The sequence below is a fragment of the Salvelinus namaycush genome, chromosome 8, assembly GCF_016432855.1.
Source record: "Salvelinus namaycush isolate Seneca chromosome 8, SaNama_1.0, whole genome shotgun sequence".
Taxonomy (NCBI): Eukaryota; Metazoa; Chordata; class Actinopteri; order Salmoniformes; family Salmonidae; genus Salvelinus; species Salvelinus namaycush.
Window position 1 is genome coordinate 16134804 of NC_052314.1, and position 144179 is coordinate 16278982.

At 43.2% G+C, this 144179-nt stretch overlaps 3 protein-coding genes and 1 non-coding gene across 4 annotated transcripts; 2 read left to right on the top strand and 2 right to left on the bottom strand.

Moving 5' to 3' along the window:
* Nucleotides 1–9023: 9023 nt before the first annotated feature.
* On the top strand, nucleotides 9024–25286 carry LOC120051794 (hepatocyte nuclear factor 6-like). The gene is made up of 2 exons (XM_038998683.1): nucleotides 9024–10065; nucleotides 24994–25286. Exons 1-2 carry the CDS (start codon nucleotides 9024–9026, stop codon nucleotides 25284–25286), a joined length of 1335 nt encoding a protein of 444 aa, XP_038854611.1.
* A 2385-nt stretch (nucleotides 25287–27671) lies between these two features.
* atp8b3 (ATPase phospholipid transporting 8B3) lies at nucleotides 27672–67459 on the bottom strand. The gene is made up of 28 exons (XM_038998906.1): nucleotides 67423–67459; nucleotides 66822–66940; nucleotides 66565–66678; nucleotides 65513–65611; nucleotides 65112–65173; nucleotides 64256–64328; nucleotides 63885–63955; nucleotides 63668–63759; nucleotides 60174–60332; nucleotides 59960–60048; nucleotides 59551–59744; nucleotides 59138–59349; nucleotides 55158–55189; nucleotides 54840–54996; nucleotides 53484–53672; nucleotides 53056–53168; nucleotides 52410–52574; nucleotides 52116–52227; nucleotides 51961–52036; nucleotides 51648–51771; nucleotides 48980–49166; nucleotides 48562–48785; nucleotides 35030–35113; nucleotides 34659–34892; nucleotides 34400–34538; nucleotides 34155–34285; nucleotides 33733–33885; nucleotides 27672–27725 (listed from the first exon to the last, which is right to left on the bottom strand). Exons 1-28 carry the CDS (start codon nucleotides 67457–67459, stop codon nucleotides 27672–27674), a joined length of 3495 nt encoding a protein of 1164 aa, XP_038854834.1.
* A 58867-nt stretch (nucleotides 67460–126326) lies between these two features.
* lingo3a (leucine rich repeat and Ig domain containing 3a) lies at nucleotides 126327–128147 on the bottom strand. Its single transcript, XM_038998907.1, has one exon. It carries the CDS (start codon nucleotides 128145–128147, stop codon nucleotides 126327–126329), a length of 1821 nt encoding a protein of 606 aa, XP_038854835.1.
* Nucleotides 128148–135834: 7687 nt separating this feature from the next.
* trnas-uga lies at nucleotides 135835–135905 on the top strand. The gene has a single exon. It is a non-coding gene; the product is annotated as a tRNA-Ser (tRNA).
* Nucleotides 135906–144179: the final 8274 nt, after the last annotated feature.

Sequence of the window (144179 nt, forward strand, 5' to 3'; positions counted from 1 at the left end):
GCAGCGTGGTGTGCGTACATTATTCTTTAATAAAGAAAGAACACTGAACAAACTAACAAAACAACAAAACAAACGAAACGTGAAGCTATATGACATAGTGCAGACAGGCAACTAAACATAGAATAAGAACCCACGAACACCAAAAGGAAAATGGCTACCTAAATATGATCCCCAATCAGAGAAAACGATAAACAGCTGCCTCTGATTGGGAACCATATCAGGCCACCATAGACATACAAATACCTAGACCTACAAAAACCCTAGACTTACAGAAAACCCTAGACAATACAAAAACTAACGTACCCACCCTAGTCACACCCTGACCTAACCAAAATATAAAGAAAACAGAGATATCTCAGGTCAGGGCGTGACATGTCTTAGGTCAGTTAGGATCACCACTTTATTTTAAGAATGTGAAATGTCAGAATAATAGTAGAGAGAATGATTTATTTCAGCTTTTATTTCTTTCATCACATTCCCAGTGGGTCAGAAGTTTACATACACTAAATTAGTATTTGGTAGCATTGCCTTTAAATTGTTTAACTTGGGTCAAACGTTTTGGGTAGCCTTGTACAAGCTTCCCACAATAAGTTTGGTGAATTTTGGCCCACTCCTCCTGACAGAGATGGTGTAACTGAGTCAGGTTTGTAGACCTCCTTGCTCGCACAAGCTTTTTCAGTTCTGCCCACAAATGTTCTATAGGATTGAGGTCAGGGCTTTGTGATGGCCACTCCAATACCGTGACTTTGTTGTCCTTAAGCCATTTTGCCACAACTTTGGAAGTATGCTTGGTGTCATTGTCCATTTGGATGACCCATTTGCGACCAAGCTTTAACTTCCTGACTGATGTCTTGAGATGTTGCTTCAATATATCCACATAATTTTCCTCCCTCATGATGCCATCTATTTTGTGAAGTGCACCGGTCCCTCATGCAGCAAAGCACAACCACAACATGATGCTGCCACCACCGTGCATCACGGTTGGGATGGTGTTCTTCGGCTTGTAAGCCTCCCCCTTTTTCCTCCAAATATAACGATGGTCATTATGGCCAGACAGTTCTATTTTTGTTTCATCAGACCAGAGGACATTTCTCCAAAAAGTACAATCTTTGGCCCCATGTGCAGTTGCAAAGCGTAGTCTGGCTATTTTATGGCGGTTTTGGAGCAGTGGCTTCTTCCTTGCTGAGCGCCCTTTCAGGTTATGTCGACATAGGACTCGTTTTACTGTGGATATAGATACTTTTGTACCTATTTCCTCCAGCATCTTCACAAGGTCCTTTGCTGTTGTTCTGGGATTGATCTGCACTTTCGCACCAAAGTACATTCATCTCTAGGAGACAGAACGCATCTCCTTCCTGAGCGGTATGACGGCTGCGTGATGCCATGGTGTTTATACTTGCGTACTATTGTTTGTACAGATGAACGTTGTACCTTCAGGCGTTTGGAAATTGATCCCAAGGATGAACCAGACTTGTTGTCTACATTTTTTTTCTGAGGTCTTCGCTGATTTATTTTGATTTTCTCATAATGTCAAGCAAAGAGGCACTGAGTTTGAAGGTAGGCCTTGAAATACATCCACAGGTACACCTCCAATCGACTCAAATGATGTCAATTAGCCTATCAGAAGCTTCTAAAGTCATTACATAATTTTCTGGAATTTTCCAAGCTGTTTAAAGGCACAGTCAACTTAGTGTATATAATCTTCTGACCCACTGGAATTGTGATACAGTGAATTATAAGTGAAATAATCTGTCTGTAAACAATTGTTGGAAAATTACTTGTGTCATGCACAAAACTATAGTTTGTTAACATGCAATTTGTGGAGTGGTTGAAAAAACGAGTTTTAATGACTCCAACATAAGTGTATGTAAACTTCCGAATTCAACTGTATATATATATATATGTATATATATACAAATAGGTTTTGTTTGTAGAAAATAATAAATTTTAAAAAGTATAGTCAGACATGCATGTGTAGGCCTGCATGTAGCCTTATAAGCATAGCCCAGATTGTTGTGAGTGCATTCAAAAATGCATGTTTGATTTTCAGTGCAATCAAAAATGCATGTTTGATTTTCAGTGGCTCAATCTTAAACTCATATGCATAGCATAAGTGCCAAAATAGTCAAACATGCCATATTTTTCTAAATGGCTTTACATCTCTGAAACAGAATATGTCTGAAGTGTCGATAGGTGACTGAACATTGGTTCGCTAGATCATCAGTGATTATAGTAAACAGTTAGTAGTAAACAGTAACATTCAACAGTAAGACACCATCAGGATATGACACCTCTATTTGGAGAATAACAGCATGTTCATTTCATAGGCCTAGCCCTTTCGTACATGCACTTCACAAACTCGAAAGAAATCAACGATCAGATTCACAAACATCGATGACTTAATAGGATTCAGTTTTAGCTAATGTCATCGACATATTTATATATATACCCTTATTAGTATGTATGCTTATGTATTATCTATATTATATAATAAACGACTCCCTTGTAAATTGCAATGTTTGACAAACTATAGCAAAAGGAAAAATGCTACATACACTGTTATAAAGCCTTATTTTTTATTATTATCAAATTAACTAGATTGTTTATATTTTTCGTATTTAGATAATTTGCCATCGTACAATTTGCCATTAAATACGAATTAAGAAAGGAACACAAAAAACAATGTTGCATAAGGAAAATGTTTTATTTCAGGTTGTATTTCATTTGATAATATTATAGTCTACCACACAGTGAATGTTTATGTTTTCCTCCAAGCAGTTCATCTTAAAAGTGAAACCGCTCTCTGATGTTGGTGATTAATACGATGCCAATAAACATCCCTGGCATGGCTAAATATATTGATTTTCGATAGATTCACAGCCATAAAGGATGATGACTACTCTAGTTGTTTTTGGGGCAGCCGAAAACTTTTACTAACCCACATTACATTATACATGTTATGCTACATACTATAAATAAAGTATGCATATATGTAAAAACCAAGTTGTATATATTAATTCGAGTAAACCTGCAATAGGGTCCCTAAGCATTCTAGGCCCAATTTTACCTGTCAATCGATCAGAATGCGGATAGATCAATATGACACCAGGGCTATTGATCACTGCAAGTCCTCTTTGCGCAGGATGCTTTCAAATGCAAACGTCCCTAAATAATAATCTATGGCAACACACTAATATCTTAACAAACTGCAGGCAAACGCTTTACAAACACGGAGATTCGATGAGAGCAAGTGGATCTTTCACACATTTACAAAATCAACTATTATGCAGTCATAGAAGTGTTTCAACAGGAGATATTTTCAAGATATGTTCCTTTAAGTCAAATGTAAAAAAAAAACAGCATTACTTTTTTTAAAGACTTTAGCGTCACAATGTTATAAAGCTTATAGGCAGGACTATGCATTACTTGAATGTCCCTACATCAGCGTTGGTACAGGCCTCTGTGTCCAGTAGACTTCTGTGTGAAATGAACAGAATTACTAAAAACAGAGAGAGTTATGTGAGGACGCAGTTGTCAATGTGTTTCAGCTGTCGCTCGTCGAGATATGAGGACATTCCAACACAAAACAGACATGCAAGAGAAAGCTACCGGTAGTTTGAAATAATACATTTATAGCCAACTTCAATAAGAGATCATTGTAATGCATATGAGAAATAGGAAACATAGTGGAGGTGGTGATAGTCTGACAAACACACACACACACACACACACACACACACACACACACACACACACACACACACACACACACACACACACACACACACACACACACACACACACACACACACACACACACACACACACACACACACACACACAAGTTTCATATAGACACACACGGCCTTACTTAAAGTAGAGCTCGTCAAACAAGCGAGTTCCCGAGTTCTCACACCCAAGACCATCCAGCATCTGGGGCTCTGTGGCATTGCAGAGTGCTCCATCCCGCTGACTTGCTCAGAGGCCTCTGATGAATGCGACATTACTAAACACGGGTACTTAACTTTTGCAAATAGCCAGATTCAAGTAAATATACTTTAGAATACATTAACCGTGATGCATCAGGGACGGAGTCATTCAAGAAGCCATGAAAAGATTAGTCTGTCTCTATATCGAGTGATCTCTTTAAAGACTCGAAAAAATATAGCTTGTGTAAGGGCTTCACTTTCCTTGGTACGAATTCACTTTCATTGGTTCACGCTGTGAGACGACAGACAGCTTATGTGGTCTGAAATTTTTGGTAATACATACTGCAAGAATAACATGTTCATACTACATGCATCTCTTCGAGGACTTCCAAAAACCTTACTCAAGATTAACTTTCGTACTATTTATTTGTGTATAAAAAAAAACTATATTCCAATTTTCAACCATGTCTCCCAACAACATTGAGAGAAAACTTTGAAACGAATTATTCTAACATTGTTATTAAAAATAAAACGTTTATAGAAGCACTATGTCGTTTGTGAATACAGAAATCAATCATCCCTAGACCTAAATAGGCATAATAATAATAATAATAATAATAATAATAATAATATTAATCATATTTTTAAAGTGGTTGATATTAACATCAGCGCAACTTATCAGTTTAAATAAATAAAATAAAAATGATGTTTAGGCCTACAAAAAAAAAACTAATGTAGACTCAGATTTCTCAGATTTGTGGTTTACCAGAGAGCCAGAAAATAAGTTCATATAATTATTGATAAAGAAACGCGTTTGTTGCTGCTGCTATTCTACTTATTAACAACAGGTGCTACAAAAAAAGTGATTAGGTAATGTGTGAAAAGCTTGGTAAGGCACCGTGCATATCTCACTTTAAGGGGGGGAAGTTGTTTATGTTTCCTACCAGACTGCATCTCCCTGTTATTATGGTGACCCGATGCTTCGAAGTAGGTAGGCGGTAGCAGCACCAGGGTGGCTGAGTAAAGTCGATGGTGCTGAATCCGTCGACCCACCCGCTGTTAATAATGTGAAATAAATATCTGAGCCTCAGCGGCATCGCCCCTCTTACACCGCAGATATCGACAACGTTAATATTTTATTGTTGGCCTATTCACCACAGGATACGCTTATTTGGACATTCGAAAACAGTAGGCCTACATTGAAATTCAAATTAAAACCAGCTCTAGGCTAATATATTTATTTTTAAGAATGTGTGTGTGTGTCCAGTAGATCATTCGATTATATTACAACGCTCAATAAGCTACTATTGATCGCCCAGTGCACCGTGTTTTCAACAGTTTTTGAAAGTCAAACTACAACAACAACAAAGTTTAACATCGATCTGAAACGAGACGTTATGACAAACAAACAAAGGGATAGTGTTATGTCGACAAATATAGTTTTGATGATAAGGCAACAGGTAGGACTATAGCCTACCAAGGAACCTTCTGCCGTATGCAACCTTCTGCACCGTTTACAAAGTGGCACTATAAAAACTTTTAACAACCTTTTTTCTGTGTGGTAAACCCGTGTGAATTAACAGCGAAGAAGGATGAAAGTTAACATCCATCACAGAGCTGACCAATAGGTTCGCTGCGCGGAGATGACAGATTCGCTGCTGGGTAGAGTAATTCATTTTGGATAGCAGTGGTCTCAGTGATCAATAGAGGGACATTAACCCGGGCGAACACTGTTGTTTCCCTGATGCCACCAGTACCATCCTCCATTGGCTAACAACAAGGCACCATTTTACAATCAGGGGACCCATAAAATGGGGTTAGATAGGCCTAGGCCTGCATAGCACCTTTTCATAATTTGAATGCAGCCTAACTTGGGTAGATTTAGCCTTAATTAAGTTGTCACAAAATCCATTCTGAGAAAATTCTGTAGTGTATGCAAATATATCACATCCTTATTCACTCAATGAGCATAGGCTTAATAAGAGCGTAAGAGCGTTGGATCAGTAACCGAAAAGTCGTTGGTTCGAATCCCCAAGCAGACTTTGTGAAAAATCTGTCGATGTGCCCTTGAGAGAGACAATTAACCCTAATTTCTCCTGTAAATCGCACTGGATAAGAGCGTCTGCTAAATGGCTAAAATGTACGTCTGAAATGAGGACCATATTCCAAGTGGGCACTTTCGGCTGCTTTTAAATCTCATTCAAATGGAAATTGGAGTGAATGTTGTTGATACACACAGTAAGTAGCAAGAAGCTACTTGGTACACCTACACCACCCGATGTCACAGGAAGGCCATAAAGATCATCAAGGACAACAACCACCCGAGCCACTGCCTGTTCACCCCGCTATCATCCAGAAGGCGAGGTCAGTACAGGTGCATCAAAGCAGGGACCGAGAGACTGAAAAACAGCTTCTATCTCAAGGCCATCAGACTGTTAAACAGCCACCACTAACATCGAGTGGCTGCTGCCAACATACTGACTCAACTCCAGCTCACTTTAATAATGGAAATTGATGGAAATTGATCAAAAATGTATCACAATGCCACTTAATATAATGTATATGTATATACTGTACTCTATATCATCTACTGCATCTTGCCACCTTTATGTAATACATGTATCACTAGCCACTTTAAACTACGCCACTTTATGTTTATATACCCTACATTACTCATCTCATATGTATATACTGTACTCTATACCATCTACTGCATCTTGCCTATGCCGTTCTGTACCATCACTCATTCATATATCTTTATGTACATATTCTTTATTCCTTTACACTTCTGTGTATAAGGTAATAGTTGTGGAATTGTTAGGTTAGATTACTCGTTGGTTATTACTGCATTGTCGGACCTAGAAGCACAAGCATTTCGCTACACTCGCATTAACATCTGCTGTGTATGTTACAAATAAAATTTGATTTGATTTGATTTGATTCGAAGCGCTCAACAAACATAGGCTTGTCCCACGACATTGCGGTTCACATACACGGAACTCTTAATTTTATGGCGATTTTCCGTGTTTTAAGCCACAGGCTTTCATGTTATACAGCCTATTACACGTATTTTCACGTCGTGTGTGTGCAGAGAGATAGGCCACATCTCATAATGCTGTCCTCGATGGTTTCCTCGGTTATGGGCTATTGAAGACCTAGGACAGACCCATGTCTTGATTGCAACATTAAACTTAGTTAGATTAGCTACTGGGCCTTAGTTTTGTGGTGCAAATACAATGTAAAATAGGTCCAATACTATATTAATTAACATATTATAAATATAGGCCTATACAGGGTTGTACATGAAAGGCATATATATACAACTAGAATGGACTCCACACACATTTTACGCATGCAAAATAGTATTTTGAAACTGATGCTCTTTAAAAAATGACAAATACATACTGTACAAACCAGGCTAAGAAAATCAATACAAATAGGCCACATAATAAATGATTGTACATATTTTGAGGTAACCACCTGACAGGCTAAATTCCAAACTGAAATGGAACTACGAGTTAAATCTTCGCAAAGTTTGGACCTACCCAAAAATATTTTTCCACAACCAGATATATCTGAGGTTTCTTGTGATCAAATGAAGCACCTATGGCTTCTGTATATTTTACTGCTGCAGTATCGATGAATCGCCCACTGATCTATACATCCATTGACACTGATGAATTAGGATTGCTGACCTGGATTGACGTCAGCAGGCAGCGAGCTTTAACACGGGTCATAACAAGTCAGAAGGTGGGAAATTGTGAAGGAAAATTAGACTTAAAATGAGAATATAGGTGAGGCCCCGTATAGCCTATGCCTTTGACGTCCATCAACTGCATACACAGCGCATACAGCATAAAGGCATATAGCCAATACATTCATGGCTTTTTTAGTTGGCTCAAATATTGGGTAAATTTTAAGACAAATTAAAATAGAGTTTGCTTTTTCCTAAACCATTTGGACTTATTCGTTCATGGGAACAGGTCTACCCGATTTGCTGTACATTATAGGATATACCTAAAGGAGGCACTGTATGCATATAGCAGACAGTAATAGTTATTCTAGCCTAGAATTAGCCGTTTTCCTTATTGACTTTTGAAAAAAAGATACGATAAGTGAAAATATGAAAAATAATATAGTGCATAGACATTGGGCCTCGTGATTACATGTAGGCCTAAACACAGAAGCAAATAGGCCTATCATATGTCTTTCACACAATAAAATGCATAGCATTTTTCTATGACATTTTCCTAAATTGCATTCTGAAAATCAATCAGCATATCATATCCGGAAATAAACCACGTGTGCGTCCTCTCCTGACTGAAACTCCAAGGTGTATACCATAGCCTGTATCTTAATGGAGTGCATTTTAATAGATTGTTTAAAATAACAGATCTTTTTATTTATGGCAGTAGTGTGATGTTAAGCATGTCAATTAATATTTAACCATTAAGAAATCACATGTCCTGGCGCCAAGTTAAGCGGCTTTGTCAGGGAAAACCAAAGGCGCAAGTTTCTTATCCAGGCAGGACTCCCCAATATCTCAAGGTAAATGTTGCATGGCGATGGCTTGCAGTTTTGCTCAAGATACGTGTCTGTCTCGTATCTCTTTAAATGTCTAATGTAATCTTTTTGAGAAATTCGAGGTTCAGTTTACAACATGAGCAAACATCTGTCTGACAGAGAGCTGGTGACGTCAGACAGCCCCAGACTGAGTGCTAACGCTGGAACAGTGGGCGCACACATACACAGGCACAGTCACGTCTTAACATACGCGCGGGCACGTCATCATAGACGCTGGAATCACAGCCTTTGCTTTCTATAGTAGTGGTGCTCTACAGCGAATAAAACAGGCTACAAGCAAGGACGGACACCTATCAGAAACGCGAGCAGCGGTTTGTGGTACAGCTCTGTCGCGGGCAACTGATCGCTTTATATCATGCTGTAGTGACTGAAGAGAGGCTAGTACAATCAATGGATTGGCTTTGAAATCGTTCACAATTTATTGGAAAGGAGTGTGTGAGACGGGGGGAGAGGGAACGCGCGAGAGAGGAGAGAGGAGAGAGAGAGGTGGAAATAAAGATTATTTCAACGATGGAACTTACAATGGAAAACATTGGAAATCTGCACGGCGTATCTCACTCTCATCAAACGGGTGACTTAATGAACTCTCCGCACCACGCACGGCAGTCCTTGGCGTCGCATCGGAACTTGGTGTCACACGGACGTTCAGCCATGGTGTCCAGTATGGCCTCAATATTAGATGGATCTGGGGAGTATCGCACAGACCATGCGTTGTCCGGTCCCTTGCACCCCGCAATGACCATGTCCTGCGACTCCGGGATGACCATGAGTAGCACTTACACTACGCTGACGCCGCTGCAGCACCTGCCTCCCATATCCACCGTCTCGGAGAAATTTCACCACCATCCCCACCCGCACGCCCACCACCACCCGGCGCACCAGCGACTCGCCGCCGGCAACGTCAGTGGCAGCTTCACCCTGATGCGGGACGACAGGAGCCTTGCCTCGATGGGAAATCTCTATGGCCACTACCCTAAGGACATGTCCGGCATGTGCCAGTCGCTGTCCCCTCTCTCCAACGGCCTCGGGTCTTTGCACAACTCTCAGCAGACTCTTTGCGCTTATGGTCCTGGCGCCCACCTCTCCAACGACAAAATGCTCTCGTCTGGAGGCTTCGAGTCTCACGCAGCGATGCTGTCCCGGAGCGAGGACCACATGAGCCGGGGATTGGGGGGACACGGGGCCGGGATCATGTCATCCCTGAACGGTATGCCCCATCACAGCCATCCGCACTCTCAGGCTAACGGGTCCATGCTCTCTGATCGGGAGAGGCAGACGGCGGGGGGCGGGCAGGGAGGTGGTTCGGGGCAGGTGGAAGAAATAAACACCAAGGAGGTGGCACAGCGAATAACGGCGGAACTCAAGCGCTACAGCATTCCCCAGGCCATCTTCGCCCAGCGGATCTTGTGTCGGTCCCAGGGAACCCTGTCTGACCTGCTGAGGAACCCTAAACCCTGGACTAAACTCAAGTCTGGCCGGGAAACCTTCCGGAGGATGTGGAAGTGGCTGCAGGAACCCGAGTTCCAGAGAATGTCGGCGCTCAGACTAGCAGGTGAGTGAGGAGAAATGTGGCTAATGTGAAGGGATCAATTAAAAGTCAATGTGGCGAGACTATCAATTGTTACTCAAACAGATTATCACTTAAACAAGTTAGTATGGATTCTTGGAGGAGTTAACGATGGTTATTATTCGTTAAACTTTGTTAAATAACCATGTTGAATTGGTTGTTTGAAAAGATAAGTAAATCCAGATTGGATTGACTGCTTCATGCTCAGATAATAAAGTAGAAAGAGTAAACAGGCTGTGCTGTGGTAGTCTACTCTGTTGGTGATATCCTAATTAGGTGTTAAACCTGAAAAAGATAAATCAACTTGTTTCAAGTTTTTGAATAGTCATGCTCTTATTTGCTGGCAACATTATAGTAGGCCTATACTTGTAATTAATTTTACGCACGCGCGTAATAGGGAACACACACACACACTCACAAACACACGAGGTGTTTCGACCACAGACAAAATGAAATCAAACAGGGAATGGCCTGAATCAAATTGATTGTGCATCTCTGTAACTGTATCATTTGGGCCACAATAACGAGAATAAAATGGTGCGATTATTGACAAAAAGACTGTAGTGTTGTAGTATTGATGACCCTTTGTCAAGTTTCACATATTCACTCTTCTTCTGGTGTGGAGTCGTTCCACAAGCCTCGCGCTAATTATATTTATGTGTTCAAATGGACCTGGAATTCTCGTGGGCCTGCCCTTCTCCTGTCTACTCCGGGAGGCATAAACAAGGCGCGTCTGAGGTGTGCCTAGCAGCGGAGCAGCGAGTCAGGGGAGCGTGACCTCCCGCGAATCGATACTTCGGGTCCCGGCGTCCCTTTTTAAAGTAGCCACTAATAAATGATCAATTTGGATCTGAAAGACAGCTCAAGAAACAGATGCGTCTGTCTATGATTTTTTTTTAAACATTCTGCTTAGGCTACACTTTATTTCTCAAGTATTTATAATAAATTATAAAGTCATACAGGTCGAATAGCGAGTTCATGGTGAACTAGTGTAATTATGTGTAAATAGAAGTAAAATATGAACGGAATGGAGGTGAAATAGGCCTAGTTGAATCTACAAATAGGCCTAATTTAAGAATGATTTGTGGTCAAAGGGGACTTTTCTTGAATCTACAACATACCAACTCTAAAACATCAACATTTAGCAGACGCTTTAATCCAGAGCGATTTACAGTAGTGGGTCCACCCGTGGGAATCGAACCCACAAACCTGGCATTGCATGCGCCATGCACTACCAACTGAGCTACACCGGACAATAACACTACAACCCAGGTTGAACATTGTGTTGTAGCCTATGCTGGCAATAAACATACATAGGCCTATAGTCAAACGTTTGTTTTTACAAAGGTCTATGCAATTCTAGTATATATAATTACAAATGATTATGGCCTACACTAGCCTGCTTAAGGATGGCAAGGCAAAAAAGCATAATGAAATTAATTTAATAACAGTTAAACCACAAAAGAATCATACTTCATTTTGGAAATTCAACAGACATATACCATTTAATTGTCACATATTGCTAATCACTCAACTTCGAGACAGATATTTTTGAGAGGGGATGTTCATATAAATCATTTGAAATAGGCCTGCGATTGAACTTGTCTATTTATCCATTACTTTTATATTTCACTTTGAATTCAAAAGTTGCAACAATTTATTCATATTTATTTATTCGTTCATTGGTTCATTTATCCACCCACGTTTCCAGTGAGAGATAACAGTTTGAAACATTGTCCAGTATTGTACTCCAAGCCTCTACCGTAAAAACTCTACGAAGGCAAAAAAATCTACTGGAAATAGGGTTATTTTACAAGCTATAAAGCTTAGGAGCTAATTAAAGAGGCTTAATTAAGGGTGGAAAGCTATACAATCAGAAGAGTTGGAAGTGAGCGCCACTTTGATGTTTCTGCAGAGCACTCCGTTAGAACATGCATGCGCTTCAAACGTCAATCAGTACTTCTGTGTGTCGTATTTCAGTGGACAGTTCAATTAAACAGATATAGTGGCATATTTTAGTTCCAGTCAATGCCCTATTGAAAAGCACTTCATGGAATATAAATTGTTACTTTGCACATTTAGCGGCGTTTTGGTATATAAAGATTTAAACACTCCACAATTGTCTCTTTAAGTGCCATTGCTAAACCTAATTAAACCTAATTGGGCAGTGGGGTTTTTATATAGTCGCAACCTGGTCTCAGAGCATTTCGTTTTATTTTGTACATAAATCCGAGACACTCCATTTAGTATGATTTGTTACATGGTTACATAAGGAAGATGTTTACTTAAGGCAAAAACAAAGTAGGATGATTGGTAGGGTGAACGGGTAGGCTTATAACGCAAACTTCTAGCAACTCATAGGTTGCAAGTCTGGGTCTTATTACAGACAACTTTAGCTAATTAGCCACTTTTCAACTACTTACTACTTTTTAGTTACTTTTGCAACTACTTAGCATGTTAGCTAACTCTTCCTCTAACCCTAACCTTAACCCTTTTAGCTAACCCTTCCCCTAACCCTAACGTTAACCCTTTAACTTAACTCCTAAACTTAACCCTAACCTTATCCCTAACCCCTAGCCTAGCTAACGTTAGCGACCTAGCTAGAATTCATAACATATCATATGTTTAGAAAATTCATACATTTTTCAAATTCGTAACATATTGCACGTTGTGCAAATTCGTAACATATAATATGAATTGTAATTTGTAACATATCATACTAAATGGTTGATGGACATCCACAAACTAATACATACCATGCAAAACGTAACATATCATACTAAATGGAGTGTTTCGGATTTACATACAGAATAATACGAAATGCTCTGAGACATGGTTGATTGTGAACTGCATGCACTATACTAGAACTATGGCACATAACTTCCCATACTTGTGTTTCTGCATGCATAGGGTCTATATGTGCAGCATGCATGTCCGTTCGTATGCATTATTTTTTAGAATTGATACACCTATGCTCCATTTGTTCCCCGGTGGGTATTTGCCTGAACGCATTAAGGTTGACTTCGGATATTTGAGGATGATATAGGCTACATAGACATTCTTCATACTTCAATAGGAAATTCTAATCAGTATAGTGCAAGTACCATAATTTATTAACAATTATCAACCATTATAGTAGAGATATTATCGTAATTGTTATGGTTATTGTTATTATGGTAATAATTATGGCTATAATTGTTTAGTAGTTGCACTCTTTGAGAGCGAGCGCTGTTCCAGCATGGTGTCACCTGGCCCTGACGTGCTGTCTGTTGTCCTGTGAGCTACCTTGTTCTGTTGTCAGTTGCTCTCTAGCAACATGGAGTTGGGCAAAATGACAAATGACTGTGGTATGGAAATGTTGGGCGCTACATTTTACTTATTGCATTTAAATTCACCATTATGCATGTGTGCATGCGGAGTGGGAGTTGGTGGTTGTGATTCTAAAAGGGACGCTGGCGATAGGCCTACTCGGTCGGCCATATCAATCAATACATTCAAATGACTATTCCAAATTCATCACAGTCACACAAATCAATGCCGCTGCCTTGCTTAGCTAATGTGAAAACGCCAGTGTCTGCACACTCACATGACAATCCTCCCCAGAAACTGTAAAATACGATGTAGTCCATTGAAACCCTAAAACGCATGGTTCATAATTGGAATGATGTGTAGTATTGTCCGCGTGAGGAGGGCAAGGTGAATCTCACAGAAGATACAAACCGATGAAAACAATTCGTCTTTGCATCTGTGTTGAATTCCACACTCCATCTCAATGTATTTGGTCGGGTCAATAAAGCAGTGATCGATAAGGATAGCCAGTGCATCTATCAATTATTCCGCCTCAGCACTCTCTCCCATTGGACTCTCCCAGAGTGTTGGGGGATGGCTGGGGGATTTAGGCAGGAGCTAGGAAAGGGGATGAGAGACTGGGAAAAGCCCCCATTGCACACATTTTTCTTTCTCTCTGTTGTAATCATGTTACATGTAGACTGGATGGACAACTCACCCTCAAAACGCCATTTGGGGGTTGGGTTATATAATCAGCTTGGATCTGTGTAAACATGTATCCATCAACGCATTGTTCCAGAATCACTCCGGAGCCATGAGGAAGACAACAGAGAGACAACCAAAATGATTCGATCCTGCCAAACCTCCCATGTGGAAAATACGACGCAATGAAATATTACGCAAGAGAATCAATCTCATTTATCCAAACATGTAAAGGGGGGATATCAACATTTTATCGTTTGTAAAATGTCGATTTTGAGGATGAGATTATGCTCTGTTCTAGTAATAGGCTATTCAATGAAAATACAGGCAAATCATGGATAGGGAGAGAATAGCTCAATAACAAACTTCATCACAGACTAGGCCTAGTCTAAATGCCAATCACATCAAAGGAGGTCAACCTGTCTGCTGTCCCCATACTATTACTATGGAGCAAGATTTTTTGGGGATGGCTAGGATATTCATGATAAACTAATATAAGTGAAAGGAGTATTTTATGAATCTATCATCCAACAGTTTATATGCACAAGTAAGCCACATGTATGCAGCCTCCCTACTCCCGAAGTAACGCTGCCTGTCTGGGACATAATCCAAATGTCATCACTGTACCTAAGCAACGACCAACCCAGCCTGCTCCACACAGCACTAGCATTTCTATCCACCTCCAAGTGCAGGCTACATAAATGTTTACCCCCACCTAACAAAACCATTTTCAATTGGGATCACCGCTGTCTTTGGTGCTGAAATCTTTATATGAATGGCGCTGTTGGCCTGTGTTTGAGGCCATGTATTATGGCTTTAATAAGGGGCTGTACAACATGGATGAGGTATGCTATGGAAGTAGGCTAGTGTGCCAGATGAGTCAAATTAAATAAATAATGTATATATATATTGTTCATAGGCTAGCCTGCGTCTAGCATAAGTCCTTTACCCAACACCAGTCAACACGTGATCAATAATATTACACAATTTCACAATCAGATCCGTCTCACCATCTTGTTGTAGGCTATGTTAAGACACATAGTCCAAAGTCCAAAGAATAAGGTCCATATTCAATCAAATCCGGAAAACGCTTTCCCGGGATATTCGCCTCCAAAATACACATTTTCCTATGGTGCACAACAAAACTAAAGGTTTCAACAAAAGAGACTGAGCATAAAATTAATCAAAAGCTGTGAAGCCAGAATGTTGTTAATAATCTTCCCAGGAAATCCGGTTCCTCTTTTTGATTGCATAGAACCTTTAGAAGTGATTGATTTAGGATCATCGAAAACAGGCTTTTTCATAAAGAGACGTGTTGATGCAGGCCTGCGAAATGATCGATGCGGACTTTAATAATTGATAAGCATGGGGAAGACAACGGGAGAAAATCATGCAGCTGCGGTTTCACAGACGCTCTTCGTTAAGCACAGCAATGTGTGTTGTAAATACTGGGATTCACACACGCGCGCTCGCGTACACACCACACACAGTGAAATCCTGTGGCTGTTGTGGACAATGGCCAGTACGCAGCCATTTTCCCCGGTGCAATAATGAAAAGCTATATTCACATTCTTCAAATCCATTCCAAATGTTTGTCAAGGCAGCCAGATGACGAATAATGATTTGTTCTGTGTTTTTCTGCCTTCGAGGAGGCGAATTGTGCACTCACATACATCTCCCAATTTTGACAGTGTAGCGTGCCTGCATGTGCGTATGTGATCAGGATATAGAGTGCGCCATACATTGTTATGTCCGATCTGAATCTGTATCGATTTCCATTCCCGGGTCTCTCCTTTCCATCGCTGGAGCTGTGACATGCAGGCATACTCCCCTTTCCCCCTCCTCTCCTGTGCAATACCATTTCCCCCATTAACAGCTCACCCTTCATAACATACAACGGAATGAATAATAAACGCACGCTTTCATTGGCACGATGCAGCTACAGCATATGCTGTAAAAACTGGTATTCCACTAATCATAGGCTATGTTATGTTGACATTTCTCAAAAATTGCGAAGCAGTTAACCTATGCTGTAGATAAGGGAATAGCCGCAAATGACATTAGCTTAATTTCGTCCCATCAACCCAGTATAGCCAATAGGCCTATGGCCAGACAGACCTACGGTGAAAATGACAATGTCTCCATTAGGTAAAGGGATCAATAACAGAAGACTGTTCCGTCACTTACACAAGCCAATGTGGGCAGTCGCTCCACTCACACTGTACAGTAGTAGCCTTTAGTATAACCTCAGAACTTCACTGTCTCATTTCCATATTTTCATCACATATGCACACACAAAAGAGAGATAATACACACGGGGGCATTGCAATTATAAATGCAGCACATAGTTCTAACCCGTTTGCATCAATAGGCTTACAGTCTAGAATACCGTCTATTCTATTTTAGATGATCAATTCCTACGCTTTTCTGTCGCCCACTCTACAAACCGGATCGATAGGAGAGAATGACCTTTAAATCAAATTGCTAGGAGAATGAACTGTGCGCATGAGGTTAGCATCAAAGGGTTAAATGGCATTGCGTCACTGATTTGAAATATCAAACAGTAAGGGAAGCCATTTTCTGAAGCCATCCTATAAGATTATTGTTGTAAAATCACAGCAACACTTCCCTGCCAGATAATAGAATCATTATTTTGTTTGCATTATATGTATTATTAGACACATGAAATGCATTGAATATTCTATCCAAAATCAATGTCAATAAGCCTAAGCTTATATTGTCATATTTGGCACCGTAAAAACAAAGGCATCTTGAATTGGGTCGATTTCCATAAATATTTTGGTGGCGTGGAATCAGAGTATACGAGACCACATTATCCCTAGCCTACCTATAAGCGTTACTTGGTTGTTTGAAACCTAACTGCCCCCCCCCCCCCCCCCCCCCCCCCCTCCACACACACACACACACACACACACACACACACACACACACACACACACACACACACACACACACACACACACACACACACACACACACACACACACACACACAAACTAAAAACAAAACACTAGGACCGAGTTTGGGAAACCCTGCAATACAGCACTTCTCGCGCGCCCTGTGTAACCGGTTGTAAATCTCTGAGCAGTGGTGTTGAAATGCCGACTGTCTCTCCGGTTAGAAGTGGCCGCTTATCTGACGTCCCGACAGGTCATCGCTTATTCAAGGTCCGATAATGGCTTGTTTAATGCCCGATCTAAGGCGAATACTGCAACGTTCGAAGAACAAAGTACACATTGTCCACCCAATTCTTAAGGAGAGAAAAGGCACACATCCCCATTTAGGCCTTGAACGAATAGGCTAATAGTAGCATCAGCAAACAGTCAACTAATTAGCCTGCAGTGATAATTGAATGGCAACATGCAATGACAACAGCCTCATCCATAGGCCTACACTGAATTCATAATTGTAGTTAGTGATTTGATAAACACAACCATGCTTGCGTGCAGGTTCGGTTGTAGACTATAAGTCTAAACACATTCTAAGGCAGTAAAAAACGTTTTTTAAACTGTGATTAAAAATGACTTCAGAAACGGGTCTCATTATAGGCCCTTAATACATAAAACGTGTTCGGGCACCGCATGCCAACAATCTACTGCATGCTGCATTGGCTTCATAGATTTTTGTCAAAAGAGGATCATGGTTTTTAAAGGTGACAGCAAAGAGATAAATAAGTAGTCGAGGGCCTTAAAGTTGGGCCAAAAATTCCACATGTTGCATGTTGATTATTTGCACACAATAACACACCGTTTGTCTACATTTTACAGTGGTAATAGTTCCAAAAATAGGATTGGAGACAATCTCTGATTTTACCACTCCTTATTTCACATCAGCTAACTATTTTCTAACACTGAAACTTTCAATGAACTCAGAGTTGAATAGTAGACAAGTAATTCCGAAGAGCATCCCAGCCTGACTCTTACATTGAAAACTGAAAAACTTATAATCATTTGACATGAAAAAAATATTTTACATTACAGAAATATTATTGAATAGAGAAATCACTAGAGAGCCTGAAAAATACAAATATTTGACAGTTAATCCTACCCTGAGAGCCGAGCCTGCATGCGCTCAAATACACCACATGCAACCAGGGTCGATCACACAGTAAAACCGCAGTCATACACACGACACACCCCACGCCGTACCCACAGATGCAACCCGAAACTCCAGTTGGGCAAACCCACACAAATCAACAAAGAAACAAAACGACCGTGAAATCAATTAATTCATTAATCAATGTTATATTACATGCTATTTAAACAAACGGAGTGGTTTCTAACATAAGAATTTGAATTTGTGTTTGAATATCTATTCAGCCAAGGCATCCAGCCAGGCTATCTTTTTAGGCCTATGTTTAAAGGCCTAAGGCCTATTCTGAGACGGCATCTTTAGGCCCCCTTTTATCCACTATTGGCTAAAGATTAAAAATGTTGTAGCTTGAAAAAGATATACAAATACATCATTACATCACATATTCATATCACATTCAATGATTCAATATCAAAATCAACACATTTAATCATTGTGTGTGTTTGTGTGTGTGTGTGTGTGTGTGTGTGTGTGTGTGTGTGTGTGTGTGTGTGTGTGTGTGTGTGTGTGTGTGTGTGTGTGTGTGTGTGTGTGTGTGTGTGTGTGTGCGACAATTGCATTAACCCAACACGCACCCAAAGATACTATGACAAACTTCAAGCCCAACTCTTTTAACATGCTGCACTTTTGTTCGATAAAGACTAGTTATTTATTTGATCAAATATTGGATTCATTTAATTTCCTCTGACTTGGTTATTACATTTATTATTATTATTATTAGTAGTAGTAGTAGTATTTTATTTATTATTTATTTATACTATGATTATGGTTTTATTGCCTAATATTTAGCCATATTTTCAGACATTTGAGCTGCCTCGTTGGTTGAATAACATTTTTTATACAAGTACTCATCTGCACTTTCTTTTCAGCTGACAACTGCAGAATTACGTCCATCAAGATCGACCTTTGAGACGATTTGCAGGCTGCTTCACTGATAACATTTTCAGGCCGTCCCATAAATCACTGAAAAGAAGAAAAACACAAAATGACTGACGAAAAGTTTTTAAACTTAAGGTTTGACTTAGTAAATAGAGGTAGGACTAGAGGCCATATGTTTTATGGTGCCAGAGAGCAGATTAACCAGTTCTTAACATGCCATGAACAGTAGGCTATGCTTACAGAAACAAACATCACAGTTGCGCTATGCGTTTTAACAGGAGCCCCTCACAATGTTGACAATAGTCTTCTGTCTGCACAGTGATATTGCTGGCCACACAGGTCACTCAAAAAAGATATTCACTAATCTGTGATCTGTTGTGGCCAGTCTTCCATACTGCCAATTAAATAACTCTGCCTTTTTTATTTGTCTTTACATTTGACCTTTGATGGAGGCGAATTCTTAGTTTTTATTTCAAAAAGTAATAAAACAATCCTCAATAAAGGCTCTGGTATAGGGTATTGCAGTTTTTCATTGTAGACCTATATCGTTTGATGATGCTAAACTTGTTGCTATAAAACAACTTAACAATAGAATAGGCTTTATGCAAAACATTTGCAGAAATACGATCACACAAAAAAACACTGCCTACCTTCACAATATCTACATAATATGTCTGCAATTAAATCATGGAGGCCGATGAAGTTATGCTTTAATAATCTCTATTTCAGTAAAATAAAAGTAACAGCCCATAATAACGATTTAAAATGAGTCAGTCGTAGCTGATGATGGTGTGCATCTTGTATGTCCACCTCAGACATTGACCCAATGACTTGTTAGAAGCCAGCTATTAATAGTAAGTAATTATGAATAAGAGTCCATGGTTGACATAGTGACTGTTTCTCGCCTGCAGTAGCCCGGCCTCAGCGGGAGAGAGTCGCACCGCACCCAATTTCAGATCAGCCCCATTCAAGCCATCGATCCCAGGCAGAACGGTTGGCTGCACGGTGCGGTTAGTTATCGATTCCCCCACCATACCCCCCCCCCCCCCCCCCCTCACTTCAAATCCGACAGAGCACACACCTCTAGCCAGGCTGCAGAGGCAGTTTTCACACGCTCACATATTTATTTAAATACCATTTTGAATCTGTAAGTATGCGTGGGCAGGCTTTTACCGAAATTGGGGATTAGTAACTCAGGTATAATAATTCAATGAGACACAATTAAGCAAATTTGTATTGTAATCATATATTAAATATATATTAAATACATTTACAATTGATTTACCACGTATCCCATGGGCCTATTGTTATCAAACAATGTATTTACTGATGATGTGGTAGGCCTACATTCAACAAATGAGTCCAACTGAGAGATACACCTGTTGTTATTGTGGGTTTGCTCTCACAGGCACCGCAGACCTCTTGACGTAAAAAAGATGATAGTTATTATTATGTAAATAATAGATCGAGTCAATCTCAGCGAAGTTAGTCAATGTTAACATTACCCCACTCTTACAAACATGTTGCACTGGCCCTTTTAGTGCTGTATCACATGAACTTCTCTGACAAAAATTATCCGTCGGTTATTGCCTTTCTTAATCAGGGAAACATCAGAATGACAGAGTACATTATATAAAGTAACGAGGTGTCACTAAATTATAAATATGTTTAATCAAAAAACAAAAGTTGAATTTATATCACTAATCTTTAGATGGGCACTCCTAAATTTCCTCAGCAGCCTGACTGTTTACTTAGCAATGCCACCATATTTCATTTTGCAACTTTCACTGACATTCGTTGCCAATTATGTATGATATGCCATGTCAATAAATTTAAGCATGAGGTCTACAACATTTTCCAAGTCACTCATTTTGTCACATTTGACTTCAGTTAAACATTACTTGTAAGTATAAATTCATGTTTCCATCGATAATGTGAGCACTTGAGCACTGTTTCTAAAGGCATTTTGCAGCTCTATATGACTATATAGTCATTATGGTATTATTTTGATATTATATCACATCAGGTTCTCGGCCTGCATAGGTAAATACAGGGTATGTATCTAAAGGTGATTAAGGAAGTGCTCGCTTCACTTTTATTAAAGAACAAACATCTAATAACAACATTTGATTGGTGAATTTTGCACACAGAGAAATCTCTTTGATGATCTCAGATATAATGGAAGCCTAATGACTGGTAAAATATAAAGTATCTCTTCAAAAAAGAACAAAAAAGCTTAAGTCAAATGAAAATGTAGGCTGCCAGTGAATTTATTCTGAACTGCAGTTAGAACCATTCTTCTTCCTAATAAGATATTTGAGCAGGTTGACTTTCAAAGTGGTCCCGAGTGAGTGTTATTGAAGCTGTGTTGGGAATGCCTTGCAGCGGAGCCGTGTGCAAGGTAAACAAACAAATTGTATCAAGTTATCAGTATATTAGCACCAACTCTGCCTCATTACATTAAGGAGTATTGAGTTGTAAGTTTGCATTGGGAAACCTTGGCACTGCCCTGCGGTCTGAATGGAATAAATACTGTACAAACTAGCGTTTAAAGTGCAGCCCAGTCGATACACAGCCTACCAATCTTTGTGCAACATAAGTCAAAACAAAATCCATGGATTTAAAATACTGTACGCCCCATTTTACAGCACTGCCCAAGGTCTGAAGAAAAGGTGCATCCGATTCTGTGGCATCTAGAATCCTGCAGGGGGAAATAATAGAGTTTTAGATAACACACTGATACATGCCAACTGGCAGAGCCTATAAGGTAGAGAGAGAAGTGCCTGGGGTTCTTTTCTGTAAGGGCAATGGAAGCAGGACTTGAAGTTGACTTTATCGTGTGCATGAACATGTTCAACCGTAGCCAGTAAAAACAAATATTGGGAGATTCATTAAAACAGTGGTCTATGGCTAGATCATATATACAACCAATAGGCTACACTTTAACAGTAAGCCTACATGAATCTGTGTTTACATTTAGGAGTGTTGTCATTAAATATGTAGCCATGGCTATTAGACATTAGTAACATGTTGGACTAGCTGATCAAAGACCTATGGGCTATTCATTCTGCAGTGCCAATAACCAAAACACATTACAACATTACGTTCATTACATAGATCCAGTATGATTTCAATGTCTAGAGATAAACATCTATTTTATTTTGACGTAGTAGGCTGTTGTTCTTCTCGAAAAAATAGAACCGCAGCACAAAATTGACAAAAGAGTGGCCTTTGGATAACCCAGACAGGAACTGACTGTTGAAGCGAAGTCCTTGAAATAACAGGCTTGGTTGGCTGGGCGCCATTATGAGTGCAATTAACTGGTGCTAACGGTTTATGAGGACCATTGCTCCCACAAAATTTGAGCAAATAAAACCTACAACTGACCAATTCGAGAAGCATCTCTCGAAACTTATGAATCTTTTCCCTTCCCATTCTCCCTCCGAGGCATAATTAATTGGACGAACTGAATTTCACACACGAATTACTCACGAATCTATCGACCGATATTGAACGCCCAGGGCCTTTCTCGTAACCTTTTTTGCTGCGTTGCAATGCTACGAATATTAACGACCAGAGAAAGAGAAAAGTTATAAAATAACTTCAAACTTTATATTGACTCCCGTTTTAGATTGGGGTTCAATACAAATGTGTTGAAGTCATGATCTGCCCGTGCATTGTGAGATTGTTTTGAGTGACCATGACAAAAGCCAACACCCATTGGACTATATTATGGTAAACCCTACACCGACCCAAATGTATTGATTGGTAATGATGATGATTCATTGAGTAGGGTATACTCTGTAATGTTTGTAAATGAGTTGCTTATATAACACAACGTCCCCCTAACAGTCTACACACGCCAAACCGTAGGCTACATTATCCAAAGCAATTCTCAGGTTTGTGACTGAAAAATATTGAAAGTAAATAAATAATGTCTATCAATTTATAAGGCTTCCACTGATGCCACAGTTTGAAGTAGCGAACGGGTAGAATAATTGCCATGGTGTGGGGGTTGTAGTCTGGGCAGAGTAGGCCATCGTGAAAGACGAAAATAAAAGCCAAATACATTTGTATTATGAGTCCAATATGGGTTGTGTTTCGTGCATGAGTTTATGTGAGTTTATGTCAGACTCTGTGCTCTGTGTCTTCTGTAGCTCTAAAAGCTGCAATGATCGATTTTCTTCTTTTCTACAGCGTGATTCAGTAATCAGGGCCCCCTTCCTCACCGATCGATCACTATTGATTTGCCTACTAAATCCAGCGCCTGTAGCAAGACAGCCCAGTATGGCGCCCCGTACGGCCAGGGCACAGCGCGAGTGACACCTACTGACTAAGAGACGATAAAACAACAAGGGGTCAAAAGTCTCCCACAGAGCTCTGTGTACAACTCAAACATAATGGGATGAAGGGGCTGGATGGAGAGAGGGATACGAATGGATAGCTGTGTTAATAATTATACAATACACACATAACTAGGATATTGAATCTGTTATCACCTGTTGCCCAAGAAAACTACAATGATGATATATCCACTCTAGACCGTATGAAACTATCATCATCATCATCATCATCATCACCACCACCAGTCTGTCTATAGAGCAGACACAGTGTATAGTGTATGATTGTGCTTAGGAGAGGTCTGGAGTAGTCTTGATGTGAAATACAAATATGATAGTTGTGCTCATGTGGAGGTTAGGCCACTGTAGTAAACAGATTTGACTGCAATGGTTGATCAATGGGCTCTGTCCCACTGTAATTAGACACACAGCACCACAGCGTGGCTCCAGCAATTTCAGCACAATCACACACACACACGCACTCACGCACGCACGCACGCACGCACGCACGCACGCACGCACGCACGCACGCACGCACGCACACACACACACACACACACACACACACACACACACACACACACACACACACACACACACACACACACACACACACCAGAGAGAGTATGAATGAATAAAGTAAGATTGGAGTGAAGAAAGAGAGGCGACAACAGGGGAAAAAACTGACTGCATCAAATCCTCCTCCTATGCATCTAAACCTGTCTCCTCATGTTTTCACTGTTCATATCACCTTTATACACAGGTCCAGTACATACGGTAAGCAGTATATGTTTCTATTTGGTGCTTCTAAGTACTACTAGAGGTTTTCTTTTCAAATTTCTCCCCATAGAAGTCAGTGCACACTTAACACTCCAGTTTGTGTTGGAGGCAGTTATAAATACCATCTCAGCGCTCAATGGATAGGGCTCCAGTGGGCTCTGTTTGAAGTAGCAGACTGCAGACCTGCTGGAGGGGATTCTGACCTCAGTCCCTGTAGAGAACCCCCCAATTCCTACAGCAATGTGGGTCAATATCTCCCTCTCCACCACTCCTTTTCTCTCATACACACATGCACACACACTGATCTCTCTCTCTCTCTCTCTCTCTCTCTCTCTCTCTCTCACACGCACGCGTACGCGCACACAAATGCTTACTATTGTGCAACAGTCACTCAGTCTCCCATTGCGACCCAAACTGCATTAATATTGAATCAAACAGCAGTGTCTCCACCAGGCAGCCAGAGCAGCTCACCGCAGGCCAGCTCCCTGTCTGCACTCTGCAGGATGGAAGGAATATTCCCACTGGGCACCAGGGATGGATTAGCTTTAAATCAAGTTTAATACATGGCAATATACGCAAGCTCAATATATTTTGCTGCTGTATAAACCCGTTTTTACATCTTTAAGTACTGGCTAATGACTCATTTCCCACATCTTCCCTTAATTCTCCCTCTGCATCTCTCACCTTTTTACTATCACTGAAGTAGTCATAATCATATAGTATTGCAGTACTATAACTGTAACACTGCATTTATGCTATGTTGTTCTCTCCCCCTTTGTCTCCCCAACCCCACCCATATCACCCCTCACAGCCTGCAAGCGCAAGGAGCAGGAGCATCACAAAGACCGCAACATGGTGCCCAAAAAGCAGCGGCTGGTCTTCACGGACCTGCAGCGCCGCACACTCATCGCCATCTTCAAGGAGAACAAGCGCCCGTCCAAGGAGATGCAGATCACCATCTCCCAGCAGCTGGGCCTGGAGCTCAACACTGTCAGCAACTTCTTCATGAATGCCCGGCGCCGCTGCGTGGACCGCTGGCACGACGAGCACAGCATCAGCCCCGGCCAGCCGGGCACCTCGGCCACCACTTTCTCCAAGGCCTGAGACGCCCGGGGGGAGCCACGGGGTGGCATGGGGATGGGGAGGTGGTACCTCCTGTATCCCACTTCGTTCCCAATAACCATGTTGATGCCTCCTCATTCGTGCCATGCAACCACGTCTTGGTCAGTCGTAACTGTAACCACCACGATCCTGAACATCTCACCACTGGACTGTTATGAAGCAAGTGAAACGTAAAGGTAACATGTAGTCAGGTCCACACAAGGACAATCATCTGTTTTTCGATTGAATCAGCTTTCTGTTGATGGTGTCAGTCCATTTACACTACAGACACCATGATATGTTGCTTTGTTTAAACGATCTCAAAATCAAGCCTCGGCCAACCTCCCTATCCAGGTAGTTGCTACTGAATCCCTCCCAGCACTCCCCTTTGTGTCTGCTACTCTGAGTCTCTCCTCACATCTCTCATCTCTTCACAAAGCAAAAAGGACAGAAGAACGGCAATAAACATGACAGCACACAGCCCTGTGATCATACCCAGTTCTGTGCACAAGGCCATCCTGGAGAAAACAACACAACCCCATTGAAAAAACAAAAGCTCAACCTCTCATTTCCTCTCCTCCCTCTATCCACTCCTTCTTCGCCAAAGGTATTCCCTGATGGCCAGCCATTTCAGCGAGCCACTCGAATCATACTCTGGCAAACTAATGAATCGAAAAATGAATCGATGCAGACAGGGAGAGGGAACGGGGCTTTGACCCTTCTTGAAGGTGAAACAGAAGACGCTTGGCAATAAAGATACTCAGATCTGCCCGGCTGCCTAGGTCTATATTGTTGCACAGATGTTGGAGGCCTGCAGGGAGACTTTCGTTGCTTGGGAGAAGCAGAAGTGTCTGTCGGGGAGGTGAGGGAGCGATACGTCTGGACATGCTCTTTGTTCAGGAGGGAGCTGCTTTTCACTGATCAATACAGAAACCAAGCGACAACACGGCCAGGCAGGCGACAAGCGAACGGCATTATAGCTGCTGTATAGAATGTAAGAAGAGCACATGGAACCCAGTGGAGGTGGCGACACAATGGCCTAACAGCTGCCCAGTCTGCTCTGCACATAAGGTGCCCCAGTGCCCCCTGCTGGTTATAAGAGTAAGCTGCAGCCAGCAGTCCTCTAGGAAAGGCCTCACGGTGTGTTCCAGGGCTGGGGAGAGAGAGGCCATGGCACATGTTCAGGCCCTCGCAGATCTCTGAAGGCAGATCAATAGTGAGCCATTATCCTATTGTTGTTCCTCATCCAACGAGGACTGGTGAAGTAGGAGGAGTGGGATGGTTCAAGTAGCGCCCAGTACCCTGGAAAATAGAAGTCAGGTTTTTAGCAAACACTCCAAATACGTTACCTTGATAATACTCACCAAGCAAATAGATGGCCTTGTGTCACAACCCACACGCTAGGGTATTGAAAAGATACACACAGAAACACATACAGCAGATATAGAAATATGTCTCAGTTTCATTTAGTGGACAGAGGGGTAATGATGGATCCAGAAACATTTGAGGTGCTACGGAGATTGAGCTTTACATCATCATTTATGCAAAAATGGTGAGGAGGTTTCCTGTTTTGAAACATCTCAAATGACACACAGTTTAGATGCATTTATCCGTCTGTTACCAAAAATTATGATCAGCAGATTTGGAAAAGAGCAAATTTCCCGCTGGATATTCCCACACAATGGTTATTATCTGTGGCTAGCCATCACACACTACAGTCACAAATGCTACAAGAACTAGTGCCAATGCTAACTGCCTTAATGATAATCAGAGAATATGGTACTGCATTCACACACAGCTACAGTGTACCCTACCCATAATGATGGGCAGCATGTACCATAGCAACCAACAATCAACTTTTAAGTGAATTAGAATCTACTTTTTTAGAAAACTAAAAGTTAACCAGATTTTAAGGCATACAATACCAAACCTCAAAACCACAAGATACCACAATATGTGTAACAAAGACAAATCCACCAACACATTTTTGAAACAGAGGAAAATCTCTCTCTTTCATTCTATCTTTGGTTCTCTACCCCCTCTTCCCCCATCCCCCTGTTCCCTCTCTTTCTCTCTCTTTCTCTCTTTCCCTCTCTTTCCCTCTTTCACTCTATAATATTGATGCGGGTAATTAGTACCATAGACACAAAGTTTCTCTTTCTTGTTACTTCTGTGCTCTGTCGTGCATAAGTAAGGCACCTTGTTGATAAATCAAAAAAAGACAAATGAAAGGACTTTTTAAAATAAAAAAAGAGGGATGTGTGGACCTAGACCAATGAAGGACATCGTTTTTTTTGCATTATATGTGAATATTGACAAGGAGGAGACATTTCCCAAGACAAGGAGAAAGCAGGGAGATGGACGGTGTATTCTTCATGCCGTTACATGTCAGGGCTGCGGTCTGTACTTCAGCACCTCGTTCATCTGAGCCCCAAAAACGGGCTGTGAAAAGGGGACACAACATGACCTCCACATGTCCTTGCTGATTATATGTGTGTATGGGGAGGGAGGGATGAAGATTAAAGGGGAGTTAGAACATGGATGTTATCTGTGGGGTCTTAAAATGCAACTGTAGCATTTCCAACTATGTAGTTAGATTAACTGTGCAGAATAGATAAGACACTTTGATAGTTTGATAGAACAGCTCTAAACTCGCTTTGCTATAAGCAGTGAGTTTAAAGTCTCGAACGATGAGAAAAATTGATTTGTGGTACACAGTTCAGCAAGGACAGAATTCAGCTCTATGTACGTGGCTGAATAAATGACCTTTGTTTGTAGTGAGAACCGATGTGGCTACCTCACTAAGCTGAGTGGTTTGTGAAACCGCCACGAATACCAAAGATTACTCCAGCCTGCCAGTCCCATGCTACCCGGGGGACACACACCAAAAAGAGCCCCCCTCTGCCCCAACGTTGTTAAAGACAGACACACTGACACAAACAGACACACTGACACACTCCACACACATACCGTAAATGTACAGTGCAGTCAGGCTGCATTGTACCACAAAGGAGGAGGTGGCTACCATGCAGATAGAGTTGAGTGCCTTTTTCCTTCAACCACAGGTGGGACTGCTCTGGACACACGCACACACACACACACACACACACACACACACACACACACACACACACACACACACACACACACACACACACACACACACACACACACACACACACACACACACACACACACACACACACACACACACACACACACAATTTGTTATTAGATGGACAGAAAGGGGCACAGAGTGGGGGCTGTGTCAGCATCTTCTTTCATATTGACTTTCCATCTTGATACACTAGAATAAAAGCACTTTATCATGTAGAAAGTCTAGAAAACATTTTCTAGACACAATTTATTTCAGACAAAAATATGTTACTTTGAATTCCGTAAATCACTTTGTTACTGCATAGTAGTTGCTGTCGGAGGGGCTCAGAGGGTGCCCTTGTTTTCTTAGCCTGGTGTTCTTCTGTTCTCCGTCCCTTCACTCCTCCCAACAGAGATATTTTTATGTAACAGAGAGGGAGGAGGTAAAGGGCTTGGCAGAAGTCAACAGTGGCCAGGATGTAGTTGTAATATCTTACCACTGTATATCATTCTCCCTCCACACTTGCTGCAAGCACTAATGCTGCGCGGGGCACCTGAACAGTCATTGACAATTATAGGAAGACACAACTTCTCTCTCCCTCCGCCTCCACCCTGTCTATACTCACACATCAACCTCTCCCCCTGGCCAGAGCTAAGACTTGGTAGGCATCTGTTGACAATTCATTCTGAAATACCTCAAACCTTTCAAGTTTATGTAATTAACTGAAAATAATCATCCTAATGATAAAAATGACTATGATTCTATGATACTATGATTCTATGATTCTATGATAGTTAGTTTTGGAACTTGTGACTTGAAGCTTTATACTGTTCAATGTTTTTATTTGTTTGCTTATTTTTCTTTTACGTTTCCTGTTTGTTTTGCTGCGGCATGCACTTAATGTTTTCATAAAGTAAAGACATTGTGAATGTTTCTGTGGAAAAAGAGGAAGAGACAGGAGAGAATGCTAGAAGAGGAAGGGAAGAGAGAGAGGGTTACAAGAGCTACTTAACACATAGATAGATATTTAGCTCAGCTATTTGAGGTGTGTATTTTTAAAGAAAAAGAAAATGTAACGGATTTGGATCGGATAAAAAAAAAGCATAATTTGAATATCAACCTTAGGAAGATGTTTTTTTACTCATCCCAAGCTTTCTTCTGCCATTTTGTTCTCTTTTCTCCAAAACAATTTCACAGTTACTTTTGAAGTGTGTTCAAGTGCTCCTGATGTTATTAATATATTGAAAACAGCACCTCCTATTGAAAGGGAGGTGCAACATTTCTTTTCTGCATGGATATTGTATAACTGTATAGAAACCTACAGGAATGACCTGTGATTTCGTGCGATAAGAGGAAGGAAAGACTGAGGTGGATGGAGGGGGGTATTTAGCAAAAGGGCGGGCTGGGGTCGGGATTTGGCATTTGTTTTTAGAAATTTTTGTCACTGTTGGATTCTCTGGTTGTGTGCATGTGTTGTTGCAACCCTCTCCCCTCCCCATGTTTTTTTAATGCATATAAATCCTGACAGTAGGGGACAGTGTGCTGGGGGAGGTTCCACCCCTCCTCTCCAATCAATCTCATTCAATCTCATTCCTCAGCCTGGCTACTAACATGGTCCTGTTGGTGGCTGTCCTGCTTTTCCAAGGCCGGGTTGTTTCCTTGGAGTTAATCAGAGGGACTAAGCCACAGGCCTGTATGTACTGTATGCCATCATTTTCTTCAGTCTGTGTGTGTATGTGTGCCTGCATTTGTATTTATCTGAAGAAGTGATCTTTCTTTGGTTTGCAATCTTTGTCAAGCGAAATTCTAACATTTACCAACCAACCAGTACGTTGGCAACTGACCCCTCCAACCAGAAATGTTCATCTACTGTTAAACAGCATATGTGCATCATCTTCCTTTGGGATGTAAAGTTGCCAGTCTGCCTGCAGTCAGACCCGGTTAACACCCCAGTCACACTGTGCTCTCCCTCTTCTGGTGCCTGTTAATCAATCAGAACCAAGTGTCTTTGTGATGGTAGAAGACAATCAGTTTCAAAACAAGAAAAAGGTAGAGAGAGGACAGGCCAGCAGGGGGGGTTGGAAGGAGAAATCGGGAAAAGAGGCTCTCTGGGTCATTTACAGATGTATTGCGCCGACTGCAAAAATATGCCCACTACCCACTACTACCCACCACCCCACACCCTATCATCAATCTCATCACAAACAACACATCATTACAAACAACTCAAACCAAACAGTTATACCTTACCTCGAGACACTCCTACTCTGACACCCCTTGTCTATATGATTAACCCAATGCAAACTACGCAACCCACAATGCAGTGCTGTGCAATGCAAGACAGCTGTTACTACATTTCCCATCTGACCCCTGTCCAACATGGTCTCCTGCTGATCTAATGTTGATGAAACCAGCCATGAGAGATATGAGGCTCTGGCTGGTGGCTTTTGCACAGAAAACTATGCAAACACCTGACCCCCCAATCTTAATCATTGCTGCTGGGTCAGAGTGTACAAACTTCTATCCCCCACCTACCCTTTCCATTTCATGACATCTGCCCCCTTCCCGGTTTCCGCCAGAGTGGGTTTAGCAGCTTCAGTCACTCAGGGTACTGTAGAGAGGGCCTGGAGAAGAGAGGCACTGCAGCACTGACTCTCTAGTGGGTACCAGACTGTGCTTTTACAGCTTTTAGAAAGACCCCAAACTGTCATTTACATGAAATGGAGTCCATGCCCAAGTGGGTAGACTAAATCAATTTGCTACATGGTTCAATGTGTTACAATGTTGTACTGTATAGTCTCTGTTCAGGGGCAACGAAGGCCCCAATCAATCAATGCAGAGACATCCATATGGAAGGAACACTCTTTAAAGGCAAGGGCGACTTACAGTACACATACTCATACACACACACAAACTCACTCACCTGCATGGAATTACAGACAAGTCTGCGCTTTGAGAGCATTTGCTAAAAACCAAAGATGAATTCAGAGGTATGACAATCTGACAACTGAACCGAGACAATGCCCAGCTCTTAAAGCTGCTCTAGTTTCCTGTGAGTGATTTCAACACTGGCCATGTAAACATGCCTCCCTTGCTGTTAGAAAACACACACACACACACACACACACACACACACACACACACACACACACACACACACACACACACACACACACACACACACACACACACACACACACACACACACACACACACACACACACACACACACACCTGTGCGTCCTGCAGGATGTTGAAGGCCCAACACACTGAGAGCCTCTTGTCCCTCCTCCTACTGCAGAAGCAGGAGAGCCTGTGGATAACTCTTTATTTAGCTTTAGTGGATACTTTCGAGAAGGGAAAAAAATCGGAGTAATAACCGTTACAGAAAATAAGAATTTAAAAAGGATAATATGGGTAAATTGCGTGTTTTGAAACAAATTAACAAATAAAACAATTGTAAAACATCTGTGCTGTCTCAGTTTGGTTTGTTTTTGCTCTTGAAAGGATGTAATGTTCTATGGGCAAATACACAAATGTATACCCCAAAACATGGGGCACACACATCCTACAGTATGTTGCAATCCAAACAATCTTCTCTCAATTACTATGCATCCCAAGGTGTATTGAATTGATCTAATTTAACAATGTAGGTGACTGCTGAAATAAAAATATGATTTTTAAACCAATAAGGTGTCAAATATCATTTATTTAGAAAAAATGCATACAAAAGAGAACAGAAAAACATACAAATGTAGGATTTCAATTTGAGACAGTTTGCTACAGCAGGAAAATAATCCTGCAACAACAGGACATATGAATTATTATGTGGATTATATAATTAATTGACATTTTTGTAGGAGTTGATACATATTTCGTAAGGTAAATTACAAACTTCAGAAGCCTTTTTAAACCTCAAATACACTACAAGTTATGCATTTTCAGCATTACAGGAAATGCACTACTGTATATATACAAAGTATGTTTATATCCCTTCAAATGAGTGGATTCAGCTATTTCAGCCACACCCGTTGCTGACAGGTGTATAAAATTGAGAACACAGCCATGCAAGCACCATAGACAGACATTGGCAGTAGAATGGCCTTACTGAAGAGCTCAGTGATTTTCAACGTGGCACCGTCATAGGATGCCACCTTTCCAACAAGTCAGTTTGTCAAATTTCTGCCCTGGTAGAGTTGCCCTGGTCAACTGGAAGTACTGTTATTGTGAAGTGGAAACATCTAGGAGCAACAACGGCTCAGTCGCAAAGTGGTAGGTCACACAAGCTCACAGAACGGGACCACCGAGTGCTGAAGCGCGTAGTGCGTAAAAATGCAACATTCACTACCGAATTCCAAACTGCCTCTGGAAGCAATGTCAGCACAATAACTGTTAGTCAGGAGCTGCACGAAATGGGTTTCCATGGCCGAGCAGCCGCACACAAGCCTAAGATCACCATGTGCAATGCCAAGCGTCGGCTGGAGTGGTGTAAAGCTCGCCGCCATTGGACTCTGGAGCAGTGGAAACACATTTTCTGGAGTGATGAGTCACACGTCACCATCTGGCAGTCCAGTAGATGAATCAGGGTTTGGCGGATGCCAGGAGAACGCTACCTGCCCAAATGCACAGTGCCAACTGTAAGGTTTGGTGGAAAAGGAATAATGGTCTGGGGCTGTTTTTCATGGTTCGGGCTAGGCCCCTTAGTTCCAGTAAAGGGAAATCTTAACGCTACAGCATACAATTACATTCTAGACGATTCTGTCCTTCAGACTTTTCAGCAACAGTTTGGGGAAGGCCCTTTCTTGTTTCAGCATGACAATGCCTCCGTGCATGGAGCGAAGTCCATACAGAAATGGTTTGTCGAGATCGGTGTGTAAGAACTTGACTGGCAATGTTCCAACATCTAATGAGAAGCCTTCCCAGAAGAGTGGAAGCTGTTAAAGCAGATGTTTGGTAAGTCCACAGATGTTTGGTAATGTAGTGTATCTCCTGCAACAGGGTGATTAAATTAAGATCGTACATCTGTATGCCATCCTCACAAACCACTCCCATATCATCCAACCATCATTTGAACAGCTACACCCCGGTCTGGGATTCTGCTGTCCAAGGTGCTGAACTACCAGTGCTAAATCATGGGTTAAACTATGACCCTATAGACAGGCCCTATTTGCAATGTTTTTACTGCTGTAGAAAATATATTATTCTTGTAGTTGTGGAGGGACCTACACACATTATCAATCCCATTTCCATCTATTTGGATGAACCATTTTCAGTAATATTCTTCGGAACATCATCGCTCTGTGTTTGGCATGCTAGTGTGACATTTTCACCTAAAGTTCCCCTCCTGTCCACCGGCGGAGCTGTGCTACGGCGACTAGCTCCAGAAGTGATGAGCCGGCCGATGCCTCGGCCCTGAGACATGGCGTAGGAGGAGCGGCGGTGGGAGTCTCCTCTCCTGAAGCCAGACTTCTGCAGCTCTACAGGCCCGTGCTTGGTGATGTGAACCTGGGGGAAATCAGAGAACAGGTCAAACATGACTTCTCTCCACTGTGGGTAATGTAACATGGCCATTCCACATGCGCACGCACACACACACACACACACACACACACACACACACACACACACACACACACACACACACACACACACACACACACACACACACACACACACACACACACACACACACACACACACACACACACACACACACACACACACACACACACACACACACACACACACACACACAGAGTCAATGGCAGTCTCACCCTATGTTTGTCTGGGTTAGTGAGGATGATGTTGAGGGTGTGGATGGTAAAGGAGGGTAGGACAGCAGTCCAGGCTGTCAGCAGGGCTGTGAACCACACCACCGGGCTGGGGAAGGCATTCTGAGACACACCTGATCAGACCACAGACAGACACACCCAACCACCTCAATATTACCACACACATAGTCAGTTCAAGACAGTATAAAATATCAATGTTAAGACAGTGGTAGAAGTGAGGTGTGTACCAGGGAAGTAGTAGTCAACTGGGGACATCTCAAATAGCTTGGGACTGTGAGTGATAGGCGTACACACAAAGAACAGGCCAAAGCTGACACACATCGCAGCCACACTCCACTTAGTCCAGTGTCTGGTCAGGAGAATGATCTGAGACACACAAACCAACACACAATGTCCATGTCAATACATGTATCATAATCATCAACGATAATCAGCAGTGATGTGTAACTTCATAGAACTGTTTACGTCCGTTCCATGACCTCTAACTCTTTTAACCTCAATGGTGGCAGAGAACAACAATGCTATGCTGACAGTGACGGCCATGGTCTGGTAGTCCAGGGCAGAGTTGTAGAAGACCCCCAGGGGCATAAAGAAGAGAACCAGAGAGGTGTAGAGGGCATGGAGCAGGGTGGCAGCCAGCAGCCAGGTGTTGAACAGCTCCTGTCTCTGGCCAACCTTGTAGAGCTCCGGCCAGCTCAGACTGCACTCTGCACTCACATCCTATAGGAGAGAGCAGATCAAACAACAGTATGGTAAGGGTCAGGAGTGTGTCCATGGCCACATGGTGTAAAACAGAAACACTGGGCCCCTTGAGATTTCACACCTCGCTACAAAGATGCCTTTCTCTTTTCTCTTACCTGCTCAAAAATGCCCAGGCATTCTACTGGCATTGCAGTGTAGAACACAGTGTACAGGATGATGAACCAATTCTCATACAGAGACTGGAAGAAAACAGCACAGAAAATGGCTAAAACATTGGGCTCTTTTAAAAAAGGTTGCAGTTCCATTATATGATTTGGGGGGTATTTGTTGGGGGGGGGGGGGGGTTACAGGTATTTACATTCATATAATTTCATAATCCATATATTTTCTATTCATTATATATACATTGTACCTGTGGGCTGCCACTCCAAAGAAGAAGAAAAAAAGAAGAGAACATAAAATAAAAACATTACAAAGGATCATATTTTTTGTTTAATTAATAATAAATTAAGTATAAACAGGAAAAGAAAACAAAAAAAGAAGAGGGCCTCCCATTCCCCCAACCCCAGCCAACAGCCAGCTGTAACAGTCTTTGATTGATTGAGAGATTCAAGGAGCTATCATCGTTATGTAACATAATAGATGCAAAGCATGAATATTTACATTCAAGCACTTCTAAATTAATTTTGTAACTTTGCCCCAGAAACATTTAACTGCAGGGCACTCCTACATCATATGAAGGAAAGTGGCTACCTGATTTAGGGGACACAGTGAAGAGGTGGGAGTTGGGGCCAATTTAATCGTAAAACGTTTCCTTGGTGTTAAATACAGTCTGTGAACAAACTTAAAATGTATAAATTGGTTTAGATTACTGGATGCCAATGTCATATTTTTCCAAATTCTCTTCCAGTTAAACGGTCGTTCAGATTCAGTCAGATCTGTGGACCATACTTTTTAATGGCTGGCTCAGAATATGAGCTTTCCAAAAGTTGATAATTTATTTATAAATTCCATAATTGGATGGTTCGGGAGTTGGGTTTCCCGAGAGACTCCATAGGCCAGGATAGCTGACCTAAATTGTAAATATAGAAAAAAGGAGTTGCCTGGTAATGTGTATGTATCTTTCAAATCTTGGAATGTTTTCAAACCATTACTGTACATGATATCGCCAAGGGTACGGTTTCCACATTTGGACTGTTGGTTGGGATGTAAAAGGCCTCCCTCCATATTGCAAGGCATTATTGTGAAATATTGGAGTATGGGCATGCCATTTTGATTACCTTGATTACCAGTTACATTGTTTTTCAATAGCCAGAAGGGGAAGCCATGGGAAGCATTGAACTACAGAAATTCAGCCAGGGCAATATATTAATTTCAATAATATTTATTCTGCCGGTTAAAGCAACTGGAATGTTATTCCATCTACTGAGGTTGGATTGAATTGATTTGAGCGTTCTGTTAAGGTTTCTGACAAAAAAAAAAATATATATATATTTTTAATGTTGCACTATTTTTATGTTCATGAAATTCACTGAGGATGGTCCTCCCCTTCCTCCTCTGAGGAGCCTCCACTGGTAGAGATGGAGTCTTCCATCAGGCAGTAGGGCTGATTTGGTTAGATCAATTTTATAACTTGAGATTACGATGAATTTATCTATGATTGTAACGGCGTTCCTCCTCCTCTTCATCCGAAGAGGAGGAGCAGGGATTGAACCAAACTGCAGCGTTGTGAAATGACATGATATTTATTCAAACAAGACGAAAAACGAACTATACTTGATAATAAACAAAATAACAAAACGAATGTAGACAAACCTGAACATACGAACTTACAAAAACACGAAGAACGCACAACAGGAAAAATGACTACATAAAACGATGAACGAACGAAACAGTCCCGTATGGTGCAACAAACACTGACACAGGAAACAACCACCCACAACAAACAGTGTGAAAACACCTACCTTAATATGACTCTCAATCAGAGGAAATGAAAACCACCTGCCTCTAATTGAGAGCCATATCAGGTCACCCTTTAAACCAACATAGAAACAGAAAACATAGACTGCCCACCCAAACTCACGTCCTGACCAACTAACACATACAAAACTAACAGAAAACAGGTCAGGAACGTGACATAACCCCCCCCTCAAGGTGCGAACTCCGGGCGCACCAGCACAGAGTCTAGGGGAGGGTCTGGGTGGGCATCTGACCACGGTGGTGGCTCAGGCTCTGGGCGAGGTCCCAACCCCACCATAGTCAATCCCAGCTTACTTCTCCCCCTCAGAATGACCACCCTCCTATTCCACCCACCTAATATAAGAGGCAACACCAAAATAAGGGACAGCTCCGGGACAAGGTAGCTCAGGACAGAGAGGTAGGTCAGGATAGAGAGGTAGGTCAGGATAGAGAGGTAGCTCAGGATAGAGAGGTAGCTCAGAATAGAGGGGCAACTCCGGACTGAAGGGCAGCTCCGGACAGAGAGACAGCTCTGGACTGAGTGGCAGTTCTGGATACATGGCAGCTCTGGACGCTCATGACTAGCTGACGGCTCTGGACGCTCATGGCTGGCTGACGGCTCTGGACGCTCATGGCTGGCTGACGGCTCTGGACGCTCATGGCTGGCTGACGGCTCTGGACGCTCATGGCTGGCTGACGGCTCTGGACGCTCATGGCTGGCTGACGGCTCTGGACGCTCATGGCTGGCTGACGGCTCTGGACGCTCATGGCTCGCTGACGGCTCTGGCAGATCCTGTCTGGTTGGCGGCTCTGGCAGATCCTGTCTGGTTGGCGGCTCTGGCAGATCCTGTCTGGTTGGCGGCTCTGGCAGATCCTGTCTGGTTGGCGGCTCTGGCAGATCCTGTCTGGTTGGCGGCTCTGGCAGATCCTGTCTGGTTGGCGGCTCTGGCAGATCCTGACTGACGAATGGCTCTAGCGGCTCCTGACTGACTAACGGCTCTGACGGCTCGGGACAGACGGGCGGCTCTAATGGCTCGGGACAGACGGATGGCTCAGACGGCGCTGGGGAGACGGATGGCTCAGACGGCGCTGGGGAGACGGATGGCTCAGATGGCGCTGAGGAGACGGATGGCTCAGACGGCGCTGGGGAGACGGATGGCTCAGATGGCGCTGAGGAGACGGATGGCTCAGATGGCGCTGCGGAGACGGATGGCTCAGATGGCGCTGCGGAGACGGATGGCTCAGACTGATCCTGTCTGGCGGAAGGCTTTGGCTGCTCCTGTCTGGCGGAAGGCTCTAGCGGCTCCTGTCTGGCGGAAGGCTCTAGCGGCTCCAGTCTGGCGGAAGGCTCTGTAGGCTCATGGCAGACGGGCGGCTTTGCAGGCTCATGGCAGACGGGCGGCTTTGAAGGCTCAATACAGACGGGCAGTTCATGCGGCGCTTGGCAGACGGACAGTTCAGGCGCCGTTGGGCAGACGGCAGACTCTGGCCGGCTGAGACGCACTGTAGGCCTGGTGCGTGGTGTCGGAACTGGAGGCACCGGACTGGAGACATGCACTTCAAGCCTAGTGCGGGGAGCAGGGACAGGGCACACTGGACTCTCAAAGCGTACTATTTGCCTGGTGCGTGGTACCGGCACTGGTGGCACCGGGCTGAGGGCACGCACATCAGGACGAGTACGGGGAGAAGGAACAGTGTGTACAGGGCTCTGGAGACGCACAGGTGGCTTAGTGCGTGGTGCCGGAACTGGAGGCACTGGGCTGGAGACACGCACCATAGGAAGAGTGCGTGGAGGAGGAACAGGGCTCTGAAAACGCACTGGAAGCCTGGTGCGTGGTGTAGGCACTGGTGGTACTGGGCTGGGGCGGGGAGGTAGCGCCGGAAATACCGGACCGTGCAAGCTACTGGCTCCCTTGAGCATTGAGCCTGCCCAACCTTACCTGGTTGAATGCTCCCCGTCGCCCGACCAGTGCGGGGAGGTGGAATAACCCGCACCGGGCTATGTAGGTGAACCGGGGACACCATGCGTAAGGCTGGTGCCATGTATGCCGGCCCAAGGAGACGTACTGGTGGCCAGATATGTAGAGCCGGCTTCATGGCACTTGGCTCAATGCTCAATCTAGCCCTACCAGTGCGGGGAGGTGGAATAACCCGCACCGGGCTATGCACACGTACAGGAGACACCGTGCGCTCTACTGCATAACACGGTGTCTGCCCGTACTCCCGCTCTCCACGGTTAGCCTGGGAAGTGGGCGCAGGTCTCCTACCTGCCCTCGGCCCACTACCTCTTAGCCCCCCCCCAAGAAATTTTTGGGGTTTCTTCTCGGGCTTCCTTGCTAGCCGTGTACCTTCATATCTCCGGTCTTGAGCTTGATTCTCCGGCTTCCAGCCACGTCTCCTAGCTGCCTCCTCATACCACCGCTGTTGGGCTCTCGCTGCCTCCATCTCCTCACGAGCGCGGCGATATTCCCCAATGTGCGCCCAGTGTCCTTTTCCCTCTAATACTTCCTCCCAAGTCCATGAGTCCTGATCTCTTGGCCGCTGCTCGAACTTGCGCTGCTTGGTTCTGGAGAGGTGGGTGGTTCTGTAACGCCGTTCCTCCTCCTCTTCATCCGAAGAGGAGGAGCAGGGATTGAACCAAACTGCAGCGTTGTGAAATGACATGATATTTATTCAAACAAGACGAAAAACGAACTATACTTGATAATAAACAAAATAACAAAACGAATGTAGACAAACCTGAACATACGAACTTACAAAAACACGAAGAACGCACAACAGGAAAAATGACTACATAAAACGATGAACGAACGAAACAGTCCCGTATGGTGCAACAAACACTGACACAGGAAACAACCACCCACAACAAACAGTGTGAAAACACCTACCTTAATATGACTCTCAATCAGAGGAAATGAAAACCACCTGCCTCTAATTGAGAGCCATATCAGGTCACCCTTTAAACCAACATAGAAACAGAAAACATAGACTGCCCACCCAAACTCACGTCCTGACCAACTAACACATACAAAACTAACAGAAAACAGGTCAGGAACGTGACAATGATCTTCAATGTGTTTGGGAGCGATTGATATACATTGTCTAGATATGGTAAAGTATCATTTGCGTATAATGAGATTAAATGATCAGTAGATTTGAGGGAAATTTCTATTATTTCCTTTGATTGCATATGCTCCATTGAGAATAAAATTAGCAAAGGAGAAATTGGATCGCATTTTCTGCTGCTTTTAGTAATTCTGAACAGAGAGGAGCAGATATGACCTGTTAAAACTTGGCTATGTGATTGGCATATAACATTTTAATTATATTAATTAAATTGGAGCCAATTCCCGTATGTTCCAAGACAGACCAGAGATATGACCAATCTAGTCTATCAAAAAAAAATGATGCATCGAGAGATAAAACAGGTCAAGGAGCTGTTGTTTCTGATGAAGCATTTTAGATACATTATGTAGTAATTGACGGCGGTTATCCAGGGATAATTTATTTTGTTAGTGTGGACCAATTTTGGTAAGTACGTCTCGAGATGGGATGACAACATTTTGGAAAACAGTTTAATATCTGTGTTTATCAAAGATTTGGGGCCATAGTGTCGAACACTGGGTGGCATCCTTACCTTTGTTTTATTACGGGGAAATTAGTGCTGTATTCACATCTTAAATAAACCCTTGTGAACGGCTGTGTTAATAATTTTGAGCAATATTGGACCTAATTGATTTCAACAATTTAAATAGAGCTCAGAAGCAATACCGTCCCATACAGGCGATTTGCCTTTATTCATACTACCCAATGCCCTTTTGAGATCATTGAGAGAGACTTGGTCTCCCAGCGAGGTGGCTTCCTCTGTTGAGAGAAGATGAGTTCCTCATTATTTTAGAAAGAACTTAGTCAGGCCTGGTCTGGATTTACAATCAGAGACTTTGTTGTCCTGAAGCCACAACTTTAGAAGTATGCTTGGGGTCAATGTACATTTGGAAGACCCATTTGCGACCAAGCTTTAACTTCCTGACTGATTTCTTGAGATGTTGCTTTAATATATCCATATCATTTTCCTTCCTCATAATGCCATCTATTTTGTGAAGTGCACCAGTCCCTCCTGCAGCAAAGCACCCCCACAACATGATGTTAGCACCCCGTGCTTCACAGTTGGGATGGTGTTCTTCGGCTTGCAAGCTTCCCCCTTTTTCCTCCAAACATAACGATGGTCATTATGGCCAAACAGTTCTATTTTTGTTTCATCAGACCAGAGGACATTTCTTCAAAAAGTATGATCTTTGTCCCCATGTGCAGTTGCAAACCGTAGTCTGGCTTTTTTATGGCGGTTTTGGAGCAGTGGCTTCTTCTTTGTTGAGCGGCCTTTCAGGTTATGTCGATATAGGACTCGTTTTACTGTGGACATAGATATTTTTGTACCTGTTTCCTCCAGCATCTTCACAAGGTCCTTTGCTGTTGTTCTGGGATTGATTTGCACTTTTCGCACCAAAGTACATTCATCTCTAGGAGACAGAACGCGTCTCCTTCCTGATCGGTATGACGGCTGTGTGGTTCCATGGTGTTTATACTTGCATACTATTGTTTATACAGATGAACGTGGTACCTTCAGGCGTTTGGAAATTGCTCCCAAGGAAGAACCAGACTTGTGGAGGTCTACAATATTTTTCCTGTCTTCGCTGATTTCTTTTGATTTTCTCATGATGTCAAGCAAAGAGGCACTGAGTTTGAAGGTTGGCCTTGAAATACACCCACAGGTACTCCTCCAATTGACTCAAATTATGTCATTTAGCCTATCAGAAGCTTCTAAAGCCGTGACATAATTTTCTGGAATTTTCCAAGCTGTTTAAAGGCACAGTCAACTTAGTGTATGTAAACTTCTGAGCCACTGGAATTGTGATACAGTGAATTATAAGTGAAATAATCTGTCTGTAAACAATTGTTGGAAAAATTACTTGTGTCATGGACAAAATAGATGTCCTAACCGACTTGCAAAAACTATAGTTTGTTAACAAGAAATTCGTGGAGGGGTTGAAAAACGAATTTTAATGACTCCAACCTAAGTGTATGTAAACTTCCGACTTCAACTGTACAGTATCAGTCAAAAGTTCAGACACACCTACTCATTCAAGGGTTTTTCTTTATTTTTACGATTTTCTACATTGTAGACATCAAAACTATGAAATAACACATATGGAATCATATAGTAACCAAAAAAGTGTTAAACAAATCTAAATATATTTTTTTACTGTTGGAAAAGCATTTCAGGTGAAGCTGGTTGAGAGAATGCCAAGAGTGTGCAAAGCTGTTATCAAGGCAAAGGGTGGCTTCTGTAAAGAATCTGAAATATAACATATATTTTATATATTTTGATTTGTTTAACACTTTTTTGGTTACTATATGATTCCATATGATGTCTTCACTATTATTCTACAATGTAGAATATAGTAAATATAAAGAAAAACCCTTGAATGAGTAGGTGTGATCAAACTTTTGACTGGTACTGTAAGTAAATCAGTCAATTGAAATAAATTCAATAGACCCTCATCTATGGATTTCACATGACTGGGCAGGGGTGCAGCCATGGGTAGGCCTGGGAGGCCGTAGGCCCACCCATTTGGGAGCCAGGCCCACCCACTGTGGAGCCAGGCCCAGCCAATAAAAATCATTTTTACCCATTAAAGGGCTTCATTACAAACAATATAGACATAAAGATGGTGGTGGCTGTTTAGTGTGGCATTTGACATTATTGATCATAGTCTACTGCTGGGAAAAACATATGCGGGTGACTCAACACTATACACGTCAGTTACTACAGCGACTGAAATGACTGAAACACGTAACAAAGAGCTACAGTTAGCTTCAGAATGGGTGGCAAAGAAAAAGTTTGTCCTAAGTATTTTAAAAACAAAAAGCATTGTATTTGGGACAAATCATTCACTAAAACCTAAACCTCAACTAAATCGTGTCATGAATAATGTGGAAATTGAGCAAGTTGAGGTGACTAAACTGCTTGGAGTAACCCTGGATTGTAAACTGTCATGGCCAAAACATATTGATACAACAGTAGCTAAGATGGGGAGAAGTCTGTCCATGATAAAGCGCTGCTCTATCTTTTTAACAACACTATCAACAAGGCAGGTCCTACAGGCCCTCGTTTTGTCGCATCTTGACTACTGTTCAGTCATGTGGTCAGGTGCCACAAAGAGGGACTTAGGAAAATTGAAATGGTCTCAGAACAGGGCAGCACGGCTGGGTCTTAGATGTACACAGAGAGCTAACATTAATGATATGCATGTCAATCTCTCATGGCTCAAAGTGGAGGAGAGATTGACTTCATCACTACTTGTATTTGTGAGAGGTATTGACATGTTGTGATGCACTGAGCTGTCTGTTTGAACTACCGGCACACAGCTCGGACACCCATGCATACCCCACAAGACATGCCACCAGAGGTCTCTTCACAGTCCCAATGTCCAGAACAGACTATGGGAGGCGCACAGTACTACAGAGAGCCATGACTACATGGAACTCTATTCCACGTCAAGTCACATTATGCAAGCAGTAAAATTAGATTTAAATAAACAGATAAAATACACCTTATGGAGCAGCGGGGACTGTGAAGCAACACAAACATAGGCATATACACATGCATACATACGCACGATAACATAGGCACTATACACACAAGTCACATGGATTTTGTGTTCTAGATACGTGGTAGTAGAGTTGGGGCCTGAGGACACACACTTAATATGTTGTGAAATCTGTTGTGAATGTAATGTTTTTAAAATTTAGAACTGCCTTAATTTTGCTGGACCCCAGGAAGAGTAGCTGATCCCTTGGCAGCAGCTAATGAGGATCGATAATAAATACAAATACAAATAAATTGTCCTCAGTTTTATCAGCTGTCCGGGTGGCTGTCTCTGATAATCCCGCAGGGAAAGAAGCCGGGTGTGGAGGTCTTGGGCTGGCGTGGTTACACATGGTCTGCGGCTGTGAGGCCAGTTGGACATACTGCCAAATTCTCTAAAACAACGTTGGAAGCGGCTTATGGTAGAGAAATTAACATAAAATTCTCTGGCAACAGCTCTGGTGTACATTCCTGCAGTCAGCATGTCAACTGTGTGCTCCCTCAAAATTGAGACATGTGTGGCATTGTGTTGTGTGACAAAACTGCACATTTAAGAGTGGCCTTTTATTGTCCCCAGCACAAGGTACACCTGTGTAATTATCATGCTGTTTAATCAGCTTCTTGATATGCCACACATGTCAGGTGGATGGATTATCTTTGCAAAGAAGACATTATCACTAACAGGGATGTAAACAAATTTGTTGGATCTTTTATTTCAACTCATGAAACATGGGACCAACACTTTACATGTTGCGTTTATATTTTGTTTCAGTATAGATTTGTCCCACGTGTCCAAAATACCTGTCACGTTCCTGACCTATTTATGTTAGTTGTTATGTGTGTTAGTTGGTCAGGACGTGAGGTTGGGTGGGCATTCTATGTTTTCTGTTTCTGTGTTGGTTTTGGGTTGCCTGGTATGGCTCTTAATTAGAGGCAGGTGTTTGGCGTTCCTCTAATTAAGAGTCATATTTAGGTAGGCGTTGTCACAGTGTTCGTTGTGGGTGATTGTCTTCCGTGTCTGTGTTTGTACACCACGCGGGACTGTTTACGGTTTGTTCGGTTTGTGTAGCCTATGTTCCTATTCGTGCGTTTTCTTGTTTTATGTAAGTACGTCGTCTAGGTCTGTCTACACCGTTTGTTGTTTTTGTTAGTTTAATCAAGTTCGTGTTTCGTTAATAAAATATGTCTTTTCACTACGCTGCGCCTTGGTTCCCTCAATACTCCTCCTCTTCAGATGAAGAGGAGGAGGACCGCCGTTACAGAATCACCCACCAAGAATCCAGAACCAAGCAGCGTAATTTGGAGCAACGGGGAAGTATACAGGACTTGTGGAGTTGGGAGCAAATATTTAACGGAGAAGGACCATGGGCTAAAGTGAATCACCGTCCATGGGAACAGCTGGAGGCAGCTCGGAGAGTGGAGGAAAAGAGAGAGAGGAACCGGAGTTATGAGGGAACGCGTCTTGCACGGAAGCCCAAAAAGCCCGTGAGTAACACCCAAAAATTTCTTGGGGGGGGGCTAAGAGGTAGTGGGCCAAGGGCAGGTAGGAGACCTGCGCCCACTTCCCAGGCTTACCGTGGAGAGCGGGAGTACGGGCAGGCGCCGTGTTACGCAGTAGAGCGCACGGTGTCTCCTGTACGAGTGCATAGCCCAGTGCGGGTTATTCCACCTCCCCGCACTGGTAGGGCTAGATTGGGTATTGAGCCAGGTGTCATGAGGCCGGCTCAACGCGTCTGGTCTCCAGTGCGTCTCCTCGGGCCGGCATACATGGCACCTGCCTTACGCATGGTTTCCCCGGTTCGCCTACATAGGCCGGTGCGGGTTATTCCACCTCCCCGCACTGGTCGGGCGACCGGGAGTATTCAACCAGGTAAGGTTGGGCAGGCTCAATGCTCAAGAGTGCCAGTACGCCTCCACGGTCCGGTATTTCCGGCGCCACCTCCCCGCCCCAGCCTAGTACCTACAGTGCCTACACTACGCACTAGGCTACCAGTGCGTCTCCTGAGCCCTGTTCCTCCTCCACGCACTCTCCCTGTAGTGCGTGTATCCAGTTCGGTGCCTCCAGTTCCGGCACCACGCACTAAGCCTCCTGTGCGTCTCCAGAGCCCTGTACACACTGTATCTTCTCCCCCTACTAATCCTGATGTGCTTGTCCTCAGCCCGGTGTCACCAGTGCCGGTACCACGCACCAGGTATAGAGTGGGCTTTGAGAGTACAGTGTGCCCTGTCCCTGCTCCCCGCACTAGTATGAAGGTGCGTGTCCTTAGCCCGGTGCCTCCAGTTCCGGCACCACGCACCAGGTCTACAGTGCGCCTTATCCGGCCAGAGCCATCCGTCTCACCAGCGCCATCTGAGCCATCTGTCTCACCAGCGCCATCTGAGCCATCCGTCTCCCCAGCGCCATCTGAGCCATCCGTCTCCCCAGCGCCGTCTGAGCCATCCGTCTGCAATGAGCCTGCAAAGCCGCCCGTCTGCCATGAGCCTGCAAAGCCGCCCGTCTGCCATGAGCCTACAGAGCCGTCCGCCAGACAGGAGCCGCTAGAGCCGTCCGCCAGACAGGAGCCGCTAGAGCCGTCCGCCAGACAGGAGCCGCTAGAGCCGCCCGTCAGACAGGATCTGCCAGAGCCGCCAACCAGACAGGATCTGCCAGAGCCGCCAACCAGACAGGATCTGCCAGAGCCGCCAACCAGACAGGATCTGCCAGAGCCGCCAACCAGACAGGATCTGCCAGAGCCGCCAACCAGACAGGATCTGCCAGAGCCGCCAACCAGACAGGATCTGCCAGAGCCGCCAGCCTGCCATGAGCGTCGAGAGCCGCCAGCCTGCCATGAGCGTCGAGAGCCGTCAGCCTGCCATGAGCGTCGAGAGCCGTCAGCCTGCCATGAGCGTCGAGAGCCGTCAGCCTGCCATGAGCGTCGAGAGCCGTCAGCCTGCCATGAGCGTCGAGAGCCGTCAGCCTGCCATGAGCGTCGAGAGCCGTCAGCCTGCCATGAGCGTCGAGAGCCGTCAGCCAGCCATGAGCGTCGAGAGCCGTCAGCCAGCCATGAGCGTCGAGAGCCGTCAGCCTGCCATGAGCATCCAGATTCGTCAGTCAGCCAGGAGCTGCCCTTCAGCCAGAAATGGCTATATACCCAGAACTGCCCCTCAGTCCAGAGCTGTCTCTCTGTCCGGAGCTGCCTTTCAGTCCGGAGTTGCCCCTCTATCATGATCTCCCTCTCTATCTTGATCTACCTCTTTATTCTGATCTATCCCTCTGTCTTGTGCTATCCCTCTGTCTTGATTTATCCCTCTGTCCCGGTGCTGTCCCTGTCATGGATGTTACTAAGAGGATTTTGTGGGGGTAAGATATGGGTGGACATTTTTAGGGGTAGATGGAGGCTAGGATTGATTATGGTGGGGTGGGGACCTCGCCCGGAGCCTGAGCCACCACCGTGGTTAGATGCCCACCCAGACCCTCCCCTAGACTTTGTGCTGGTGCGTCCGGAGTTCGCACCTTATGGGGGGGGTAATGTCACGTTCCTGACCTATTTATGTTAGTTGTTATGTGTGTTAGTTGGTCAGGACGTGAGGTTGGGTGGGCATTCTATGTTTTCTGTTTCTGTGTTGGTTTTGGGTTGCCTGGTATGGCTCTTAATTAGAGGCAGGTGTTTGGCGTTCCTCTAATTAAGAGTCATATTTAGGTAGGCGTTGTCACAGTGTTCGTTGTGGGTGATTGTCTTCCGTGTCTGTGTTTGTACACCACGCGGGACTGTTTACGGTTTGTTCGGTTTGTGTAGCCTATGTTCCTATTCGTGCGTTTTCTTGTTTTATGTAAGTACGTCGTCTAGGTCTGTCTACACCGTTTGTTGTTTTTGTTAGTTTAATCAAGTTCGTGTTTCGTTAATAAAATATGTCTTTTCACTACGCTGCGCCTTGGTTCCCTCAATACTCCTCCTCTTCAGATGAAGAGGAGGAGGACCGCCGTTACAATACCATTCAAGTCTGTCCTAATAACCAGATGGAATTAAGTTAATTCTAATAATATGCTGTTGAGAGAATAAAAATATGAATTTGGAGCGTACATATTAATGAAGGTAATTTTCTTTCCATTATGGATACATTAAAGGAAAGTGATTCTGCCTTCTTCGTCTTCACCTTTTCTTATGTTTCATTATGATTATACCTTTATACAGTATACTGGTTCTCTATATTAATATGTTTTTTTGAAGTGGTGTAAAGTACTTAAATAAAAACACTCTAAAGTACTACTTAAGAAGTTTTTAAGGGTATCTGTACTTAACTTTACTATTTATATTTTTGACAATTTGTACTTTTACTTCACTACATTCCTAAAGAAAATAATGTACGTTTTACTCCATACATTTTCCTTCACACCCAAAAGTACTTACATTGAATGCTTAGCAGGACAGGCAAATGGTCCAATTCACACACATCCCTGGTCATCCCTACTACCTCTGATCACTGACTCACTAAACACACATGCTTCGTTTATAAATGATGTCTGAGTGTTGGAGTGTGCTCCTCTAGCCATAAACTAAAAAACAAGAAAATAGTGCTGTCTAGTTTGCTTAATATAAGGAATTTGAAATGATTTATACTTTTACTTTTGATACTTAAGTATATTTCAGCAATTACATTTACTTTTGATACTTAAGTATATTTAAAACCAAATACTTTTAGACTTTTACTCAAGTAGTATTTTACTGGGTGACTAACACTTTAACTTGAGTAATCTTTTATTAAGGTATCTTTACTTTAAGTCAAATGTGACAATTGTATAATTTTTCCACCACTGGTTCATTGCTAGGATATCAAGACAGCTGTAACATTTGATAGCAATATTCAGGCCTTTTAAATTCCAAGAAATAATGGGTAGCGTTGCCATAAAAAAACGAATGCATTATTTACGATGGAATTGTTATCTTTAGTCTTAATAAGCCCATGGATGTGAAACAAAAACAGGACCCACAGGGAAACCCACCCATTGGTCGTTCCCCACCCAGAACCCCCTCCCCCGTAAACCATTAGCGTTATATGAATGATTCTGGTGCTAAACCAATGTGACCAGTGTTGCCATCTAACCTGGGCACTGAAGCCGTTGAAGAAGCCGAACCAAATGTGCACCAAAGCGAAGCTGCAGGTTTTGTACAGGAAGTAACGCAGAAAGACAGCAATTCGGCGGTACGACCAGCGTCCGTGGACCAATAGGAGTCTCTGTAGGAATCTGAACTTGGCCAGGGTATAGTCAGCATTCTGAACTGCCTGACCCCCCTCTACCCCAGCCAAACCTACCCCTATATGAGCCGCTACAGGAGGGAGGAGGGGAGAGAGAGAGAGAGAGAGAGAGAGAGAGAGAGAGTGAGAGAGAGAGAGAGAGAGAGAGAGAGAGAGGGGGAGGGAGGGAGTGAGTGAGTGAGAAAGAACATGTTAAACACACCCTGTCTTTGAACAGAAATCATAACATAATTTCACAGTCAACCTTTTTGTCCATCACACTCACTCTTGATCATGTTCACGTCGTTGGCGCCGTCACCTATTGCCATGATGATGGAGGTGGTGTTTTTCCTAACGAGTGTGACCACGTCAGCCTTCTGGCCGGGAGTCACACGGCAACAGAGCACTGACTGGCACAGCCCTGCCAGGGACATGAACCTGGCACCCCACTCTGGCCTGGCATCAATCTCCGCCTGAGAAGGGACAAACCATGAACACTATTAACCTTTTGTCTGATGGTTTTCTGAATAAACAACAAGATAAGGCAGCCTTTAGATAAAGGGAGTGTTTACTAGACTCAGAGCAAATGAATGATACAGAATTATGGATAATCACTAAGCTATAAGGTTTTCAGTCTTATGGTCTTAAAAGGGAGCGTATTAGCATTAACACCTTTACTACCGGTCCAAAGATTTAGAACTGTCACGCCCTGATCTGTTTCACCTGTCTTTGTGCTTGTCTCCACCCACCTCCAGGTGTCGCCCATCTTCCCCAGTATCCCCTGTGTATTTATACCTGTGTTCTCTGTTTGTCTGTTGCCAGTTTGTTTTGTTCGTTGAACCTACCTGTATTTTGTTTCCCTGCTCTCGCTTGTTCCTTGCTCCTGTTTTCTAGTTTCCCGGTTCTGACCGTTCTGCCTGCCCTGACCCTGAGCCTGCCTGTTGTCCTGTACCTTTGACCCACTACTGTGGATTACGGACCTCTGCCTGACCTGATCCTGAGCTTGCCTGCTGTTCCGGTGCCTTATATCCCATCTGAATTATTGACCCCTGCCAGCCTTGACCTGTCGTTTGCCTGCCCCTGTTTAAAGAATAAACTTTAGTTTCTTCAACACTGTCTGTGTCACGCCCTGACCTTAGAGAGCCTTTTTATTTCTTTATTTGGTTAGGTCGCGGTGTGATTTGGGTGGGCATTCTAGTTTTTCTATTTCTTTGTTGGCCGGGTATGGTTCCCAATCAGAGGCAGCTGTCTATTGTTGTCTCTGATTGGGGATCATACATAGACAGCCTTTTTTCCACCTTTAGTTTGTGGGATCTTGTTTTTGTGTAGTGCCTGTGAGCACTGCATTTGCTTCACGTATCGTTTATCCTATCATTATTAAAGATGTGGAACTCTACGCACGCTGCACCTTGGTCCGCTCATTTCAACGAACGTGACAGTCTGCACCTGGGTCATTCCTTAAAAGGTGATAAGAACACCTACTCATTCAAGGATTTTTCTTTATTTTTTTACTATTTTCTATATTGTAGAATAATAGTGAAGACATCAAAACTGTGAAATAACACATATGGAATCATATAGTAAACAAAAAAAGTGTTAAACAATTGAAAATATATTTTATATTTGAGATTCTTCAAATAGCCACCGTTTTCTTTGATGACAGCTTTGTAATCTCATGACATTCTCTCAACCAGCTTCATGAGGTAGTCACCTGGAATGCATTTCAATTAACAGGTGTGCCTTCTTAAAAGTAAATTTGTGGAATTTCTTTCCTTCTTAATGCGTTGTGTTGTGACAAGCTGGGGGGGATACAGAAGATAGCCCTATTTGGCAAAAGACCAAGTCCATATTATGGCAAGAACAGCTCAAATAAGCAAAGAGAAACGACAGTCCATCATTAGTTTAAGACGTAAAGGTCAGTCAATACGGAACATTTCAAGAACTTTGAAAGTTTCTTCAAGTGCAGTCGCAAAAACCATCAAGAACTATGATGAAACTGGCTATCATGAGGTCCGCCACAGGAAAGGAAGACCCAGAGTTACCTCTGCTGCAGAGGATAAGTTCATTAGAGTTACCAGCCTCAGAAATTGCAGCCCAAATAAATGCTTTACAGAGGTCAAGTAAGAGACACATCTCAACATCAACTGTTCAGAGGAGACTGTATGAATCAGGCCTTCATGGTCAAATTGCTGCAAAGAAACCACTACTAAAGGACACCAATAAGAAGTAGAGACTTGCTTGGGCCAAGAAACACTAGCAGTGAACATTAGACCAGTGGAAATCTGTCCTTTGGTCTGGAGTGCAAATGTGAGATTTTTGGTTCCATCCGCCGTGTCTTTGTGAGACGCAGAATAGGTGAATGGATGATCTCCTGTATGTGTGGTTCCCACCGTGAAGCATGGAGGAGGAGGTGTGATGGTGCTTTGCTGGTGACACAGTCAGTGATTTATTTAGAATTCAAGGCACACTTAACCAGCATGGCTACCACAGCATTCTGCAGCGATATGCCATCCCATTTGGTTTGTGCCTAGTGGGACTGTAATTTGTTTTTCAACAGGACAATGACCCAACACACCTCCAGGCTGTGTGAGGGCTATTTGACCAAGGAGAGTGATGGAGAGCTGCATCAGATGACCTGGCCTCCACAATCACTTGACCTCAACCAAACTGAGATGTTTGAGATGAGTTGGAGCACAGAGTGAAGGAAAAGCAGCCTACAAGGGCTCAGCATATGTGGGAACTCCTTCAGAGTTGGAAAAGCATTTCTCATGAAGCTGGTTGAGAGAATGCCAAGAGTGTGCAAAGCTGTCGTCAAAGCAAAGGGTGGTTATTCGAAGAATTTGTTTAACACTTGTTTGCTTACTACATGATTCCAAATGTGTTAAAAAAATGAAGAAAGAAAAACTCTTAAATGAGTAGGTTTTCTAAACTTTTGACCGGTAGTGTATGTTTACCAGTTCAGGGCCGGTGAGGACCAGTGCTAATTTCTCCCCAGCCCTCTCCCTGTCCACACACCACAGCTCTGTCTCTTTGCCCTTGGAGAAAGTAATCTCTGGATCAGGAGACTGGAGGAGCTGCCTGTGGGAGGATACAGAAAAATAGATATATTGGAAAAGTATCGTCAATGTGTGTGTGTGTCCATGTGTGTGTCCCCGTGTGTCTCTGTGTGTTTGTCCGTGTGTGTGTGTGTGTGTGTGCGGGAATGTGTGTCTTTGTGTGTCTGTGTGTTTTCGTCTGTGTGTATGTGTGTGTGTAAATATGTTTGACCTCAGTTCATCCCCTTCTAGTAGTCTGGTATCAGGATCCAGAAGTCTGCAGGCGTACCCTATGTTCACCACTGTCTCTGCAGAGAGAAAGAGAGAGAAAAAAGGAGTGAAAGACCAACAGACAGAGACAGACAGACAGCGGGGAGCAGTAGTTACCTTTCTTGTCCCCGGTCAGCACCCAGACTTTGAGTCCAGCCTGTCTGAGCATGGAGATGGTCTCAGGGACCTCGTCCTGCAACCGGTCCTCTATAGCTGTCACCCCCAGCAGCTGCACAACAGGAACCAGGATGTAGAGAGTTTATCACTCTGATTTGGATCACATTGCATTTATATAAATAAAGCGTTCATGAGTTTCCTTGATGGGCGTCATCCTTTGGAGCATAGGAATTCTCCTCAAATGTCATTGTATGGTAAACATACTGTTATGCAGTGCACTGATTATGAGGATACCTTTAGATCTCTCTCCATGTCGTCATGCAGCCGTTCCAGCATGTCATCACGGTTACGGGTTGTCATGGCAGCCTGGGCCATGGTTTTGCTCCACTCCTCCCATTTGGCCTCAGATACAGTACGCTCAGCTATGCACAGAGTCCTCAGACAGGACTGGGCAAACAGCTGGAGGAGGACAGGAATATACTGGATGAGATGCTGGATGAGATGCTGGATGAGATGCTGGATGAGATGCTGCATGAGATCTACTTACTCTGCTTATCATCAAATCTAATTGTATCTGTCACATGCTCCGAATACAACAAGTGTAGACCGTACAGTGAAATGCTTACTTACAAGGCCTTAACCAACCATGCAGTTCAAGAAATAGAGTTACGAAAATATTTACTAAATAAGGTAAAGTAAAAAATTAAATAAAAAGTAACACAATAAAATAACAATAACGAGGCTATATGCAGGGGGTACCTGTACCGAGTCAATGTGCGGGGGTACAGGTTAGTCGAGGTAATTTGTACATGTAGGCTACCTGCCGCCCCAGTGTGTGTGTGTGTGTGTGTGTGTGTGTGTGTGTGTGTGTGTGTGTGTGTGTGTGTGTGTGTGTGTGTGTGTGTGTGTGTGTGTGTGTGTGTGTGTGTGTGTGTTTTACATCTAAGGCTCTCTCAGTGCTTTCCAGATGTGGACAGTCTTTTTGTAGTCTCTCCAGGATCACTATGTCAGCACCTTTACAGTATAACTTCAGCCCTCCCTCTGGCTCCCGCACTGCACACACAAAATACATCAGAGGATAGAACACATTTATACATGTCAGGAGAATACATCAAGATGAGAGACTGAGGGATAGAGAGATGAAGGGAGAGAAAGGGAAAGGGTCCAGGATAGGGGAGCTGTGGGGCAGATGCATCCAGTCTCACTCAGGTAGTCACTAGATAGCCATGCTAGAACGTACAAAAGAGGAAATTCTGTCAGATCTTTTGAGAAAGTACATCATTAGGATATATTTTTTACGGGTAAGCTCAAGGTTAGGGTCGTACATTCATCCTTTCTAACATGGCCAGATAGTAATGTCAGTCTTACCCAGTACAGACATGCGTCGCCTCTGGCTGGTGAAGTCTAGCAGAGTGAGGAGCTGGTAGTGGCGTTTGAGGCCCAGCTCACTGACTGTCAGAGAGTCCCTGGTCCTGGAGAGGAAGACCCAGCCCAGCTCCCTGGCTGCCCCCACCAGGGCCTCTTCGTCTGGGGATGCAGCCTGGTACACCGGGGCCCCTGGGACAAACATCACGCAACAGAACTGTAACAGTATCTGGGCGATTCCAAGCCAGCATAGCACAAATATATTTTTTGGCATCTCAGATTCTTCTGGCAATTCTCACATAGTAGATTTATTAGGAGGAAGGATGTTCGGCATACTTTTTACATGAAAATCACGAAAGTGGCAATTTTAGGCCCTTTTTAGACCTATATATGCCTCTTGTCAGACCCTATGATCTGTGAACCGTACATGATACAGACAACATCTTGGTGTCATTATGCTCCATATAGTGCTCTCTCAAATATGGAGTACGTCTAGATTCTGAAATACTATTTTTCACATTCATTTATTCAACACAGAATTATGAATATGAATATCTCAAAATAAACCTTTTAGATATAGCTTCTTATTTTTAGACATATTGCTTGGAACAATATACTCTTTAAACAAGTCACATTTCCAGAGTGGGTGCTATGCTACTTTTAATGATATGACCCACTTTATACATAGAAATTGACATTATAGATCAATATAATGTTCCCTTTGAATCCATTTTCCCTTCACTGTCTTGCTCATAAAATGTATCATACCTTCAGAATTAGCAGAGAGCCGACTCTGGAAATGTGATGTACTTGTTCCAAACAATATGTCTTAAAATGAACAAAATCAAAAATGGTTCTTTTGAGATATTAATGTTTTTAATGTTGAATAAATTCCTTTTAAAATATGTATTTCAGAATCATGACCAACTCCATATTTTGGAGAACACTACAAAGAGTATAATGACACCAAGATGTTGTCTGTACGGTACGGTTCACAGATCATAGGGTCTTACAGGATGCATGTATAGGTCTAAAAAGGGCATAAAATGTCAACTTTCACTTTCAAAAGGGTTTGTGATACAAATGTAAAAAGCATGTCAAACATCCTTCCTCCCAATTAATTTTCTATGTGTGAATTGCAAGAACAATCTGCCATACCAAAAATATATTTGCCCTACGCTGGCATGGAATCGCCCAGCTGTATTGTTGTATCATGCTGAGATGTGTTTTCCTACTTCTTGAGAGGGTTTAGTACAATTTTATTTTACTGTACAGAAAACACCAAGTATTTACCGAGTTAAATTTACGAACTTACATGGTAAAATGTTAATTACACAATAATTACTTGTTTGCCCTCACCGTTCTTCCATTCGGTCATGACGGTGTGGCAGAGTGCCAGTGTGGTGAGGAACTGTCTGCTCTGTGTGCACTGCTGCCCCCTCAACTTGTCCACCAGCCGCTGGTCAGACAGATACAGACCCCCACAGGAGAACGGGTTCCAGCTCAGGTCTAATGTCTGGGGGGAGGCAGAGGTGGGGCAGAGAGATGGAAGTTATGTTATTTTGTTTGTCTACTACTTCATGACTGATTTGACAATGTGCAAATAAACTGAATTAACCACATAACGTGAATGTTTTCCTCTACAATGATTTGGTACATCTAAATCTGGATCATTACCTGTGATTCCTCTGCACTGATTGACGCATCACCTGAAAAATTCAAAAAGGAGAAATTAAGACATTTTGAGATAGAGTGGGGAGAGTGGGGAGAGTGGGGAGAGTGGGGAGAGTGGCGAGAGTGGGGAGAGTGGGGAGAGTGGCGAGAGTGGGGAGAGTGGGGAGAGTGGGGAGAGTGGCGAGAGTGGGGAGAGTGGGGAGAGTGGGGAGAGTGGCGAGAGTGGGGAGAGTGGGGAGAGTGGCGAGAGTGGGGAGAGTGGGGAGAGTGGGGAGAGTGGCGAGAGTGGGGAGAGTGGGGAGAGTGGGGAGAGTGGCGAGAGTGGGGAGAGTGGGAAGAGTGGGGAGAGTGGGGAGAGTGGGGAGAGTGGCGAGAGTGGGGAGAGTGGCGAGAGTGGGGAGAGTGGGGAGAGTGGGGAGAGTGGGGAGAGTGGCGAGAGTGGGGAGAGTGGGGAGAGTGGGGAGAGTGGGGAGAGTGGCGAGAGTGGGGAGAGTGGGGAGAGTGGCGAGAGTGGGGACCTTTAGACTGACAGTAAGCATGTTCTAACTACCAGACCGATAGTAGTAGTAGACAGTGGGCAGATGGGGTATGTGATTCCAGACAAATTTCAGATTACACCTTGACTCTAGAGGGCTGGACCAACATTCAATATTTAACACTTATGGGCGTGTCTATATTATTATTTTAACACTTACGAGTGTGCCCTGATTTGTTATCAGAGTGGCTGCGGATCCGACTTTTCTGGACCCCTCTTTCCTGACAGCTAAAGGTCCCGAAGATTCTGCGCATGTGCAGGATTCTCTACTTTACAAACAGTCTCTGCTTTACTCGTAGAGGCCAGGCTACTCTGGTAAATGGTGCTGGTTTAATAAAGTTGGATCAAAGTTGAATCAAAGTCTGCAAGATCAGATAATGATAGTATTCTACATAATAGAACCAAATATAATAGCAGAGTATACCATTACTGTAAGACAAAAACACCACCTAATTTCATGACCGCTGGCTACGTCCCTTCCGTCTTCAAGAGAGCGAGAGTTGCACCCCTTCTGAAAAAACCTACACTCGATCCCTCCGATGTCAACAACTACAGACCAGTATCCCTTCTTTCTTTTCTCTCCAAAACTCTTGAACGTGCCGTCCTTGGCCAGCTCTCCTGCTATCTCTCTCAGAATGACCTTCTTGATCCAAATCAGTCAGGTTTCAAGACTAGTCATTCAACTGAGACTGCTCTTCTCTGTATCACGGAGGCGCTCCGCACTGCTAAAGCTAACTCTCTCTCCTCTGCTCTCATCCTTCTAGACCTATCGGCTGCCTTCGATACTGTGAACCATCAGATCCTCCTCTCCACTCTCTCCGAGTTGGGCATCTCCGGCGCGGCCCACGCTTGGATTGCGTCCTACCTGACAGGTCGCTCCTACCAGGTGGCGTGGCGAGAATCTGTCTCCTCACCACACGCTCTCACCACTGGTGTCCCCCAGGGCTCTGTTCTAGGCCCTCTCCTATTCTCGCTATACACCAAGTCACTTGGCTCTGTCATAACCTCACATGGTCTCTCCTATCATTGCTATGCAGACGACACACAATTAATCTTCTCCTTTCCCCCTTCTGATGACCAGGTGGCGAATCGCATCTCTGCATGTCTGGCAGACATATCAGTGTGGATGACGGATCACCACCTCAAGCTGAACCTCGGCAAGACGGAGCTGCTCTTCCTCCCGGGGAAGGACTGCCCGTTCCATGATCTCGCCATCACGGTTGACAACTCCATTGTGTCCTCCTCCCAGAGCGCTAAGAACCTTGGCGTGATCCTGGACAACACCCTGTCGTTCTCAACTAACATCAAGGCGGTGGCCCGTTCCTGTAGGTTCATGCTCTACAACATCCGCAGAGTACGACCCTGCCTCACACAGGAAGCGGCGCAGGTCCTAATCCAGGCACTTGTCATCTCCCGTCTGGATTACTGCAACTCGCTGTTGGCTGGGCTCCCTGCCTGTGCCATTAAACCCCTACAACTCATCCAGAACGCCGCAGCCCGTCTGGTGTTCAACCTTCCCAAGTTCTCTCACGTCACCCCGCTCCTCCGCTCTCTCCACTGGCTTCCAGTTGAAGCTCGCATCCGCTACAAGACCATGGTGCTTGCCTACGGAGCTGTGAGGGGAACGGCACCTCAGTACCTTCAGGCTCTGATCAGGCCCTACACCCAAACAAGGGCACTGCGTTCATCCACCTCTGGCCTGCTCGCCTCCCTACCACTGAGGAAGTACAGTTCCCCCTCAGCCCAGTCAAAACTGTTCGCTGCTCTGGCACCCCAATGGTGGAACAAACTCCCTCACGACGCCAGGACAGCGGAGTCAATCACCACCTTCCGGAGACACCTGAAACCCCACCTCTTTAAGGAATACCTAGGATAGGATAAAGCAATCCTTCTGACCCCCCCCCCCCCCCCCCCCCCCCTTAAAAGATTTAGATGCACTATTGTAAAGTGGCTGTTCCACTGGATGTCATAAGGTGAATGCACCAATTTGTAAGTCGCTCTGGATAAGAGCGTCTGCTAAATGACTTAAATGTAAATGTAAATGTAAATGATTCATGATTGTGCGAATGGTCACATTTTTCTCTCAAATCAGATTTTTCAAAACTCAACAGCATGACCACTAGGCAAAACATAGGCTTTGATTTCAACTAAAACACAGGTAGGCTATGCTACAGTTTGTTAACACCATCTGCTCTAAAATCAAATCAAAGTTTATTTGTCACGTGCGCCGAATACAACAGGTGTAGACCTTACAGTGAAATACTTACTTACAGGCTCTAACCAATAGTGCAAAAAAGGTATTAGGTGAACAATAGGTAGGTAAAGAAATATAACAACAGTAAAAAGACAGGCTATATACAGTAGCGAGGCTATAAAAGTAGCGAGGCTACATACAGACACCGGTTAGTCAGGCTGATTGAGGTAGTATGTACATGTAGATATGGTTAAAGTGACTATGCATATATGATGAAAAGAGAGTAGCAGTAGCGTAAAAGAGGGGTTGGCGGGTGGTGGGTGGCGGGACACAATGCAGATAGCCCGGTTAGCCAATGTGCCGGAGCACTGGTTGGTCGGCCCAATTGAGGTAGTATGTACATGAATGTATAGTTAAAGTGACTATGCATATATGATAAACAGAGAGTAGCAGCAGCGTAAAAGAGGGGTTGGGGGGGCACACAATGCAAATAGTCCGGGTAGCCATTTGAATACCTGTTCAGGAGTCTTATGGCTTGGGGGTAAAAACTGTTCAGAAGCCTTTAGGTCCTAGACTTGGCACTCCGGTACCGCTTGCCATGCGGTAGTAGAGAGAACAATCTTTGACTGGGGTGGCTGGGGTCTTTGACAATTTTTAGGGCCTTCCTCTGACACCGCCTGGTGTAGAGGTCATTGTACATCCTTCACAACAAGATTGTAGGCTACTTCGAAACAACACTGAATAACTCAATATGATCTAAATGCATATCTCTATAAAACTGATTGAGATCAAATGGTTGGTATGCAGATGCTGCGTAAACGTCTTACCGGTTAAACTTGAAGAATTAGCATTTACGATTGACAGTGAGAAAGGTGAAAGGAGGGTGACCACAACAATGTGTTCGGAAAGTAGAGGCAAAGAAACACATGCGCAGAACTTGATTTGGATCTTCAGCTCTGGGGAAAAGGTATCCAGGAGGGCGGGGCGGTTACTTTTTGTTATAGTGCCCAGCACTTCCAGACAGCCTTGTAACTCAAGCCCTGAGTCTGACACACATACAAATATAGGTCTTGGTCTTTAGTCAGATGCAAACAAAAGTGAGTTCAGTCACTGTCTTTCCGAACCAGGGAGCAGACTGAGAACCCGCTGCACAATAACACAAGGCACTCCAGGCCCTTGTAGGTTTAGTGGTGAAACCAAATCTAACACACACAGACAGAGGGTGGTTGTTTCCAGGTCATAGGCCATCCTTACCATAGACGTCCCCTGCAATGCAGCACTGTCTGAAGAGCAGGCGGTTCTGGGTGAGGGTGCCTGTCTTGTCACTCAACAGATGTCCCACCTGACCCAGTTCCTCATTCAGAGAGGTGTTCCGGGCCTGGGCAGGGATGGACCTCTCCACCCCTCCTCGCATCTCTACGTCCCAGCCTATAAACAGGCTGTGCAGCACGTGGATCATCTCAAACCTGCACACAGAGACATAAACAGACTCAATACTAGATATGTGACCGACAAAATACATTTCAATAGAGATTCATAGACTGCTGAATAAGTATGCTGTGAACAGTACTATAGGATTGGAAGAGCTGATTCCACTTTTCGATTTCTCGTATTGGAATTGAATGAATTCAAATAGAACTGACACCAACCCTGGTAGTGTTACTCACGTGATGTAGAGAGACATGGGCATGGCAGGGCTGAGCAGGATCACATAGCTCCAGTAGGTGAGGAAGGCTGTGTAGATGGGTGAGTTTCCGTTCGTTAAGGCAGACAGAACCTCTATTTGGGACGACACACGCCCCTGAAATACTCCCGACCCCACAGCCAGCAGTAGAGCCATCAGCAGTATGAACAGCACTATCTGAGATCACAGACCCACACATACATGTATATGAACACACACATTAAAATAAAATAATTCTTTAAAAAAGCACACACATAAAAAAAGTTGGATCCTTTATCATAATAAAATGAGTCAAGACAAGAGAGTTATATAAATGAGCAGATTAAACCATCTATCTCCATAACTCTCACACTGCTTTACTTCCTCATCCTCTCCTGGTCTTTATCACTCACCCCAATGACAACTTTGTTCAGGACCTTCTCAATCTGAGTCATCTTGACTCTGAGCCGACCAACGTTGCGAAGGATTTTACTATCTGAGCCTGAGGGACAGGAAGATCTGTGTTATTTACATGTTCAATTTCATTGTCCTTGTCATTGATCTGTTAGGGGGAAAGAGAGGGTGCATAAAGTATTGAAGCAGGGGCTATGTATGTGTGCTGAGTACCGGTGTATATGGCCATGCCAAAGGCTGTGTCTGTATTTCGAAGTACTGTTCCTCTCAGCAGGATGTGTTCACTGTCCAGAGGGTGGCGCTCTCCTCTCCAGCGGAGCTCCCCCCGGAAGGTGTACAGATGGCTGTTGGGCTCCTCACACAACACAACGCCTGAAAGAGGGAGGGAGAGAGGGAGAGATGGGGTGGAGAGCGAATAAGAGAGGAAAGGAGGGAGAAAGAGAGAAAGGGAGGCAGAGAGAGAATGATGGAGGGATAAAAAGAAAGAAAAGGCTGTTTACATTTGTAAACCCTCTCCTCCAACCCTACCCACTCAGCCCCTACCCATATGGTCATGTGCCATCGCAATCTTCGCTCTCGCTCTCCCACTACTCTCTCCTCTTCTATCCTATCGTCTCTCCCTTCTGCTAAATCCTACTCCCTCCTGTCTCCTAATTCTGCCTGTTTGACCCTACTCTCCTCCCTTTCCACATCCTATGACTCGCACCGTCCCCTTTCCTCCCGGTCGGCCCTCCCCTCCTGCTCTGTGGCTCAGTGACTCAGTGGGAGTCTACAGAAAAGGGCTGCGGGCAGCTGAGCGAAACTGGTGGAAAACAAAACTTCCAGAGGACCTATCATCCTTTCACTCCCTCCTCTCTACCTTCTCTTCCTCTGTATCTGCTGCTAAAGCCCCTTTCTACCGACAACCTGCCAACTCGACCCCATCCCTTCCTCCCTTCTCCAGACCATCTCTGGAGACCTTCTCCTATTCCTCACTTCCCTCTCCTATTCCTCACTTCAAAATGGCCAGAGTCACTCCCCTCCTCAAGAAACCAACACTCAACCCCTCTGGCATCAAAAAGTACAAACCGGTATCCCTTCTTTCTTTTCTTTCCAAAACACTTCAGCGTGCTGTCTCTGACCAACTCTCTTGCTATCTCTCTCAGAACTATCTTCCTGACCCTAACTAGTCAGCCTTCAAGACGGGTCATTCAACCGAGACTGCTCTCCTCTGTGTCACAGAGGCTCTATGTTGACATAGCAACATCAGGGAAACTTGCAAGAAGGGAGTAGTGAATCATATTACAGAACTTCTGCAACATCTTAAATTGAGACTCTCATTCTCCTTAATTGCCAGCCTGAACACGTTATGGAAGAGATTAACTGTATAGGAAGCTCTGAGGACAGCCAATAGGTCGTCTGGATTGTGGACAGCCAATAAATTGTCAGATGCAAACAGATTATAATCTTTAGTGGAAAACAGTTCTTGAGGGCTTGACTTTTTTATAGGCCTACGGGTGAACCGGTGTTTGAGTTGTGTGGTTGGAATATCATTCATTTCAATTGATGTGCTGCACAATGGACATATAATGCACAATGTCTCAGGAAAGACTGTATGGGTTGGCAATACTAAGTATAGAAATCAACCTGGACCTAGAGGCCTAATGAAAACATTTGCACACAAAAAAGGAGAACTTCAGGAGACCAGAGGAGTCTAAGAAGTTGGATTTCATTTAATTTAAATTCCTTAAATATTGCAGCCCATTTGTGTAGGCCAGATAAAACCCATTGAGTTCAATGATAAATAGTGACTGAATTTATACTCAATAACTTTTTTCCTCATTGTCAGGCTATTTGATTTGTCATTTTTATAAAAAGTTTATAAATAGCGGGTAAATACTGTAGGGCTATATAGCTATAGATAGTACACTGCATAATGAAACAATCCCCAATAAGCTTGTGTTTTTAGGGTGGACTGACTATTATTTGGCATTAATAGATTGTTTTTAAGCACTTTCTATCCAAGCTGGAAGAGAGCGTGACGACGGCTCAGGTTCAGTTAGGCTATAAAGGACAGTTGTATATTCAAAAAAATAAATTGGTAGCTGATTAGTATGCTGTTGCATCGAAAATACATTTTACAATTTCCAGTGTTTGAATTTTACATTTTAATTAATGAACAAGTAATTACATAATTGCCACCAGCCAGAAGTCTAAAAATGGGAACCTGTGTTATGCCAGCGATCCCGGTTCACAACTCCACAATGTCCCCCACCCAGAGTCCAAAGAACCCTGGCATGACCCTGGACAACACCCTGGCATGACCCTGGACAACACCCTGGCATGACCCTGGACAACACCCTGGCATGACCCTGGACAACACCCTGGCATGACCCTGGACAACACCCTGGCATGACCCTGGACAACACCCTGGCATGACCCTGGACAACACCCTGGCATGACCCTGGACAACACCCTGGCATGACCCTGGACAACACCCTGTCATTCTCTGCAAACATCAAAGCAGTGACTCGCTCCTGCAGGTTCATGCTCTGCAAACATCAAAGCAGTGACTCGCTCCTGCAGGTTCATTCTCTGCAAACATCAAAGCAGTGACTCGCTCCTGCAGGTTCATTCTCTGCAAACATCAAAGCAGTGACTCGCTCCTGCAGGTTCATTCTCTGCAAACATCAAAGCAGTGACTCGCTCCTGCAGGTTCATTCTCTGCAAACATCAAAGCAGTGACTCGCTCCTGCAGGTTCATTCTCTGCAAACATCAAAGCAGTGACTCGCTCCTGCAGGTTCATGCTCTAGCTACAACATCCATACAGTACGACCCTAACTCACACAGGAAGCGGCGCAGGTCCTAATCCAGCCACTTGTCATCGCCCGTCTGGACTACTGCAACTCTCTGTTGGCTGTGCTTCCCGCTTGTGCCATCAAACCCCTGTAACTTACCCAGAATGCTGCAGCCCGCCTGGTGTTCAACCTTCCCAAGTTCTCACGTCACCCCGCTCCTCCGCACCCTCCATTGGCTTTCAGTCAAAGCTCACATTCACTACAAGACCATGGTACTTGCCAGCAAGATGAACTGCCTTCAGGCTGTGCTCAAACCCTACATCCGAACCCGAGTACTCGATTCTGCCACCTCTGGTCTCTTAGCCCTCCCACCCCTACAGGAGGCCAGCTCCTACTCGGTCCAGTCCAAGCTCTTCTCTGTCCTGGCACCCCAATGGTGGAACCTGAAGCTAAAACAGCATAGAGCTTCCCCATCTTCCGAAAACATCTTCCAAAAAAAAACCTCGCACCCACATTTTTCTAAATAAATAAATTGCCTTTCGTAAATTAACACTCGCACTCGCACTTCACCCCCCCCCACCCCACTAGCTCTGAAACATGTACTTACTATGACTGTGATATGTTGTAATTTCACCTAGCTATTTTAAGATGAACGCACTACTGTAAGTGGCTCTGGATAAGAGCGTCTGCTAAATGACTCAAATGTCAAATGCAACCTGACACTGACATATTGTTATTATGAGCTCACCCTCATTTTTATACACTTTGCATTTTTTCCTAATTCCCTTTACTTCCTAATGCTCTGAGTCAGGGCGGTGACTACTATTGAAGGCAGATAGGGTCTGCTTCAGTTATGAGCTCACCTTATTTTGCATACGCTTTGCATTTTTTCCTAACTCTCCTAATGCTTTGGCTCAGGTGGTGCCTACCATCGAAGGCAGCCAGGGTCTGTTCTGTGGGGTCAGTGGTCATCTCTGTGTGGGTGGCGTCCAGGGCCTGCCGGTACTTTAGATTGGTCTCTCTGCAAAGACAGGGACCACGGTCAGGCTTCATAACCCTCAGCTTAAAATAAACAGGTCATATCTGGTTCAGTGTACAGTATAGACAAGAGTACATTGTCAGTATATGGATGTTTCTGTCCCCTACCCATCAATGTCAGCTGTCTCTACGTAGCACAGGCTGTGTGGCTCAGAGCTGCAGAGGAGCAGTAGATCTGCCTACAAGGGATACAGAAGGAGAAGATGTCTATAGAGAGAAGCACAAAGGGAGATGGGCGACCAGACAGTCAGGGCTAGGGAACCGCTTTGGACCTTTTTTAGTACCCTTTCTGTATCCATTTACTTTTTCTATTGTTGTTGACTGTCGAGAGGTAAACCTGCAAGTAAGCATTTAATTGCACTGTGTTCTCCATGGATAGCATGTGTATATGACGAATAAACAGATTTTAATTTGACTCTATGCAAACCTGCAGGTGGTGCTGAATCAGCTGAAGCTAAAGCCTAGGCATGGAAACTCACCGGGATTATCTGGTCTTTGTGAATCCGCAACACATCTCCCACACACACATCCTTCCACTGGGATGGGCTGAAACTGAGACGTGGAGTGGAGAGAGACAGAAGGTAGAGAGACAGAAGGGAGAGAGTCAGAAGGGAGAGAGGCAGAAGGGAGAGAGGCAGAAGGTAGAGAGACAGAAGGGAGCGAGACAGAAAGGAGAGAGTCAGAAAGGAGAGACTCAGAAAGGAGAGAGACAGAAAGGAGAGAGACAGAAAGGAGAGAGACAGAAGGGAGAGAGACAGAAAGGAGAGAGACAGAAGGGAGAGAGTCAGAAGGGAAAGAGACGGAAAGGAGAGAGACAAGGGAGAGAGACAGAAAGGAGAGAGACAGAAGGGAGAGAGTCAGAAGGGAGAGAGACAGAAGGGAGAGAGACAGAAAGGAGAGAGACAGAAGGGAGAGAGTCAGAAAGGAGAGAGACAGAAGGGAGAGAGACAGAAAGGAGAGAGACAGAAGGGAGAGAGTCAGAAGGGAGGGAGTCAAAAGGGAGCGAGACAGAAGGGAGAGAGTCAGAAGGGAGAGAGTCAGAAGGGAGAGAGACAGAAGGGAGAGAGACAGAAAGGAGAGAGACAAAAGGGAGAGAGACAGAAAGGAGAGAGACAGAAGGGAGAGAGACAGAAGGGAGAGAGACAGAAAGTAGAGAGACAGAATGGACAAAGAAAGGAGTTGAGGTAAAGACCTATATTATTTATCTTGTACTAGAAGCACAAAGGAACTGACATAGAGTAGATTGACACAAATGTTTAAATGTTTTACAGTTCACAAGGGTGTCTGAAGTTAGGTTTGTGCCCTAAGAGGCAGAGCTGGCATCTTTGTGCTCACCTCTGGGAGATGAGAACATCACTGGGTCGCCTATTAATCTGAGAGTCACTGCGTCTCCTGGCCTGAGGGAGAGAGAGAGAGATAGTAGAGACAGACAGACAGATAGTAAATGGTGAATAGGAAAGAGCAAGAGAGAAAGAGAGAAAGAAAACACAATTAGGGGACCATATAGTGACACAAGCTGAGAGATTTACATCCTTCACTAATTGACAAGTCAACACCATAACGCAGTGATGCACTTAACCACAGAATGCTCCATGCAAAACATAATCGCTGCTGGAGGAGAGAAGCTAGCTAAAATCTATGCAACTTGGAAGATCAGTTTGTCAATGAGTACAAGGAGTCAATGAGGACAATGAATGAGAGAGGTGCGTGATTGGAGGGTGAGTGAGTGATCTCACCAGGTCATTGGCCAGGTCTTTAAGCCCCCGTACTGACAGCACTATTACCAGGGGAATGGTGGTGGTGTACCAGGGGATGGACGAGATGGCAGGGACACACTGGAAACACACACACACATGCACATATGCATGCACTCTAGTGCTGAGCGATTAACCAAGGTTTTTATTGTTGTTGTTATTAAGCAACTAATTGACCGACGTTGGTTCAATTACTTGAATACCATTTTTTTTTGTGTGAGCCCAACGAGCTGTTTCTCTAGAGAGAAATCAAATTATTCCCGAGAGAAATCAAGTCAAGAACTATGTGGGACCCTGGACTGAAGGAAGTTGTAGTTCACATTAAGCAAATATTCAACCTAGTTCAGTGCAGAAATGGGGTAATTGCCTTCAATGACCATAATCCATTGTGCCTGTTCTTTCCTGCTCGGACAGAGACGGATACACTTTTACAGCTGCTACATTAGGTTAGATGGACACACCGCATAGAACGCATGAGAGAGGAACGTACACAACACAACAACGAGAGGGATAGAGAAGAATGTGATAGTATGCCTTATCTACTTTGAAGAACTAGTCAAATGATTTTGTCAGACATACTTAGGATTTTAAATTTGAATGTTCACTATTTTCGGATTTAGAATTTCCATTAAAAAGCTCTAAAGTCATTTCAATGTCATTATTTCATAATGCATTTAATGTTTAAAAAAAATATCAAAACCAAAATCAAAAAACCCTAATTATGTTTTAATAATTGGACTGAAACCGAACTGACCTAAAAAAGCACTGTTCGCTCAGCACTAATGCACGCACACACACACACACACACATATTGAGTACCACATTCACTGAATCACAAGTATAAATTGCACATAAGCTGCTCATACTAGAACACTAGTCTAAAACAATCGAAAATATTACCATTCTTTTGTCAACATATATACAGATAAATAAAATCACTCATGTCAAATATTGCCCAAAAAATACATATGATTTACCCATCCTCAGAAACCATAGAAATGAACTGAGTAGATAAATGAAACCCAGAGTCTGACCTGCATCACCACCATGAGGAGGAAGTAAAGGTTAGCTACTCGCTGGAACTGTTCGTACAGCGTGAGGGGTAGGAAGGTCAGAGGGGAGTACTTAAAACTGCGCACCACATTGTCCTGGCAACCCAACCCAGCGGACAGACACAGAAAGAAACACAGAGAGAGAGACACAAGGGAGACGTGAGTGTTTGTCAATTAGTGGGTTAGTGTGTTTGTGCCTACAGTGTTGGGTTACAACAACACAGTGTACTGTGACTCACGGCATATCGGCCCCAGCGGAAACACAGAAAGGATCTCCGCTGTCGATGTTTGTGGAAGTGGCGGCTGTTTGCTCTCACCTCCCACGTAATATCTTTTAAAGACAGGGTTAAAGAAAAGCCTATTACAACCACAAATTGGCTTTCTCTATCACCAATGAGATTTGAGGAGGGCATAGCACAGGGACTAGGTCACGTCACTGTCCATCACATATGGGGTAGGATGAGATCATGTGTGTGTGTGTGTGTGTGTGTGTGTGTGTGTGTGTGTGTGTGTGTGTGTGTGTGTGTGTGTGTGTGTGTGTGTGTGTGTGTGTGTGTGTGTGTGTGTGTGTGTGTGTGTGTGTGTGTGTTTGTGTGACAGACTGTAGTGTGTTATTATTACATCTCTCAGGGGGAATCTTGCAACCCCTTATTCCCCTATCCCGCGCCTGGAGAAGGCAGAAATTACTCTAATAGCTTCTTCTGAGGAAACCGGATCCCTTAAAACACTCCGTCATTATCAAACTAGGTCAAAGGTCATATATAGGATGCTTTATTTGACATCTAGACACACTTTCACTTGTTTCATGCAAATATGGATGGACACAAAGACTGGACTGACCTGTTTCAGGGTTGGTGGTAGTATCCCCTTTGGGCATGGTGCTATAATGACTAAATATACTGTTCTGGAAGAGTGAAACAGAAATCAACAGGCAAGTTATTCATAACATTGACTCTCATGCCAGCCTTGTAACTTATTACACTGTTGCCATGCTTGCTTACCTCATAGAACACACAGAGAGAAAGAGGGAATCTTGACTTCTCAAATCATTGACTGTGACCTATTCTCATCAGAAAGACACACAAAATACTATGTTACTACTGGTCGTTTGAGGTGACTGAGTGTGAACTCAAATGGTCCCAAGGTTTAACATTTAAGACGTTCGATCAGTAGATGACAAAATACCTACCGAACATGAGTTAACCCAGCTTTGGTTGAAAGTCTTTGTTTGGTAAGCAGTTGGTAAAACTTGTCGATCCAACTATTTGAGTATCATACTTTTAAGCCAGGACTCTCAACAGGTAACACAACAAGAGGCGGGGAATCGTGGTTCGGTGGTAGATATCCTGTTTTCATCTGTCACCATGACCTAAAGACGAGTAATGATCCTATTCAGTGGAATGAATGTCGACCCAGTTCACCTCAGATAGACCAGAGAGAGGGGCTCCACCTCCTTAGCTATAACTCTCTAATTCCCTCTTCTCCTTTCAAAGAAAAGAGATAACAGGTAAATGTTACCTGATGACAACAAACACCAACCCTAAACACTAGCCTCCCGCACACATAACACCTGTTACCAGGTGACTGGCGCACGTGCCAACGACCTCAGCAGTCAGACCACAGCTGAATATTAACATGGTGGTGACTTTCCACACATTCTCCACAGCATTTCATAACAATTCACCTGCTGGCGTTCCTCCCTCTTTTCCTGCCTCTCTCAGTCCCTGCCCATCTCTCTTTCCCAGGTAGCTTCAGTATCAACATATTCTACCTGCACCTGCCAGAGGGAGGGAGGGAGGGAGGGAGGGAGGGAGGGAGGGAGGGAGGGAGGGAGGGAGGGAGGGAGGGACAATGTATGAGGAGAGATGGGAGAAAAAAATAAAATGAAAGGTGGAAAGGTTATAAGAGTTTGTGGGAGAACACAAATACCAGTGGTCCCTCGTTCCCCAGCCCCTTTTCCCTGGCCATTCAACACTGGACCATTGAGATGTACTCGTCTGGACAGAGGGACTCATTGACGTCTTTGGCTGAATTTCAATAGTTTAAGGAGGATGGGAAAGCGGTCTACAGAAAACAAGGAAATTATTTTGAGATTTAGTCTTTGTCACAATGCTAATAAGGCTAACTAACACAGGCCTGAATGTCAGGTGAAAGTATGTATAAGTAGGTAATAGGTCACCATCTTTGTCCTGGAAATACCAGGCCAAATTCCCAGCTCTGATTTCCTTTCAACATGGGTTTCATGTTCTTTCCCCTCACAACACAGAGGTCTCCTTTTCTTCCCCACATCCCCCTCTCTCCCTCTTCCCTCCTCTCCCTTTCCTTCTCCTCCTATCTCTTCCTCTGTCTTTTCTCTCCCTCTCTCTCTCTCTCCCTCCTTCTTTCTCCATTCCTCTCTCCTCTCTCCTTCTCGCTCTATTTTTCCCTACCTCTCTCTCCCTCTCTCTCTTTCTCCCTTCTTCTCTCCTCCTCTCTCCTTCTCTCCTTCCTTCTCTGTCTATTAGATCACTCCAAGCTGCAGGAGGACTGAGATGAGGATGGAGGGGCACAGTGAGCTCCCTCCCATGGGTGGTTACTATGTCTTTATCCTCAAAGGGAAGCTCATGTCCACACAAAGCCCCATGTATCGACCTTACAACATGATGAAAAACCTCCATACACCTCAACTAGGAAAGTGCTTTCGGTATACCACGTTATGCCATAAGCAATTTGATTGTTTATGGCATAACATTGTCTGCTATTTAGTGACATGATCTGTTAACTCACTATTGCATTGGGATAATCAATGATACCTGTGAAGGAAAATATGTTACAGTAAGAGGCCTATTACATTCAATATGTATGGCCTATTGTATTTGAATAGCCATTCTGGTCTAAATTCTTTTTCCAGTCCTCTTGTGTATTTCAAGTTCTCAACCACATTCAGAGGACTGGCGTGGACCAGAAAACCACCCAGCTAGCACATAATGTTCTGAGAACCATATGTTTCTTAGAACTCAGTGAGAGTGTGTTTGTCTTATGGTTATTTTGCATACAACTTTCTGGAAATGGTGCAGGAAAGTTGCTTGGCTTTGGAACATTCTCAGCATGTCACGCCCTGACCATAGAGAACTTTTATTCTCTATGTTGGTTAGGTCGGGGTGTGATTTAGGGTGGGTCATCTAGGCGTTTATATGTTGATGTTGGCCTGTTATGGTTCCCAATCAGAGGCAGCTGTTTATCATTGTCTCTGATTGGGGATCATATTTAGGAAGCCATTTCCCCTTTGTGCTTTGTGGGATCTTGTGTTTGTGTAGCTGCCTGTGAGTAGTCCAGAACGTCACGTTCCGTTTGTGCTTGTTTGTTTTGTTTGGTGAGGTTCTATTTATTAAAATATGTGGAACTCTGCGCACGCTGCGCCTTGGTCCATTCCTTATGACGAACGTGACACAGCACATGTAGCTCTTTCCTACAGTCAAATTACCAAATAGCCTTCTAGTGGCCTCATGGGTGGAATGTTATTAATATTTTTCATAATTAATCAACTTTTTAATTTAATTAATTTTTTTATCCGGTGTTTCTATGTCAAACAGTTTTGCTATATTTCAGTCTCCTGTGATGTACATCAAGTGTAACATTGGGATTCAAATTCTAAATGTAAGACATTTGAACTATATCTGACATGGTACAGGTGTCTTCTTTTGTTTAAAACCATAACCATGTGTGTGAGGTGTATACATTTGTTTCGAAGTAGATTTGTTTAAGACTACCAAGAAACCCTCTGTGTGACCATGATTTAACCCACGGCAGTAAAAGGATATTGAACTTGACAAAAAAAATATATTGGTACTTCATTACTTTCACAGAACGTTTCCTAAAAGTTCAAACATGGTTACATTCAATTTCTCTCTATCCTCTATCTTGTTAAGTGTGTGTGTTGACTGCTCCCACTAATTGGCCACACCTGAGTGCTTGTTTCCTTTGAATTTGGGTCTATTTGAATAGACTAAAATGAATAATTTTGTATGCATACCAACACATGGCATGCTCGCTCCATCCTGGTGGCGCAGTGGACTAATTCCATGGATAGAGAACAGAAGATTATAGGTTAGAATCTCACTGATGCCATGTCACTTTAAAAAATAAATGTGTTTGCATGGTTATTGTCTAAGGAAATTAATGTCCATGTGTTCTATCTGGGCTTGAAGTTACACAAAGTTAACCCAAAATAAGCTAGCACTGTTATTAAAAGTCTTATTGAAAGATTTAAGGAAGTTATTCAAAAACCTCCAAATAACCTATAATTTCTGTTCTGAGAGCGTTTGATTTGATTTGATTTAATAAAACCTCCCAGGAAATCTTTCAAGGAACCAGAGCAAAACGTTTTCAGAACCTCCATGCAACCTAAAAAATGTATGTTCCCAGAACATGCAAAATGTTCTGTTCTCAGAACATTTAAAAAAACATTTTGTTTTACCGGTCAGGAAACCTATGGCTTCTTTCCCACAACCAATGTGAAACCAAAAATATACATTCCCACAACCTCCAATGAACCAAATGTGCTAGCTGGGCGAGGTGGCCACATCAGTGGAAACTACTGAATGGCCTGGAATCACCATGGAACTACAGCAACTGTCAGGATTTAATATCAAAATGGTGGGTCAATTTCCTTAGGTCAAAAGGCAACATATCACCATTACTGTTTGGAAGATCAGAAGTGGACATGCAATGACTATCATTGGTATCAGTATGAAATAAATACATATATAAAAGCCCCTAAGATACATAGCTAATTATCTCAAAGCATGTTTTAGGTTCAAAAGGCATGTGTTATCAGAGCCATTTAGATATCATACAAATCCATTGTTCAGTCAGCCCACCATCTTGTGCTTTTCTCTGTTGCATTGCCATCTGGTGGTTGTAAATAACCACTGCAGCTTGACAATCCACTCAACAATTTATTACCAGTCTATAAACATTAACAAGACGTCATGTTCTGTCAACACATATAAATATCTTACAGCTAGTTCAAATGGTTCAATTATATGTACTCTATTTAACATAGCGTTAAATGTGGTTATGTTTTTTACTCATACCTATATTTGATTATCCTCAAAAGGGCCCCATACTAAACCTTGAACGCAAGTGTCTTTGTGTGTGCACACTGTGTATTTTATCAGGAACAATCAGTCCCATCTATTTTTAAATGTGGGCTTGAGCAGAGTGGTTTTCTGAGATGCGTTGAGGCATGGAGTCTCAAACCTCCACACACAATAAGACCAGTCGGCCAGGCTTTTTCCACTACAGTTTAACTGCTGCCTGTTATACCTGCTAAACCTCATATCCCTCAGCAAACACACAAACACACAAACACACAAACACACACACATACACACATACATACACACATACACACATACGCTTCGATGTGAATCTACCACACCACTGGAAATAGCACAACAGGAGGAGGCCTACTTATGATGGTACATGTAACCGTTGGGACAGTTGCTGATAGATGTCCACACACAGAGAGCTGGATGGGCAGCAGACATGCTGCAGTATATTTAGTTGGGAGTACATCAGTACCACTATGTTGGTGTCAAACTGCAGCCCTGTAGTGCACAACATAACACCTTCTGAAGAGAGAGTACTGGAGGCCCCTTTGAGCTAGCTCCATCTCACCTGGTTAGAGCAAACCCGTACTCAGTCCAATCAAATCAAATCAAATTGTATTTGTCACATGCGCCGAATACAACAGTTGTAGACCTTACCGTTAAATGCTTACTTACAAGCCCTTAACCAACAATGCAGTTCAAGAAATAGAGTTAAGAAAATATTTGCTAAATAAACTAAAGTAAAAAATGTAATAAAAAGTAACACAATAAGATTACATAACAATAATGAGGCTATATACAGGGGGTACCTGTACCGAGTCAATGTGCGGGAGTACAGGTTAGTCGAAGTAATTTTTACATGTAGGTAGGGGTAAAGTGACTATGCATGGATAATAAACAGCCCGGGTGGCCATTTGATTAATTGTTCAGCAGTCTTATGGCTTGGGGGTAGAAGCTGTTAAGGAGCCTTTTGGACTTTGACTTGGAGGTCCGGTACCGCTTGCCGTGCGGTAGCAGAGAGAACAGTTTATGACTGGAGTCTTTGACTATTTCTCAGGCCTTCCTTTGACACCGACTAGTATATAGGTCCTGGATGGCAGGAAGCTTGGACCCAGTGATGTATTGGGCCATATGCACTACCCTCTGTAGCGCCTTACTGTCAGATGCCGAGCAGGTGCCATATCAGGCAGTGATGCAACCGGTCAGGATGCTCTCAATGGTGCAGGTTTAGAACTTTTTGAGGATCTGGGGACCCATGCCAAATCTTTTCATCAGTCTCCTGAGGGGGAAAAGGTGCTGTCGTGCCCTCGTCACGACTGTCTTGGTGTGTTCGGACCCTGACAGTTTGTTGGTGATGGGGACACCAAGGAACTTGAAACTCTCAACACACTCCACTACAGCCCCGTCGATGTTAATGGGGGCCTGTTCGGCCCTTCTTTTCCTGTAGTCCACGATCAGCTCCTTTGTCTTACTCACATTGAGGGAGAGGTTGTTGTCCTGGCACCACACTGCCAGGTCTCTGACCTCCTCTCTGTAAGCTGTCTCATCGTTGTCGGTGATCAGGCCTACCACTGTTGTGTCATCAGCAAACTTAATGATGGTGTTGGAGCCGTGCTTGGCCACGCAGTCGTGGGTGAACAGGAAGTACAGGAGGGGACTGAGCACGCACCCCTGAGGGGCCCTGGTGTTGAGTTTCAGCGTGGCAGATGTGTTTTTGCCTACCCTTACCACCTGGAGGCGGCCCGTCAGGAAGTCCAGGATCCAGTTGCAGACAGAGGTGTTTAGTCCCAGGATCCTTAGCTTAGTGATGAGCTTTGTGGGCACTATGGTGTTGAATGCTGAGCTGTAGTCAATGAACAGCATTCTCACATAGGTGTTTCTTTTGTCCAGGTGGGAAAGGGCAGTGTGGAATGCGATTGAGATTACGTCATCTTTGGATCTGTTGGGGTGGTTGGCGAATTGGAGTGGGTCTAGTGTTTCCGGAATGATGGTGTTGATGTGAGTCATGACCAGCCTTTCAAAGCACTTCATGGCTACCGACATTTTTTTATTTTTTATTATTTCACCTTTATTTAACCAGGTAAGCTAGTTGAGAACAAGTTCTCATTTACAACTGCAACCTGGCCAAGATAAAGCAAAGCAGTGTGACAGAAACACAACACAGAGTTACACATGGAATAAACAAGCGTACAGTCAATAACACAATAGAAAAAAAGAAAGTCTATATACAGTGTGTGCAAATGGCATGAGGAGGTAAGGCAATAAATAGGCCGTAGTAGCAAAGTAATTACAATTTAGCAGATTAATACTGGAGTGATAGATGAGCAGATGATGATGAGCAGATGATGGTGTGTAAGTAGTGATACTGGTGTGCAAAAGAGCAGAAAAGTAAATAAAAACAATATGGGGATGAGGTAGGTAGATTGGGTGGGCTATTTACAGATGGACTATGTACAGCTGCAGCGATCGGTTAGCTGCTCAGATAGCTGATGTTTAAAGTTAGTGAGGGAAATGTAAGTCTCCAGCTTCAGCGATTTTTGCAATTCGTTCCAGTCACTGGCGGCAGAGAACTGGAAGGAAAGGCGGCCAAAGGTGGTGTTGGCTTTGGGGATGATCAGTGAGATATACCTGCTGGAGCGCGTGTTACTGGTGGGTGTTGTTATCATGACCAGTGAGCTGAGATAAGGCGGAGCTTTACCTAGCAGAGACTTATAGATGACCTGGAGCCAGTGGGTCTGGCGATGAATATGTAGCGAGGGCCAGCCGACTAGAGCATAAAGGTCGCAGTGGTGGGTGGTATAAGCTGCTTTGGTAACAAAACGGATGGCACTGTGATAGACTACATCCAGTTTGCTGAGTAGAGTATTGGAAGCTATTTTGTAGATGACATCGCCGAAGTCGAGGATTGGTAGGATAGTCAGTTTTACGAGGGTAGGTTTGGCGGCGTGAGTGAAGGAGGCTTTGTTGCGAAATAGAAAGCCGATTCTAGATTTGATTTTGGATTGGAGATGTTTGATATGAGTCTGGAAGGAGAGTTTACAGTCTAGCCAGACACCTAGGTATTTGTAGACATGAGTGCTACGGGGCGGTGGTCATTTAGGCAGATTACCTTCACATTCTTGGACACAGGGACTATGGTGATCTGCTTGAAACATGTAGGTATTACAGACTCGGTCAGGGAGAGGTTGAAAATGTCAGTGAAGACACTTGCCAGTTGGTCTGCACATGCTCTGAGTACACGCCCTGGTAATTCGTCTGGCCCGCGGCCTTGTGACTGTTGACCTGTTTAAAGGTCTTGTATATCCTTTGCGTCGGACTCATCAAAGAAAACATCTTCATCCAGTTCGAGGTGAGCAATCGCTTTTCTGATGTCCAGACGCTCTTTTTGGTGATAAGAGACAATAGCAGCAACTTTAAGTACAAAATAAAACTAACAGAATAGCACAGTTGATTAGGAGCCTGTAAAACGGCAGCCATCCCCGCCGGTGCCATTAGAAAAACTTCCACATGAGCTCAAAAGCAGTGCAACACCCTGACCCGAATTACAGACTTGTAAACCTTCACACACTGTGAGGTCAAACTGTAATCTCTGTGGCCCTTTACATACTACTGGATGTGACATGTACCGATGGGTGGGTGGATTAGTGTGGGAGAACTGTACTTTCCTCTTTGAAGAGTCTACCAGCCAGGGAATACCATCCAGGCTCTGACCAACCTCTGCTCTCAGTCAACCTGTCACCCTGTCACCCAGTCACACTGCATCTGAGGCAGGAGGTGACACTTGTGAGCTAAATGAGGCAGTGAAACTTCCTGTGTAGAGTGGTTAGCACCTTAGCCGACAGGAGAGGAGCAGGAATCATGCAAAGACAACAATATTTCAAAAGGGCCTTTCGACCAAGATGGTGAACATGAAGACATGATCTGTTTTGAAATTGAACCACGTCTTGTCATTCACATTACATTATGTTAAATTGTCAAAATGCACATGCACACACTTCTGACAACTAGAAACAGAAAGCAAAAGAAACAAGGCCCAAAGGTCTTATATTTTTTCGAAAAGTATTTTTTTGATCAACTCTTTAATTAACCATGTAAGATGAAGAGTCGTAACCTGTCAAACAATACTTGATGTGTACTAGTTTACAGGACACCACAATTAACCACTTTCCGGAAGTACTGTATGTGAGACTGTGCATGGGTGCAGCACCCTGTGTGTTAGCTGTGATAAGATGGGGGTTGGGAGGATGAAGAGGTGAGATGGACAGGGTTCTGCTGCTTGCCTATAGATATGCTAGCTAGCGTGTCGCTTTGTTGATATACTGTAGGCCTATGTATGCAGAGGAGGAAAATTCCATGCAAGCATAAAGGCAGGAAGTGGTTTTGCCACACAATGAACTGAAACCTGTACTGTATCTCAATAGTTTAAAGTGGCTTCCTCTCCTCATACCTCCATCTGCACTAATGTGAAAGAACTGGACAGTTGTGAGAAAATACCCGATAGGCCATCCACCACATTGTTTTCAGCCACCATGTATTCTCAGTTCAGTGCAGATAAATGAGTTTAAACTACTTTAGACTATTATTGATATGCCCTCCTGGCAGTGTTGGGAAGTAGTGAACTACATGTAGTTCAACTAGTAATTTTAAAACATTTTGCAGTAGCTTTGTGGTAGTTGAACTAAACTCAAATCTAGGTAATATTTCCGGTAGTTAATAACTTTTTTTTGCCATGTAGCAGTGTAGCTACAGTCCATTCAGAAAGTATTCAGACCTCTTCCCCTTTTCCACGTTTTGTTATGTTACAGGCTTATTCTAAAATGGATTAAATGGACAAAGCGAAAACAAGCTTTTAGAAATGTTTCAGATATATTAAAAATAAAAACAGAAATACCTTATTTACATACAGTATCAGTCAAAGTCTACTCATTCAAGGGTATTTCTTTATTTAAAAAAATTTCTACATAGTATAATAATAGTGAAGAAATCCAAACGGATATTTTCACTTTTTAACTTTTTTATTTAACCTTTATTTAACTAGACAAGTCAGTTAAGAACAAATTCTTATTGACAATGACGACCTACACCGGCCAAACAATGGGCCAATTGTACACCGCCCTATGGGACTCCCAATCACGGCCGGTTGTGCAGCCTGGAATTAAACCAGGGTGTCTGTAGTGATGCCTCAAGCACTGAGATGAGGTGCCTTAGACCGCTGCTCCACAAACAACACATACGGAATCATGTAGTAACCAAAAAAGAGTTAACTTCTCTAGGATAGGGGGCAGCATTCTCACGTTTGGATGAAAAGCATACTCAAATTCAACTGCCAGCTACTCATCCCCAGAAGATAAGATATGCATGTTAGTAAATTTGGATAGAAAACACTGAAGTTTCTAAAACTGTTTGAATCATGTCTGTGAGTATAACATAACTTATTTAGCCTGAGGACAAACCATTCAGAATTTTTTTTTTGGAGGTCACTCTTTTCAATAGATTTTCATTGGGAATACAGATTTCTAATTGACCTTCTTGCAGTTCCTACCGCTTCCACTGGATGTCAACAGTCTAGAAATTAGTTGAGGGTTTTTCCTTTGTGTAATGAAGAAGTATGGCCATTTTGAATCAGTGTCACTTGTTGTGTACTGTTAGATAGAGGCGCGTGACAAGAAAGCATGCTACAGATTGTTTTAATCCTGTATTGAACACAGATCATCCCATCTTCAATTTTATCGATTATTTACGTTACAAAATACCTAAAGTTGTATTACAAAAGTAGTTTGAAATGTTTTGGCAAAGTTTACAGGTAACTTTTGAGATATTTTGTAGTCATGTTTCACGAGTTGGAACCGGTGTTTTTCTGGATCAAACGCGCCAAATAAATGGACATTTTGGATATATATCGACGGAATTAATCGAACAAGAGGACCATTTGTGATGTTTATGGGACATATTGGAGTGCCAACAACAGAAGCTCGTCAAAGGTAAGGCATGAATTATATTTTTATTTCTGCGTTTTGTGTCGCACCTGCAGGGTTGAAATATGCTTATCTCTCTTTGTTTACAATGGTGCTGACTCAGATAATAGCATCGTTTGCTTTCACCGTAAAGCCTATTTGAATTCTGACATGTTGGCTGGATTCACAACCAGTGTAGCTTTAATTTGGTGTCTTTCATGTGTGATTTAATGAAAGTTTGATTTTTATAGTAATTTATTTGAATATGGCGCTCTGCATTTTCTCTGGCTTTTGGCCAAGTGAGACAGTAGCGTACCGCCTAAACTCAGATTTTTGGATATAAATATGAACTTTACCGAACAAAACATACATGTATTGTGTAACATGAAGTCCTATGAGTGTCATCTGATGAAGATCATCAAAGGTTAGTGATAAATTTTATCTCTATTTCTGCTTTTTGTTACTCCTCTCTTTGGCTGGAAAAATGGCTGTGTTTTTCTGTGGCTATGTACTGACCTAACATAATCGTTTGGTGTGCTTTCACCGTAAATCCTTTTTTGAAATCAGACATGTTGGCTTGATTCACAACAAGTGTAGCTTTAATTTGGTATCTTTCATGTGTGATTTCATGAAAGTTGGATTTTTATAGTAATTTATTTGAATTTGGCGCTCTGCATTTTTACTGGCTTTTGGCCAAGTGGGACGTTAGCGTCCCACATATCCCAGAGAAGTTAAACAAATCAAAATATATATAAAATGTTGATTCTTCAAAGTAGCCACCCTTGGTCTTGATGACAGCTTTGCACACTCTTGGCATTCTGTCAACCAGCTTCACCTGGAATGCTTTTCCAGCACTCCATCACTCTCCTTCCTAATCAAATAGCCCTTACACAGCCTGGAGGTGTGTTGGGTCATTGTCCTGTTAAAAAACGAATTACAGTCTCACAAAGCGCTGGTGTATCACTGCAGAATGCTGCGGTAGCCATGCTGGTTAAGTGTGCCTTGAATTCTAAACAAATCACTGACAGTGTCACCAGCAAAGCACCCCTACACCATCGCACCTCTTCCTCCATGATTCACTGTGGGAACCACACATGCAGAGACACAAGGGTTGGAACCAAAAATCTCAAATTTGGACACATCAGACCAAAAGACAGATTTTCACTGGTCTAATGTCCATTGCTCGTGTTTCTTGGCCCAAGCAAGTCTCTTCTTCTTATTGGTGTCCTTTAGTAGTGGTTTCTTTGCAGCAATTCGAAACCATGAAGATCTGATTCTGAACATTTGCTGTTGAGATGTGTCTGTTACTTGACCTCTGTGAAGCATTTATTTGGGCTGCAATTTCTGAGGCTGGTAACTCTAATGAACTTATCCTCTGCAGCAGAGGTAACTCTGGGTCTTCCATTCCTGTGGCGGTCCTGATAAGAGCCAGTTTCATCATAGTGCTTGATGGTTTTTGCGACTGCACTTGAAGAAACTTTCAAAGTTCTTGACATTTTCTGTATTGTCTGACCTTCATGTCTTAAAGTAATGATGGACTGTCATTTCTCTTTGCTTATTTGAGCTGTTCTTGCGTATGGACTTGGTCTTTTATCAAATAGAGCTATCTTCTTTACCATCCCTACCTTGTCACAACACAACTGATTGGCTCAAACGCATTAAGAAAGAAAGAAATCCCACAAATTTACTTTTAAGAAGGCACACATGTGAATTGAAATGCATTCCAGGTGACTACCTTATGAAGCTGGTTGAGAGAATATCAAGACTGTGCAAAGCTGTTATCAAGGCAAAGGGTGGCTACTTTTAAGAATCTCAAATATGAAATGATTTGATTTGATTTGTTTAACACATTTCTGGTTACTAGGTGATTCCATATGGGTTATTTCATAGTTTTGATGACTTCACTATTATTCCACAATGTAGAAAATAGTAAAAATATAGAAAAACCCTTGAATGAGAAGGTGTGTCCAAACATTTGACTGGTACTGTAAGTATTCATACCCTTTGCTCTGAAGCTGAGCTCAGGTGCATCCTGTTTCCATTGTTCATCCTTGAGATCTTTCTACAACTTTATTGGAGTCCACCTGTGGTATATTCAATTGATTGGACACACCTGTTTATATACGGTCCCACAGTTGCCACTGCATGTCAGAGCAAAAACCTTCCAGAAGGACAACCATCTCTGCAGAACTCCACCAATCAGGCCTTTATGGTAGTGTGGCCAGATGGAAGCCACTCCTCAGTAAAAGGCACATGACAGTCAGCTTGGTGTTTGCCAGAAGGCACCTAAAGGACTCTCAGACCATGAAAACAAGATTGTCTGGTCTGATGAAACCAAGATTTAACTCTTTGGCCTGAATGCCAAGAGTCACTTCTGTAGGAAACTTGGCAACATCCCTACAGTGAAGCATGGTGGTGGCAGCATCATATTTTGGGGATGTTTTTTAGTGGCAGAGACTGGGAGACTAGTCACGATTGGGGAAAAGATGAACAAAGCAAAGTACAGAAATATCCTTGATGAAAACCTGCTCCAGAGCGCTCAGGACCTCAGACTTAGGCGAAGGTTCACCTTCCAACAGGACATCCACCCTAAGCACACAGCCAAGACAACGCAGGATTGGCTTCGGGACAAGTCTCTTAATGCCCTTGATTGGCCTAGCCAGAGCCCGGACTTGAACCCGATCAAACATCTTTGGAGAGACCTGAAAATAGCTGTGCAGTGACGCTCCACCATCCAACCTGACAGTGCTTGAGAGGATTTGCAGAGAAGAATGTGAGGAACTCCCCAAATACAGGTGTGCCAAGCATCATACCCAAGAAGACTCAAGGCTGTTATCACTGCCAAAGGTGCTTCAACAAAGTACTGAGTAAATTGTCTGAATACTTATGAAAATGTGATGTGATTTTTTTTAAATACATTTGCAAAAAAAAATAATTAAAACCTGTTATTGCTTTGTCATTATGGGGTATTGTGTGTGGATTGATAAGGGGGGGGGGGGGAATGTACTACATTTTAGAATAAGACTGTAACGTAACAAAATGTGGAAAAAGTCAAGGGGTCTGAATACTTTCCGATGCACTGGAACTACTGGAACTATACACTACATTTTATGCAAAATTTAAATTAAATAATTTCCTTCTTTTTCGGTATAAAACCTGCCTAATTCTCACTTGAAACATAGTTTTTGTGTTTAATATGCTAAATTACACATTCTGTTAACATATGACCCCAAAGTGATCTGTCTTGCAATTTGTAGTCTATGACATTACAGATTTACACATGATAATTTTTCACAAAGTGGTTTGGATGTAGTTAACTACTTTTTCAAAGTTACTTTAGTTAACCAAACTATATTTTTCTTAATTAAGGTTAGCTTTAGTGTAGCTTAACTTCTTCCAGTGTGAAGTAATTGGAAGCTTGGTAAACTATATTTTTAGAGTAGCTTCCCAAACACTGCCCCCTGGTACCTGTAAAGTATAGAATGAATCTTGAAATCACTACCAATAATAAGTCTGAGCACCACAACAAGCCCTGTCTACTAAATCTCAAAATGGATCCGTACTCCCACAAAGACAGTTTTTTCAAAGTGCTTTTTCACTTCTACAGTATAATGGCATAAAAGGTATGCTTGCGGTAAGTCGGACTAGATACAAATTCAGGTGAATGTCTGTGGTTAAACCCTTTCAGTTGTTCGGAAATATAGACAAGACTTTATGAGTCATCATGACCACAGAATCTGACAAGTTGTCGAGCTTTGTCAGTTCAGAACTATAGAAGACCTGTGGATGGCTCACAGGAGAGCGCAAGCAACATGTTTAACACAACGCTTCCTTTCCTCACAAGACTGTCCCCCACTTACTGCCTGGATAACCCCCCCACTCACCACATGCCTATGGCTCAACCATAGATACACAAACACTGACCCATTTCTATGGAGAGGATGTTTGTAAGGTAGGCTACATTAGTGATACATACTGTAGGATGGGTAATTCAGACTGAGTCATTTCTTGATTAACTTTTTTTTTTACAACCTTGCTCAGGATTTCCCTTTCAGAACTCCTGAAGAAGCTAGGTAAGACTACTGAAAGTTAGCATTGTTTCCAACCACATAGATGCGCGTGCACAGAAATAAACACACCATGCGTGCACACGCACACACAAGACGCTTAAAAGTTTTCAGAGCGCAAGATGCACATTGTCTCATTATCACTTCACATCATGACAGCGAAACAAAGGTAGGCCTAAAACATCCAAATTCGGTCACTATAGCGGTCACTATAGCTTACCAAAACGTTATTTGAAAATTATGGGAAATACCTACACCACTGTGTAGTTAATAGTTTTCTCAATATTTTGTAATAGTCTAAAGAATATCACCTTTTCCAGTATATTTTGTTGAAATTCCAACCTTGGCTTTTTTTGTATCAAGTCAACTATTATCAAGTCAATTACCGTGTAAGATAAATATTTCAAAGTCCAATATATTACCTTTAAACAATTTTACTATAGAGCCTATCCTGTAAAGTGCTAATCTGTAAAAGAGACTTGGTCTCAGTATGACTCCCTGATAAATAAATAAATTCTGTGTTCTCTCATAGCCTACTGAGTGACATGTCTACCCCACGGAGTAGGGACGGGCCCCAGGAGGGTATATGCCAGCCCTCCTCCTCGTTGGAGAGCAGTGGTGGGGAGGAGGAGGTGTCGACAGACCCTGGCCTCATCTTCCCTGTGGCCTGGCCGTCCTTTCTGGGCCAGAGACTACTGAGGCTTGAGACTACACGCCGCAAGAGAGAGATGACCCCTACTGACAAGAAGGACGCCAGCTACTGGGACAAGCGGCGAAAGAACAACGAGGCCGCCAAACGCTCGAGGGAGAAGAGGAGGGTGAATGACCTTATGCTGGAGGGCCAGTTGCTGGCCCTGAGTGAGGAAAATGCCCGGCTGAGGGCCAAGGTGTTCAACCTGCAGTACCACATGGACCTGGGGAAAGAGGCAGGCCCAGCCACCCTGCCTTCCTATGGCTCAGCTCCACTGCTCTGGGGCCATCCCACCTCCCTCCTAGGTGACCAGCAGGATCTGGAAGGGCTGTTCCTTAGAACCATGGTAAACCCTACATTGATAACCAGCAGTGGTGGTGTGGGTCTCAATCAACGTAGTCCTCAGATTGGTTTTGATTCAGGTCTTCCTAGTTTCTTGCCTCAATCCCTCCTCTCACAGAGAAGAGCCTGTGCTCCAGAGAGTGTTGGATTGGCTGAACAAGAGAAAGCAGCTCACCACCAGGTCTCCTCCAGCAATGATCTTCCTGGCAACGAGGAACCCCCTTCTGCCTCTAATAGAGCCTTCCTTCCCCCTTCTCACCCTTTCCCCACTTCCTCCATCATCACCCCCTCTTCATGCCCACCCCAGAATTTGCTGATGCCCGATCTTAGTCATTCCTCAGTGCATACCAACCTGTTGAGGCCCTGGGGTTTCCCCAGCCTCCCCCAGTCAGCCCTATACCCCAGCCTGCCTCTCCACCTGCCACTGGAGGAGCGTGAGGGGCAGCACCAGGTCTTGGACATACACAGGGGCTTCAGGGGAAGGTTCAACACTCTGGCTCAGTTCAGAAGGTACCGCAGTCCAAACAGCTTCTAGCTAACAGAGACGCGAAGAAGAAATCAGACCCAGATATTAATACATATTGTAACGGTATTCTTAGAAATAAAGGTGCTAACTAGAACCTAAAAGGGTCCTTCGGCTGTCCCCATAGGAGAACCTTTTGAATAACTGTTGTTGGTTCCAGGTAGAACCCTTTTGGTTCCAAGTAGAACCGTTAATGGTTTCACGTAGAACCCTTTCTACCTGAAACCCAAAATCGTTCTACCTGGAGCCAAAAAGGGTTTCACCTAGAACAAAAAAAGGTTTTCCTATGGGGACAGCCAAAGAACTCTTTTGGAACCCTTTTTTCTAAGAGTCTTTTAAATGTCAGATAATGTCAGATAATAAATGGACACTGTATTTAATTAAAGGTTACTAATCAACAATTGCAATTATCATTTCAAATATTGTTATAAATGCATTACGTATAGAAATAACATTTTGAGAGTTCATTGGGAGTTCATTGAATGAATGTCAGACTATTACATGCAGGAATATCATTAAAACATTTTGGGGGCAAAACGTCAATTTGGTATTTCCCAAGAAACAGATTAACCATTGAGAATGTAATGTACTTATTTTTGATTAAGAAAATTATCATTTTCGCACAATTATTCTTCTAAACAAATGCCTTTCAAACACAATATATTTTAATCGAACACAAGTTTACAATTAATTAACTCTGTTTGTATTTTCTAATTTCATCAGTTTTGATCAAAACTAGTTAATTCTGCTGTATACCTCATAGGCCTACAAGTGTAATTTTTCTAACCGCAGCAACAAAACTGGTTTAACAACTTTTACAATTACAGTGAAGATTCAATTATTAGGGATAAAATAGACAGATTGTATTTTCTTTCAATTAATTATTGAATCTTTACACCAATGAAACATACACGTTTTCAAAGATAACGTCAAATGTCAAGAATAAGTGACACTAACACGTCAAGCAGACCTTCTAACGCACGCTGCAAATATGGATTTAAAATGCTTTGACATCTGCAAACGGAGATGAGCGACATTGGTTTGAACATTTAGCTTAGCCTTATAGGAATTTTACCGTTCAAATAGTGTTTTTTTCTGTGGTGTGAAGCATCGAAACTAGGTGCTCTTTTTGGTTGGTGGGTGGTAATCCCCTCTACCCCACACTGAGAATTCCGTTATTGACAACTATTGCACATTGCAGAAAGTTAGACATTAATTCAATGCATTGTCATGGGAAAGCAGACATTTTCTAATCACAACAAATCGAAATGTATTTGTCACGCGTACAGGATACAGCAGGTGTAAACAATACAATTCACATACAATTAAGGTCGGAAGTTTACATACACCTTAGCCAAATACATTTAAACTCAGTTTTTCACAATTCCAGACATTTAATCCTAGTAAAAATTCCGTGTCTTAGGTCAGTTAGGATCACCACTTTATTTTAAGAATGTGAATGTCAGAATAATAGTAGAGAGAGAATTAATTATTTCAGCTTTTATTTATTTCATCACATTCCCAGTGGGTCAGAAGTTTACATACACTCAATTAGTATTTGGTAGCATTGCCTTTAGATTGCTTAACTTGGGTCAAACGTTTTGTGTAGCCTTCCACAAGCTTCCCACAATAAATTGGGTGCATTTTGGCACATTCCTCCTGACAGAGCTGGTGTAACTGAGTCAGGTTTGAACTTCCTGACTGATGTCTTGAGATGTTGCTTTAATATATCCATATAATTTTCCTTCCTCATAATGCCATCTCTTCTGTGAAGTGCACCACCCTCCTGCTGCAAAGCACCCCCACAACATGATGCTGGCACCCCCGTGCTTCACGGTTGGGATGGTGTTCTTCGGCTTGCAAGCCTCCCCCTTTTTCCTCCAAACATAACGATGGTCATTATGGCCAAACAGTTCTATTTTTGTTTCATCAGACCAGAGGACATTTCTTCAAAAAGTATGATCTTTGTCCCCATGTGCAGTTGCAAACCGTAGTCTGGCTTTTTTATGGCAGTTTTGGAGCAGTGGCTTCTTCTTTGTTGAGCGGCCTTTCAGGTTATGTCGTTATAGGACTCGTTTTACTATGGATATAGATACTTTGTACCTGTTTCCTCCCTCATCTTCACAAGGTTCTTTGCTGTTGTTCTGGGATTGATTTGGACTTTTCGCACCAAAGTACGTTCATCTCTAGGAGACAGAACGCGTCTCCTTCCTGAGCGGTATGATGGCTGTGTCGTCCCATGATGTTTATACTTGCATAGTATTGTTTATACAGATGAACGTGGTACCTTCAGGCGTTTGGAAATTACTCCCAAGGATGAACCAGACTTGTGGAGTTTTCCAATATATTTTCTGAAGTCTTGGCTGATTTCTTTTGATTTTCTCATAACGTCAAGCAAAGAGGCACTGAGTTTGAAGGTAGGCCTTGAAATACACCCACAGGTACACCTCCAATTGCCTCAAATTATGTCAATTAGCCTATCAGAAGCGTGACATCATTTTCTGGAATTTTCCAAGCTGTGTAAAGGCACAGTCAACTTAGTGTATGTAAACTTCTGACCCACTGGAATTGTGATTCAGTGAATTATAAGTGAAATAATATGTCTGTAAACATTTGTTGGAAAAATGACTTGTGTCATACACACAGATGTCCTAACCGACTTGCCAAAACTATAGTTTGAAATTTGTGGAGTGGTTGAAAAACGAGTTTTAATGACTCCAACCTAAGTGTATGTAAACTTCTGACTTCAACTGTATGCCTCAGAACAACGGTCTTCAAAGTGCGGTCGGTGGACGAGGTAGCCTACTTATGTTCTTAACCCTGGGCAACATGGGCCTGGGAGGCTCCCAGGGACATTGGTATCCGGAGTACTCCACCAACAATTGTCAATTTTTACATAAATGCACTGTAATTTAAGCTTTAATACATCAACGTTTTCTCTCTGCCTCATGGCAAAATGTGTAGAATTGCCGGAAATAAGCTTGAAAACAGCTAAAATCTCTCTACGATGCCAAGAGGCGGGCCTTTTAAATGTTCTTTCCCCAGGCTCGAGACTTGGTTTGTCCAGCCATGCACTGCAGATGTCATAGTAAAACTCTTTGTAGACTTTTTTTTATCGCACTCAAGATGTGTTCTGATTACGAGGGGGTCCCTGAAGAATTAGCTTGAAACATTTTTTAAAAATTATTTTGGTTTCATCTCATTTTTGACTGAGGCCCTTCACACCTATGCTACAGTGTGAGAACATCACTCATTCAATATGATATATGGGTTGTAGAATAATAGTGAGGACATTAAAACTATGAAATAGCACATATGGAATCATGTAGTAACCAAGCAAGTGTTAAACAAATCCAAATATATTTTCTATTTTAGATTCATCAAAGTAGCCTTGATGACAGCTTTGCACACGCTTGGCGTTCTCTCAACCAGCTTCACCTGAATGCTTTTCCAACAGTCTTGAAGGAGTTAACACATATGCTGAGCACTTGTTGGCTTGTTCACTGCTGTCCAACTCATCCCAAACCATCTGAATTGGGTTGAGGTCAGGTGATTGTGGAGGCCAGGTCTTCTGATGCAGCACTCCATCACTCTTCTTCTTGGTAAAATAGCCCTTACACAGCCTGGAGGTGTGTTGGGTCATTGTCCTGTTGAAAAACAAATTATAGTTAGACTAAGCGCAAACCAGGTGGGATGGCGTATCACTGCAGAATGCTGTGGTAGCACTTGAAGAAACTTTCAAAGTTCTTGACATTTTCCGCATTGACTGACCTTCATGTCTTAATGTAATGATGGACTGTCGTTTCTCTTTGCTTATTTGAGCTGTTCTTGCCATAATATGGACTTGGTCTTTTACCAAATAGGGCTATCTTCTGTATACTACCCCTACCTTGTCACAACACAACTGATTGGCTCAAACACATTAAGAAGGAAAGAAATTCCACAAATGAACTTTTAACAACGCACACCTGTTAATTGAAATGCATTCATGAAGCTGGTTGAGAGAATGCCAAGAGTGTGCAAAGCTGTCATCAAGGCAAAGGGTGGCTACTTTGAAGAATCTCAAATATAAAATATATTTTAATTTGTTTACAACTTTTTTCGTTACTACATGATTCCATATGGGTTATTTCATAGTTTTGATGTCTATAAAGAAAAACCCTTGAATAAGTAGGTGTGTCCGAACTTTTGACTGGTACTGTATAACTACTATAACTACAACTATAACTAACCATTTTGTAGACAGTAACTACAAAACCAGTATAGTAACAGTTATAATAACAAAACAAGATCACATTAGAGAATCAATTGGGCAACTCATGAACCCTTGAAGCATGGTCCTCAGACCAGCACTATTCTACATGTAAAAGGTTATTAGACCTCCAGCAGAGGATACTGCAGTACAGCACTCTGAACACTGCACAACATGGCAGAAAAATGCAACACCTGTTTCTATGATAAGCCACTAGATGGAGTACTTTACTACCAGACACAGAATCTCAGTCATGACATGCTTGGTCAATAAAGTATTGTTTGTCAAAATCTTCCGAATCCTACAGGTTAATCCCCAAAATATTTTATGTAAAATTGTATGAAGTAATTATTAACTAGTTATTAACAAACTAGAAAGCTTGTGACAGTTGTTAACAAATGTAGCCTAACTGTTGATGCTGGAGAATTAAAAAGTATGGTGACACACTAGGTCTATGATGTTTTGCCATTGCACTGGAATTTCCCAATTGGATCTTGATCTCAAATTTGCAACACAATATTTTATAATAAAGAAATAGAACGTTTTCAGAGATTCCACTTTCCAGTGTTTAACCTAGTGGATAAAGAAGTACTGTATGTCATTCCTAACATGACAAAAGGACAGACATTTTTATTGAACATTTGTGGGAAACTTGAGGTCATATGAGGGACTTTATGCATCTTAAAGTAAATTGCTTTATCACCGCATAGAATACATAGTGATGGTTAAGTGCTAGAAAGAGAGAAACAAATATTTGATGTTTCTGGGAAGGACACGGTAAGCCAGGTATCATCAGATCTAAAGGCTGACCCTTCCAGGCTCTCTCTGATCAAACACATCTCCCAGATGATAACATGCGTAAGCCTCGAACTTTACACTGAGGGGGACTGAGGGGGACTGAGGGGGATACAGACACACAGAACACAAGAGATGGGCTAGGCTCGATGGTGCAGGGGTGGAAAGACAAACAGGCAGACAGACTTAATGCACTAAGAGTGAGAAAACAAAAGGTTGTGACATGTCACACATAGTATTGGTGGTCATAGCCACATTACTGTAGGTGAACTTCAGTTGAGTTACAGTGGAAGGATGATTATACAGTTCTGTAAGTTGCCGTCTGTTTCTCACAGAAACGCAATGGGTGGGCGGTGGCACTTTGAGTGAGGTCATTGTCATGTTGCATCAGTGGTGGACTCACTGGAATATAGTTGTCTGGCAGCAGAAGGTAAGATCCTGTGTTCATTTTCACCTAATTTTCACCCAACTAAATTAAAGTTCCCTTCACATATGACGTATACAGCAACAGAGAGAGTGAGGTAAATATCAAGGAGTTGATTGGGTACAATATGTCATTTTTTAGAGTCATGCTCTGCCGTCTGATCTAACTCTCAAGTCTCAGCTTGCAGCAGTCATCAGAGAATATTACTACACTCTTGAATTCGTAACTAATATTTTCAGACTTGAAAAGTTAGTCTTGATGTACAGTATTCTGGTTTTCAGATTTTTGGAGTGTGTTATCATAGCAAGTCTATTTTAGATATGGTATCTCAGATCTGGGTATATTTTAAATGAGGTGACTTCCCCATTCAAAAAAGATCACACATTTTATAAAATGTTGACACTGGATAGGAGCTAGCTTTTTAAACAAATTAACATATTTCTTTAACTTATTTAGAATACATTTGTACAACATACAAAAACCAATACAATAATGCTATTTATTGCATATGTGTTGCATAAGTGTAAACTAGGAGAAATGTGAAATGTAGTCAGGTAGTGTAGGACCTGTAAGACCTTTCTACATTTACATAGTAAAAGTTATTACAGCAATGACAAATGTTTTTAATTGACCGATTTATTGTTCTATAAATCAAATCAAATCAAATTTTATTTGTCACATATACATGGTTAACAGATGTTAATGCGAGTGTAGCGAAATGCTTGTGCTTCTAGTTCCGACAATGCAGTAATAACCAACGAGTAATCTAACCTAATAATTCCACAACTACTACCTTATACACACAAGTGTAAAGGGAAAAGAATATGTACATAAAGATATATGAATGAGTGATGGTACAGAACGGCATAGGCAAGATGCAGTAGATGGTATAGAGTACAGTATATACATATGAGATGAGTAATGTAGGGTATATAAACATAAAGTGGCGTAGTTTAAAGTGGCTAGTGATACATGTATTACATAAAGATGGCAAGATATAAGAGATATAAGATATATATAAGAGGGTGAAAATGTATAATTGTAAAAAAAGAGATATCAGACGGATATTATCTTCTATTTTATTCCCTGTTGAAAATGAGAGTTAAAGGCTTAGTTACTTCTCCCTACATACTGTATAAAGCTTGTAGAAGGTAGAACAACCAGAAAATTCATAATGGAACTCGTTGTTGTTGTTCTTCTTCTTCTGGTGACGAGCTAATAAATAAGAGTCAATTAAAGTGTTATTAATAAAAAAGTACTTTTCTTATAGACACATACAATGCAAGAAAGATCCTAACTGATTTGATATGTTATTTTTTGAAGAATATATGCGTTAACTGAAAAGCATGCTTGTAATGAAGGCAATATTCCATGGAGAATTTAAGAGGTACTGGATATTTTCTATCATTGCCACCGTGACAGTTCGCCGAAAACATAAACAGCAAAAGTCAGGAGGTTAACCAATGGTTTCCTATTAGGAACCAGGGAGAGAGACTCAAGTACTTCACAAAGCAAGGAAGGAAACAACAACAGACCAACTGGTGCTGTGACTGCTGCTGTAAAAACAGATAGGTGTCAAAAGAAGAAGTTTGAGAGTTTCTTACTAAAAAGCAGGGTCTATAATAAGCATGTCAATAAGAAGCAGGTGCAGAACTCTAGCATTGAGGTTCTCGTCTCTGGAGAGGACTGTTCAGGAAGCTGAGCAACTCTCTCTGCTGCAGTCCTGTGCTGTCAAGCTTCCCTAATCGCTAACGCTGTACACAGCATCACTGCTCTCCTCTTGCTAGTTCTCAGCCCTTGACCCCTGACAAATGTCCTCCAACTTACTGTTCCCTTACAAAAAAGATTGAGGTTTTGAAACTGCAGTAAAAGTGCAGTAACTGCAGTCGACTGTGGTATTTTGGACTCAATAAATGCAGAATAACTGCAGTGTACCACAGTTGAACTGCAGTTATACTGCACTTTAACTGCAGTTACACTGCAAACTTACTGCAGTAAAAAAAAACGGTTATTAAGGAAGCAGTATTTTCAGTATACTGCTGTTATGTTGCACTCTGACTGCAATCTTTTTACGGAAGGGTTGGGGCAAGTTTTTCCAGTTTGTACCCATTTAGGCCACTCTGCCATCCAGACACAGAGCTGCTCTACATCCAGCACCTCTAGCACCAGGCTGTAAATATGTAGCACCGCTTGAAATACTGTGCAACAGTACAGCAGCAATGTCAATGAGGTTTAAAATGGTCTGGATGTGTATTGTACACCCCATAAACAGATTGGTTGCTTCTAGTTATCAATTGATGAAGATGTGCATTAAGAAATTATTATGGCCTGCAATTATTCTAGCTCCTCATACAACAATGTAAAGAGAAGGTACAACTGCAAGGGAAACGTTGAGAAGTCCAGCTATATCTGGTGTAGGGGAGTGGGTAGACTATATATAGGTATTTTGACCTCTAAACGCGTGTACTCTCCACCACAAGGCAGAGCACTAATCTCTGTCTCTCATCTCAGTCTTTGGGTAAATGTTTATGTCCTTTGCTCTGACTGCCACTTCAAATAGTAAGTATCAGCAACGCGCAACAACGTCGGTCTACTGTGATCTACATGAATAGTAAAATTCTCAGAGTTGTATTTTCTGGGGTTCTCGTACATGCAACATTTCCATTTTTAAACTCCTTTTCAATATTGTTAGCTTTCATAATATTTAATTGTTGTTGCGAAATTGCTTCAGACAAAGATCTACATAATAAATCTAATAGGACAGACAGTGAAACTTCTCGCAAAGTATTCATAAAAACGAGAACATGCAGGATATTTCATTATAAGTTGAGGTAAAAAGCTATAATAGTTATGTTTATGCACTTTATACAGCACTGGTTCGTGTGCGAAATCCTGTGCGAAAACATATTTTGCAGTGCATCTATGAAGTGTTAAGTACAGCGGTCAACAAGAGGTGTAATATCTGATTGTACATTTTGCCTGGTAAGAAGCAGTAATGTTGCCTAATGGTATCACGACTTCCACCGAAGTCGGCTCCTCTCCTTGTTCGTTCGGCGTTCGGCAGTCGACATCACCGGCTTTCTAGCCATCGCCGCTCCATTTTTCATGTATCCATTTGTTTTGTCTTGTTCCCTGCACACCTGGTTTTCATTCCCCAATCAATCTACATGTATTTATTCCTCTGTTCCCCATCATGTCTTTGTGTAAGATTGTTTGTGTTACGTGTGTTTTGTTGACGCGCCAGACTGGCTTGTTTTTTTCCGTGTAATTTTTTCACAAAGATGTTTATTGTTAAACATAATTCTTGTGACTCTTTTGTGCGTTTTGCACTTTTGCCTAAATAAAGTGTGCGCCTGTTCACAAATCTCTGCTCTTCTGCACCTGACTTCGCTACCAGTACGCACACATCTGACAAATGGAGACAATAAAGAGAGCGTGTCCCATGTGTCCATGTGCAGTTAAAAAGACTCAATATACTCATCATATTAATTAGCCAAAGGCTGAAACCTTGGTCAAAGGCAATAGGGCTCTCACTATACCTCACAATACTATTATACTTGACTTTCCATGACAAAAAAGTAAAACACAAAGAAGACTAAACTCTTTAAAAACCTGCTTTTTGTTAAATAGTGTGTGCTATAGTTAGGAAAATTTGCAAATTTGACTCTGAATGACAACATAAGGCTGTTTGTATGTTTTCAATATTACAATGATTTTCCCCAAGAAATGTAGTCCGCTTCATAATAATAATAATTATCATGTTTGGTTTGCGTGCCATGATACTTCTGAGTATCATGATACTGGTATCTTGGCAACCCTAAAAGGGAGTGAGGTGGGAACATCCCTCAGACCCATGGTTATTAACAAATCATTGTTATTTTTATCTCTCAGAGCAAAATGTTTACCTTCATAGACATGACAACCTTTGGGGAATTTTGTACAACACAGACGTATGGCTGCCAGTGTGATTATAGCAGTTTAGAATGGACACACTGTATTACCTACAGTTGTGATTGTGATCAGACATTTGATCAAAGGTATGATGAGTAAGTGGTCTCACCCAAGGGCACAGTCATTGCTGGTATGTTTACAACATTTTAACTCTGAGAGAGTAAATCCCCAAATCGGTAGCTTACTTCCTTTTACACTGACATTTTACTGAGCTTCGTCCCAGGGTACAGTGAGAGCAGAGCAGCACAAGCCATACGAAGTTGAATACATGCCTTTCCCTCAAGGCCTCATATCTCCAAATCGTATGACTTACACTAAGCTCAAATGACATAATTGTTGGTCTCATGTTACATAACTGGCAAATAAATGTAGTGTAAATCTCTAGTGTATTTTTGTCTATTTCAATTTACAAGCTATCTTGTTTGCAACACACCACTGTAGGACCTTACCTTGTCCCTGCTAACCTTGTCCCTGCTAACCTTGTCTATAACCCTGTCTATAACCCTGTCCCTGCTAACCTTGTCCCTGCTAACCTTGTCCCTGCTAACATTTTACATTTAAGTCATTTAGCAGACGCTCTTATCCAGAGCGACTTACAAATTGGACAGTAACCTTGTCTATAACCTTGTCCCTGCTAACCTTGTCCCTGCTAACCTTGTCCCTGCTAACCTTGTCCCTGCTAACCTTGTCCCTGCTAACCTTGTCCCTGCTAACCTTGTCTATAACCCTGTCTATAACCTTGTCCCTGCTAACCTTGTCCCTGCTAACCTTGTCTATAACCCTGTCTATAACCTTGTCCCTGCTAACCTTGTCCCTGCTAACCTTGTCCCTGCTAACCTTGTCCCTGCTAACCTTGTCTATAACCCTGTCTATAACCTTGTCCCTGCTAACCTTGTCTATAACATTGTCTATAACCTTGTCCCTGCTAACCTTGTCTATAACATTGTCTATAACCTTGTCTATAACCCTGTCTATAACCTTGTCCCTGCTAACCTTGTCTATAACCCTGTCTATAACCTTGTCCCTGCTAACCTTGTCCCTGCTAACCTTGTCCTTGCTAACCTTGTCCCTGCTAACCTTGTCTATAACCCTGTCTATAACCTTGTCCCTGCTAACCTTGTCTATAACATTGTCTATAACCTTGTCTATAACCCTGTCTATAACCTTGTCCCTGCTAACCTTGTCTATAACCCTGTCTATAACCTTGTCCCTGCTAACCTTGTCTATAACCTTGTCTATAACCCTGTCTATAACCCTGTCTATAACCTTGTCTATAACCATGTCTATAACCCTGTCTATAACCTTGTCCCTGCTAACCTTGTCTATAACCTTGTCTATAACCCTGTCTATAACCCTGTCTATAACCTTGTCTATAACCATGTCTATAACCCTGTCTATAACCTTGTCCCTGCTAACCTTGTCTATAACCTTGTCTATAACCCTGTCTATAACCCTGTCTATAACCTTGTCTATAACCCTGTCTATAACCTTGTCCCTGCTAACCTTGTCTATAACCTTGTCTATAACCCTGTCTATAACCGTGTCTATAACCCTGTCTATAACCTTGTCCCTGCTAACCTTGTCTATAACCTTGTCCCTGCTAACCTTGTCTATAACCTTGTCCCTGCTAACCTTGTCTATAACATTGTCTATAACCTTGTCTATAACCCTGTCTATAACCTTGTCCCTGCTAACCTTGTCTATAACCTTGTCCCTGCTAACCTTGTCTATAACCTTGTCCCTGCTAACCTTGTCTATAACCTTGTCTATAACCCTGTCTATAACCTTGTCCCTGCTAACCTTGTCTATAACCTTGTCTATAACCCTGTCTATAACCTTGTCCCTGCTAACCTTGTCTATAACCTTGTCTATAACCTTGTCCCTGCTAACCTTGTCTATAACCTTGTCTATAACCTTGTCCCTGCTAACCTTGTCTATAACCTTGTCTATAACCTTGTCTATAACCTTGTCTATAACCTTGTCTATAACCCTGTCTATAATCTTGTCCCTGCTAACCTTGTCTATAACCTTGTCTATAACCTTGTCTATAACGTTGTCTATAACATTGTCTATAACCCTGTCTATAACCTTGTCTATAACCCTGTCTATAACCCTGTCTATAACCTTGTCTATAACCCTGTCTATAACCATGTCTATAACGTTGTCTATAACATTTTCTATAACCTTGTCTATAACCCTGTCTATAACCTTGTCTATAACCTGTCTATAACCTTGTCTATAACCATGTCTATAACCCTGTCTATAACGTTGTCTATAACCTTGTCTATAACCATGTCTATAACCCTGTCTATAACCTTGTCTATGACCTTGTCTATAACCATGTCTATAACGTTGTGTATAACCTTGTCTATAACCATGTCTATAACCCTGTCTATAACCTTGTCTATGACCTTGTCTATAACCATGTCTATAACCATGTCTATAACCCTGTCTATAACCTTGTCTATAACCCTGTCTATAACCTTGTCTATAACCATGTCTATAACCTTGTCTATAACCTTGTCTATAACCATGTCTATAACCCTGTCTATAACCTTGTCTATAACCCTGTCTATAACCTTGTCTATAACCTTGTCTATAACCTTGTCTATAACCATGTCTATAACCTTGTCTATAACCATGTCTATAACCCTGTCTATAACCTTGTCTATAAACCTGTCTATAACCTTGTCTATTTTATATTTATTTATTATTTAACCTTTATTTAACTAGGCAAGTCAGTTAAGAACAAATTATTATTTACAATGACGTCCTACCCCGGCCAAACACTAACCCGGATGACGCAGGGTCAAATGTGCGCTGCCCTATGGGACTCCCAATCACGGCCGGTTGTGATACAGCCTGGAATCGAACCAGGGTCTGTAGTGATGCCTCTAACACTGAGATGCAGTGCCTTAGACCGCTGCACCACTCGGGAGCCCCAAGGTCAATAACCTTATCCACAACGCTGTCAATAACCCTGTCTATAACCCCGTCTATAACCTTGTCTATAACCTTGTCTATAACCCTGTCTATAACCCTGTTCATAACCTTGTCTATAATCTTGTCTATAACATTTTCTATGGCCTTGTCTATAACACTGCCTATAACCCTGTTCATAAACTTGTCTATAACCTTGTCTATAACCTTGTCTATGGCCTTGTCTATAACCTTGTCTATAACCTTGTCTATAACCCTGTCTATAACCTTGTCTATAACCTTGTCTATAACCCTGTCTATAACCTTGTCTATAACCTTGTCTATAACCCTGTCTATAAATATGTGTATAACCTTGTCTATAAATATGTCTATAACCTTGTCTATAACCTTGTCTATGGTCTTGTCTATAACCTTGTCTATAACCTTGTCTCTAATCTTGTCTATAATGACTTATGGACTAGAGCTTCAGTTGAAGTCGGAAGTTTACATATACCTTAGCCACATACATTTAAACTCCGTTTTTCACAATTCCTGACATTTAATCCTAGTACAAATTCCCTGTCTTAGGTCAGTTAGGATCACCACTTTATTTTAAGAATGTGAAATGTCAGAATAATAGTAGAGATAATGATTTATTTCAGATTTGATTTCTTTCATCACATGCCCATTGGGTCAGAAGTTTGCATACACTCAATTAGTATTTGGTAGCATTGCCTTTAAATGGTTAAACTTGGGTCAAACGTTTCGGGTAGCCTTCCACAAGCTTCCCACAATAAATTGGGTGAATTTTGGCCCATTCCTCCTGACAGAACTGGTGTAACTGAGTCAGGTTTGTAGGCCTCCTTGTCCGCACACGCTTTTTCAGTTCTGCCCACACATTTTCTATAGGATTGAGGTCAGAGTTTTGTGATGGCCACTCCAATACCTTGACTTTGTTGTCCTTAAGCCATTTTGCCACAACTTTGGAAGTATGCTTGGGGTCATTGTCCATTTAGAAGACACATTTGCGACCAAGCTTTAACTTCCTGACTGATGTTTTGAGATGTTGCTTCAATATATCCACATCATTTGACTTCCTCATGATGCCATCTATTTTGTGAAGTGCCCCAGTCCCTCCTGCAGCAAAGCACCCCCACAACATGATGCTGCCACCCACGTGCTTCACAGTTGGGATGGTGTTCTTCGGCTTGCAAGCCTCCCCTTTTCCCTCCAAACATAACGATGATCATTATGGACAAACAGTTCTATTTTTGTTTCATCAGACCAGAGGACATTTCTCCAAAAAGTAAGATTTTTGTCCCCATGTGCAGTTGCAACCGTCGTCTGGCTTTTTTATGGCGGTTTTGGAGCAGTGGCTTCTTCCTACAAATAAGCATGTAATGGTTCAGGAGAGCCTTTTATTAGGGTTGTATTAGGGTTTCTATTTTTCAGCACAACTTGTGCTGTGGCTAGGGTCCATGCACCTAACCTCTTATCTCATACAGAGGGGATAGAAGATGAAAGGGAGGTAGAGGATATGGAGCCTGAGATGAGCACCCCTTCACAGTAGCTGCTTGTGAAGGGGTGGGCAAGTCAGTGCACCATCAAAAAAAGAAGACTGTGTGAGAGAGAGAGAGAGAGAGAGAGAGAGAGAGAGAGAGAGAGAGAGAGAGAGAGAGAGAGAGAGCGTGCGTGCGTGCGTGCGTGTGTGTGTGAGAGGGAGAGCGAAAGAGAGAGATAAAGAGTGTGAGAGAGGGAGAGAGAGAAAAAAAAGAGTGTGAGAGAGGGAGAGAGCAGAATTGTGAAACCAAAACTTTCCTTGTTTCTAAAACGAGCCTGATCTGCATCAAGCAGATTGAGTGTGATCGTAACTCTCAACCACTTGACTTGCCTGTTCTGTCAGACGAAATAGTGGTAGTAAAAAAGTAATAGTAATCTAGGAAAACAATATGAGTTTATTAGTCAAGTTGAAGGAAGAGACAGGTCCAGAGATGTTCCTGTGTCAAATCTAGAAGTTGGTTGTGTGATTGACATAAAAGCTGGCACAGCAAAGACTAGACTATATATACTTATATATACGTATACTATATCATACCAACTCTCCAACATGAGCATTTTAACGTGCAGGCCATGCATACTGTCTGGTCTCTGTCTACGAGATGAATCACACGTTAAATGTACACGTCTTTCAGACATTAAGAGCAAAACGTGTTAGATTATTTTAGTCACATTTGAGGGGATGGCTACACCTCAGACAACTCCTCCTCTCTGCCCTTCCACCATATACACCACTGCTTTATTCAGCCTGTATATCCGGTTAGACAGTGGGATATGAGTGTGTTTGTGGCTCTACAACACCATGTCATTCAAAGATTGCAATGCTCAAACACAGAAATTAATAAATGTTCTAATCTGTGACCCAGACTGTATAGCAGAAATGTGTAAATGTATAGCCTAATCATAGGATTTTGCAAATAACTAATAATAAACCTTCCCTTCACAGGTGAAATCCTAGACAGCTACCTGACAGAAGTGCACGAGAACTTACTTATCCTCCTTTTATCTGCCCAACCAAGAAATAGCCATCCTACTTTCTATACTGAGGCCAGATGGAGCCCATGTCAGTATCTCCAAATGGGAGCACGGAGACAGTGGAGGATGGTCATACAGCCTCCCTAGAGGGGGCGCTGACACCCAAGGGCCTGAGGCGCAAGAGAGAGTTCATTCCAGAGGAGAAGAAGGACGTCACCTACTGGGAGAAGCGTCGCAAGAACAACGAGGCGGCCAAGCGCTCGAGGGAGAAGAGGAGGGCAAACGATTATGTGCTGGAGAGCCGCCTGGCGGCCATGAACAAAGAGAACGCCCGGTTGAACACAGAACTGCTTGCCCTCAAACTCCACTTTGGCCTGGTGAGCCCTGTGGGCTATGCTGCCCACCAGAACAGCCTGCTACGGCTCCACCATGCCCATACCCACAGCCCTCATTCTCCGCCACCCAGCAGCCCAACCCAGCCCCTGGACAAGGACGTCTACTGGGGTAGGAGGCCCAGCTACAGAGACCCCTCTACTTTGCCAAATTACCACCACCTACCCCCTGTCCTGACTGGACAACTTGCTCCTGCCATGATCAATCCACATGCTCTACCAACTAGAAGGGCCTATCCATACTTCTTAGAAATTCCTGGTGTTGTCCACCCTGTAAACTCATCCTCCCTTCTCCTGCCCCCGCTACTCCCCTCTCCCCTATTGTCCTGGCCGGGCGTTTCCCTGCTGAGGCCCACCCCTAGGAGAGGGGGTTCAGATGATGAGGGGGAACAGCAGGTCCCAGCAGCCTCCTCCAGTGCTGCATTACCGCACAAGCTGAGGCTGAAGGCTCTCAGAGCTCCTACTGTCCACAGGGATGTCAGAGACAGGGCCTCCCCCCCGCTCCCGCTCTATGTATCTGACTGACTGACCACATGGCACAGAGCAGACCAACCACAGCACTGAGAACATGAAGGATCCATGCTCTTAGCGCTGTAACATTGACACCAAATTTACAGTAAAGGACTATGTCCAACTTAAAACAGACATTTGTCTTTTGATTGATTTTCTGAAAGTTGTTGCTTCTCAGGTTTTGCTTCTTTACTGCCCAACTGGATTAAATACAATGTAATATACTTTACTGGAAAGCATGCTGAACCAGCTGGACTTTGGGATGAAGCTATGTTTGATAGTACTGAGGGACTCCGGGGGGGTGGATGGAATTTATCTTTTTTTTTTAAATCGAATTAAGTGTTTACGTTGCTGTGTGGGTAATGTTTAGGTTTTGTTGGTTGGCTGGCTGGCTGGTAGAGCAAGATAGCACTGTGGTTCAGTGCCTCTCTGGAGTGAGGAGCAGGGCCGTAGCTACACATGAGGACGCCGAGCTCCAGACCGCTGTCATTAAAAAAAAAATATATATATATAAATAATAATACATTTTAAAAATCTGTCGGGGTCTCAACTTACTGTTGTGTTAGAATAGTACAACATACAAGGTGCAATTTCAAAACTTTGTTGCAGCAGTTTTCCTCTTGGTATATGTCACTCACTGACAGTCACTCAATTAACCCACGTCAGTTAAATATTTTTAGATTGGTCAATTAGTCTAGTTAGTCTAGCCAGCTATCTAAACTTGTAGTGATCATGGCCGAATTACCAATCGGAAACGCAAGCTGCCCTGACCTCCACAGACCCCCCATTGATTTTGTTAGTCACTCTCACTCAGATATCATATTAACCTGGCAAAAGTCATGGCAAAATGTGTAGAATTGCAGGAAATTGTCTGTAAAACTGAAGAAAAAATGTGTTCTGTAAAGCAAACTTAATTGTTTACCTTTGTTAATAAAATACTTTTCTGCTAACAGATCCCTCATGTATTAAATTATATTTTTACTCCCGGTGCTGAGTTAGTGTGTAGCGGCTGACTATATAGCTAATAGCTATGTGTTTTCAGAGAGACTGAGGTGGGTGAAGCTACAGCAACCAATGTGATAAATGCTGGGGTAATTTATGCTTGTTTTTGCTGTTCTCAAGACTGCACTAAAATTCAGACCCTGGCAACAACCCTGGTGAGGAGTGTGTTTTTGGGTTGTGGTTACAGACATATTATTTTTGTCTGCTCTGCCTGCCAGCATTTCAAATGTACTTCATAAACTTTGAGGTGGAGAGATGGGCCATCTGTGACATGTTTTCTAAGGGATAGGTCGAAATTTACTGGTTGGTCCAAAATAGGGGAGGGTTGACAAACTTTTTTTTAAGCTTTGGGGAGGGTTGTGTGTTTTTTTGGGGAGCAAAGGGGAGGGGAGTGCGTTTTTTTCCTTGGTTTTCATTCTCTCTTCTGCTCGTATTTTCCAAATAAACAATGGCCTGACTTACTTTTGATATTATCCTATTAAAGTTTAGACAGGCTTGTGAATGTTTGGTATGGTGTGGCTATTATTATCAAGCTATTGCTACTGCAGGCCTATGATATGAAGGCAGTGTGCCACGGCACTCCAACTGACTCCGACAGTTGAACTTGAGGTGAGGAAGACTGTATCAGGCCTTTCAGAGTTACTCCTATAATCTAACAATATAATGCTTACATTTATACAAAATATTTGGATTGAAAATTAACGAATAATCCTCCTTCATTATGGCTACATGTATATCTTTATAGCAGACACAGTAGTCATCTAACATAAAGAAATGCATGTTTGTGTCGTAGCATACCACGGGCCTATCTCTATCTCTCTAGGTGTCACGGCTGTCTTCGTCCTCCTCATCTGACGAGGAGAGGCGAGAAGGATCGGAGGACCAATACGCAGCGAGGTAAGTGTTCTTCATTATTTAATGAAAGAAACTGAACACTACAAAAACAACAAAGTGACAACCGTGACGCTAAATAACAATAGTGCTGACACAAACACTACACATAGACAATCACCCACAAACCCCAACAGAAAACAGGCTACCTAAATATGGTTCCCAATCAGAGACAATGAATGACAGCTGCCTCTGATTGAGAACCATATCAGGCCAAACGAGAAAACCCCACATAGAAACAGACAACATAGATAATACCCACCCAACTCACGTCCTGACCAACTAAATAAAGACTAAACAAAGGAAATAAGGTCAGAAACGTGACACTAGGGTTATGACTAAGCTTCTCTTACTTTATATTGGCTGACCAGTCAAAAGTTTGGACACACCTACTCATTCCAGGGTATTTTCTACACAGTGTATTTTCTACACTGTAGAATAATAGTGAAGACATTAAAACTATAAAATAACATACAGAATCATGTAGTAATGAAAAAATGGATAAACAAATCAAAATATATTTTAATTGAGATTCTTCAAAGTAGCCACGTTTTGCCTTGATGACAGCTTTGCACACTCTTGGCATTCTTTCAACCTGCTTCATGAGGTAGTCACCTGCAATGTATTTCAATTAACAGGTGTGCATTGTTAAAAGTTAATTTGTGGAATTTCTTTCCTTCTTAATGCGTTTGAGCAATCAGTTGTGTTGTGACAGGGTAGGGTTGATAAAAGAACAAGTCCATATTATGGCAAGAACAGCTCAAATAAGCAAAGAGAAACGAAAGTCCATCATTACTTTCAGACATGAAGGTCAGTCAATGTGGAAAATCTTCAAGTGCAGTCGCAAAAACCATCAGGCGCTATGATGAAACTGTCTCACGAGGATCACCACAGAAAAGGAAGACCCAGAGTTACCTCTGCTGCAGAGGATAAGTTCAGAGTTCAAGTAACAGACACATCTCAACAGCAAATGTTCAGAGGAGACTGCGTGAATCAGGCCTTCATGGTTGAACTGCTGCAAATAAACCACTCCTAAGGGACACCAATAAGAAGAAGAGACTTGCTTGGGCCAAGAAACACGAGCAATGGACATTAGACCAGTGGAAATCTGTCCTTTGGTGTGATGAGTCCAATTTTGCGATTTTTGGTTCCATCTGCCGTGTGAGATACAGAGTAGGTGAACGGATGATCTCCGCATGTGTGTCTTATGGTGTGGGGGTGCTTTGCTGGTGACACTGTCAGTGATTTATATAGAATTCAAGGCACACAACCAGCATGGCTGCCACAGCATTCTGCAGTGATACGCCATCCCACCTGGTTTGCGCTTAGTGGGACAATCATTTGTTTTTCAACAGGACAATGACCCAACACACCTCAAGGCTGTGTGAGGGCTATTAGACCAATAAGGAGAGTGATGGAGTGCTGACCGTAGAGTGAAGGAAAAGCAGCCAACAAGTGCTCAGCATATGCGGGAACTCCTTCAAGACGGTTGGAAAAGCATTTGTGGTGAAGCTGGTTGATAGAATGCCAAGATTATGAAAACCTGTCATCAATGCAAAGGATGGCTACTTAGAATAATCTAAAATTGAAAATATATGTTTATTTGTTTAACACTTGTTTGGTTACTACATGATTCCATATGTGCTATTTCATAGTTTTCATGTCTTCACTATTATTCTACAATGTAGAAAATAGTAAAAATAAAGAAAACCCCCTGAATGAGTAGGTGTGTCCAAACTTTTGACTGGTACTGTAAATATATGCATATACACACGCTATATATATGCATATATACAAAAGTATATGGACACCCCTTCAAATGAGTGGATTTGTGTCACGTATATGGAGGGAGTCAGGAAGCAGGTGCAGATGGAGAGTTTATTAACAAAGATGCAAGGCAAATGAACAAAACAGGGGTTGCGTACTGAACATGAAAACAAACCAATACTGACTGATGACTGAGGCTAATGAGGGCTAAATAAAGGGAAGGTAATGAAGGTGATGATGAAGTCCAGGTGGGCGTAATGATGTGGAGCAGGTGTGCGTAATAATGGTTGCCAGGGCCGGTGGTGAGTAGACCGACGTCGAGAGCTGGAGAGAGGGACCGGGAGTAGGCGTGACATTTTGGCTATTTCAGCCACACCCTATGCCGACAGGTGTATAAAATTGAGCACACAGCCATGCAATCTCCATAGACAAACATTGGTTAAAAAAAATGGCTTTACTAAAGAGCTCAGTGACTTTCAACGTGGCACTGTCATAGGATGCCACCTTTCCAACAAGTTAGTCTGTCACATTTCTGCCCTGCTAGAGCTGCCCTGGTTAATTATGTGGTAAGCCACACACTCTCACAGAACGGGACCGTCGAGTGCTGAAGCGCGTAAAGAGTAAAAATCCTCTGTCCTTGGTTGCAACACTCACAACCAAGTTCCAAACTGGCTCTGGAAGCAACGTCAGCACAAGAAGCTTCATGAAATGGGTTTCCATGTCCGAACAGCCACACACAGGCCTAAGATCACCATGCGCAATTCCAAGCGTCGGCTGGAGTGGTGTAAAGCTCGCTGCCATTGGACTCTGGAGCAGTGGAAACGCGTTCTCTGGAGTGATGAATCATAATTCACCTTCTGGCAGTCTGACGGACAAATCTGGGTTTGGCAGGAGAAAGCTACGTGCCCGAATGCATAGTGCCAACTGTAAAGTTTGGTGGAGGAGGAATAATGGTCTGGGGCTGTTTTTCATGGTTCGGGCTAGGTCTCTTAGTTCCAGTGAAGGGAAATCTTAATGCTACATTATTCTAGATGATTTTGTGCTTCCAAATTTGTGGCAACAGTTTGGGGAAGGCCTTTTCCTGTTTCAGCATGACAATGCACCTGTGCACAATTTTTTTTTTCGAGATTGGTGCGGAAGAACTTGACTGGCCTGCATAGAGCCCTGACCTTAACCCCACCGAACACCTTTGGGATGAATTGGAAGGCCGACTGCGAGCCAGGGCTAATCGCCCAACATTAGTGCCTGACCTCACTAATGCTCTTGTTGCTGAATGTCACCAAGGCCCCGCAGCAATGTTCCAACATCTCGTGGAAAGCCTTCCCAGAAGAATGGAGGCTGTTATAGCAGCAAAGGGGGACCAACTCCATATTAATGCCCATGATTTTGGAATGAGATGTTCAACGAGCAGGTGTCCACATACTTTTGGTAATGTAGTAAATATATATATATATATACTACATTATATATCAAGTTGAAGTCGGAAGTTTACATAAACTTAGGTTGGAGTCATTAAAATTCGGTTCCAGCCACTCCACAAATTTCTTGTTAAGTTTTGGCAAGTCGGTTAGGACATCTACTTTGTGCATGACACAAGTAATTTTTCCAACAATTGTTTACAGACAGATTATTTCACATATAATTCACTGTATGACAATTCCAGTGGGTCAGAAGTTTACATACACTAAGTTGACTGTGCCTTTAAACAGCTTGGAAAATTCCAGAAAATGATGGCATGGCTTTAGAAGCTTCTGATAGGCTAATTGTGTAACGGAATTCCTCCTCCTCTTCATACGAAGAGGAGGAGTAGTGATTCGACCAAAGTGCAGCGGGGTGTGAATTCATAATGAATTTATTTGACAAGACAAAAAACGAACTAACTTGAATAACTAACAAAATAACAAAACGGAGTAGACAGACCTGGACATGCGAACTTACATAAAACGAAGAACTCACGAACAGGAAAATGACTACACAAAAGAACGAACGTACAAACAAACCGAGACAGTCCCGTGTGGCGCGACAAACACAGACACAGGAGAGAACCACCCACAACAAACAATGTGAAACAACCTACCTTAATATGACTCTCAATCAGAGGAAACGCCAAACACCTGCCTCTAATTGAGAGCCATACCAGGCAACCCATTAACCCAACATAGAAAACACATAACATAGACTACCCACCCAAAACTCACGCCCTGACCAATTAAACACATACCAAACAACAGAAAACAGGTCAGGAACGTGACAAATTGACATAATTTGAGTCAATTGGAGGTGTACCTGTGGGTGTATTTCAAGGCCTACCCAAACTCAGTGCCTCTTTGTTTTACATCATGGGAAAATCAAAAGAAATCAGCCACGACCTCAGAAAATCTGTACAAACAATAGTATGCAAGTATAAACACCATGGGACCACGCAGCCGTCATACCGCTCAGGAAGGAGACGCGTTCTGTCTCCTAGAAATGAACGTCCTTTGGTGCGAAAAGTGAGAATCAAACCCAGAACAACAGCAAAGGACCTTGTGAAGATGCTGGAGGAAACAGGTACAAAAGTATCTATATCCACAGTAAAACGAGTCCTGTATCAACATAACCTGAAAGTCCGCTCAGCAAGGAAGAAGCCATTACTCCAAAACCGCCATAAAAAAGCCAGACTACGGTTTGCAACTGCACATGGGGACAAAGGTTATACTTTTTGGAGAAATGTCCTCTGGTCTGATGAAGCAAAAATAGAACTGTTTGGCCATAATGACCATCGTTATGTTTGGAAGAAAAAGTTAGAGGCTTGCAAGCCAAAGAACACCATCCCAACCGTGAAGCACGGGGATGGCAGCATCATGTTGTGGGGGTGCTTTGCTGCAGGAGGGACTGGTCCACTTCACAAAATAGATGGCTTCATCAGGAAGCAAAATGAAGTGGATATATTGAAGCAACATCTCAAGACATCAGTCTGGAAGTTAAATTTTGGTCGTAAATGGGTCTTCCAAATGGACAATGACCCCAAGCATACTTCCAAAGTTGTGGAAAAATGTCCTAATGACAACAAAGTCAAGGTATTGGAGTGGCCATCACAAAGCCCCGACCTCAATCCTATAGAAAATGTGTGGGCAGAACTGAAAAAGCGTGTGCGAGCAAGGAGGCCTACAAACCTGACTCAGTTACACCAGCTCTGTCAGGAGGAATGGGCCAAAATTCACCCAACTTATTGTGGGAAGCTTATGGAAGGCTACCCAAAACGTTTGACCCAAGTTAAACAATTTAAAGGCAATGCTACCAAATACTAATTGAGTGTAGACCTCTGACCCACTGGGAATGTGATGAAAGAAATATAAGCTGAAATAAATGATTCTCTCTATTATTATTCTGACATTTCACATTCTTAAAATAAAGTGGTGATCCTAACTGACCTAAGACAGGGAATTTTTACTAGGATTAAAAGAAAGGAATTGTGGAAAACTGAGTTTAAATGTATTTGGCTAAGGTGTACAGTGGGGCAAAAAAAGTATTTAGTCAGCCACCAATTGTGCAAGTTCTCCCACTTAAAAAGATGAGAGAGGCCTGTAATTTTCATCATAGGTACACTTCAACTATGACAGACAAAATGAAAAAAAAAATCCAGAAAATCACATTGTAGGATTTTTTATGAATTTATTTGCAAATTATGGTGGAAAATAAGTATTTGGTCACCTACAAACAAGCAAGATTTCTGGCTCTCACAGACCTGTAACTTCTTCTTTAAGAGGCTCCTCTGTCCTCCACTCGTTACCTGTATTAATGGCACCTGTTTGAACTTGTTATCAGTATAAAAGACACCTGTCCACAACCTCAAACAGTCACACTCCAAACTCCACTATGGCCAAGACCAACGAGCTGTCAAAGGACACCAGAAACAAAATTGTAGACCTGCACCAGGCTGGGAAGACTGAATCTGCAATAGGTAAGCAGCTTGGTTTGAAGAAATCAACTGTGGGAGTAATTATTAGGAAATGGAAGACATACAAGACCACTGATAATCTCCCTCGATCTGGGGCTCCACGCAAGATCTCACCCCGTGGGGTCAAAATGATCACAAGAACGGTGAGCAAAAATCCCAGAACCACACGGGGGGACCTAGTGAATGACCTGCAGAGAGCTGGGACCAAAGTAACAAAGCCTACCATCAGTAACACACTACGCCGCCAGGGACTCAAATCCTGCAGTGCCAGACGTGTCCCCCTGCTTAAGCCAGTACATGTCCAGGCCCGTCTGAAGTTTGCTAGAGAGCATTTGGATGATCCAGAAGAAGATTGGGAGAATGTCAAATGGTCAGATGAAACCAAAATATAACTTTTTGGTAAAAACTCAACTCGTCGTGTTTGGAGGACAAAAAATGCTGAGTTGCATCCAAAGAACACCATACCTACTGTGAAGCATGGGGGTGGAAACATCATGCTTTGGGGCTGTTTTTCTGCAAAGGGACCAGGACGACTGATCCGTGTAAAGGACAGAATGAATGGGGCCATGTATCGTGAAATTTTGAGTGAAAACCTACTTCCATCAGCAAGGGCATTGAAGATGAAACGTGGCTGGGTCTTTCAGCATGACAATGATCCCAAACACACCGCCCGGGCAACGAAGGAGTGGCTTCGTAAGAAGCATTTCAAGGTCCTGGAGTGGCCTAGCCAGTCTCCAGATCTCAACCCCATAGAAAATCTTTGGAGGGAGTTGAAAGTCCGTGTTGCCCAGCAACAGCCCCAAAACATCACTGCTCTAGAGGAGATCTGCATGGAGGAATGGGCCAAAATACCAGCAACAGTGTGTGAAAACCTTGTGAAGACTTACAGAAAACGTTTGACCTCTGTCATTGCCAACAAAGGGTATATAACAAAGTATTGAGATAAACTTTTGTTATTGACCAAATACTTATTTTCCACCATAATTTGCAAATAAATTCATAAAAAATCCTACAATGTGATTTTCTGGATTTTTTTTCTCATTTTGTCTATCATAGTTGAAGTGTGCCTATGATGAAAATTACAGGCCTCTCTCATCTTTTTAAGTGGGAGAACTTGCACAATGGGTGGCTGACTAAATACTTTTTTGCCCCACTGTATGTAAACTTCCAACTTCACCTGTATAAACGCCCCCCTCATACTCATCTGGAGGTTGAGAATGTTTTCGTCTCTATCTCTGTAATGTGCCTGTATCTATGTAATTGTATATCTATTTATGTAAAATATAGGGATCACAATAGAAATATGTCCCCGGCATTAGTGTGCAATCCCAGTCACTTAAAAAAATCTTTGTGTATGTATGTATTTTTTGAAACTGACAAATAGAGTCAATCAATCAATCCAAACTGTGCAGCGGCCATTAGATGAATGGAAAGAAACATCTGTTACAAAACACCAAAAAGTTGAATGACATTCGGAGATTGTTAAACCAAGCCTTCGATACTGGATATAGCTTATAAGGTAGGGAGGGATGTATTTTCTGTTTGTTCGAGGTTGACAAAGTCTATTTATTGTGGTGTTGAAAACGCAAACCATGATATTGAAGCGCCTGAAGTCGGTATGCTTTGTTTATTGGTTGTGTGGTGTATTGGCACAGGTGGAAAATTCGTTGCATATATTTGATATAATTATAAATATGGCATCAAAATGTTGAAAATCTGATTTCCCCCTAGCTGATCATTGTCTGCAGCCAGCTCTGATCGTAGTGTAATGAAACAGGCAGGGAGAGTGAGCTCGTCTGCGGTGGTCGGCGAACTCTCAATCTTCTGGCCCGCAGCCCAACTGACAGGCAAACGTTTTGCAAATTAAGAAATCATGTGACTAAACTAAATCAAAATAAACTATACTATGAAACAAAGATAAATGTTATAAAGAATGATAGTAAAAAGCTTTGGGGCACCTTAAATTAAATTTGCGGAAAAAAGGCCAACTCGGCTCCATCATTCATTGAATCAGATGGCTCATTCATCACAAAGCCCACTGATATTGCCAACTACTTTAAAAACCTCTTAAAACCTCTTGACGCTAGGGGTCAGAATTCTTTATTTTTTTTAAATAACGTTCCCAAGGTAAACGGACTATTTCTCAGGTCCAGATCGTAGAATATGCATATAATTTACAGATTGGGATAGAAAACCCTCCAAAGTTTCCAAAACTGTCAAAATATTGTCTGTGAGTATAACAAAACTGATTCTGCAGGTGAAAACCTGAGGAAATCTAACCCGGAAGTGATTTTTTATTTTTTAAATCTGTGTTTCCTTGCCCGTCTTTCTTCCATTTAAAGGGGTATCAACCAGATTCATTTTCCAATGGCTTCCTCAGGCTGTGCCCAGGCTTTAGACATAGTTTCAGGCTTTTATTTTGAAAAATGAGCGAGATTTTTTAAAACTAGTCAGGTGTCCTTTGATTAGTTCCTGCGCGCGAGAGGGGTAGCTCTCCATTTTCTTTCTCTCTTTTATTGAATAGGTTACGGTCCGGTTGAAATATTGATTATAAAAAACATTTGACATATTTCTACGAACATTACTGATACTTTTTGGAATTTTCGTCGAACGGAACGAGGCTTTGGTTTTCTGAACATAACGCGCAACCCAAATGGTGTTTTTTTGTTATAAAATTAATATTTATCGAACAAAAATAACATTTATTGTGTAACTGGGAGTCTCGTGAGTGCAAACATCGGAAGATTATCAAAGGTAAGCGATTAATTTTATTGCTTTTCTGACTTTCGTGACCATGCTAATTTGGGGCTAGCTGTTCTAGCATTGATTGATACACTCACAAAAGCTTGGATTGCTTTCGCTGCAAAGCATATTTTCAAAAGCCCTGAAGCAAGGATATGCATATTATTGGTACCATTTGAAAGGAAAAACTTTGAAGTTTGTGGAAATGTGAAAGGAATGTAGGAGAATATTACACATTAGATCTGGTAAAAGATAATACAAAGAAAAAAACATAAATTTGTTTGTATTTTTTGTACCATCATCTTTGAAATGCAAGAGAAAGGCCATAATGTATTATTCCAGCCCAGTTGCAATTTAGATTTTGGCCACTAGATGGCAGCAGTGTATGTGCAACATTTTAGAGTGATTTTTTAAATTATTTAACCGGGTAGGCTAGTTGAGAACAAGTTCTCATTTGCAACTGCGACCTGGCCAAGATAAAACAAAGCAGATCGACACATACAATAACACAGTTGTATATGGAATAAACAAACATACAATCAATAATACAGTAGAAAAAGTATATATACAGCATGTGCAAATGAGGTAGGATAAGGGAGGTAAGGCAATAAATTGGCCATGGTGGCGAAGTAATTTCAATATAGCAATTAAACACTGGAATGGTAGAATGTGCAGAAGATGAATGTGCAAGTAGAGATACTGGGGTGCAAAGGAGCAAGATAAATAAATACATATAGTATGGGGATGAGGTAGTTGGATGGGCTATTTACAGATGGGCTATGTACAGGTGCAGTGATCTGTGAGCTGCTCTGACAGCTGGTGCTTAAAGCTAGTGAGGAGAGTCTCCAGCCTTAGGGATTTTTGCAGTTCGTTCCAGTTGTTGGCAGCAGAGAACTGGAAGGAGAGGAGGCCAAAGGAAGAATTGGCTTTGGGGGTGATCAGTGAGATATACCTGCTAGAGCACGTGCTACGGGTGGGTGCTGCTATGGTGACCAGTGAGCTGAGATAAGGGGGGGCTTTACCTAGCAAAGACTTGTAGATGACCTGGAGCCAGAGGGTTTGGTGACGAGTATGACGCGAGGGCCAGCCAACGAGAGCGTACAGGTCGCAGCGGTGGGTAGTATATGGGGCTTTGGTAACAAAACGGATGGCACTGTGATAGACTGCATCTAATTTGTTGAGTAGAGTGTTGGAGGTTATTTTGTAAATGACATCGCCGAAGTCGAGGATTGGTAGGACGATTAGTTTTACGAGGGCATGTTTGGCAGCATGAGTGAAGGATGCTTTGTTGCGAAATGGGAAGCCGATTCTAGATTTAATTTTGGATTGGAGATGTTTAATGTGAGTCTGGAAGGAGAGTTTACAATCTTACCAGACAACTAGGTATTTGTAGTTGTCCACATATTCTAAGTCAGAACCGTCCAGAGTAGTGATGCTGGACGGGCGGGCAGGAGCGGGCAGCGATCGGTTGAAGAGCATGCATTTAGTTTTACTTGCATTAAAGAGCAGTTGGAGGCCACGGAAGGAGAGTTGTATGGCATTGAAGCTCGTCTGAAGGTTAGTTAACACAGTGTCCAAAGAAGGGCCAGAGGTATACAGAATGCTGTTGTCTGCGTAGAGGTGGATCAAAAAATCACCAGGAGCAAGAGCGACATAATTGATGTATACAGAGAAGAGAGTCGGCCCGAGAATTGAACCCTGTGGCACCCCTATAGAGACTGCCAGAGATCCGTACAACAGGCTCTCCGATTTGACACACTGAACTCTATCAGAGAAGTAGTTGGTGAACCAGGCGAGGCAATCATTTGAGAAACCAAGGCTGTTGAGTCTGCCAATAAGAATGTGGTGATTGACAGAGTCGAAAGCCTTAGCCAGGTCGATGAAGTGGCACAGTAATGTCTCTTATCGATGGCGGTTATGATATCGTTTAGGACCTTGAGCATGGCTGAGGTGCACCCATGACCAGCTCTGAAACCAGATTGCATAGCGGAGAAGGTACGGTGGGATTCGAAATGGTCGGTGATCTGTTTGTTAACTTGGCTTTCGAAGACCTTAGAAAGGCAGGGTAGGATAGATATAGGTCTGTAACAGTTTGGGTCTAGAGTGTCTCCCCCTTTGAAGAGGGGTTGACCGCGGCAGCTTTCCAATCTTTGGGAATCTCAGACGATACGAAAGAGAGGTTGAACAGGCTAGTAATAGGGGTTGCAACAATTTCGTCAGATCATTTTAGAAAGAGAGGGTCCAGATTGTCTAGCCCGGCTGATTTGTAGGGGTCCAGATTTTGCAGCTCTTTCAGAACATCAGCCATCTGGATTTGGGTGAAGGAGAAATAGGGGAGGCTTGGGCGAGTTGCTGTGGGGTGTGGAGGGCTGGTGATCGGGGTAGGGGTAGCCAGGTGGAAAGCATGGCCAGCCGTAGAAAAATGTTTATTGAAATTCTCAATTATAGTGGATTTATCAGTGGTGACAGAGTTTCCTATCCTCAGTACAGTGGGAAGCTGGGAGGAGGTGCTCTTATTCTCCATGGACTTTACAGTGTCCCAGAACTTTTTTGAGTTTGTGCTACAGGATGCAAATTTCTGCTTGAAAAAGCTAGCCTTAGCTTTCCTAACTGCCTGTGTATATTTGTTCCTAACTTCCCTGGAAAGTTGCATATCACGGAGGCTATTCGATGCTAATGCAGAATACCACAGGATGTTTTTGTGCTGGTCAAGGGCAGTCAGGTCTGGAGAGAACCAAGGGCTATATCTGTTCCTGGTTAAACATTTTTTGAATGGGGCATGCTTATTTAAGATGGTGAGGAAGGCACTTTTAAAGAATAACCAGGCATCCTCTACTGGCGGGATGAGGTCAATGTCCTTCCAGGATACTGAACTCGTGATACATTCTGTGTATAATACAGATGTGACAACTTTGTGGTTAGTTAAATGTAACTGCTGCAACCACCAGAAAGATGCCAGGTCGATTAGAAAGGCCTGCTTGCTGAAGTGTTTTAGGGAGCGTTTGACAGTGATGAGGGGTGGTCGTTTGACCGCAGACCTATTACGGATGCAGGCAATGAGACAGTGGTTGCTGAGATCTTGGTTGAAAACAGCAGAGGTGTATTTGGAGGGCAAGTTGGTTAGGATGATATCAATGAGGAAGCCCGTGTTTACGGATTTGGGGTTGTACCTGGTGGGTTCATTGATAATTTGTGTGAGATTGAGGGCATCAAGCTTAGATTGTAGGATGGCATGCCACAGTTCCAATGATCCAGTGAACCATTGTATTTCTGTTCAGTATTTTGTATCAAGACTGCCCAAATGTGCCTAATTTGTTTATTAATAACTTTTCATGTTCAAAACTGTGCACTCTCCTCAAACAATAGCATGGTATTCTTTCACTGTAATAGCTACTGTAAATTGGACAGTGCAGTTAGATTAACAAGAATTTAAGCTTTCTGCCAATATCAGATATGTCTATGTCCTGGGTAATGTTCTTGTTACTTAGAACCTCATGCTAATTGCATTAGCCTACGTTAGCTCAACAGTCCTGCAGGGGACCCACCTATCCTGAAGAGGTTTAATGACTTTTTCATTGACAAGATAAGCCAATTTAGGGATGACATGCCAGCAACAAAGGCTGACACTACACATCCAAGTGGCCTCCAACTGCTCTTAAACGCTAGTAAAACCAAACGCATGCTTTTCAACCGTTCGCTGCCCACACCCGCCCGCCCGACTAGCATCACCACCCTGGACGGTTCCGACCTAGAATATGTGGACAACTATAAATACCTAGGTGTCTGGCTAGACTGTAAACTCTCCTTCCAGACTCATATTAAACATCTCCAATCCAAAATCAAATCTAGAATCGGCTTTCTATTTCGCAACAAAGCCTCCTTCACTCACGTCGCCAAACTTACCCTCGTAAAACTGACTATCCTACCGATCCTCGACTTCGGCGATGTCATCTACAAAATAGCTTCCAATACTCTACTCAGCAAACTGGAAGCAGTCTATCCCAGTGCCATCCGTTTTGTTACCAAATCACCTTATACCACCCACCACTGCGACCTGTATGCTCTAGTCGGCTGGCCCTCGCTACATATTCGTCGCCAGACCCACTGGCTCCAGGTCATCTATAAGTCTAAGCTAGGTAAAGCTCCGCCTTATCTCAGTTCACTGGTCACGATAACAACACCCACTCGTAGCACACGTTCCAGCAGGTATATCTCACTGATCATCCCCAAAGCCAACACCTCATTTGGCCGCCTTTCCTTCCAGTTCTCTGCTGCCAGTGACTGGAACGATTTGCAAAAATCGCTGAAGTTGGAGACTTTTATTTCCCTCACTAACTTTAAACATCAGCTATCTGAGCAGCTAACCGATCGCTGCAGCTGTACATAGTCCATCTGTAAATTGCCCACCCAATCTACCTACCTCATCCCCATACTGTTTTTTTAAAATGTACTTTTCTTGTCTTTTGCACACCAGTATCTCTACTTGCACATCATCATATGTTCATTTATCCCTCCAGTGTTAATCTGCTAAATTGTAATTATTCGCTCCTATGGCCTATTTATTGCCTACCTCCTCATGCCTTTTGCACACACTGTATATAGACTTTCTTTTTTTCTACTGTGTCATTGACTTGTTTATTGTGTTATTGGCTTGTTTATTGTTTACTCCATGTGTAACTCTGTGTTGTTGTTTGTGTCACACTGTGTTGCTTTATCTTGGCCAGGTCGCAGTTGTAAATGAGAACTTGTTCTCAACTAGCCTACCTGGTTAAATAAAGGTGAAATAAAAATAAATAAAAAAGTATATCGGACCAAATTATGAAAGGCAAGAATTGTACTTTTCAATTCCGTAAAGTCAGAGTGGAAGAGGTGAAAAAATTATTGTTGTCTATCAAAAATGACAAGCCACCGGGGTCTGACAATCTGGAGGGAAAATTATTGAGGGTAATAGCAGACGATATTGCCACTCCTATTTGCCACATCTTCAATTTAAGCCTACTAGAAAGTGTGTGCCCTCAGGCCTGGAGGGAAGCTAAAGTCATTCCGCTACCCAAGAATAGTAAAGCCCCCTTTACTGGCTCAAATAGCCAACCAATCAGCCTGTTACCAACCCTTAGTAAACTTCTGGGAAAAAATGTGTTTGACCAGATACAATGCTATTTCACAGTAATCAAATTGACAACAGACTTTCAGAATGCTTATAGGGAAGGACACTCAACAAGCACAGCACTTACACAAATGACTGATGATTGGCTGAGAGGAATTGATGATAAAATGATTGTGGGGGCTGTCTTGTTAGATTTCAGTGCAGCTTTTGACATTATCGATCATAGTCTGCTGCTGTAAAAACGTATGTGTTTTGGCTTTACACCCCCTGCTATAATGTGGACAAAGAGTTACTTGTCTAACAGAACACATAGGGTGTTCTTTAATGGAAGCCTCTCAAACATAATCCAGGTAGAATCAGGAATTCCCCAGGCAGCTGTTTAGGCCCCTTGCTCCTTTCAATCTTTACTAACGACATGCCACTGACTTTGAGTAAAGCCAGAGGTTCTATGTATGCGGATGACTCAACACTGAAATGACTGCAACACTTTACAAGAGTTGCAGTTAGTTTCAGAGTGGTTGGCAAGGAATAAGTTAGCCCTAAATATTTGTAAAACTGAAAGCATTGTATTTGGGACAAATCATTCACTAAACCCAAAACCTCAAATAAATCTTGTAATAAATAATGTGGAAATTGAGCAAGTTCAGATGACTAAACTGTTTGGAGAAACCCTGGATTGTAAACTGTCATGGTCAAAACACATTGATACAACAGTAGCTAAGATGGGGAGAAGTATGTCCACAATAAAGCGCTGCTCTTCCTTCTTAGCAACACTATCAACAAGGCAGGTCCTACAGGCCCTAGTTTTGTCGCATCTTGACTACTGTTCAGTCGTGTGGTCAGGTGCCACAAAAAAGGACTTAGGAAAATTGCAATTGATTCAGAACAGGGCAGCACGGCTGGGTCTTAGATGTACACAGAGAGCTAACATTAATAATATGCATGTCAATCTCTCATGGCTCAAAGTGGAGGAGAGATTGACTTCTTCACTACAGCACTGAGCTGTCTGTTTGAACTACTGTTGCACAGCTCGGACACACATGCATACCCCACAAGACATGCCACCAGAGGTCTCTTCACAGTCCCCAAGTCTAGAACAGACTATGGAAGGCACACAGTACTACATAGAGCCATGACTACATGGAACTATATTCCACATCAAGTAACTGATGCAAGCAGTACAATTAGATTTGAAAAAAATGATTAAAAAAACCTTATGGAACAGCGGGGACTGTGAAGCAACACAAACATAGGCACAGACACATGCATACACGTGCACACATACACACACACGATAACATACGCACTACACACACACATACACATGGGTTTACTGTAGTACTGTAGATATGTGGTAGTGGTGGAGTAGGGCCCTGAGGGCACACAGTCTGTTGTGAAATCTGTGAATGTATTGTAATATTTTAAAAATTGTATAAACTTCCTTAATTTTGCTGGACCCCAGGAAGAGTAGCTGGTGCTTTGGCAGCAGCTAATGGGGATCCATAATAAATGCAAATACAAATACATTTCTCATTAATGAGAGGTCAGTAAAGTCCAGGTATGACTAGGTGAGATGAGGGGGAGAATACCAACTTCACATAGGAGATACATTTCAACAGAACTAGTGATACATTCTGTGTATAATACAGATGTGACAACTTTGTGGTTAGTTAAATGTAACTGCTGCAACCACCAGAAAGTTGCTTAGCCACATAACGGATTGGGATAGGGGTCTCTATGAGTCACAGGCCAAGGTATGTTTTTTTGTCCCACTACATTGTCAGCCAACATCTTTTGTTGTTACCAACAGATGAGAACCAAGGTAGAATCAACATTATTTCAATACAACCACTGTGCATCTCAGTAGCTCCATCTTCATCGCTCACCTTTTGTACTGACATGACTGAGTGTCACTGACTGACTTGTTGAATCTTCACCTTTGTGACATGACAAAGTAGCTTCCTCTCTAGAAAGCGTTTACAGGCATGTTCTTTGAGAAAAGAGCCCTGACCTAACAGTGACTAACATTATAAGGGGGAAGACGTGTAGCATATGTCTCAATTTCTGTCACAGAATAAAACAGTGGCTTATTGAGGTAGTATGTACATGTAGATATGGTTAAAGTGACTATGCATATATGATGAACAGAGAGTAGCAGTAGCGTAAAAAGAGGGATTGGCGGGTGGTGGGACATAATGCAGATAGCCCGGTTATCCAATGTGTGGGAGCACTGGTTGGTCGGGCCAATTGAGGTAGTATGTACATGAATGTATAGTTAAAGTGACTATGCATATATGATAAACAGAGAGTAGCAGCAGCGTAAAAGAGGGGTTTGGGGGGGGGGGCACACAATGCAAATAGTCCAGGTAACCATTTGGTTACCTGTTCAGGAGTCTTATGGCTTGGGGGTAAAAACTGTTGAGAAGCCTTTTTGTCCTAGACTTGGAACTCCGGTACCGCTTGCCATGCGGTAGTAGAGAGAACAGTCTATGACTGGGGTGGCTGGGGTCTTTGACAATTTTTAGGGCCTTCCTCTGACACCGCCTGGTGTAGAGGTCCTGGATGGCAGGCAGCTTTGCCCCAGTGATGTACTGGGCCGTACGCACTACCCTCTGAAGTGCCTTGCGGTCGGAGGCCGAGCAATTGCCGTACCAGGCAGTGATGCAACTGGTTAGGATGCTCTCGATGTTGCAGCTGTAGAACCTTTTGAGGATCTCAGGACCCATGCCAAATCTTTTTAGTTTCCTGAGAGTTTCCTGTGTTTGGACCATTCTAGTTTGTTATTGATGTGGACACCAAGGAACTTGAAGCTCTCAACCTGCTACACTACAGCCCCATCGATAAGAATGGGGGCGTGCTCGTCGCTCCTTTTCCTGTAGTCCACAATCATCTCCATCTGACCTCCTCCCTATAGGCTGTCTCGTCGTTGTCGGTGATCAGGCCTACCACTGTTGTGTCGTCTGCAAACTTAATGATGGTGTTGGAGTCGTGCCTGGCCATGCAGTCATGGGTGAACAGAGAGTACAGGAGAGGACGGCGCACGCACCCCTGGGGAGCTCCAGGATTGAGGAATAGCGTGGAAAATGTGTTGCTACCTACCCTCACCACCTGGGGGCGGCCCATCAGGAAGTCCAGGATCCAGTTGCAGAGGGAGGTGTTTCGTCCCAGGTTCATTAGCTTAGTGAGGAGCTTTGAGGGTACTATGGTGTTGAACACTGAGCTGTAGTCAATGAATAGCATTCTCACATAGGTGTTCCTTTTGTCCAGGTGGGAAAGGGCAGTGTGGAGTGCAATAGAGATTGCATCATCTGTGGAACTGTTTGGACGGTATGCAAATTGGAGTGGGTCTATGGTTTCTGGGATAATGGTGTTGATGTGAGCCATTACCAGCCTTTCAAAGCACTTCATGGCTACGGACGTGAGTGCTACGGGTCTATAGTCATTTAGGCAGGTTGCCTTTGTGTTCTTGGGCACAGGGACTATGGTGGTCTGCTTGAAACATGTTGGTATTACAGACTCAATCAGGGAAATGTTGAAAATGTCAGTGAAGACACCTGCCAGTTTGTCAGCACATGCCTGGAGCACACGTCCTGGTAATCCGTCTGGCCCCGCAGCCTTGTGTATGTCGACCTGTTTAAAGGTCTTACTCACGTCGGCTACGGAGAGCGTGATCACACAGTTGTCCGGGAACAGCTGATGCTCTCATGCATGCCTCAGTGTTGTTTGCCTCGAAGTGAGCATAGAAGTGATTTAGCTCGTCTAGTAGGCTCGTGTCACTGGGCTGCTCGCGGCTGTGCTTCCCTTTGTAGTCTGTAATAGTTTGCAAGCCCTGCACCATCCGACGAGCATTGGAACCGGTGTAGTATGATTCAATCTTAGCCCTGTATTGACACTTTGCCTGTTTGATGGTTCGTCGCAGGGCATAGCGGGATTTCTTGTAAGCTTCCGGGTTAGAGTCCCGCACCTTGAAAGCAGCAGCTCTACCCTTTAGCTCAGTGCGAATGTTGCCTGTAATCCATGGCTTCTGGTTGGGGTATGTACGTACAGTCACTGTGGGGACGATGTCCTCGATGCACTTATTGATAAAGCCAGTGACTGATGTGGTGTATTCCTCAATGTCATCAGAAGAATCCCAGAACATGTTCCAGTCTGTGATAGCAAAACAGTCCTGTAGTTTAGCATCTGCTTCATCTGACCAGTTTTTTATAGACCGAGTCACTGGTGCATCCTGCTTTAATTTTTGCTTGTAAGCAGGAATCAGGAGGATGGAGTTGTGGTCGGATTTACCAAATGGAGGGCGAGGGAGAGCTTTGTACGCGTCTCTGTGTGTGGAGTACAGGTGATGTAGAAAAAAATGTTTCCCTCTGGTTGCACATTTAACATGTTGATGGAGAGTTGGTAGAACTGATTTAAGTTTCCCTGCATTAAAGTCTCCGGCCACTAGGAGCACCGCCTCTGGGTGAGTGGTTGTCTGTTTGCTTATTTCCTTATACAGCTGACTGAGTGCGGTCTTAGTGCCAGCATCTGTTTGTGGTGGTAAATAAACAGCCACGAAAAGTATAGCTGAGAACTCTCTAGGCAAGTAGTGTGGCCTGCAATTTCTCACAATATACTCTACTTCAGGCGAGCAAAATGTAGAGACTTCCTTAGATTTCGTGCACCAGCTGTTGTTTATAAATATGCACAGACCGCTCCCCCTCGTCTTACCGGAGTGTGCTGTTCTATCCTGCCGGTGCAGCGTATATCCCGCTAGCTGAATATCCATGTCGTCATTCAGCCACGATTCCGTGAAACATAGGATTGTCATTCAACTAACGTGAATTCAATATTAAATCAACATTGGATTTAGGTAAAAAGTTGGATGAAGAAAATACTGAGTTACCTTATGTTGATGACATTTTGAAAATCCAAATAGTTTGACATGTTGATTCATCGGCATCACATAGAAATGTTTTGTTGAAATGACATGGAAACAACATTGATTCAACCAGTTTTTGCCCAGTGGGATGGGATGAGAAGGTTTGACTGAAGCCATTATTCTGATAGAGGGACAATGAACGTTTTCTTTAAATTGCAGGACAGTAACATTTAATACAGAACACCATACTTTGATCTTGTTGGAAAATAAAGCAATTTGAAAAGTATTTCACATGCATTGTTTACTTTAAGGTTAAACAGTCCATGTTCAAAATGACCCTCAAAATTAACATTATCATGAATTCGACTTTTTCCTCTTTGATAGCTACTGGCAAGACGAGTCAATTGAGATGTGGCATTTTGATGATCGAGACATGGTGGATAAAATGTATTGTTAGCAAGTAAAGTTAGCAAAGCCAGGAATTTTATCCTGGTTTCACATTGTTTCCACGTAATTTAAACAAAATTATTCTATGTGATGAAGTTGATTGGATTTGCAAAAAATCATCAACGTAAGGGAATTTCGTATTTTTTTCACCCAACTTTTAACCTAAATCCAATGTCATGGTGACATTTTTTGTTGATTTCATGTTGAATTCATGTTAGTTGAATGACAACTCAACCAAATGTAAATCTAAAATAGACCTCTGTGCCCAGAGGGATGTCACTGTTTTATTTTGTGACAGAAATTGAGACATAGGCTACAGTAAGAAGCATTAGAAGGTTGTTCATGGGGTCTTAAAAGACAAACAACTTGGCCTGTGACTTATAGAGACCCCAACTCCATTCCGTTATGTGGCTAAGCGTCTTTCTGGTGGTTATAGCAGTTACACGTAACTAACCACGAAGTTGTCACATCTGTATTATACACAGAATGTATCACTAGTTCTGTTGAAGTTCATCTCCTTCCATGTCGCGTTGGTATTCTCCCCCACGTCTCACTTAGTCATACTTGGACTTCTATGACTTCTCATTAATGAGAAATGTGCTACCATAATGTACTAGAATCTTTCTTGTACCTTTGTCACCTTAAGTAGTAGGTCTTAGCAAGATAGCATCCAGATTTTGTCATTCAATCTTTTAGACAATTGAGTAAGGTATACTTGGTTGGTGGCAATTCAGTTTCAAAGGATCCTGATGGTTTTAAAATCGGTCAAACTGATGACATTGGACATTTTGCACAAGTCCAATGTTACTACCGTTTTGGAGTTATTGAGTTTTCTCTCGGGTTCGTAAACGAAACAGACAACTTGTTAACTAGTTGTTAACTAACTCAAAAAAATACAAATAAACCTTGAATGAGAAGGTGTGTCCAAACTTTTGACTGGTACTGTACATACACATACATATATATATATACACATCTTTAAAAAAGAAAAACCCTGGAATGAGTAGGTGTGTCCAAACTTTTGACTGGTACTGTAAGTATTCAGACCCTTTACTCAGTACTTTGTTGAAGCACCTTTGGCACCAATTTCAGCCTCGAGTGTTCTTGGGTATGACGCAACAAGTTCGTTACACCTGTATTTGGGGAGTTCTTCTCTGCAGATCCTTTCAAACTTTGTCCGGTTGGATGGAGAGCATTGCTGCACAGCTACTTTCAGGTCTCTCCAGAGATGTTCAATCGGGTTCAAGTCCGGGCTCTGGCTGGGAAACTCAAGAACATTCAGAGACTTGTCCCGAAGCCACTCCTGCCTTGTCTTGGCTGTGTGCTTAGGGTTATTGTCCTGTTGGAAGGTGAACCTTTCCTCCAGTCTGGGTCCTGAGCGGTCTGTACCAGGTTTTCATCAAGGATCTCTAGTTCACTCTAGTGGTAGCATGAGACGGAGTCTACAACCCACACAAGTGGCTCAGGTAGTGCAGCTCATCCAGGATGGCACATCAATGCGAGCTGTGGCAAGAAGGTTTGCTGTGTCTGTCAGCGTAGTGTCCAGAGCATGGAGGCGCTACCAGGAGACAGGCCAGTACATCAGGAGACGTGGAGGAGGCCGTATGAGGGCAACAACCCAGCAGCAGGACCGCTACCTCCGCCTTTGTGCAAGGAGGAGCAGGAGGAGCACTGCCAGAGCCCTGCAAAATGACCTCCAGCAGGCCACAAATATGCATGTGTCTGCTCAAACGGTCAGAAACAGACTCCATGAGGGTGGTATGAGGGCCCGACGTCCACAGGTGGGGGTTGTGCTTACAGACCAACACCGTGCAGGACGTTTGGCATTTGCCAAAGAACACCAATATTGGCAAATTCGCCAATGGCGCCCTGTGCTCTTCACAGATGAAAGCAGGTTCACACTGAGCACATGTGACAGACGTGACAGAGTCTGGAGATGCCGTGGAGAACGTTCTGCTGCCTGCAACATCCTCCAGCATGACCGGTTTGGCGGTGGGTCAGTCATGGTGTGGGGTGGCATTTCTTTGGGGGGCCGCACAGCCCTCCATGTGCTCGCCAGAGGTAGCCTGACTGCCATTAGGTACCTAGATGAGATCCTCAGACCCCTTGTGAGACCATATGCTGGTGCGGTTGGCCCTGGGTTCCTCCTAATGCAAGACAATGCTAGACCTCATGTGGCTGGAGTGTGTCAGCAGTTCCTGCAAGAGGAAGGCATTGATGCTATGGACTGGCCCGCCCGTTCCCCAGACCTGAATCCAATTGAGCACATCTGGGACATCATGTCTCGCTCCATCCACCAACGCCACGTTGCACCACAGACTGTCCAGGAGTTGGCGGATGCTTTAGTCCAGGTCTGGGAGGAGATCCCTCAGGAGACCATCCGCTACCTCATGAGGAGCATGCCCAGGCGTTGTAAGGAGGTCATACAGGCACGTGGAGGCCACACACACTACTGAGCCTCATTTTGACTTGTTTTAAGGACATTACATCAAAGTTGGATCAGCCTTTAGTGTGGTTTTCCACTTTAATTTTGAGTGTGACTCCAAATCCAGACCTTCATGGGTTGATAAATTTGATTTCCATTGATAATTTTTGTGTGATTTTGTTGTCAGCACATTCAACTATGTAAAGAAAAAAGTATTTAATAAGAATATTTCATTCATTCAGATCTAGGATGTGTTATTTTAGTGTTCCCTTTATTTTTTTGAGCAGTGTATAAACATTTGCACACAAAAAACCTACCTGATTCCACTTTGTCATTATGGGGTATTGTGTGTAGACTGTTGATTACAAAAATGTATTTAATCCATTTTATAATAAGGCTGTAACGTAACAAAATGTGGAAAAAGTCAAGCGGTTTACTTTCCGAAGCACTGTATATGTTACAAACAAGGTGCTTAATTGAATTGGGGTATTTTTTTTATATAAAACATACAGTAATATACAAAATTCTCCCAACATTTGCAGAACAATGTAAACATCAATTTAATCTTTAGGATGCTGAAACGCAGGAATGTTTATCATATTGTTATTTTTCCCAGAACACAAAAGTAGTTATTTTATTATTAGTATTCAATGAAGGTCTGATGCTAAATGTGCAGTGCATTCAGGTCCAGGATCAGTTGCCAAAAGGTGTTGAACATTGCAGATAGAAATGCAATGAAGAGCTGACATGATTCTTTGTTCTACATGTTGTTGTACTTATATTCAGAATGAAGTGAACCTCTCTCCAGTGACAATGCTGTAGATTACGCTTCTTCCAGCAGAGGGCTGCAAGGTAAACTATTGGGACTGTTGGCAATGGGGCATTGAGTGAGGGAACGATCTATGGAGCCAGTGTACTAGAGTGACATATTGCCAAACCACAGACAGACAGGCAGATGTTGATATTAACTTTAAATCAGCCTGATGACGGATCAGAAATTAGTGTGTAAAGGATGTCACGCTGCTTGCTTAGCAAGTACCACTTTCTCACGATTTGGTCCATACCTGGCGCAAACTCAGGACCTCTGCCTTGCTAGCACATGTGACCGTCCTCCTGAAAAGTCAGCGCCGTGCGAAATGCTAGTTTTTTACTGGCGCAAATCGGGACACTTCAGGCTGAGAAGTAAGTTTCACACATCCCGTGCTACGTTAGCACCCTAAATCCCAATACGAATTTTCTCCTGTAGTGTGGATAGAGAATAATGATTATGTGTTAGGCAGCTGCACAGTGCTAATACGGATGTTGACTACAGTATGTACTAGGAACCTGCACAAAGTGTTAAGAGGGATGATTAAACAGTTTTGCCTATTACTGGTTCAAAAAACCTTAGCAATAACTGCTCTTCCAAAATATACAAAATACTGCTATCATAATCAAATACACGTTTTACAAATATTCAAGGAACAGTGTAATCTTCACATCGTTTCTGATCCTATTCTAATTCATCTGCAGAAAGCAAATGATGTCAGCCCTTGTGATTGGGCACGGAAGGCCCTCTAGCACAGTCTGGCTCCATTCCATTGTGACCTCTCTTCCAGCATCCAAGGTCTCTGTCACATTAGCATTTTCCTGCATATCTCTGAGACTTGGGTCCTGATGAGAAACACTGTCACTGCTGGTCACCAGGCTTCCCACTGCTTTCCTAAGCCTAAAAGAGGAAACTGATCAAATACACTGCACGCTTGCCCTTTATAAGTTGTTTAGAAATCTCTGTGCCAGGCAATCTGTGTCTGATAATAATTAAATTACTGGATATTAACAGTTAGGAAATTATACTTAGAATTATCCACATAAAATCTGACTTACAACACATTATGAACAACCACAATAGCTTTTAAAGATTACAAAATGCACTGGGGGTACAAAACATTAAGAACACATGCCTAATATTGAGTTGCAATCAGACAATGACGAATTAACAAAGGTTATATAGCAAGTCATTTAGAAAATGAGACAACAAATCTGAACACCCAACAACAACAACAATATACATACACAAAACATTTTGTATACTTTTTCAGATGGGGTGCAGTCTGAGGGCATGTCACTATTGCTAAATACACCACCACGAGGGTATCTGATCCCATAGGAAATTGTGTCTGGTTTTGTTTGTGATCACTCACCTGTACACCAGGTTTATATATTTTTCACTTCGTCATTCAGGGTACTTTACGTAACAAATCCATTTGAAAAATGAAACTAGTCAAATGTGTATGACAGATGAGGTTGGAAGTCTCCTGTAATGTAGTTTGCATTTGGAGTCATTCTGTATGGTTATAGCCTGGGAGTGTACAATATAAAATACTGTTAGGCAGTGCTTCATTTGAGCGAGGCGGCACCTCTCAGTTTTTGACTGCTTCTTTCCAGAACCCATTTGTCAGGATCCGGTACCTCTCATGGCATGACAAATAATTTTCACTGTTTGAAATGTAAAAATCCTAATAAAAGCTATCAGAGTTAGTTCAAGTTCTCCTTTGTAATTCTCCTGGCTGCCCCCTGAAAAACGTAATGTTAAAACGTGCCTAATATTCCAAGAATTGATTTGTGTTGGCCAGCGCGGGTTTCTGGTTTGCGCAACACTGTAACCTTTATACACCAACGCATGGCCATAGCTGTGGTGAGAGAGAGAAGACAGTCTCTATCCTTCACAGAACTAGAATGAGATTCACTTTCTATGAGCTCTCTTTCTCTCTGTCCTGATAGACATGAGCCTGCAACTCTCATCTCTCCAGAGTTGCACTTCATCATTTATTTCCTTATAGAATCATAGATGCAGGAGGGGTGCTGAAGGTGCCACAGCACCCATGATGAATTCAAATACATTTGCCAAAGTAATAGAATTACTTCCGTGTTCAGAAAGAAATGACATAATTCTGAATACTACATCAGGAGTTGGACTATAATTTAGCCACAGAGAATCAATATATATATATTTATTTTTAAATAGCCTTGCTGTGGATTGTGTGTAGCCCAATCACAAGGCATGCTGACAGTCAGGAACTCATGGCAAATCTGTCAGTGAACAGCATGCAGCCAAAACAGGCCTTTCGCAATATTTAAAATGAAATTGCGAGACAACACAGGTTGGAAATCAAATGGATCCTGCCGAAAAGACAATACTAATCTGATTGTAGGCTACCAAGTTATCAACTTCCAAATAGGCCTATTGAGCGAACAGCATTGTCTTACAAAGTAAAACAAGAGAGCGACAAGCTTTTGTCACGAACGCATCGGCCATCTCCATGAGTGAGCTGCTCATCATTAGGTGAGTCAGTGAAACTGGAAACCTTTTTAGGACTATAATTTCCTCCTCATATTGTAGAATATGTATCTCCACACAACTAGGCTAGTGATGGATTCAAGACAAGGTCGTTTTTATTGATATCAGATTCTCAGTTTGTCAGTGTCAAAGTAGCCTGACAATTTAATAATTTGTGAGGTATAAAAAAGATTCTGCTCGTCTCCAGTCATCTAAAATGATGTAGAATTGCATGAGATATAAAAGGCCACATTTTCCCCGGACCCTAGACTACAAATGTTTGCCCCATGTGTGCAACTTCTACAAGCGCCTCTACTATACTGCTCTATGCCAGGAAGCAAAAGCGGTGATAATGCATGCAATGCTTTAATATAAAGGTCATTTTTCCCATGCATTCACCATACCTCAGAGCCCCAGGTCACCCTCCCTTTTTAAGAACCTTAAAAGGGGAGGGTGCACTGCAGAGAGACAGATGGAGCTGTGCAGGGGTGTTGTGTTTTGAATCTTAACAGTCAATAGGATTTAGTGACATCTTTAACTATCATCCAGACTCCTCTGCACAAGATAAACCACAATACACAAATAGCAAATGAGAAAAAATGTGTCTGTACCAAATCCATTTACCTATTTACTTTTTGTTGATACAGACATTTACAAATACAAAACAAAGTTTTAGTACATTGTCTTAGATCACCTAATGTGTTTATTTCTGAACCAATAGGGATCCGAATCATAAAGTCCAAAGTTATTATTGTGTCCCCATGTGAGTCTACTAGTAAACAGAGTGACCCGTTTTCTGACTCAAATCATCTTCATGTTGAACTTGCGGGCCCCTCCTTGTCCGCCGCTGGCTGCAGGGCCGTCCACCTTTCTGAAAGAGTACTCAACTGAGAAGTTATTCTTGTGCTGTCCCCGGCCCTGGCTCCATGCGAACAGCATCAGGAAACAGAAGACCACCACCCCAAGGAACAAGCAACACCCCATGGCTGTGGATATCAGGATTGTCTTGAGGTCCAAAGTGAACTTGAGGAAGACCTTGGTGTCGTTCAGATTGGTCTCGTTGAGGTCACCTGTGTAGTATGTGCGGTTGGCCATGAGTGCAGCGTCCAGAGGCAGTGCGCTCACGGTCAGCGTGGCAAAGTAGGTGGCATTGCCCCCGGCGTTGCTGGCAATGCAGATGTAGGTGCCGGTGTCGGTCAGCTGGGCGTAGCGGATCTCCAGCGTTCCCTCTGGTAGGACGGTGACACGTCCAGTACTCTTGGTAGTGATCCGGCGGCGCTGGGGAGATACCCAGAAGATGATAGGTGTGGGCTCACCCTCCGCCCGGCACACAAAAGACACTACCTGGCCCTCCCTGGCAGTCACTGGCTGCAGCTTCCTGTTGCGTATCTTGGGCTTCTGGCAGGTAAAGTGGTCGAAGAGGGCAGAGTCTGAGAATGCGCTGAGGGCCCTGCCCTGCACCTCCATGGGGCCCGCACACACTGGGGACTTCCCTTCAAAGTTGAGGGTCTTCCTGCGCTGGAGGATCCAGAGCAGGCGGCAGTCGCAGGACAGAGGGTTCCCATCCACACGCAGCGTCTCCAGGGTATTGACGGACTGGAAGGCACCCTCCTCCAGGGTTACCAGGGCGTTAGTGGACAGGTTGAGCAGGCGGATCTGCCGAAGGCCGCCGAGGGCGTACGGCTGCACCGTCATCAGGTTGGTGTTGACCAGGTGCAGCTCCTTCAGACGGACCAAGTCCCTCAGGGCCCAGGACTCCAGCACGGAGATGGGGTTGTATGAGAGATTGAGGCTGATGAGGTGGGGCAGGCTGCGCAGGGCGGCCGTGGGCACGGAGGTGATGTTGGTGTTTGTGATCGACAGCCAGGACAGGTTAAGGCCCTGGAGGCTGTGGGGGGAGATGTGCTCCAGGAAAGGCCAGTGGTCGATCTCCAGCCCCCGCAGCCCCCCCAGTTTACGGAAGTTCCGGTCCTCCAGGGAGGAGATGCTGAGGTAGCGCAGGCGCAGAGTGACCAGGCTGCGGAGGTAGGACAGAGACTGGCTGGAGATGGAGGTCAGGTTACACCTCTCAATGGTGAGCTCCCTCAGACCCACCAGGCCCAGGAAGGCCTTGTTGGAGATGTAGACCAGGTCGTTGTCACCAACCTCCAGGTTCCTCAGGCTTTTCAGGTCCTGGAAGGTGAAGTCCAACAGGATGACAATCTTGTTCCCGCTCAGGTCCAGTGTGGTGAGGTTGGTGAGGCGTGAGAAGGCGCCCATGGGGACCAGTTTGAGCTGATTCCCCCTCAGCGACAGCACCCTCAGGCTCTGCAGGCTAGAGAAAGCGTTGGGCTCCAGGACGGTGATGATGTTCTCACTCAGGTCCAGCTCCTCCAGCCGAGGGAAGGAGAGGAGGTCGCCATGCTCCACCCAGCGAAGCCTGTTCCCACTCAGGTCCAGCAGACGTGTGTCCGAGGAGATGCCGTCGGGGAAGGCAGACAGGCGCTTGCCCTGGCATGCCACAGACTTGAGCTTGGCCATGCACTCACAGCGCTGGGGACAGCCTTGGCTCTGAGTGGAGGCCACAGTAGTCAGCAGCAACAGTAGCAGGCCAGGCCACCCCAGGCCTGGAACGGCTGCCATGCCCCCTCTCTACCTTTGCACCGCTGGGGCTGGATCACTGCACCAGACACCTGTCCACAGAGACCAAGAGAGAGAATGAAACAGACAAAGACAAATCAGTGCATGTATATTCCCTCCAACAGTTGAGATCAAACACTGTAAATTAGTAGAATTACAATTACTGGTTTTAATTAACTTTGCACTGAAGTACAATTACAGCTAGTGCTCTGAGTCAAGTCTCAGAGAGTTACACACCATGGGAAACCCGGCCTGAGTTTCCAGTAAATTATTATTCTGTTTAGAGGAATGACCCCAGAAGATAATGAGTGAAAAGTTAATTTACTCATCATGAATAGGTCAGAAACAATGGTGTGATCTAAAGATCACACCAAGACTCTGTCTAACTGACTCATACCCTGTTTGTCAAGCCTCCATGCTCCAACATCAACCAATACCGCTGGGCAGAAAATCTAGTGTTCAATCCGGGAGCGAGTGTTATAGTGTTCAAATTACTCTTTAGTGTAGCTCTCAGGCAAGGTCACCCATCACACAAGGCTACGACCCAGCGCACAACACTATAATACTTCCATTACATCTCCATATTGTCTCTCTGAAGCTTGAAAGAACTCTGCCTGGATCTCATATAACAGACCACTCCACAGGATAATGACCACCTGCATCAGACCGTTAATCCCTTCCTCAATCCATCATTTTCTCCAGTTTATACCTTTGACATGAAACATCCCAGGATTAACGTGTTCCATAACATCATATTCATTAAATGGTGGGCTTACGGAGGAGTAAATGTATTAAAACCCCATGAGACCTGTCACTCCCATTAGTTCATGCATGAGGAAGTCCCCAAGCCATGTGTTCTGTGTGTCACCTGAGCACACAGATACTCTACTTACTACAGTCCATAAATGAACGCAGTGAAATCATGAACAGAGGAGCATGCCCTAGAATGGTTAAACATAGCAACGCCTCATGAAATATGCACTCAACACAGTGTGCCATAAATGTATGAATCAATTAGACAGAAATGCTGCTAAAGATTCAGATTAATGTCATTTCCTTTGGGGGATTATTAGTAAGAATTCTGAGAACTCTAACACTGTGTTATAGTCTCCTCCCCTCTGACACAATATTGTATGCACACACCCAACCCCCTCACACCTTCACACACACAACACAGGGTGTGATCAGAGAGGACCAGTGACACTCGAGAGGAAACAGAAAATGTGTGAAGATTTTCAACTCCCACGGATGATTTAATCATTCTTTTCATGTTCCTAAAATCTACACGCTCTGATTTAAATTGATCTTGAGACATAGGAATAAGTATACCCATTAGTCGACCTGTCACAGCCTAAAAACTAGCTGATAATAATGTCTTCTGATCAGTTTAAGGGATAAATGCATTCGTACAGTACAGCTTTGAAGAGACACAGGAAATGCATGCGGGGCATATTTATGAAATGCAAATGCTATCGATTTCAAGGATTTATTTTGCCAGGCTTAAGGACCACACAACGCAATCTAATTGCTCTTTAAATGTTACAGTATCTTCCTGGAAAGCCCATACAAGGTACTTTTGAGCAAAATAAAATGATGGCCTCCTTGATGGTCTTGTTAGCATATCTGTCTATGTGCCCTGTGTGATTTTCAAATTCATCAAATTTAAGCTGCAGCGGTATTGAATAAACAATGGGAGTGTAATATCATATGGCAATTCCCCAGGCATGGGTCGATGTAAAAACGAATGAATAATATATTAAGTCATTGTACTTATGGGGGGCACACAGCCAAGAACAATAGTTCTCCCATTTCTCCTACAGAGACCATACTATACAGTACAGCGCCAGCCAGATAAACACAGACTGTGGAGTGGGCGGATACAGTGACCCTGAACTCATCAGTTCTCTGGCCGGAGCGAATTACGTAGCAGCCCCCGAAAACACCCAGAGAGACTCTGGCAAAGTGTGGCTTTTCAGCTCCAAAGTACCAAGCACAGGTTAGCAACAGAGACAGGTTTAGAATATAGAGGGGGTTGTGTTGCACCCCTCTATCTTTGCAACACTATATCCACCTCAGCCTCGTTTGTCCGCTTCTCCTCGTTCACCTGTGTTTGCATATCAGCTATTAGCGGACAAAGTGGATGGCAAATTAAGAAAATGTGTAGATGAGAGAGGCCATTTACCAAATGATGTCTGTCCTTATTTACAGATACCAATTCAGAGTTATGGAGTTGAAGGGCTGACCTGAGGGCCTGTAATGTGAGGCCACATGATGAAACATGAGGGACATGAAGAGAGGACAGGGCAAGAGGGCGCTGCAGAAGTTCTGCCAAACAAGGCAAACGTAAACATGTCGTCCCCCATGAATGATTGAGTGCATTTGGAAAATGTAGTGGAGTAAAAGTTGTCAAAAATATAAATAGTCAAGTAAAGTACAGAGACACACAAAAAACGACTTAAGTAGTACTTTAAAATATTTTTACTTAAGTACTTTGCACCACTGCTTATTACTATAGCTCCCGTCTTGAGCCAATCAGTGTAATTGTAAATGCCAGTGCTGTCTGAGATATCGCGTGACTATCGTACTAACGGACGGAGACAGATCCACAGTCCCCTTCCTGATTCCATCGTGGGGGACAATTGAGCACATTACTCACGATGGGTTGGTGAGCCCCCTGTAATGTATTGTAATGCATGCAGCATCAAGCCTCTCCACAGGAGAACAGAGGTGTTTGTTTAAGTAACCATGGACTCTAATCCATTAAAATGTTGAATGATAAGGTGTTTACAAACATTTCCAACCCATTCGATATCTCAAACCTAACAAAACAGAGATTTTGATAGGATCATTGTAGTTCAATCACAATGTTCTTTCTCTCAATATATCTCTCAAACGTCAGCAATTGTTGTTGTGACACTGGGTTGAATTGGCTGTGTCTACAATAGGTTAAATTGCCGGAGTGATGATGCTATGTGGGTGTTGGATACTACTTAGAGGTAGCAAGGAAGAGGTGTGGGTGTGTGTAGCGCTCTCCAGCAGGCAGCACATCATCTATTCTCTCCAGCAGGCAGCACATCATCTATTCTCTCCAGCAGGCAGCACATCATCTAATCTCTCCAGCAGGCAGCACATCATCTAATCTCTCCAGCAGGCAGCACATCATCTAATCTCTCCAGCAGGCAGCACATCATCTAATCTCTCCAGCAGGCAGCACATCATCTAATCTCTCCAGCAGGCAGCACATCATCTAATCTCTCCAGCAGGCAGCACATCATCTAATCTCTCCAGCAGGCAGCACATCATCTAATCTCTCCAGCAGGCAGCACATCATCTAATCTCTCCAGCAGGCAGCACATCATCTAATCTCTCCAGCAGGCAGCACATCATCTAATCTCTCCAGCATTTCCACTGCAAGTGATGGACTTGCATCGATTTCAGCTCCACCACCATACCCACTCACACTTTACATAAACATGTCCTCCTCAGTCTAAAACACAGTACTCCTCTCTGAGGTTCCATCATCAGAAGTAGTAATACCCAGCCAGCATGGGGAAGCCCGGGGGCACCTGGCATAGTAGGCCAGCATGAAGATTGATTCTCTGGATGGGCTCTATTTCCCAGACTTCCCTCTACCTTCCACCTCATAGTCCTATGATGGATCACTGCTGCACTACCAGCCTGGGCCTTGGGCCCTCCACAGGAGGCAAGGACACGCAGCCACCACTGGAGGACAGCAGGCCAGGAGTGGTATGGGGAACCACTGTGGACATTATGGTGACAGGGCAGGTCGGAGAAGATGGACAAGGAGGTAAATAGCACACGTAAGTGTGTTTTTGTCCTCAGGCAATATGCAAAGTACTGTGACTGATGATGCCTGCTGTCTGCTCTCTATAATGGATGTCATATTATGTTCATGTGTTCTTCAGGCTTTATAGAGGGACTAAGAGGTACTGTATAGAGGCTTTATAGAGGAACTAAGAGGTACTGTATAGAGGCTTTATAGAGGGACTAAGAGGTACTGTATAGAGGCTTTATAGAGGGACTAAGCAGTACTGTATAGAGGCTTTATAGAGGGACTAAGAGATACTGTATAGAGGCTTTATAGAGGGACTAAGGTACTGTATAGAGGCTTTATAGAGGGACTATAGAGGCTTTATAGAGGGACTAAGCAGTACTGTTTAAAGGCTTTATAGAGGGACTAAGAGGTACTGTATAGAGGCTTTATAGAGGGACTAAGCGGTACTGTATAGAGGCTTTATAGAGGGACTAAGAGGTACTGTATAGAGGAACTAAGAGGTACTGTATAGAGGCTTTATAGAGGGACTAAGATGTACTGTATAGAGGCTTTATAGAGGGACTAAGATGCACTGTATAGAGGCTTTATAGAGGGACTAAGATGCACTGTATAGAGGCTTTATAGAGGGACTAAGATGCACTGTATAGAGGCTTTATAGAGGGATAGAGTAGTACAACATCCTTCAATTGAAGCAGCTGGAAACAAAATGAAAGTGGCCACATCTCTCACAAAAATCAAGAATGATATCAAGGATAATTATAAGGTAACAGGAGAACTACTAAATTGCCTACAATAATTACAATGCATTTTTAAGCACCAAATTGAGGAAACGTCTGTTTTTCAAGGTAGGCCTTTCCAATACCTGAATTTCTGAGCTCCACATTCAAGTTCAAGTAAAGCAGGCAACTTCAAGCCCCTTATATTGTTTCAAATTGCAGTTGCAACATGGAAAGCAAAATGTATTTGTCATGATATTTCATTGCCAGATGATGTTGTGAAGAAGCCCGCTAGGCCATGTAATCCGTTGTCATTATAAACAGAATACTTAGAAGGAATAGCGTTGGGTAGTCTATCCTACACAATTGCGCACCATAGACTGTGTCCACTCTGTGACACAAAAACATATGAAAACATGAACTTATTACCTTGATGCTTATTCTGTTAAATCTAACGAGACCCTACTGTAAATCAAGCAGACAACAACAGATTATCAACATCCATTTTCTAGGAGTATTAGATCCAATGTGGATCGAGGCACAACTGTCTTCACCGGCTTAACAAATGAGACTCCAAAATATTCTGGACATTACTCGCAAACACCTTTTTTCCAGCACTCGGGCTGTTGTTGCACACACCAGCTGTTCATCACTTGACTGTCATTAGGAAAATTCCTTCCTAGATTAGATGATGATGTGTGAAGTTGTAATCTGAATGTAATGACATTAAAACAATTAGCTGATTAATTATCAATGACTTATCAACAGCTGTAACAAGTTGCCCAGTGTAGGAAATCCTCACTGGTACGCTAGTTTATAGAAAGACCCTTACGGTATATGTGAGGGGTTATCGAAACAGCCGCTGAATAATACAAATAAAAAAAATGTCACAGTCCACGGTCATGACACACTGACAGTGACATAACCTTACCTGCGTCATTAGACCCCCCATCTACCCATACCACTACCACCGCTGGTTCATAATCTACGATAGATGGGTGGATATGGATAACGTATGGATACTAGATCCATAGACAAGACAATGGTCCAGACCAGCCCCTTCACCAGCAACCATTTTCTTATCTATATTTTCTTCATTGTTTGTACAAACTAAATATTGTATTGACTATGTTGACTGACTATAAACGGTACCTTATTGTTGGGTGACAAATGGTAAGCTGACCTTTTGTATGGGCAGCATTCAGACAGCATTGCTCCAAGGTTAAACCGGGATTGGGTGAGGTCCTTGACAAACACTTCCAAACGATCTATCCGTCTAAGCAAAGTCAGTTTTAGTTAATGCCACAGAGTTGTTGCTCAAAAGAACATTAAGTTAAATGTCACCCTCCAATGACCCACACTCCATCACAGTAATGCTATGTGAAATATCCTCCCCTAGTTGCACACAATGATGCCATGAAGCCAGGGTGGCTTTTAAAATGCACGCAATGGTGTTATCTTACCAACTACCAACCTCCTAGGCTGTGCACCCAATGGTGTTATCTTACCAACTACCAACCTCCTAGGCTGTGCACCCAATGGCGTTATCTTACCAACTACCATCCTCCTAGGCTGTGCACCCAATGGCGTTATCTTACCAACTACCAACCTCCTAGGCTGCGCACCCAATGGCGTTATCTTACCAACTACCAACCTCCTAGGCTGTGCGCCCAATGGCGTTATCTTACCAACTACCAACCTCCTAGGCTGTGCACCCAATGGTGTTATCTTACCAACTACCAACCTCCTAGGCTGTGCACCCAATGGCGTTATCTTACCAACTACCAAACTCCTAGGCTGTGCACCCAATGGCGTTATCTTACCAACTACCAAACTCCTAGGCTGTGCACCCAATTGTGATATCTTACTAACTACCAACCTCCAGCTAAATAGTAGCTCTTTCATTATCCCCTCACTGTGGTTTCTTCTCTCGGTTGTTATTAAAAACCTTTTGGAGCAATATTCTTTCCCACAATATAAAGGACATAATTCAACTCCGAAATGACTCAATGCAATAAATATTTTCTTACATGCTATAAAGGGTGTGTTCGTAAATTACCTCCAGAGTGTCAGATTTCACTCTGGGCCATTTGTAAATTTAGAGGGTTGAGACACCTGTCCCACTAGGCACAGTTCAACGTCTAGTTTTGATTTGCATTTGGCTGAGTTGTCAACTAACGTGAATTCACTGTGACATCAACAAAACATTTCACCATATCATTGGATTTAGGTTAAAAAATAAGGGTAGGTTAAAAAATAAGGGTAAAAAAATAAGACGAAATGCCCTTACATTGATGACTTACATTGATGACTTACATTGATGACTTACATTGATGACTTACATTGATGACTTACATTGATGACTTATATTGATGACTTACATTGATGACTTACATTGATGACTTACATTGATGACTTATATTGATGACTTACATTGATGACTTACATTGATGACTTACATTGATGACTTATATTGATGACTTACATTGATGACTTACATTGATGACTTACATTGATGACTTACATTGATGACTTACATTGATGACTTACATTGATGACTTACATTGATGACTTATATTGATGACTTACATTGATGACTTACATTGATGACTTATATTGATGACTTACATTGATGACTTTGAAATGACGTGGAAACAATGTTGATTCAAACAGTTTTTGTCCACTGGGGCGGCTGTGCTTTCCAGATGTGGGTGTGGGCAGGCGGGACAAGGCGAGTAGCGTTGTAGTTAGTGACAGAGGGTCGTCTAGAGACAGAGACAGGGAAACAGAGGACTGGGCTGTGGTACAGTAAATAAGCATCTGAGGCATGTAGGCGCAGCCACCGGCAGTAGGACTCTTAAATGAACATCCTCTCCCTAATCCCCAAGAGTTGATCAACTATCTCTGGGGACAGGCCCAGACCCGTTACACAACATCAACACAGACATGGTGGAGGGATGACGACGGACTAGTAGTGCAACCCTACATCTTCATCAGACAAAGAGAAGTAGTAGAGTATAGGAAAATAGTAGGTGTGTGTGTCTAGCTATATATTGCACAGTTGTCTGGGCAACTTGCAGTATAAAAACAGAAAAAATAGAATGTCCTCTCATAGCCTTTGATTACTATTAAGTTATTGTAGAAAATCCATTTGGAAAGAACTCAATGGACTTGGATGTCCTGTGTAGCTCAGTTGGTAGGGCATGGCACTTGAAATGCCAGGGTTGTGGGTTTGATTCCCACCAGAATGAAAATGTAGGCACTCAATACTTACTGTAAGTCACTCTGGATAAGAGCATCTGCTAAATGACAAAAATGTAAATGTCTGTCCTTGAAAAGTGCGTTCATCAATTACCAAATGTAATGACTTGCAAACATCCTTGGCCCTGCACGATTTCTGTGAAGTGCTCTGATTGTTTATGTATACATGGTACCTGTTCAACCACCCTGAAATACCTTCATTCCATTTCCTGTCGAGGAACTGGAAACAAAAATGAGTTTTATAGCTTATAATATGTGGCAGAATAATGGCTAACAATTGAAGGTAGTAAATCATCAGCCAGAAAAAAACATGATGACATTGAGGATGAACAGCAGGAGCTTAATAACTGCATAAGGACGTCCATTGATTTCTGGCAGGGGGACCGAGTGCACTGTACAGTGCAGGACCTTAACATACACTGAACCAAAATACAAACGCAACATTCAACAACTTCAAAGATTTTACTGAATTAGAGTTCACATAAAGAAATAAGTGAAATAAATTCATTAGTCCCTAATCTGTGGATTTCACATGACTGGGACAACAGATATCCATCTGTTGGTCACAGATACCTTAAGAAAAAGTAGGGGCATGAATCAGAAAACCAGTCAGTATCTGGTGTAACCACCATTTGCCTCATGCAGCGCAACACATCTCCTTCGCATAGAGTTGATCAGGCTGTTTATTGTGTCCTGTGGAATGTTGTCTCACTCCTCTTCAATGGCTGTGCGAAGTTGCTGGATATTGGCGGGAACTGGAACACGCTGTCGTACATGTCGATCCAGAGCATCCCAAACATTCTCAATGGGTGACATGTCTGGTGAGTATGCAGGCCATGGAAGAACTGGGACATTTTCAGCTTCCAGGAATTGTGTACCGTTCCTTGAGACTTGGGGCCATGCATGATCATGCTAAAACATGCTAAGGTGATGGCGATTGATGAATGGCACGACAATGGGTCTCAGGATCTCATCACGGTATTTCTGTGCATTCAAATTGCCATTGATAAAAAGCAACTGTGTTTGTTGTCTGTAGCTAATGCCGGTCCATACCATAACCCCACTGCCACCATGGGGCACTCTGTTCACAACGTTGATCAGCAAACCACTCGCCCACATGACGCCATACATGCTGTCTGCCATCTGCCCAGTACAGTTGAAACGGGGATTCATCTGTGAAGAGCACACTTCTCCAGCGTGCTAGTGGCCATCAAAGGTGAGATTCTGACAGTTTGTGCAGAAATATTTTGGTTGTGCAAACCCACAGTTTCATCAGCTGTCCAGGTGGCTGGTCTCGGACAATCCCATAGGTGAAGAAGCCAGATGTGGAGGTCCTGGGCTGGCGTGGTTACACGTGGTCTGCGGTTGTGAGGCCGGTTGGACGTACTGCCAAATTCTTACTGCCAGGCGGCTTATAGTAGAGAAATTAACATTCAATTCTGTGGCAACAGCTGTGATGGACATTCCTGCAGTCAGCATGCTAATTGCACGCTCCCTCAAAACTTGAGACATCTGTGGCATTGTGTTGTGTGACAAAACTGAACATTTTAGAGTGGCCTTTTATTGTCCCAAGCTCAAGGGCGCACCTGTCAACAATCAAATCAAATCAAATAACAATCAAATCAAATTGTATTGGTCACATACACATGGTTAGCAGATGTTATTGCGAGTGTAGCGAAATGCTTGTGCTTCTAGTTCCGATAGTGCAGCAATATCTAACATGTAATATCTAACAATTCCACAACAAAAACCTAATACACACAAATCTAAGTAAAGGAAAGGAATAAGAATATATACTTATAAATATATGGATGAGCAATGGCAGAGAGGCATAGGTTAAGATGCAATAGATAGTATAGATAGTATGGAATAGAGTATATACATATGAGATGAGTAATGCCAGATATGTAAATATTATTAAAGTGGCATTACTAAAATGACTAGTGTTCCATTTATTAAAGTGGCCAATGATTTCAAGTCTGTACGTATGCACCAGCCTCTCTGTGCTAGTGTAGGCTGTTTAACAGTCTGATGGCCTTGAAATATAAGTAATTTTTCAGTCTCTCAGTCCCAGCTTTGATGCACCTGTACTGACCTCGCCTTCTGGATAGTAGCGGTGTGAACAGGCAGTGGCTCGGGTGGTTGTTGTCCTTGATGATCTTTTTGGCCTTCCTGTGACATCGGGTGCTGTGGGTGTCATGGAGGGGAGGTAGTTTGCCCCCGGTGATGCATTGTGCAGACCGCACCACCCTCTGGAGAGCCTTGCAGTTGAGGGCGGTTGCAGTTGAGGGCCGTACCAGGCTATGATACAGCCCAACAGGATGCTTTCGATTGTGCATCTGTAAAAGTTTATCAGGGTTTTGGGTGACAAGCCAAATCTCTTCAGACTTCTGAGGTTGAAGAGGTGCTTTTGCGCCTTCTTCACCACACTGTCTGTGTGGGTGGACTATTTCAGTTTGTCTGTGATGTGTACGCCGAGGAACTTAAAACGTTCCACCTTCTCCACTGCTGTCCCTTTGATGTGGATGGGGGGGGGGGGGGTGCTCCCTCTGCTGTTTCCTGTGTAATGATCATGCTGTTTAATCAGCTTCTTGATATGCTACACCTGTCAAGTGGATGGATTATCTTGGCAAAGGAGAAATGCTCATTAACAGGGATGTTTTTGTGTGTATGGCCTCTTATTTCAGCTCAAGAAACATGGGACCAACACTTTGCATGTTGCGTTAATATTTTGTTCACTGTAGATAGCTTGGAGGCAAGAGGGTGAAAGTGAGTGAGAGCAGCCATCTTGCTTGGCATTCAGCCTTCCTCAGCTGGCCTCAATCCCCTGTCAAGAGTCATCACTTCACCCGGGCTGGGCATTGTTCGTTTGCTTCACTTGGCATCACATTAGAATAGATGCAGACAGAGATGGGGCATATAAAGCCACTAGAGCACTTGATTACACATATTCACAGACAGAAAAAGACACAAAACAGTCCTATCCACACTCGCACTCACATTAACACTCATACTTGTGCAATTGCACAAATGCACAGTCATTCACACTTGCACCCACTCTCATGAACACACACTGTCATGATGCTAACCCTTTCAGTGAATTGGCTAGGAGGGGAGGGGGGCAGTTTTACGACTTTACAACCACATCGTAAATTCCTTGCAGAGACTCTTGTCTCCCTGACCATGCAGTATGGGAGAGAGAGGGTCACAGTAGAACAAAGGAACTCTCCCGCCAAATTCTACTACATCCCAGAATTTGAGAATTGAACAATATTCCTATTTTGGAGAATGTGTAAACGGTCCGTGGAGAAGCCAGCTATGACCCGGTCCGTTTTGTTTCATGTTTGTGACCTCATGAAAGACAATACAGCCACATTATCCTAACTCTGTTTATACAGGTTCCTCAGTTATGAGGCTTACATCTAATTCTTGTATAAAATGAATGAGTAAAGATTCAACTATTTCTGAAATGATGTAATGTGATGTTAACCTTTAAAATGAGAGAATTGGCCTCCATGTAAAGTTTAACTTAGTCAGTAGCCACACCCAAGTCAATAGACAGTGCTTGGCAATGATGAACCAACCTCTTTTCCACTCTTGAATAAAATCCTCCGTGACGAAAAGTCACCTCAGTTTCAAATAACAGGAGCACTTGTCCTCCACGTTGAAAAGGGCTAATTTAAACTCTACCGTCCAGGAAACGTGAGAGCTTGCTCCACATGTGAAATGGTATGAACTCTGAACTATTTATCACCTAAAGAAGAAGTGCATACTAAACTAGCATACAGTTGAAGTCGGAAGTTGACATTCACCTTAGCCAAATACATTTAAACTCAGTTTTTCACAACTCCTGACATTTAATCCTAGTACAAATTCCCTGTTTTAGGTCAGTTAGGATCACCACTTTATTTTAAGAATGTGAAATGTCAGAATAATAGTAGAGAGAATGATTTATTTCAGCTTTTATTTCTTTCATTACATTCCTAGTGGGTCAGAAGTTTACATACACTCAATTAGTATTTGATTGCATTGCCTTTAAATCGTTTAACTTGGGTCAAACGTTTCGGGTGGCCTTCCACAAGCTTCCCACAATAAGTTGGGTGAATTTTGGCCCATTCCTCCTGACAGAGCTGGTGTAACTGAGTCAGGTTTGTAAGCCTCCTTGCTCGCACACACTTTTTCAGTTCTGCCCACAAATCTTCTATGGGATTGAGGTCAGGGCTTTGTGATGACCACTCCAATACCTTGACGTTGTTGTCCTTAAGCCATTTTGCCACAACTTTGGAAGTATGGTTTGTACCTGTTTCCTCCAGCATCTTCACAAGGTCCTTTGCTGTTGTTCTGAGATTGATTCACACTCTTCGCACCAAAGTACATTCATCTCTAGGAGACAGAGATGAGCGGGCGGTATGATGGCTGCGTGCCTGCCTTCCTGAGCGGTATGATGGCTGCGTGGTCCCATGGTGTTTATACTCGCGTACTATTGTTCGTACAGATGAACGTGGTACTATAACGTCCGTCGTTAAATGAAGACCAAGGTGCAGACTCTGGACTGCAGATCGTCGCCGGAAGGTCCGTACTGCGGACCGTCGCCTTAGGCTCCGGACTGGGGACCGTCGCCAGAGGCTCCGGACTGGGGACCGTCGCCGGAGACTCCGGACTGGGGACCGTCGCCTGAGGCTCCGGACTGGGGACCGTCGCCTGAGGCTCCGGACTGGGGACCGTCGCCGGAGGCTCCGGACTGGGGACCGTCGCCGGAGGCTCCGGACTGGGGACCGTCGCCTGGGGCTCCGGACTGGGGACCGTCGCCTGAGGCTCCGGACTGGGGACCGTCGCCTGGGGCTCCGGACTGGGGACTGTCGCCTGAGGCTCCGGACTGGGGACCGTCGCTGGAGGCTCCGTGCCCTGGATTTTCACTGCAGGCTCCAGGCCATGGATCATCACTGGAGACTTCGTGCCATGGATTATCACTGGAGGCTCCGGGCCATGGATTATTACTGGAGGCTTAGTGCCATGGATCATCACTACAGGCTTCAGGCCATGGATCATCACTGGAGGCTTCGTGCCATGGATCATCACTGGAGGCTTCGTGCCATGGATCATCACTACAGGCTCCGGGCCATGGATCATCACTGGAGGCTTCGTGCCATGGATCATCACTACAGGCTCCGGGCCATGGATCATCACTGGAGGCTTCGTGCCATGGATCATCACTGGAGGCTTCGTGCCATGGATCATCACTGGAGGCTTCGTGCCATGGATCATCACTGGAGGCTCCGGGCCATGGATTATCACTGGAGGCTTCGTGCCGTGGATCATCACTATAGGCTCCGGGCCATGGATCAACACTGGAGGCTTCGTGCCATGGATCATCACTAGAGGCTTCGTACGTGGAGCCGGAACAGGTCTCACCGGACTAAGGAGACGGACTGGAAGCCTGGTGCGTGGAGCTGAAACAGGGCTTACCAGGCTGGGGAGACATACTGGAGGCCTGGTACGTGGAACCGGAACAGGTCTCACCGGACTGGGCAGATGCACTGGAAGCCTGGTGCGTGGAGCAGGCACCGGATACACTGGGCCGTGGAGGCGCACTGGAGGTCTCGAGCGTAGAGCTGGCACAACCCGTCCTGGCTGGATGCCCACTTCTGCCCGGCAAATTCGGGGAGCTGGCACAGAGCGCACCGGCCTGTGAATACTCACTGGAGACACCGTGCGCATCACCGCATAACACGGTGCCTGACCAGTCACACGCTCCCCACGGTAAGCACGGGGAGTTGGCTCAGGTCTGAACCCTGACTCCGCCAATCTCCCCGTGTGCCCCCCCACATTTTTTGGTGGGGGGGCTGCCTCTCGTGCTTGCTTCGTTGAGCTATCTCCTCGTATCGTCGCCGTTCTGCTTTCGCTGCCTCTATCTCCTCCTTCGGACAGCGATACTCCCCGGCCCTTGTCCAGGGTCCTGCTCCCTCCAGGGTCCTGCTCCCTCCCAGGTCCAGTCCTCCTGACCACGCTGCTTGGTCCGTTGGTGGTGGGATCTTCTATAACGTCCGTCGTTAAATGAAGACCAAGGTGCAGCGTGGTAGGCGTACATTTTCTTTAATATAAAATGTTCCACCAAAAAACAACAACTCAACGAACGTAAAGCTAGGAGTGCAACACCTGCAACACAAAAAGACAAGATCCCACAACTGAAGGTGGGTAAAAGGGCTGCCTAAGTATGATCCCCAATCAGAGACAACGATAGACAGCTGCCTCTGATTGGGAACCATACTCGGCCAACAAAGAAATGTAAACATAGATTTCCCACCCCAGTCACACCCTGACCTACCAAATAGAAAATTAAAAGGATCTCTAAGGTCAGGGCGTGACAGGTACCTTCAGGCGTATGGAAATTGCTCCCAAGGATGAACCAGACTTGTGGAGGACTACAATTTTTTTAAATTTTTACTACAAGGTCCTGGCTAATTTATTTTGATTTTCCCATTATGTCAAGCAAAGAGGCACTGAGTGTGAAGGTAGGCCTTGAAATACATCCATAGGTACACCTCCAATTGACTCAAATGATGTCAATTAGCCTATCAGAAGTTTCTAAAGCCATGACATCATTTTCTGGAATTTTCCAAGCTGTTTAAAGGCACAGTCAACTTAGTGTATGTAAACTTCTGACCCACTAGAATTGTGATACAGTGAATTATAAGTGAAATAATCTGTTTGTTGGAAAAATGACTTGTGTCATGCACAAAGTAGATGTTCTAACCGACTTGCCAAAACTATAGTTTGTTAACAAGAAATTTGTGGAGTGGTTGAAAAACAAGTTTTAATGACTCCAACCTAAATGTATGTAAACTTCCGACTTCCACTGTATATCAGACTGCAGCTGACCATATGCGCAAATCTAGTACGAAAACAATGACCGACGAGGAAGCATCTCCAGAGTGAGATGGACCTCTCAGACCATGTGAACCTCTCACACGACGACCCGGTAGATTCCACAAAGGACGAGGGGGACATCGACTGGACAAACCAGAGCCTCACAACACCAGCTCAACTATCGAAGCCAGCTTCACGTAAATACAATGCATTGCTTTTCCAACTGAGCGATCGTTAGTGGCATATTTATTTATGTGAGAATAGCTTCCCAGGTCCGATAGAGACCCATGTTCCTTAGTCTTCCTTCCAAAACCCCCTTCTCTTCTCTCTGAATCCATCGTGTTATAACCAAACTGTTTTTGTTTAGTCCACTAGGGATGGTATTTACTGTATATTATTATTATGTATTGTATATTCTGTAATTGTTTAATTAGTTAGTAAATAAATAATTTAGGCAATTTGTGTATGGATGATTCATAAGTAAAGGCTGGGTCCATGCAGATAACCAAGAATTTTACGACGTTTGGAATGAGAACTGATGAGGTAATAATTAATTAATAGGAGACTGTACTTGATAAGATATGAAAATATCTTTAGAGTCGATTCGGGAAATAGACTCTATAAACATTTCCCCCTGGTGCCCCGACTTCCTAGTTAATTAAAGTTTATATGATTAGTTTAATCACGTAATAATAATTACATATAGAGAATTGATATGATAAAATAACAGTCTTCCCATTTAATGACAAGTCAGAGAGACGACAAAACACACCATCTCCATCTCCTGTGCAGTCAGCGTGACTGTGACTGTTCCCTCTAAAGGTCCCTGTCTAGTGTCTGCAGGCAGAGAGAGAACACACGGGGTCACAGGAAGAGTCCTTGTTTGCAAACACATCCATGTTGAGCTAATGAAGTTGGGATTCTGGAATGCCAGAACACCACAGAGCACCCTCTTCGCATTCTCTGGGTTCTAAATGGTGCCAAGGACAGTTCAGTGACACGTAACAGATTATGTAATCGGATGGGACCCACAGGCGCTCGGTGTCGTTCTCATCGCATCCATCGCATCTAAGAGTATCTCGGACTCTCCGTCATTCAGTCTATAGCTTTCACTGCAAGCAAATCAACAAGAGCAATTAAGCACAGTTAACAGGAGTCATTGAGCATCTGTGAGGGTTACGGATGGTTCTTCCTTTAGCTTCTGTCAGTAAATTGAGAACTATGAGTGGAGGAGTCAAATAGAGAGTCAGTAACATGAGGAAATGTACAGTAACTAGTTGCTACATGCACATTTCTCAAACTGCTATGATGAATAGCAGGCTAGTATTTCAGGCAATCCAATACTGCATTTAAACCTCATTGAGGAAGAGGTCTGCCAGAGAGGGAGTGGTATGT

Bases quoted from the DNA above. Each gene is read 5' to 3' on its own strand.
- LOC120051794 (XM_038998683.1), top strand. From the start codon at position 9,024: ATGGAACTTACAATGGAAAACATTGGAAATCTGCACGGCGTATCTCAC. The intron at 10,066-24,993 runs GTGAGTGAGGAG...CACCCCTCACAG, and splicing joins GTCGGCGCTCAGACTAGCAG to CCTGCAAGCGCAAGGAGCAG.
- atp8b3 (XM_038998906.1), bottom strand. From the start codon at position 67,459: ATGCCCAAAGGGGATACTACCACCAACCCTGAAACAG. The intron at 52,228-52,409 runs GTATCCTCATAA...CCTGTTGTGCAG, and splicing joins ACATGGAGAGAGATCTAAAG to CTGCTGGGGGTGACAGCTAT. The intron at 49,167-51,647 runs GTAAACATACAC...GTCCCTTCTCAG, and splicing joins TCCTCACCGGCCCTGAACTG to GCGGAGATTGATGCCAGGCC.
- lingo3a (XM_038998907.1), bottom strand. From the start codon at position 128,147: ATGGCAGCCGTTCCAGGCCTGGGGTGGCCTGGCCTGCTACTGTTGCTG.